The sequence below is a fragment of the Cornus florida genome, unplaced genomic scaffold (assembly GCF_030987335.1).
Source record: "Cornus florida cultivar Cherokee Brave unplaced genomic scaffold, ASM3098733v1 CherokeeBrave_3.0.0_Hap2_Chr10, whole genome shotgun sequence".
Classification (NCBI taxonomy): Eukaryota; Viridiplantae; Streptophyta; class Magnoliopsida; order Cornales; family Cornaceae; genus Cornus; species Cornus florida.
In genome coordinates, this window is record NW_026775580.1 from 101,653,205 (window position 1) to 101,797,383 (window position 144,179).

General features: G+C 35.6%; 8 protein-coding genes across 11 annotated transcripts; 4 read left to right on the forward strand and 4 right to left on the reverse strand.

Moving 5' to 3' along the window:
• Positions 1–17,946: 17,946 nt before the first annotated feature.
• LOC132278264 (uncharacterized) lies at positions 17,947–24,964 on the forward strand. The gene is made up of 12 exons (XM_059780065.1): positions 17,947–18,034; positions 20,083–20,164; positions 21,588–21,639; positions 21,782–21,802; positions 21,906–21,959; positions 22,143–22,193; positions 23,148–23,204; positions 23,540–23,611; positions 23,856–23,894; positions 24,237–24,359; positions 24,510–24,611; positions 24,779–24,964. The coding sequence occupies exons 1-12, from the start codon at positions 17,947–17,949 to the stop codon at positions 24,962–24,964; spliced, it is 927 nt and encodes a 308-aa protein (XP_059636048.1).
• Positions 24,965–27,027: 2,063 nt separating this feature from the next.
• LOC132276452 (uncharacterized) lies at positions 27,028–38,229 on the forward strand. Of its 2 annotated transcripts, none has more exons than XM_059777878.1 (12): positions 27,028–27,249; positions 30,308–30,392; positions 30,779–30,830; positions 30,935–30,955; positions 31,057–31,110; positions 32,418–32,468; positions 33,552–33,608; positions 35,297–35,368; positions 35,698–35,736; positions 36,090–36,212; positions 36,349–36,441; positions 37,694–38,229. In XM_059777878.1, exons 1-12 carry the CDS (start codon positions 27,141–27,143, stop codon positions 37,829–37,831), a joined length of 894 nt encoding a protein of 297 aa, XP_059633861.1. In that variant the 5' UTR covers positions 27,028–27,140; the 3' UTR covers positions 37,832–38,229. The 2 variants fall into 2 exon arrangements, with proteins under 2 accessions (XP_059633861.1, XP_059633862.1); XM_059777879.1 differs by lacking the exon at positions 27,028–27,249 and adding an exon at positions 28,918–29,386 and having other exon boundaries at positions 37,694–38,227.
• Positions 38,230–39,030: 801 nt separating this feature from the next.
• On the forward strand, positions 39,031–49,720 carry LOC132276455 (uncharacterized). 3 transcript variants are annotated; one of them, XM_059777881.1, is made up of 12 exons: positions 39,031–39,338; positions 40,458–40,542; positions 41,274–41,325; positions 41,428–41,448; positions 41,538–41,591; positions 44,009–44,059; positions 47,311–47,373; positions 47,740–47,805; positions 48,117–48,155; positions 48,590–48,712; positions 48,802–48,894; positions 49,257–49,720. In XM_059777881.1, the coding sequence occupies exons 1-12, from the start codon at positions 39,203–39,205 to the stop codon at positions 49,524–49,526; spliced, it is 1,053 nt and encodes a 350-aa protein (XP_059633864.1). In that variant the 5' UTR covers positions 39,031–39,202; the 3' UTR covers positions 49,527–49,720. The 3 variants fall into 3 exon arrangements, with proteins under 3 accessions (XP_059633864.1, XP_059633865.1, XP_059633866.1); XM_059777883.1 differs by having other exon boundaries at positions 39,034–39,314; XM_059777882.1 differs by lacking the exon at positions 41,428–41,448.
• Positions 49,721–51,266: 1,546 nt separating this feature from the next.
• On the reverse strand, positions 51,267–70,880 carry LOC132276454 (protein ARABIDILLO 1-like). The gene is made up of 12 exons (XM_059777880.1): positions 68,599–70,880; positions 68,182–68,340; positions 68,025–68,105; positions 67,720–67,851; positions 66,782–66,909; positions 65,252–65,339; positions 63,973–64,067; positions 60,612–60,675; positions 57,428–57,603; positions 53,575–53,796; positions 52,175–52,259; positions 51,267–52,025 (listed from the first exon to the last, which is right to left on the reverse strand). The coding sequence occupies exons 1-12, from the start codon at positions 69,946–69,948 to the stop codon at positions 51,849–51,851; spliced, it is 2,757 nt and encodes a 918-aa protein (XP_059633863.1). The 5' UTR covers positions 69,949–70,880; the 3' UTR covers positions 51,267–51,848.
• Positions 70,881–71,412: 532 nt separating this feature from the next.
• LOC132276456 (peptidyl-prolyl cis-trans isomerase FKBP20-2, chloroplastic) lies at positions 71,413–79,509 on the reverse strand. The gene is made up of 7 exons (XM_059777885.1): positions 79,359–79,509; positions 76,532–76,628; positions 76,218–76,429; positions 75,973–76,082; positions 73,255–73,363; positions 73,084–73,160; positions 71,413–71,979 (listed from the first exon to the last, which is right to left on the reverse strand). Exons 1-7 carry the CDS (start codon positions 79,402–79,404, stop codon positions 71,860–71,862), a joined length of 771 nt encoding a protein of 256 aa, XP_059633868.1. The 5' UTR covers positions 79,405–79,509; the 3' UTR covers positions 71,413–71,859.
• A 907-nt stretch (positions 79,510–80,416) lies between these two features.
• On the reverse strand, positions 80,417–89,128 carry LOC132276457 (phosphatidylglycerophosphate phosphatase PTPMT2-like). Its single transcript, XM_059777886.1, has 6 exons — positions 88,175–89,128; positions 85,019–85,141; positions 84,466–84,559; positions 83,071–83,153; positions 82,726–82,815; positions 80,417–81,128 (listed from the first exon to the last, which is right to left on the reverse strand). The coding sequence occupies exons 1-6, from the start codon at positions 88,421–88,423 to the stop codon at positions 80,781–80,783; spliced, it is 987 nt and encodes a 328-aa protein (XP_059633869.1). The 5' UTR covers positions 88,424–89,128; the 3' UTR covers positions 80,417–80,780.
• LOC132278265 (uncharacterized) lies at positions 89,001–91,392 on the reverse strand. Its single transcript, XM_059780066.1, has 4 exons — positions 90,886–91,392; positions 90,603–90,798; positions 90,409–90,473; positions 89,001–89,012 (listed from the first exon to the last, which is right to left on the reverse strand). Exons 1-4 carry the CDS (start codon positions 91,390–91,392, stop codon positions 89,001–89,003), a joined length of 780 nt encoding a protein of 259 aa, XP_059636049.1.
• Positions 91,393–139,553: 48,161 nt separating this feature from the next.
• Positions 139,554–140,516, forward strand: LOC132278266 (uncharacterized). The gene has a single exon (XM_059780067.1). The coding sequence runs from the start codon at positions 139,554–139,556 to the stop codon at positions 140,514–140,516; it is 963 nt and encodes a 320-aa protein (XP_059636050.1).
• Positions 140,517–144,179: the final 3,663 nt, after the last annotated feature.

Sequence of the window (144,179 nt, forward strand, 5' to 3'; positions counted from 1 at the left end):
TATTTATTCTATACAAATGACAAATCCTTAATGTGTGACCAAATATTTCATTCTTAAAAAAGAATATAATAAGTGATAGGGAAAAATAACCTACCTTGACCGGCCGCCAAACCTCTTCGACGTATTTCGTTATCAGAGATAAAAAATTCTATCAGAAAAAAATGATGACATTTTTTATCCAGGATAATGAGTGACGACGTGATTGGAGGATAAACTTGGCATAATTTGAGAAAGTTAAAGGAGTAAATCATATCCCCGACAAATCTGGCAACAGACGATCTCCTCTAATCTCGCACAAGCAGATCTCCCGCGAGACCAATTTGATTACGATCGACAACCATAAATAGGGCACCAAGAAGGTACGGAAAAAAATCCCTAAAGATAATATACATAATTATTATGTGATATGATGACAGGTACTAACTTGATCATCGGAGGGTCCTTGGCTGACACCCCACTGGTGCCATTCGAAGTGACGTCCCTTTGTTTTGCAGGTAAACGCCGTCGTTCCGAGTCGTGAGAATTTACGCATCAATAATAAGTATAGAAATTTAGGTGTATATATATTCGTCTTATTGATATATATATATTTGGGTAAATTAATATTTAATTATTTGGTTAGGTGAATATGGAAAAAAATAAATTACCAACATAATATGTAAATTACTTTTATGTTTCAGAAAATATTATTATTTCTATAAAAAATAATATTATTATATATATACACATGACACAACTTCTCACACATGGACACAACATCTCACAAATGGACATATAGAGAATCTTTGATACACACCAGGATATAAGTAGAATTTTGCACATATTTTTCTTTTATTTAGTGTTAAAAAAAATAAAATGGTGAATTACATTAAACTCCCATTTTCTATTTGTGTTTTTCACTAAACCTCCATTTTCTAATTTTTTTGGTTAAAAAACCCTCCTTAACTATTAGAGGGGGGTGATTTAACTAACGGAAGTTAGTTGAAATGGAATTGTTTGGACATTTAGTTTCTCATATATTTTTGAGACACAATTGTTCTTGTACCTATTTTAATATACCTCCACATATATATCTACTCTAGTATCACTCTTAGCCCCATATCCTCCACCATTGCAACAACATGTACTTTTCTACTTTTTCAACGTATTTTATTTATCGATCATTATAATATTATATATAATTTGTATCATATAATGGTATATATAATATGTATCATTAAATATTATTTAAATATATTTTCATTTCCATCTAGCCTTTAAACCAATATAAATCTAGGTTTTTTTTTCTTGAAATTTATTTGCTATATATATATATATATATATATATATTTGAGAATTATATTGTGCATTCATTTATTTGGTTTTTATTGATTTTTATTTTATATAGATTTATTAAAGGGATACTGAGAAATAATGCCTAATTTTTTTTTTTCCTTTTTTATATTATCTATGCCTACATGTTTTCTTCTTCTTCTTCTTCTTCTTTATTTATATATATATATATATATATATATATATATATATATAATGATGTGTAAATATATCTAACCAGAATTATTGATTTTTCTTAACTTTCAAACAATTAGAGCCACTAATGTTTACGTGTATATACAGATGTATCTAAAATCTAAATATATCCATATGTCTTTATATATATGTTGGGGTATATTAAAATAGGTATAAGGATATTTTTGTCTCAAAAATATATGAGAAATTAAATGTCCAAACAATTTCCTTTTAACTAACTTCCTTTAGTTAAATCACCCCCTTTAATAATTGAGGAGGGTTTTTTGGTACAAAAAAAATAGAAAATGAAATTTAATAAAAAACACAAATAGAAAAGAGGATTTTAATGCAGTTCACCGAAATAAAATAAGGGAAGGTAGGTGGGTTTTGCAATGAACAATAAACAATGAGGAAATAAAGTCGTTAATAATGAGCAATAAATGCTGAATGGCCTTACAAATAAGAAGAAAAGTTGTGTTACGGAAACAGAGAATACTGTACTGAAAACGAAACATTGAAATAAAAATGGAGCTTCAATAGGGACAGAAATAGTATTTTGCAATAAAAGATGAGAAAACAAAACATGGATTAAGATTGAAACAAATTAACAAAAAAAAGAAAAAGAATGGAGCTAGCTTCAATAGGGACAGGAATAGTATTTTTGCCTAAAAAAATGATGAAAACAAAAGATACATCGATCTTTAAGGATTAAAATATAACTTGATGTCTGTTGCTTTATTTGCGTGGTATTTATCCTTGAAAAATTAGACAAACACAAAGAGTTGGAGATAAGAATAGAAGAGAAATTATGTTATTTGGCCACCAATTATAAAATAATGAGCAGACGAAGACAAGGAAAAGTTTTAAACCAACTTACACCACATTTCAAGCATGTTTGTTGGAGGAAAAATAAAATAAAATAAAATGATTGAGAGAGAATTCCTTGAATAATTTTATGGCTATTATTTCTAAAATAAAAGAATTTGGACGGAATTACAAAAAACTATATATGCCGTACCTCAATACCCTTATTTTATTCCTTCTTTTTATCTCATAATGGATATCATCTTCCTCCATTCCTTTTCATTTTGGCATAATTATGCAATACATGGAGTTTTGGATTCTTATTTACCATTTCATAGAGTTAAAGTCACGATATTTCGAAAAATATGAGTTGACCAAAATATTGATGTAGACATAAAAAAAAAATAAAAAAAAATGTTTATTTATCCAAATTATCATTTTTGAATCTTTTGGGTACCTCTTTTATGCATGTAAATACTACTCTTATGTATAAAGGTACCACCATGCACACGCAACTACAAATTTTTATGTAAACTGTGTTATCAAATGGCCTCCACAAGAAGAAAAAAAGAAGGTACATGTGTGCACAAAAAGTTATACACGCGTGTATAAGAGTGGTACCTCTCGGCACAAGAGTGATATTTACATACACAAAAGTGATACCAGAAAATAGTAATGGTAATTTGAATAATTATTTTCCATATCCATATTACTAGTATTTTGGTCACTCTATTTTTTTCAAAACATCATCACTTTGACTCCAAAATATAATAAATAAAAATCCAAAACTTTATATCTACATAATTATTCCTTATTTTAAGTTATCCATAAACACTACGTAAGACACCCACTCCAGGTTCCATGTGAATTCATGTGTATCAAAATGTAAATAGTCATGTCTATCATGACAATGCAAAGGAATTAACACACAAACATGAAATTTAAAAAAAAAAAAAGAAAGAAGAAAAGAATGTAGTGGAGGATGATAAGTAAATAGTCGTGTTTGACTAGCAATTACTGAGTAATATTTTTTTTTGAGATATTCTAATATTTTGATTTTTCATGATAAAACCATTTTATATGAAGAACATAAGGATGAGTAAGTGCACTGCGCTTTTTGTACTAAAAATGTGTTTATTGAAGAAATGACTTATGCCGATGAAAAAATAATCTCAATCTAGAACACACAAATAAAGAATTAAAATAAGTTTGGTGACACATAAGTTACACAACAACGACCCAAAAAGAGTTATAATTTGATCTTTGATTTTTTAGTTAACTTAGAACACACAAATAAAGAATCAAGTTAATTAGTGAAAAATGGGCTCCAAATGGGCTCAATTTAGATTTGCTTACAAGGCTGGCTTGATTACAACCTTTATTGGTTTTGCCATAGAAGCCCATTGACAAATGGGCTGGAAGAACCTTGTGCTCCTCCAAGTAGGTGCAGCTGGGGCGGGTTAACCCGAGTCCAACTTAGTTTTTTTTTTTTGAACAAGTCTTTTTGTTATTCGGATTCAAAATTTAGGCTTCAGTAGAAGTGTCGAGCATTGAATATTTTTTTCATTGGTAAGAAACACATACACCTTGAGAAGTGGAAGGTTATACCATTGGATTAGATGCCCTTCAGTAACCTGACCTATATTATTTTTAGTAACAACATTCTTATTGAAATATAAATAATGTGAGGTCAACAACACGAGTCTGACTTGAGCTTTGTTTGAGTTTAATCAAACCAACTTGAGCGTAACCTCGTCAACCTGTGCCAAACTCAAGTTTAACGAAACAGGCTTGGGTTGCACTCAAGTGAGCCTTCTCAAGTCGGGCTCCGACTAGAAGGTTTTATACTTCGGGTTGAGTTGGGATCACTTGCCCAGCCTACACCCCTAGAGCTCAACACACTATTAGGATTCCTCATATGTGGGCCTAACTATGGTCCAATTCATCATATATGAATATTAAGTCGGGCTGGTCCATTTTTGTTGTTGGATTACGTTTACGCTAGGTCTGGAAAGAACCTTAATCGAATTAAAAAACAGGCCCAAAATTACTAAATAAATATCTGAAACCAATCAGAAGATGACATCTGATTTAATACCCTAATGAAGTGGACATCTAAAATTATAATTGATAGCCCCCACAATAATAATACTCAAGGACTTTAAGAAATTCAATTAAAAATAATCACAAGCTAGGTTGCCAGTAATGGCTTCTCACGATTACATTTGCCGAGAACTGAAATGATTAACACATACGTATGATAGAATTATCTCGACTGATATATGCAACACATTGACACAACGTTTGTCAATTCAACCCGTTCAGGTAGGCGAAGATTCATTACTCAATTCAAAAAACAAGCGATTTGAAGCACCTATCAATTCAAGTGTTAGGTGTTCTACCTCATGATAATTTTTGATATGTATGTACTAGTTTAGAGTAACGGTCATAAAATGTTTCTCTCAAGTTTTGAGTTCTCTTATCTTTTAATTAAGATATATTAAATAATTAATTTAATTTTTCACATATTTAAAAAGATTATTTCATACAATAATTAAATGAGAAGAGTTCTTACGTGAGAGAGACTTCTTAAAAGCATTAATCATTGTTTTATATGGACAACATGAAAATGAATCTATATATATATATATATATATATATATATATATATTTCTAGTTAAGAATGAATATTTTAATTTATAATAAAAAAAAACCAAGAATGAATATTTTTGGCGTTCAATTGTGATAGTCATAGAAAAATTGCATGTCATTCATTATATTTCTACGTATTTAAGATGCGCGCAGTCGAGCTCCTTATCGAAAAACATGGCATTTAGGCCATTTAGGGACGGACCTAGGGGACATTACTAATTTGCTTCTTGAAATTATTAAAAAAAATCAGTGTCACCTCCTCACATAAGTTTATGGGTCGTCCACGTCGTCTTCTTCTCTCATAATTGTTGATTGTAAGACGAAAAATACTTTAATTTTTTTTAAATATTTGATCAACTAATTATATGAACTAATAAGATACGCTAAAGTAAATTTATTTTTATTTATATAATAAAATATAATTAACTAATGATATCGGTGACATGGTTATACGAGTGCTCTATATTCTTCCTCTAATCATCAATCTCGTTTCTTTTTTGAATAATAATAATATTATTATCTATTCTATTTTGTTTTGTGATCGTTTCATGAACGGTTTTTTTTTTTTTAATTTATTAATAGACCACCTAACTGCATCTATCCATTATTCTTTTCGATTAAAAAAAAAAATTCATTATTCTCTCTCTAGTTTCTCTCTCCACATCCCCTCTATATATAGATGCATTGCTTCTTCATTCTCTTCATTCCTCCCTGCATGCTCTCAAATTGTTTCAAGACAGACAACTCAATATATTTTAATATTTGTGTAATATTGATTATACAATATTACCGAACAATTAAATACTATAAGATTTACTGTTGCCGAATAATTGTCAATTGTAAAAAGAAAAATACTTTAATATTGATAAAACCCATTAAAATTAACAAAACGGAATCTGAAAGATAAATAATATCATTGAAATTATAACCAAGTAAAAAAGCTGTACATTCAAAAAAAATTACAATATTTTTTTTCATTCTCATTTTCAAGATTTTGAATCAATATAATTTGAGACCTTAGGCCAAAAATATAAAAGTGGCCTTTCAATATCTAATATATATATAGTCAATTCAATTAATCTTTTTTGTCACATAATTGATTTTAAAGTTATGCAACTTATACTTAATGAAAAATGAGGAAAAATATGTCAGAAATAAGAAGAAAAAAAAAAAGAAGATAAAAGATAAATTAAGAATATAAAAATTTTAAAAATTCTAAAAAAAAAAAAAAAAACCCTTGAATGAGGAGCGGAGGGAGAGAGAAAAAAAAAAAAAAGGTAAGATAAAGATAGAAATCTTTTGGCCTCTATTAAATCTCTATTGGTTAGGGTGTAATAATTAACACAAATAAAAATTTTAAGCAGGTCATAATATAAGGAAATAAAAAAAAAAATTGGAGTCTTTTTATTGGACAAAGTTTAATAATAAGAAGGAAATAACATTTTTAAGAAGTTTATAATATAAACAAATAAATTTTTTTGAAAGTTATAATATAAGGGAATACAAATTTTAAAGCCTTTATATTAGTTGGAGTGATAATAGGAATTTTTAGGAAGAATATGATATGAGAAATAACAAAAAAATTAAGGCCTTTCTATTGGCTAGAACCTGAGACAACCGCCTAAGTTGCCCAAGGATTCAGCCCTCCTGCTAATCTCCATTTGGTGTTTGAAGATGCAAGAAATTCGTTTTTTCTTTCTCTCTCTAGAACTCTTACACTTCAACAGAAAAAATCCCCCTCCTCTATCCATTACCTCTCCTATTTATAGATACTTACAAACATTAATGGACTGCTAGATCTGGGCCCGTTCCTCTGTGAGTTTTTGGTCATCTTTGATGGGCTATTCGCGTTCGGCCCATATGGCAGTGTCTCTCTATGGGCTTGACCCATCTGCACGGACCGAATGTCGTGTTCGCGGGTCATATTCGGCCCATGTCACTTCGGGGCTCCTCAACTGCCCCCATAATTACTCCTTGTTTAATAAGGGGGTAATTATTAAAGGCGTCTCATCATGATGTTGACAGCTCGAGAAACCCTTATGGGGGAACGGACGATCAGATCCGGAATCAATGTTCCGGGGTTCGATAAATTTCTCGCCTCCCTGACGCTTCGGCCCTCGGGTCCACTTCGCCTTTATAAGGCTTTAGAATGCCACTTCATGCCTTTTTACCGTCTCCATCATCAGTCAAATCTCTCGCTCATCTTTTTAGAACAGTGCTAAATTTCATCCGGTGAAATTCTTCAAGAGTCATTCTTCTAGCGATCTTGCAGTGCTCTTTGTTGCTTTCTACCCCAGAGGTTAGTTTTGTTCCTTTTTACTTTCGGCAGACTTCTTTTTACCCTTTTAGATCCTTCAATCGCTTCCACCATGGTTGTAGATCTAGATGTTCTTCGTATGAGACTTAGACTTCCTGACAACATCCAAGTTAGGGTTTGCCCTAAGGATGTTAATATTATGACCGGTGCCGGCCTTCTTCCCGGCGAGGTTTTATTTACAAACCTTCAACTGAATGTCGTTAGGTTCCCTCTGCATCCCTTCTTTAATTATATTTTCAATAGACTGGGGATACCCCCCTGCAGGTAAACCCCAATTTCTTTAGAATCATATCCGTTATGCTACTGTTGATTCGTGACAGAAGTCTGGACCTTGACCTCATAGATCTTCTTCTTTGCTATAAGGTCAGTAAGATCCGAACTAACGAGCCATTCTACCACCTCTACCCGATCGATAAGATGTCCATATGTACGGATACAATCAAATCTGAAAAGGGTTGGAGGGATAACATTGTGGGTGTTAGTGGGGCCTGGTCTTCACCGGTTGCAGAGGATTACCCAATCCCGAGCGCCTTTGGCGTCTGTTCTGTCTCCTCATATAAGAAATTCAAATCTCATAAAAACGATTGTCCCTGCGAAACATGTGTTCCTCGCTTTTGTACTTTCTTATGTCGCTCCTTAGGCATACCTTGTGATGACTTGAGCTCCAGTGTTTGCAGGGATAGGAGTAATTACTTGAAGAATTACGTTCTGAACGATATTCTTTCTTGCTCAGACCTCCTCACTTCAGACAACCTTCTAGCGCTCTCATCCCTCGGCTATACCATGAGCAGGCTTCAGATTCCTTCCTTTGGTAAGAGGAAAAATACTCCCCCAGCCACTTCTGCTGCTGGAGCAACCTCCTCTCCTGCATCAGCCTCTTCTTCAGCCACCATCTCTGACACCATCCCGAGTACTATTGATCCTGTTGTCAGCACCCCTGCTACCAACCCGAGCATGTCTCCACAAATCACTACTACAATTGTTGCCGCTGGGGGTGTTCGGGACAAAGAACGAGGCAAAAGGCCTCATCCTGATGGTGGAGTCAACCTTGAGGAGGAACCTCTTATAAGAAGGACCCGAGTCTCTGGGCCGAGTGCTCTCTTGCATCGCCCAGTCAGAGCTCCTGCCCCCTCCGGGCCTGTTGCAGCTGGTGCCTCTGCTTTTGCTTCAGCTTCTCATTCTATTCTTGTTTTACCACCATAGGCTCCTCGGTACACCCGAACGGATGGGACGTTCGTGAAGCCGAACGAGACCATGTTAAAGGATGGCCAGACCGCCATGGCGTATTATAGGAGCATGTGGACTCCGAAAGACCTTGAGGCGGCGAAGGGTCTGTCCCAAAAGGATGTGTTCAGCCGCTTTCCCTAATCTGCCATGGAGGTGACTTTTATTTTCTAACTCATGAATCCTCTCATACTATTTGGTCTTGCCTTCGTCCGACCAGGCTATCGGTTTAACCAGTATTCATGTATATCTATGTAGACTTTGTTCGGTATGATGGCTATGCAGAAGCAGGTGGAAATGGGGAACGCCAGGGCCCGTAAGTTCTCTGATAGCCTGGATGTGGCTAATAAGGAAAACGACCTTCTTGCCAGCAAGAATACCGAGATATTGGCTCGGCTTGAAGAAACCGAAAAAGAAAGAGATGTTTTGAAGAAGGAAAACGACTCTCTTCAGGATGAGAAGGATGCCCTCCAGCTTGAGAAGAGTGTCTGGTAGACTGAACGTGATTCAATCAGAGATAAAAAGGCCGAGCTCCAGCGCCTTCTGGCTGATAAACAGTCTGCTTGGATAGCTTTTGAGAAAAGAGCTCTGGACGAGCGCAACGCTCTGATTGATACCATCAGTAGAGTGAATGTTAGAATGTTGGCTCTTCATACTCGGTTCTCAAGAGTCGGAGCTCTTAGATATGCTCAGGGATTCCGAGATGGTTTCTCCGACCGAGTTCCGGCTGAGGGACAGACCAGCTAAACTCCGGATGAGATTGATAAGGATTTAGGGATTGATCCTCTGGGGGTCTATGTTAACCCAGAACCCACCGAAGTCGAGCACATATTTGATGAATGTCAGGAGATTGCTTCCTCTAGGATCACTACAGCTCCCCCTACCGTTCAGCCTCTAACCGCTTTTCATTCGTCAACTGTGGTATCTCCCATAGTCACTGCTGATGTTGGCCCCCAGCAGAATGACTCTGTTATTCATCTTGATTCCCCACCTCGTGAGGGTGAGATGGCTGACGGGACCGAGGAGGCGGATCAGCACAACCAGGAGGCTGTCGATACTGAGGCAGCTAGCTAGGACTCCTCCAGACTTTTCGATTCCGTACTCTTTTGTAACAATGTGACTTGAATACTTCACTTTTTGTAACTCCAATGCTTATTATGAATGAGATGACAAAACTCTTTTTTCTCTTTTTTCTTTGTGCTACGCTCTGTTCAAACCCATTTTCAATATATATATTTTTTTTCATATTAACTTTGTCGTGTGCGTGTTTTTGGCAAGTGCCTGGCGTTCGGCTTATGGTGCCAACTGCCACTTATCTTGCTTAAGTGCCTGGCGCTCGGCTAGAATGCCACTTGCCACTTGATTTTTTATTTTTTAGCAAGTGCCTGGCGTTCGGCTTATGGTGCCAACTGCCACTTATCTTGCTTAAGTGCCTGGCGCTCGGCTAGAATGCCACTTGCCACTTGGCTTTTCATTTTTTAGCAAGTGCCTAGCGTTCGGCTTATGGTGTCAGCTGCCACTTATCTTGCTTAAGTGCCTGGCGCTCGCCTAGAATGCCACTTGCCACTTGGCTTTTCATTTTTTAGCAAGTGCCTGGCGTTTGGCTTATGGTGCCAGCTGCCACTTATCTTACTTAAGTGCTTGGCGCTCGGCTAGAATGCCACTTGCCACTTGGCTTTTCATTTTTTAGCAAGTGCCTGGCGTTCGGCTTATGGTGCCAGCTGCCACTTATCTTGCTTAAGTGCCTGGCGCTCGGCTAGAATGCCACTTGCCACTTGGCTTTTCATTTTTTTTAAAACCCTTTGAAAAGGAAAGCTATTTTTATAAATTTCAGGAATTTGCACATTCATACGTACTTGATTGAAAACAAACAACACCCAATAAAGCTGAAACTTAGCTTTTATTGGTAGTACCTCTTCAGAGACGTAGCATTCTAGGGCTTGCTGACCAACCTTCCCGCTATGGTCTCTAACGTATATGCTCCCTTCCCTATGACTTCTGCAATTCTGTATGGGCCTTCCCAGGGTGGCATCATTTTTTTGACTATCCCCACCTTTCTTTTCAGAACCAAATCGCCAGGGGCAAAATCTCTATGTTTCACTCTTTTGTTGTGACTATTCGCCAATACTTGCTGGTATGATGCTAACCTTATTGCTGCAGCGTCCCTCTTTTCGTCTATCATATCGAGGTTCAATCTTAACATTCTGTCGTTCTGATTTTGACTCCATGCTAAGCTTCTGATAGTTAGGACCAAGTGCTCAACCGGTATAACCGCCTCGGTACCATACGTCATTGCAAACGGGCTCTCCCCAGTCGGCCGCCTTGGGGTGGTTCTGTAAGCCCATAGGACGTTCGGGAGCTCATCCAACCACTTCCCTTTATGGTCCTCTAGCTTCTTCTTAATGCAGGCGAAAATTGTTCTGTTTGTAATTTCTGCTTGTCCACTGGCCTGGGGATGACTTACTGCAGCCAACTTCTGATTAATTCCATACTCCTCCAGCAGCTCTCTTACTTGCTTGCTGTCGAGGTTCGTGCCATTATCCATGACTATTGACCTTGGAACGCCGAAGCGGCAGATAATATTGCTCCAAATAAATCGTCTCACATGAGTCTGAGTCACGCTTGGATATGGTTCTGCTTTCACCCACTCAGTGAAGTAATCCGTGGCCAGTAGCACATACTTGTTCTAAGCTCTTGTCGTTGGCAGAGGACCGACCACATCCATCCCCCATTGCGCGAAAGGCCATGGCGAGGCCATTACGTGCAATTCCTCAGGTGGTTGGTGGATCAATGGTCCATATCGTTGGCATTTATCGCACCTTCGAGAGAACTCCTCCGCATCTCTTGACATGTTCGGCCAGAAATACCCTTGTGTCATTGCTTTATGCGCTAACGATCTTCCCCCAGAATGATTGCCACATACGCCTTCATGAATAGCTCGCAACACCTGCTGCGACTCTGTGGGGGTGACACACTTCAAGTATAGGCCAGAGTAGGACCTTCTGTACAGCTGGTTATGCACGATGGCGTATTTTGCAGCATTCTTTTTGATTTTCCTAGCTTCATCCCTTTGCATAGGCAAAACGCCATCTCGAATATAAGTGATGATGGGGTCAATCCAACTCGGTTCATACAGTATAACATTGACTTGCCAAGGGTCAGAGTCCAAAGGTTCTTCAAAAATAGATGGCTGGGTCAATATTCCTATTGGAATCACCCTCGCCAATGTCTCGCCAGAACTCGAAGCACTACATGCTAACCGGTCCGTATCTGCGTTCTGTTCCCTCAGTAACTGTATGAATTCAATCTTTGCAAAGTCCTTGGCTTTATGCAGAACGGCAGAACGATATGCCTCCATCGTGTCATCCTTGGTCGCGTACTCACCATTTACCTGCCGAACAATCAACTGTGAGTCATTATAAATAGTCAAACTTCTGACCTGTAGCTCTCTGGCCAACTTTAACCCATTCAGCAACGCCTCGTATTCCGCTTCATTATTGGTGGCTCGGAACTCAAGTCTGAGTGCTTGACTTAAAGAAGTACCCTCTGGGGTTTGCAGTTTAACCCCAACTCCTGCCCCCATCTGGTTAGAGGAGCCATCCACATAAAGTTTCCAAGAGCCGCATCTAAGGTCTTCTTCCGTATCCTCAGAGTCACATTCTAGCAGGAAATCGGCTACCGCTTGTCCTTTGACAGCTGTTCTCGGCTCATACGTTATGTCAAATGAACTTAACTCTATGGCCCACTTTGTCATTCTGCCCGAGAGTTCTGGCTTGTGCATAAGCACTCTGATTGGAAAAGTTGTTAGAACAGCTATATGGTGGGATTCGAAATAATGCCTCAACTTTCTTTTTACGTTTACAAGTGAAAGTATCACCCGCTCGGCCTTCGAGTATCTTTGTTCTGCCTTGGTCATTGTTTTACTGACATAAAATACCGGGTGTTGCACCCCTTCCTTGCAACGAATCAGAACGGCACTTGTTGCAACACCAGATACTCCAAGATATAGAAATAACTTTTTTTCTGGATCCGGGGCTGACATGACTGGTGGATTCTGCATATATTCCTTCAAATGGGTCAATGCTTGTCGTTGCTCATCTCCCCAGACCTGTCTTCCATGACTCCAAATCGTATCAAAGAACGGCTTGCAGCGATCTGACAACTTAGAAATGAATCGACTTAATACAGCTATTCGTCCTGTGAGGGCTTGCACCTCTCTGATCGTCTTTGGCTCGGCATTCTTAATCAAAGCCTCTGCTTGAGCGGGGCTAACTTCGATGCCTCTGCGGTTGACCACGTGTCCCAAAAACTGACCGGAACTCACACCGAACGAGCACTTGGTTGGATTGAGCCTCATCCCATATCGCCTCAGCACATCAAATACATCTTGCAGATGTTTCAGATGATCATCCTTCTTCCTACTCTTTACCACCATATCATCAATATAGGCTTCCACAATCTTTCCTATTTGATCCTTGAAAATTTTGCTAACAAGTCTTTGATAAGTTGCTCCCGCGTTCTTTAGTCCGAAAGGCATAACTTTGTAGCAGTATATCCCTCGCTCGGTTACAAAAGAAGTTTTTTCTTCATCTGCCGGGTCCATAGGGATCTGATTATAACCTGAATAAGCGTCCAGAAAGGTTAAACGCTCATACCCGGTGGTGGCATCCACCATTTGATCAATCTTTGGCAGCGGGAAGCTATCATTCGGACAGGCTTTGTTCAAATTGGTGAAATCAATGCATACTCGCCATTTCCCATTCTTCTTCTGCACGACAACGACGTTGGACAACCAATCAGGGTAGTGCACTTCTCTGATGAATCCCGCATCAAGCAGCCTATCAACTTCATCGGCTATGATTTGGTTACGTTCTGGAGCAAATCTTCGTTGCTTCTGTTTTACTGGTTTGAAATTGGGATTGACATTCAAGGAATGACAGGATACGGAGGGATAAATTCCAGGCATGTCTAGGTGACTCCATGCAAATACATCGGCATTGTGAGACAAGAAGTCAATTAGCTCTTGCTGCTCTTCCCTGGTCAGTCTTACTCCTACTCTAGTAGTTCGCTCTGGCCTGGACTGATCGATCTGCACATCCAGAAGGGGCTCTTCGGTCAAGTCAACTGACTCCTCCACCCTATTCTGCTTGGGCGGAGGTTCCTGTAATTGCTATCTGGGGCTCGCTGAACGGACAGGCGCCTTCCCTTTCCCAGCATATTTTAGTGTGACGGAATAACACTCTTTGGCTGCAATCTGATCCCCACGAATGTCTATCACCTTATTTCCATCGGGTCCGAGGCACCTCATGACCTGATGTAGAGTTGAGGGTACACCTTGGACTCTGTGAATCCATCCTCTTCCCATCAGGAGATTGTACGAGGGGTGAATCTCCACAACCACAAAAGTTTCCATAAGAGCTCGTTCTGCAGCTTGAACTTCTACTTCCACCATTCCGACGGGCTCCACCCTCTTGCCATCAAATCCTAACAGGGGATTTCCAGTGGGCTTGAGCCTCTCTGGTTTAATCTCGAGCCGATCAAATGTGTCCCTCGGCATGACATTCGTACTGCTTCCGGGATCGATCAGAACTCTGCGCACCAGGCAGTCCGCCACTGTCAAGCTGACTACCAACGGGTCTTCATGGGGGACTTGAACACGCTGCAGGTCTGTTTTGTCGAACTTTATCTGTATCGATATGATCTGTTGGTGCAGAGTATTCACACTGCTGACCCTTTTCTTTATCTGCGCCTGCCGTAGGCGCGCTCGGAGTAGCTCATCTGAATCTTCGCTGGGCTCGGGTCGACCGTGGATAGCATTGATTATACGAACTGGTTGTGAATTGTGGGAGCTTTGTTTATGACTCCTTTTTACTTGCTCCATCGGTCGATTCTGCTCTATCGCTGAGCCTTGAACATAACTCGCGAACTCCCCTCTAGCTATCAACATCTCTACTTGCCTTCTCAAATTCCTGCATTCGTTAGTCTGATGACCGAAATCGGAATGGAAAGCACAATGTTTAGTCTGATCCCTCTGTTCGAGGGGTTGCCTAATTGGCAGTGGTGGATGAAACTTATCTTTGTTCTCCTGATATAGCCTCGCCAGAGTGACCTTCAGCGGAGTGATCAGCTCTTCCTCCCTGGACCTCTTTTCTGCCTTCCAGGAGGTCTGACGTTGCGGCTGAGCCTGCTTCTGCCTGATCTTTGCCTTGGACTTTTCCTCGGTCAACACGACCGACGCTGTCCGAGCATTGGCTGCTTCCTCTTCTTCTAGGCGCACAAAGCCATCGGCTTTTTCATTGAGTTCATCCATAGTCGTCGGCGTGTTCACTACCAGACTGGTATGGAACGGAGTGCCACGTGTCATAGCTAACTTGAAGGCTTGAACCGCTGTAGAATGGTGGCATTTGATCACCATACTCTTAGTGAGATTAAACCTGGTGAGAAAAGCCTAGAGACGTTCATCTTTGTGCTGTCTCATTGTGAATAGGCTCGAGATGTCCTTTGGCGGACGCTTGTTCCCATAGTACTGGCTTATGAACCGATCGCACAGGTTTCGGAAGCTACCAATGGAGCTCCTAGGCAAGTTCTTGAACCAGCTGAGCGCCGGTCCAGCTAGGCTTGTAGGGAAACATTTGCACATTAAAGAGTCGTTTTCCGTATTCAGGGCCATCTTCAACTGGATATGGTACACATGATCGATCGGATCGGTTGTTCCGTCAAACAGAATAAAGACTGGCATAGCAAACTTCCTTGGATGCGGGGCATTCAGGATCTCGTCAGTGAATGGTGAATCAACCGTCCGAGCCGCGGATCGGAGTGCTTCATTCTCTCTCTGGAGCCCAGCTGTAGCTCTGTGAGCTACGGTTCTGCTCTCCGAACCGCGATGAGTGATTGTAGCCATGAAGGGCCGGTAGGACGGATCGAACGACCATTCCTCTATGAGCTTTCTTTGCCAAGGTGACACAACTCGGTGGCGATCAACCTCTATCACTTCCTCTCGGTTGAACCTTTCCCGATGCGGATCGAAGGTCATGGCTTCGTTCTGTCTGATCTGCTCATGTCGCAGATCAACGTGAGTCGATCCTTTGTGATCCTCAACTCGACGAACATTTGGCGGCAAATCGTCCATCCTCCTTTCATCACGGTGGAGAGCTGACTGATTGTTCTCGTCCTGCTCGCCTTGATGTGCGATATTAGATTGAACACCTCCTTCACCGGCCGGAAGTGGATGCGAAACCGCGGGTATTTGCTGATGTTGCATTCCAGCTTTCAATTCTGCATTCTCTTTTTTGAGAGCTTCGATCAAGTTCATCAACTCCTCAAGCTTCGTTTGCTGGACAGCCTCCATCGGATTGGAGCTTTCACCTATCATTATTCCTGAACGGAGTAAAGGCATTAATCTCAAGTTCGTGAGTAGATCTGAGCTTCGTAAGTGCGAATTTTTCAGATCTGGTTTCGAATTCTCCGAATTATGCTTGCGGTTGACGAGATCTGAATTGTCCGAATTCTAAATCCGTCAAATTCGAACTACTCGTTGTTGCGTAGATCTGAAGCCACTTCCGCCAAAGCAACAGGAACTAAAATTCCTCCAGAGTAGGTCACAATCGCTTAGATCTGGATCCAACTCCCAAAGATCGAGTTTCGTTTCCACGAATTGGTCTGAATCCACGCGATATTGATCAATGATCAATCAATCTTCAACGCTTCCCACAGACGGCGCCAATTGAAGATGCAAGAAATTCGTTTTTTCTTTCTCTCTCTAGAACTCTTACACTTCAACAGAAAAAATCCCCCTCCTCTATCCATTACCTCTCCTATTTATAGATACTTACAAACATTAATGGACTGCTAGATCTGGGCCCGTTCCTCTGTGAGCTTTTGGTCATCTTTGATGGGCTATTCGCGTTCGGCCCATATGGCAGTGTCTCTCTATGGGCTTGACCCATCTGCACGGACCGGATGTCGTGTTCGCGGGTCATATCTGGCCCATGTCACTTCGGGCCTCCTCAGTGTTTTAAGTGTCTTTTTTGACTTTTGTAACCATATATCAAATTATGTTTTCTTCATTTACACTGTTCCATCATTGACTTTTTTTTTTGGAATTTAAAGCAATTTCATTGAAGTAACAAAAAATAATAAATACAATATGGGCCAATTAGGCAAACAGCCCTTTTAGGGAAACAGCCCAATGATGGGCAAACCTAGTGACCAGGCCCATGTAATGGCCCAATACGGAACAACAGCTAATAACCTGAATTAACGGACTGAAAAGCCGTTAATGGATGTTATTTGCCTTACAATCTGGTGTTGATTAGGGCATGTATTTCGGTGAATTTGTCGGCAAAATTCAGTCTGGAGGACGAGGTGGAGGTCGACAGCATGAGGGGGAGATGTTCCATTCATAAAGTATTCTTCTAGAAGTGGGACAATCTTAGAGGAAACCAAGCTTAAGGATTGCAGTGATGGTGGAACAAACTCGAGCGAGTACTATCCTCTGAGAGGATCTTTTCTTCTTGAAGATCTTTTCATTCCTTTCCTCCCAAGTATGGTAAACAAGTGCAGAGAAGCACACCTTCATTGGCGCTACACATTTTTCTTTCACCCATGCACTGACTATGTACACGCTGTCTTTCTTTCACATTTTACACCATTTTCTTACACCACCTACCTACGCATGACACACACCTACCCATATACTCCTATAAGTTATATTAAACATACACACGCGTAACTCTCATTTTAATTTCTTAACACATTTATATTGCGCACTTCCACATGTTTCCTTCATTATTACATATTTTAAATGTGTTTGTGTGTAGATATATTAAATTTTAAAGAGTAAATTACAAGTATCTTATTTGTCATAATTACATAGATGGTTTGAAAAATTATTCGATTTTTCTTAAAAATGACATTAACATTTATCATGAGATTTTATTAGTGTAAATAGATATAATTAACTAATATTTTAATTTCTTAACACATTTATGATGCGCACTTCCACATGTTTTCCTTCATTATTACATATTTTAAGTGTGTTTGTGTGTAGATATATTAAATTTTAAAGAATAAATTACACGTATCTCATTTGTCATAATTACATAGATGGTTTGAAAAATTATTCGATTTTTCTTAAAAATGAAATTAATATTTATCATGAGATTTTATTAGTGTAAATAGATATAATTAACTAATAATATTAATAACATGGTATCACCTATCTTGTTTCATCTTATTATAGTGTAATAAACGTTTTAATTTTTATTAAAAAATAGGCCACGTACCTCCAACCTAACCGTATCAATTCATTATTCTCTCTCTAGTTTCTCTCTCCAGCTTCCCTCTATATATATATAGATGTATCCCTTCTTCATTCTCTGCATTCCTCCCTACAAGTCTCGTATTGTTGCAAGTACACCCTAATATATTTATTCTCCAAAACAATGGCTGCAACTACTTCTTTCATCATCTTCATAATCATGATGAGTGTCGTAGCAACCACAAATTCTCTACCTTTTGTGGTGTTCCATGGTAGTCAACTTCTTATTCTTTCCCAGTACATTCTTTGATTAATGATCAGTTGCATGCATGTACTTTATTAGTAATTTATATTTATATTTATATTTATATTTAATTTCAATGGCCCTTACGCTTCTTTTTGTTTTTTGGATGAAGTTTAGTTAGTTAGATAACTAATTAATCACCATTCATTAAAGAGTTTGAGGAGGTATGAGACCAGCTAGTTTATTGTTTTCGTGGGAGCATTGTGCTTCACTTTTTATTTTGTTTTTTCAATTAAAATGCTTTTTCTTTTGCATTAAAAAGTTTGTGTACTTGTGCATGTCGCTAACTCGTTTGGCATGCGATTTGTTTTAGGTATTTTATTTTTGGTTAAAACAGAAAGAGTATTTTTGTTGTAGGAGTGTTTTGAAAAAAAAATTGAAAGTACGTTTGAAAACAATATTTTAGACGTTTTGTTTTTGACCCGTGTGTATGGTTTTGAGCCATAAACAATTGTCAAAATAAAAAAAAAATAACTTTTTGGTATTTTAATTTTGGGCTAGTATTCATGAAGTGTTTTAGCACTGGCCATACCAAACATGTTTTTGTTACTAAAATCGACATTGTAATAACTCAAAAATAAAAAAAGCAAAAATAAAACGCATGCTAAACGGGGCCTTAAGGGTTATAACCATTTTTGCTCACATTGTATGTGTTTATGTTTTGTTGTTTTCAGAGTATTTTTTTCCTTATATATAAGCTTTAATATTTAATTTTTTGATTCATTTTCAAAAGCAATCCTCTTACAATTTTGTTTGCAATCATTTTTGTTTCTTAATTTGTGTTGCAGGTGGTGTATGGTAGCGAGGCAAAACACTAAAATTTTTTATTGTGATTTGAATAGTAACGTGTTTATTACTAAAAAGATCAATGCACAAATTAAAAACACTAAATTGATATGTCCTAACAATTTTTACACGGTAACAAAAACACGGTGGCAATCTTGCAATACTTTAAATTTTTTATTTTTATTTTTATCAATCTTGTAATATGTACTTTTTTATTATATATGTTTTTGTTTACAAAAATTTTGTAACAAATTTTACATTATATTGCCAATCACTATTAAACATACTTTACAACAAAAACATATACGTTATTTGTGTTTCAAATAAAAACATAAACACAAAATAAAATCAATTGCCAAATATACTCTTATATATCCTGTCTTCAGGGACGGACTTATATGCCCCCTGAATTTTTTTTTTTTTTTTTACTAAAGTACCTTACTATTTTTTCTTTATTTCACTATATATTCATAAAATATTACTATTGTTCCTCTAAAATTATTTTAAAAAATTATTCTTTCCCTTCGCCTAATATTCTGAGTCCGTCCCGCCTGTTCTGAGTTCTTTCATTGCCTAAATATATTTTCAACACGAAAAGTAGTGAACCTTTCACATCATTATGTTACTCATATTTAAAGAATTAATCATACTGATGCTTTGGACCGAAGAGAAAAGTTGAAGTGATATGCAATCGTTGGAAGAATTGAGATGGGACTGATTTGCTATCCCTTCAGCTCGCCGCTTCAGTCTAACTCTAACTCTAACATATTTAAATATGGGTAAAACGAGTTCTAGATATATTTAAAATGCCCCACTATATGATAATATTCTTAAATAAAATTATAAGAGTTGGTCAAATTTTGTACAGGACTAAAAAAATAAAATAAAATAAAAGTTTGACCGACCATATAAATAAATTTTATAAAATTTTAATTGTAAAGACCAGCGTAGTTAATTTCAAAAAGCAAAAATTGCATTCGAATGGGCTATTTGATTATGAAATTAGAAATGTCGGTCATTACAAGAATGGATGAAGTCATGGATCATATAAACATATACAGTATTATATATCTAATTTCAATTGTAAACTGTTCATATGCTTTGACAATGATATCAATTACTTCTATAATGCTTTAGTTTACTCAATTTTTTCATGGAAACTGTGAATCTATGGTCCGAATTATTTATATATATATATATATTTACCCTTTTTTGTGAAAATTATGGCAGGTATTGCAGATAATTGCACTGATAAAGTCTCAATTATAACTCAGAAACTCACTAATTGGTCCGGTTCTGAAGGATATTGCATGTACGTTATAATTTTACATTTCAAAATAAATGTCTCCCATCTAATTTTTTTAAAAAGATAAGTTTTAGTATTTAATTATTATTATTATTTTTAATGTAATGATAGTTGTATTTCACTTTCTTACATTTGCACTTCAATTTAAAATTAAATAACTCTTCTACCCTTAACTTGACAAATGAATACTCCATAATTGTTTATTTTCAAATTATACAACTAGCCTTCTTAATATGATTGGTCTCTCATTCTCTCTCTCATCTTTAATATTTTCGGTCCCTTTGACAGCAACAAACCCAATATATATATATATATAAATTATCTGATTTGAAAGTGTTTAAAAAAAAAAAAGGGACAAAAAAGGTTCTCTCGAATAATATCTATTTTGACAAAACTCAAAAATACAAAACAACAAAGAACCAAAAATAAATAGTTATCTCAATTTAATAAATTTTCTCTTTTGAAAAAAAAAAAAAAAAAAAAAAAAAAACAACAACTAATCTCTATTGAATAAATTATCTGTGTTGAATAAATTATCTTTTTTGACAATTTTATATTAAAAAATATAGTACACAAAACAGAAAAAGTATAGTACATAAAATAAAAAAAAATTACTGCTATTGAATAAATTATATCTTTTAACAAGGCCCCTCTACCATCTCTTCCCTCCACGGCATAAATAAAAAATAAAAATAAAAAAGAAAGTAAGAAAGAAAAAAAAGTATTAAAGTAAATAGATAAAGTAATTTTTTTTTTTTAAGTTTATACCTGTATAAAGGATAACTCTGGTATTTTAAAATAAGAAATGGTGCATTAATAAATTTAATGATCTTTTTGTCATTTTATTTAGAAGATAAAAGCAAGTGGAGTGCAAGTGTAGAAAAATGGAGTGCGTGTATCCTCTTTTTTATTTATATATTGCATTGATAGTGATTGATTATCAAATCTATCCACTGGTCGATATGGATGTAATAATTTACTTTTTATAATTTTAAAAGGTTAAATTGGTAATGTTATAAAAAATAATACTTTAACCTTTTAAATGGGACAACGAAAAATAAAAAGGTGGATAATTATTTTGAGGCGAAAAGATATAAAAGTAGAGTATGTATAAACCTAATCTCTTATGGTAGAATTTACCATGTGACTTGGTTCATAATTTTTGTTACATTATTAATGTCTCATTGTTTTATAAGCATCAAGGCTGTGGACATGTGGTCTGGTGATATATCTTCTCTTTTAAAATGGAATGTTAGAGGGTTAGAAAGAGTAATATACATACACACACACTATATGACTTTTTTACTGCTTTCAATTGATTTTCTCTTATTGCATAATTAATTTTCTCATTTATTTGTTCGTTTTGAGTGAGCCCTTAATATTTTTGGTTGATTACTGAATGTAATTTGATTTTTTGGCTCACATTTAGAGAAATTGGAGATGGATACAACAGTTCCATCTATATGCCCCTTATGAATCAGGTGATTTTTTTCTTTTAGTGCAAGGAAAGTTGTCAATTATGATATATATATATATATATATATATATATGCCTCATGATTTATGATTTACTGGAATTAATTCTTAATTAACACACTTCTTGTGTTGCATAATGTTTTTGCAGACGACAATTGCCTGTGAAAAGGTAGTAAAACTGTCAAGAAATGTGTTTGCTTTATTTTCGTTGGTTTGGCATTACAAGTTCGGATTTTCTAATTCAACTAGTACTTAATTTCTTTAATTTACAGGTCAAGAGCATGAGTGAACTCAATGACGGTTACAACATAGTTGCAATTTCTCAGGTGACAAGGAAGTGTTGTTGCAAATTTTTATTTTAATTTTACTTCATTTCATCAAGTATAATTTAATTTCCTAACGGATTATATATATACAGTTTCATTTTTTTTTCATCCCCTTCTAATGATTTTATCAAACTATAAATATTTGTGTTGGTTTTATAATTTGTACATTTAACTGTTTTGCAGGGTAACATGGTAGCTCGAGGACTTATTGAGTTTTGTGACGAAGCACCTCCTGTGAGAATTCATTATTTACAAACTCTGATTTAGTTTTATCATTGCATCCAATATGGATGATGCTTAAAGCATTTCAAGAACTAAACTACTTTTGAACAAACAAAATCATTTCAAGTATTGGTTTGGTTGGACGTTTCTTTGTTCATGTAAAATATATATATATTTATTTTTATTTTTATTTTTTAGTGTCCGGTAAAGGTTTAGGCGGAGGTTAAAATCGAATCCATCAAATGAGATATATAAAATAATTTGTCGAAAATTGAAAAATAAGTTATTTTTACTAGATTTTAATATTTTTTTTCTTCGTGAATATTTTACTACAATCAAACATCAAAAAAAAAAAAAAAAAATCGAAAAATATTTTACTATCGGAGCCAAGTGTTTGTTAGCCAGTTAATAATAGGCCATAGGAGCTCCAAATCATTTCAAGAACTAGACTACTTTTGAACAAAACAAAGTAGAACAGATAAGGAAATTATTGAGTACAAACGTACACTCGTAAGGTTATGAACTTAGAATATATATTGAGACATTGCAAATTTAGACAGCTTCAAGGAATTTTATTCAGATGGTCAATCTTTGAAGAAGTTGATTTAAAATCCAAAAACAGGAGATTTATAGGTCTTGCGTTGGCATGCTTTGCTCTCTTTGATCATGTTCTGAACGTTGGTAAATAAACCATAGAGATCAAAGAATTCTAGAAAAACAGGTGTTACTTAATTAGTGGCCTAATCGGTAGAGTGGCGTAGCTCATCTAGTATGTATACCCGTATTCAGACACTTCGGGTTAGAACACTTCATAAATGTACATCTACTACTTTCCTTGTCTTTTTCTTGTCCATTTTTACGTTCTAGTACTCGATCTCCTTATTCTGTGGCACCACTGATTTTCTGTTTTCTGTCAACATATGCAATTCAATTTTATGTAACTTTTTTTTAAAAAAATTGAAACAGGTGAAGAATTACGTATCATTTGCAGGTCCTCAAGCTGGGGTAGCTTCTCCTCCTTGTGTAAGTGCTTCTTGTCTTAATGCATGCAAATTTCTTTTTTTCAACTATTTCTCTAATTCAGTTTTTTTTTTTTTTTTTTTTTCAAACTATATGCTAAAATCTTTATTGTCAGATCTTAAATTATTTAGGAACATATTCTATATTGGTTCTGTGGTAAAATTTAAGTTTGAAATAGTCTATTAATTAGAAGAACTTTATGGACAAAATGTAAAAAATATTTTGATTGAAGCATTAATTACTATTTGGTTTGTGTGTGTGTGTGTGCGCGCGCGCAATTTCCTCTTCTACACATGCACCCCTATTAATTGTGCAGTCTTGCTTTGATATTTCTGCAGTCTGAACCGGAGGTGTGCTCGAAATTGGACACCTTAATCGAACAACTTGGGGTTTACAGCCAATTTGTACAGGTCAAGATTTCTCTTTTTAAGGTTTCTTATATTAATATTAATTTACATTGCAACGGACATTCAATCAGATTTTCGATATGGGAAATATTTTTCACCACAATTTTTTTCTTTTTTTTGGATGAGAAATAATTTTTTTCATTCCTAGCTGTTTGTCACGATTTCATTGTGTTGTTTCTTAATTTCTTGCCGTTTTCTCGTGGTTTGGCAGACTAAATAACATTTGATGGTGATATATATATTGCAGGAACACTTGGCACCTGCGGGTTATATTAAAATTCCAGATGTAAGTAATTAAAATTGTTTTTTAGGTGGAAATGTTGCTAAAAATTTGTCCCCAAAACTTGATCATGATTCATGATATGCATAGTCCATTGACTCAGTCGTGCTTAAATTAAATATGTTACATCACAGCTTGCCCTGTTATTAACTCTACATGGCCTGCTATACACACACATAATTTTCATTCCTTATTGCAACGTTTCATATATATATATATATATATATATATATATATATATATATGTGACATCAACAACGTGTACTACATTATACATACATTGATATGATCCTTCTGGCAACTATAAGCTAGAGCTGAAAACACAGGGATTTCTTTTTAATTTCCCAGGATATTCCTGATTATTTACGAGGAAGTGAGTTTCTTCCAAAGCTCAACAATGAACTCGCTATTTGTAGAAACTCTGCGTACAAGGAACGGTTTGCTAGCTTGGATAATTTGGTGCTTATCATGGTACGCACGTACTATTACGTTGAAGAGTACTTGTATTTAATTTTCAATACTTGTGTTTGGAGTTAGAAAATGTTTTCAGTTTAGCAGTGATGATGCCTCCTTTTATGTCTGTATTCTGCATATATATATATATATATATATATATATCAGTGTGATCAAGACGAAGTTTTGGTACCTAAGGAAACCTCCTGGTTTGGGTTTTATCCAGAAGGGCCGGGTTGGGCTAACAGTACTGTTTTGCCAGCAAATGAGGTAAGTATATATGCATGCTTGCATTTTATAAGGTCCGGTTTTAATTTATATGTCTAATTATATATGCCAACAAAACTCAATTCAAGTCCAACCTTAATTCTGTATTCTCTTGTTCCTTTTTTTTTATTATTTATTTTTATTTTTTATGTGAATCTTCTTCCGCGAAGACAATGCTGTACAAAGAAAATTGGATCGGTTTGAAAACCTTGGTTGAAGCCGGAAAGGTTCAATTCGTAAATGTGTCAGGACGGCATGTAGAGATTTCTGACAGTGACATAATAAAATATATTGTACCATACTTAAACGGGTCTGTAACACTCTCAATGGTAGAATCATCGTCCTCATCAATCTGAAATTTAGGATAGACCTGAATCTGCTGCATACTCTTAAGGTAATGCAAGTACTAGTACCATTTCCGTGTAAACCAGTGACTAAATAAATGGGAATTTATTTATCTTGTTTGTATTATTATTGTCTGTATTATTGTGTAAACGTTTAAGTGTATGCATCTTGTTTGTATTATTATTGCATGCATTATTGTGTAAACGTTTAAGGGTATGTATTATGTTGGTTTGGAACTATTATATATCTTCGTTGTGTGAATGATAAAGACTAGCTTCTAGTCAATTATTCATGTTATTACTGTTCATCATTAATATAATCTTTTTCTTAGGTATGGTAATTAACAAATTATCCATAACAATATGTGATTTAAATAGATATATTGATTGCACAAAAGAAGGCATCAAACTTTTTCCAAATGGTTGTTTTCAAAATCTGTGGGAGTTATTATTTGTTCAAAAATAACTTTTAAGTTTCTCTCAACAATTAATGTTTTATGATCGATCTTCTCAAATCCGGCTCGGTAACTTGTTCCACAGGCAGGCACTGTATCAACTAGTATGAAATCAAAATTGCAAAGTTCACAATATATGTATATATATATATATAATTTGATGGGATTTCAATGTATATGTGTACCCTGCACATTCAGTTGCAACGGTTGCATCTTTTGAATGATCTGGGTCTTTATTTGGGCCTTAGATTGTGTTGTACAGACCATTGGTCCAGATTCAAGCCTCCTTGGATAAGGTCTTTCACCTTTCTATTGGGCCTTGCATTGTTTTGTACAGTTCATTGGGCCAAATTTAAGGCTCCTTGGATAAGGTCTTTCACCTTTCCTATTGGGCCGAAAGGCCCATCCTTCTGTTGCCTATCTCAGGCCATCTTTGTACATATTCATTCATTTGCTTAAATTTCCCGGGAAAAGGTCAAAAGTAGGGGACCCAGAAGAAGCCGAGTAGTATGATCATTGCCTCCGGGACGGACCCAAGGAAATTTTTTATTTTTATTTTTACTGTTATATATTACTATTTTTTCCCCCCCAATTATATAGCAATGTATAATAACAAAATTTTTAAAAGTCACATTGATGCGTTCCTGTGAGCAACTCATTGTCATGTCTACTTACTCTGACTAAGGACCGAAAAGACAAATCCTTAAAATTCTGTACAAATATCAAAAATTAAACTTTGAATGAAAACAATATCTCTTAATTTGATCATGTAAAGCGGGGTCCCAAAGCCATTTAACTTGTGCACGTTGAGAAAAATAAAATTAGAGGCTTTTTTTTGGTGTTTCGTCCTACATTAAATAGAGATAAGCACATAAAGATGAGTTTTGTGTTCGTACGTAAAAACAATGAGCAAAATTAAAGCTGTTAAAAAAGAGAATAAATGGTTCAATGGCATTACAAATAAATACAGAAGAATAGCCAGAGAAAGGTTAGAATAGTATAATAGAAACAAAAAATGGAATAAATTAAAAATAAAAATGGAGCTTCCAATAAAAGATGATGAAAAAAACTTGAATAGTGTTTTGGCTGTTATTTCTTAAATAAAAGGATTTGATTAGATGTATACAGTCATGTTTGACGAGCTATTAAGATTTTATTTAGATATATTTTAATTTGATTTTTCATATTAAAATTATTTTAATAGATAACAACATTTTAATATGACCTATAAATTTTCAGTCTTTCAAAATATAATTATAATTATAAATTATTCTCAAAATATTAATGACACGTGATTAAATGTAATAATAAATAGTAATGAGACCTATTGAAGTAACTTTACTTCTATTTATGTAATAATATATAGTAATTGATTGATTGCATCAACCACATGACATCAATAATTCTACACTAAATTCTTAATTTCAGTACCAAGAATGATGTTTTTTTTTTTTTTAATAATAATATTATTTTTTATTTTATTTTATGTTTTGACCCTTTTTTTCTTCTTTTGTACGGAGTATTTTTTACATAGACGTCGTAGCCCGCACTTAACCGTATCAATCCATTATTCTGTCTCTACTCTCTAGTTTCCCTATACACATATATATATATATATGTCAAACTGTGTGTGTGTGAATGTGTGTGTCTAGCCTTTTCATTCTCTTCATTCCGTCTCTGCAACTACCACATTGTGGTAAGACATCTTAATATATATTTTATTGACCAAAACAATGGCTGCAAAAACAGTAACACTACTACAAACTATATCTTTCATCGTCTTCATAATCATGATGAGTGCCATAGCAACCACAAATTCTCTACCTTTCGTGGTGTTCCATGGTAATCAATCTTCTTATTCTTTGTTAGTTCTTTGATTGTTTATCAGTTTTTCCTTTATTAATTAGTTAATTATTTGTATATATTTATTTATTTATATTTTCAATGCCCATTATTAATTCATTCAAAAGATTGAGGAGGTATGAGACTAGCTAGTCTATTGTTCGTGTTAGCATCATTTTATTTTATTTTTTTGTGCTAAAATGCTTTTTCTTTTTTATTAAATAATTTGCATACAGGTTTTTGATCGCATGGTATATGTTTTATGTTTTGTTGTTTTTAATTTTTAATTTTTTTTTTTTTCTCATGTGGTTTTAATTCTTTGATTCATTTTTAAAAGCAACGTCCTTGTGCTTCTTGTGTTTACTTGTCTTAAGTTGAAGTAATAACAGTCGTTTAGCTCACCTCTCCAGTTTAAGAAAATCAAAATAAAACGATTTAGGTAGTGTTTAATAAAATTAAAAATTTAAAGAGTTGAATTTTAAGTAATAAAGTTATTAAGTGTTAATTAAAAAGAAATATTTTTACCTTAAGCTGCGTTTACCCTTTTTATTTATATTCAAATTGCCTCATTAAACAAATTTAATTAAAAATGTTTAATCTATTTAGAATTAAGTAATAAATTAAATTTAAAAAAAAAATTAGAATAATGATTGTTAGCTATTTTCTCAAATGAATTTTTCTAGTTTAAGGATTTTTTTTATTCCTTTGATGTAAATGATAAATTCAAATGTAAAATCTATCCACTATATTAAAAAATAAAAATCTTAGACCAGACAAGCAAATGAGCCTAACAATCATTTTTGAGTTATTCATGTTAAAATGCCCCTGCCATGAAAGGCCAAGTCAAAATACCCTTTAAAAAAGAAAAGAAAAGAAAAAGAATGATACCATTCTTTGAGTAAAACAAATGGGATTCAAACATGGACCCCACTTGTTCATCAAAGAAATTCAACCTAAAAATTATTATATCAATCATCGGTTTCAAATAATCAGTTGATATGTAACTAAATAAGTTAGTTTTATGTCAATTTTATTTATATATTAATATATATTTAATCAGAATTTGTCAAAAAATAATTAAAGATAATGAAAAATTGATTGGACTATGTGACATGCTTGTTATAAATTATATTTAAAAAAAAAAAATATTTACCTGTATAAACCTGCATAATTTTAATACTCCCTTCGTCTCAGATTAAATGTCTCTTAGGAGATTAGAACTTTTTAAGGAGACATGTAATTATTGCGTTATTTTCTCAAAAATTACAAAATTAAATATATATATATTCAAGTTTGAAATTTTTTAAAATTTTAAGAGTCTTTATGAAAAGATATAAAATATGTTGTTAAAATTTAATAAATGAACAAGTATTTTGGAATAATCTAAAAAGAAAAAATATACAACTATTATGGGAAGTATCAAAAAGCAATAGAGTTTATGGATACTACTGTGGTCATAGCCTTTTCCTTTTCAAAAGAAAAAAAGAATCCACATTCTAAGGATTTATTATATCTAAATATTAATTTCTATAATAAAAATAGAAAATGGGCCATTTGATATGTGGTTCAAAATTGAAAAAAAAAAAAAAAAAAAAAATCAAATCTTCCCTCAACTTTGATAAATAGTTAAATACGGTACACATGAGCCTCTTAACAGATGAACAAAAAGACGATTTTGCCCTCCGAATTAAAAAACACATATTACACTCTCTCCACCACCACCGCCGTCGCCCCCACCAGCAGAAAATCTCTCTATGCCCTAGCCTTCACCACAACCATCTCCAACCGCCTCCATAAATTCCTCTCTCTAATTCTCTCTGTTTCATGTCAGATTCCGATTACAAAAACTCCCGACTCCGGCGCCGACGCAACATTAAACCGATCAAAGCCTCAACCTAACAAACCCTAATCGACAAACCCTAACCGACACGACTTGCGCGGTTGAAGAAATCGTAAATTTTTTCTTTCGTGTATAGGTGAACCCTACCGGCTCATGCACCGCCGTCTGCGTCTGATGTCACTGGACTGGTTTGCGCCGATAGTGGTAGAACCGCCGTCGCCATCACTGTATTCGGTGATTGAAAGTTCAGGACAAATTAATAAATTCAAACAACAATATGCAAATGCTGGGATTAAGGTTTGTATGTGATAGTGTTGATTTTTGTTTTTGAAATCAGAGTATCAGGGAAAAAGAAGAAGCAATGAACGAATAATTGGGCGGAGTGAAATTGATTTTTTGCGATTAAGAGTTTCGGGTGTCAGTCGGTTGGGAAAATTAAGGTAATTTTAGTCATTTGGCATAGTTTCAGACCACGTGAGTTGCATGTGATCTTCTACCGTTTCATTTCAAACGGCGCAGTGACCGAAGGGGGTCTTATGCAAAAGTACTATAGTTCAGAGTGTAAACTACCATATTTTTTCACTGTTCATTTTCTTTAACATTGATATCATAATATTGGGGTTGTAACTTCGGCGGGCCCAATCCAAAATAAACCGAGCCCAATTTGAAATTTTGTGGGCTTAGGCAATATTTTTCTAATTTCGATTTGAGCCTGGGCTAACAAGCCCGCCTAACCCGCCCGCGTTGCAGTCCCTATATCATATGAAGTACTACCTCCGTCCCTTTTTAATCGTATACGAGGTGCACAATTAAAAAGCAACATGGTACTACTTTTATAATATGCTTCGGTTCTTTAATTCATATTCTTCTTCTTTTTTTCACATAAAAAACAGATATTCACTAATTTTGCTGTCTTTCCCATTTTGTCATTTCCCAATATTACTATAGTTGGTTGATGATGGTTGTTATATCTGAGGAATGCCTAACACATAACTTGAGCTTATTTTCACTTGGTCACACATGACTTGAGCTTATTTTCACTGGGTCTCTTTCGAATATGGCTTCCTTACCATGCATATTTTACAAGTAATACGTAGTATAATATTTCACGAGAGGCATTGAATAAAAGAGTTTTGATATTTTGCAATTTAGCAGCTATCAGCCTACCTTGTAGACATATATTTACCTTCCTTTTTTCTTTTTTGGATATTATGGCAGGTATTTCAGATGAGTGCAGCAGTGTTAAAGTCTCAAATTTCACTCAGAAACTCATAAACTGGTCCAGTTCTCAAGGATATTGCATGTATGTTCTTACCACTTAGTAAATGTATTAGGTCAATGCTATACAAGTCTAATTTGAGTAAGCCAGATTGGCTTGTGGGACCCACAAGTCCTTGTGAGCGACCCACTCGGTTGAAGAATAATTTTTGTCATATTTGTTGATGTCCCGTTATTATATAAGCTTTTTTGAGTAATGATATTTGGAACGAGATACACTCAATTGGGTTCCACATTCAGTGTAGGAAGCTTTGGTCTCCTCATTTCCCAACAGGAACCTACAGAAATGGAGTTTAGTTTCATTAATTTTTCCCATAATTTTCCTCATTTATTTGTTCTTTTTGAGTGAACACGTAATAGTGTGGGTTAATAACTGGATGTAATCATTTGATTTTTTTTGGCTACATGTAGAGAAATTGGAAATGGAGTATTGGATTCCTGGTTTATGCCCGTTATGAATCAGGTGACTTTTTCTTGTTAGTGCCAAGGAGATTTGTCAATTATGATGTCTCATTATTCATATTTGACTTGTATTCTTAACAAACTTCTTGTGTCGCATTTTTGCAGACAGCAATTGCTTGCGAAAAGGTGGTAAAACTGTCAAGAGATGTGTTTGCTTTTCACTGGCCTGGCATTTGAAGTTTGGTTTTTTTTTTTTTTACTTACTAGTTACTTTTTTCGATTTGCAGGTCAAGAACATTAGTGAACTCAGTGATGGTTACAACATAGTCGCAATTTCTCAGGTGACAAAGAAGGGTTTTCAATTTTTGATATTTCACTTTATTTCATCAAGTGCAATTTAACTGCTAGCTATTATTTTTTGAAAGCCCACCTTGAGGACCTTATTTGCCCTACTAGCTCATTTTTTAGTTTTGGTTGTTATGGGAATATTAGCATTTATGGAAGAAGCTACATTATTTATATTTTTTGGTAGCTCAAGGTTTTCTAATGGAAATGTGCCAGAGATGACCATTTTTTTTCAAGCAGTTTTACTTATTGCCTTCAACCGATTCCAATTTTGTCAAAATCCACAAATATTTGTAATACATATTAGGGATTATATACTAGGTTGAATACTCCGTTGTGATTGAGTGTTATTTAAAATGGCTAGTGTTGCATCTAAAAAAATTTTTTTTCTACTATGAAAAGAAATACAATGATATAAATATTGCAAACTAGAGTAAAAATGAGAGAGATATAGTAAAGGAAGAGAAAGGGTAACAACGTAGTATCAGCAAAAGTAAATGGTAATTTATTTATCTGGGCTTTAAAATATAACAATACCAGAAAATATTAAAGGAATGTCCCTGGCCAAGTCGCCACCAACTCAGGACGTATGATGCGAGACTAGAAGATTCAATACAGGGTTAAATGTAAATATTTTATTCTTTTGAAGATTGGAATCATGTGAGGCAGTTTGGTCTATTTGTAGATATGTTCAAGGTATTCTTTTAAAAATTCTTTTGTTGAAGAGAACTTAGTACCTTAATGAAATTCTCATTGGGATTTAATACTTGACTTTGAGAGCAATTGAAATGTAATTGAATAGTAGCTTTTCTATAGAGATCTTATTTGTCCTAAATGCAAGTTTTGTCTGTAGTATTTATTAAAACAAACGTTCCTTTTATACAGGGACTTTGTTGGCTAAAAAATTTCTAGACTCGGATTCTTCCTATTATTCTCTTTCCCTAAAATAAAAAAAATAGGATTCTTCCAATTATGGTTTGATGCCTCAAACTTCCTTAACAGTAACTAATAGCGAAAGCTTACAGCATCTTACTATGATTTGCTATCACAATGAGGTGCTATATCCCTTAGCTGCACAATCAGAGAACAGTCATTTTAGTACTCAGACAAGTTGCTTGGTGAAGGATGGAGGATTGTGCAAAATTTTGGGGGCTTTTGTTTTCTCATTTGCACTCCCGAGTGATCGTTTCATTCTAGTTCAATTATTTTCCCTTCTAATGATTTTATCAAATTGTTTCTCACTTCAATATTTGTGTTGTTTTTATGATTGGTGCATATTGGTGAACATTTAACTGTTTTGCAGGGTAACTTGGTAGGTCGAGGGGTGGTTGAGTTTTGTGACGGAGCACCTCCTGTAAGAACTCTGATATAGTATTTTTATTTGATAATCCTTCACATAATCATCAATTCTGAACTTGCTACTTCACTAATCACTTTTAAATTGAATGTTTTTCCTTGAACAATGCCACCCCCTGTTTGACCGTAGATCCTAACTTTTAATGCATCCAGATATGGATAATGCTTATAGCACATTATTCCATCTTATTAGTATCAACAAATGATGGACTTTTACATGGTGGTGATTAAGTCTCTGTTACTCTGTTAATGGCTCTAGGAGCTTCCTATCATATCAAGAAGTAGACTTTTGAAAAAGAGTATAAAACAACAAGATGAAGAAATTCTTCAGGACAAATTATTTTTAGGTTATGAACTTACAATATTGAGACATTGCAAATTTGGACAGCTTAAGGAAATCTATCCTCTCTCAGATAATCAATCTTTAAAAAGAGTTGATTTAAAATCCAAACATGAGGAGATTTAGATGAGAGAGGGAATCAGGTGAAGAAAAATGTGAGATTAAGTAGATTGTGGAGGTGCAATACAAAATTCGTTAATTGGATTTTGAATCAACGGAGGAATGATCTTTATTGAATTGCTCCCTCTTGTAGAAAATAAAAATTTTGGTAGCTCATAAACTCTTGAATAATACAAATATTGCTCACTTGTAGTGGATAAAAATAACAAGAACAATCATAAGGTTCTTGCCAATTTTGAAAAATCTTTGTTTATGAGGTATGCCTCCAGTTAATATGCAGGTAACGAGGTCAAAGCACCTTTTGCTTTCACTTAGTAAAATGTGCCCCAAAGAATAGAAGTGTGGAGGCTTTCCGTGCTCTCTTTCATGTTGTGATCGTTGGTAATAAACCGTAGAGATCAAACAACTTTAGAAAATCTATATACAGAGGATCAACGTGGTTGCTCTATCCAAAACCGTGTGCTCTTCCAGGGTATAAGAGTTCATATACATCTATTGGTTTCCTAGTCTTCATTGTTGTTCATTTTTCTCTTCTAGTACTCTCATTATGTGGCACCATGCTGATTCTCTATCAACATACGCAATTCAATTTTATTTAAGTTTTATTTTTATTTGAAACAGGTGAAGAATTTCATATCATTAGGAGGTCCTCATGCTGGGGTAGCTGCTCCTCCTTGTGTAAGTGCTTCCTTTTCAGGGGAAGAATTATGATTTAAATTGAACGTAACAAAGTCTTAATACATGTATGAGAATTCAAGTGTTGCGAAATGAAAAAGAAGCAGAAGCCTTGTTCATCTTGTTGCATACTTGAGAGGGGAAAATGAGTTTCAGCATCTCAACTTACTACTGAGAAAACCAAATCCTTGACTTATATGGAATAGAACCATAATGTAAATCATTGATCATGTAAAGACGGACAAAAGAAGTTGGTAAAGTAAAGGGCTGAAGCATAATATTCATTATCATACCACTGAAGTAATTATCTTTCAACCAACCACTGTAGCCTAGTGGTATTTCCTCACCTTCCAAATATAATCTTAAGGATTCAAGTCCCCATAGGGGTAAAGGGGTGTGTGAGTTTCAACTAGTTAACAAATAGTAACTATCTTTCACATTTTATCATATATTAAGAGGATGGGCTTTTGTGCCACGGTAAGGTTGCTCCATTGTGACCTGAAGGTCACGGGTTTGGATCAAGGGAACAACCTCTCTAAATGCGAAGATAAGGTTGTGTACATTTGACCTTCCCTAGACCCCGTAATGGTGGCAGCCTCGTGCACTGGGCTATCCCTTTTTTATTTTATCATATATTAATTGTAGCTTATACTAATCTCTTTAAACCATATGCATTCATCACCCCTTTTTCTCTTTCGAATCCATTAACCTGAAGTCTGTCTTGGCCTTAATTTTATTGGTAATTCAAGTGCCTTTCGTTTTAAATTTCTGTATAATGCCATGTTCTTTTTGTTATCATGATCCGTAGCTTTCCCTTCACAATCAATTAATGTTTTATATTAAGTAATAAGATTAAACTAGTATTTGCCATGGTGTTTGGAAATGCTGGTATCCAATAATCACCATTTTAGCTGGTGGATTGAGGTTTCTTGTATAAATCATGGATATGTTGCTTTGAAGAATATCAAAGTTAATTTAATTTGCATCCCAAGGATTCAATGCCTCTTCATGAGGTTTATCTACTTTGCGTAAATTTTGATGTGTCTTTAATGTTGCTTCACCAAAAAACATCCTGATATTCAGTTCCACTGTAACACTCAAAAGGAGTACAAAGCAATTGCATTCCTTTGCCACAAGATCTAGCTTGCCACAAGTAATTGAATGGCATACAATTATTTTGAAGAAATTGACGATCGAAATGCTCTCAGTCACTCCAGAACTTCAACTAAATTTCTAGAAAAGCAAGATCTAGTGGCAAATTTTATTTTGAAAAAATTGCTGACGAAAATGCGATCACTTTGGAACTTCAACTAAATTTCTAGAAAAGCAACATCTTGTGGCAAAAGAACACAAGTGCTAAATAGTTACAAGCACTTGAAATATTGAGTCCCTGCCCTCTATAATAACTTCTTCAACTGCATGATTTCCTTTCAAATATTTCTCCAATATCAATTTTTTGTTTAAAATATATACTAAAATCTATTTCTTGGTTGGATCTTAAATTTTTTTAGGAATATATTCTATATTGGTGCTTTGGTAAATTTAAGTTTGAAATACTCAATTTATTAGAAGACCTTTACTGACAAAATGCAAAAAGGATTTTGATTGAAGAATTAACTACTATTTAGTGTGTATGTGCAATTTCCTCTTCTACTCACTCCTATTAATTGCAGTCTTGCTTTGATGTGTAGTCTGAAGAATCGGAGTGCAAGATGTTGGAGGATATACTTGTGAAATTTGGGGTTTACAGCAAATTTGCACAGGTCAAGATTTCTCTTTTAAGGTTTCTTATAATCTATAATTTTACATTGTAATATTCCATCAGATTTTCGAGTCGGGAAGTAATTTTTTCACCACAATTTTGGATGAGCGATAATTGCATGAGGTAAAAAAAAAAGCGTTTCCAGTAGTGGAGTTTCTCTGGTAGTATCACTCCCCTCTTTCAAATATTTTGGCATTTGAATTCTTAATTTCATACTGAAGGACAGGTTCATTCCTCTTTGTCAATGTTTCATTGTCTTGTTTCTTTCTTGCTCTTTTCTCTTGTTTCAGACTAAATAAAGTTTTGTTACCTCATTTGATGTGACTGCAGGAACACTTGGCACCTGCGGGTTTTATTAAAATTCCAACTGTAAGTAAACTACTTTAGTTAGTTATGATATCATTAGAGATGCTGATCTATTAGGTGATGTGTTGCTAAAAAATTTGTTCTCAGAACTTCACGATATGTAGTTGATTGACTCAATTGTGCTGGATTAAATGTTAGTTTATGCTCTACTTTTTCATCTTTTCATTTGATGACTTCTTTGTTGCCGTACTCGTGTTAATAAAAGGTACATCACACTTGCCCCGGTAAAAACTACATGCTTGCTATTTATTTGTGAATGTATATAATTTCATTCCTTGTTGCAACCTTTCATATATGACATTAACAACTACATTGATCCTACTATAAGAGCTGAGCACAAGGATTTATTTTCCCAGGAAATTGAAGAGTATTTACAAGGAAGCAAATTTCTTCCAAAGCTCAACAATGAAATCAGTAATAGTAGACACTCTATTTACAAGGAACGGTTCACTAGCTTGGAGAATTTGGTGCTTATCATGGTAAGTTGAAGAGTTCTATTTTGTTTGCTCAGCATCTCTGCACTCACTAGGAATGATATAATTTTCAATAGTTCCCTCTGAAGTTGGAAAATGCTTTCAGTTTGGTGATGCTTTCTTTGTCTGTATTCTGCATCAGTTTGATCAAGACTCAGTTTTGATACCTAAGGAAACCTCCTGGTTTGGGTATTATCGGGAAGGGTCTTTGGACACTGTTTTGCCTGCAAATGAGGTAATGTTTGCATTTTATTGTATAATGCTGTCTCTGTGGTTAGTGTCATTCTTCATTAGGCTTCTTAAGATCTTTTGATAGAAATTGCTTAATATCAACAAATTTCTCCAAATTCTTGGGAAATTAAGGAGCTCATGCTTTGACAAAAATTGTTAAGGTGTCTCACTATTTGCATTCTAAAATTTTTATCATTGATGTCCACATAAGGTGGGAATAAATGTTCCAAAGAGTCTATCTTGTTTTTTTGTATCGTGGGTACCATCAGTATGTCATGGATGGAGCAAATCGGAAAAAATGTGCTCTTGCTGCAAAGAGTTGTAAAAATGGCCGTGATAAACATAAATTTTGTCAAATCCCGTGATAAATTAATGCTCATTCTCAAAGATGTGATACAGAATGATTGTCCTGGAAGAATCGACCACAAGTAAGGCATTCATCTGGGTTCTAGAGCATTTGTAATTTTTGATTGGCGAACTTTGGAATACACTGGGCCATTAGAAAGCTAAGGAAATCCAAAAGTTGGTTGTGTGGGCCATAATAATGGCAAATAATATTTAGTTGTGAACAATTTGATCATGATCGTCCAACAAACACCTGTCCTACAAGTGTATTCCTTATTGGTTCTAGGACTAGCACTAGGGTTGCGAATGAAACGGGCTATTTATGAACAACTCGGGCTCGGCTTGCTTGTTAAGCAAATGAGCCAAGCTCGAGATCGATAGCTTGGCTCGTTTAGTAAACAAGCTAATCCTGAACAATATTGAGCTCGACTCGTGTAGGCTTGTGAACATAAACTCGTGTAGTCTCGTATATGTTCGTGAACTTAAGCTCATATAGGCTCATGAAAGCATTCATAAGCATAGGCATGTATAAGCTTGTCTAAGTTCATGAATAAGTCAAAATGATCTTGAACACGAGCTCAAATCGAGTCCTAACGACTGATATTAAAAAGAGCCGAGCACGAGCTCAGCTTGTTGAGCTTGTCACGATTCTGTGCCGAGTCCACAAACGAATGAGCTGAGCCCAAACAAACTCAAGTTCGGCTTGGTTCATTTGCAGCTTAACTAGCACACTCATGAAAGGAAAATGCTTCCTTTGAGGTTTAAACTTGAGTGATTTCTCACTTTTCTAAGTGTCGGTGAAAAGGTCACGGTTTAATTTAGACATCTTATATGCCTTTAATTAGTCATGCAAGTCCATTTAAGTCCAACATTAACATATTTCTTGTTTTTTTTACCAATAATCCATGCAGACAACACTATACACTGAAGATTGGATCGGTTTAAAAACGTTGGTTGAAGCCGGAAGCGTGAAATTCATAAATGTTTCAGGAGGGCATGTGGATATTTCTGACAATGACATGAAAAAATATATAGTACCGTACATCTGACGCTTCTTAGACCTTGCAATGATGGGAACCTTGTGCACTGGGTTTTGCCGTTTATTTTTTACATGAATATGTCTAAACCTCTCACAATGGTGGAATCATCTTTCTGTAGTCTTGAGGTAATGCAAGTCCAGTTCCTGTAATTTCTCAATACACCTCGCACTTGCGAGGAACGATGTATTACATTTGTAAATCTTCTCCAGTCTGGCTAGATAAACTAGTCCCACAGGCAGGCCCTATATCTACAAGTATGAAATCAAAACTGAAAAAGTCTCACAATATGTATACATTTGATGGGGTTTTTTAGAGCTTGCTTTGTTACAAACAAGTCAAGCGGCTATAAATATGATTTGCTTCAACTTGAGGACATTTTCCTAGTCCTAAATATCCACTACACATTCAGCCAAGTTGTCTTCATGGGAAAAAATTAATCAAATTGATCATATTGCTAGAAGTAAGCAAGTGCTGAAGAATACATTAAATTTTCAATGTATGTGTGTGGCATTTAGATTTTTCAAATGCTGTTATATATATCTATACATCTATATATATATATATATTCCCCGGTAATTAAGATAATTTTGTAGATACGAGGAAACAAAAATCAACACAAAGCACATTAATTTGATGATTTTTAAGTAGCCCATTGCCTCTACCTAACACATAAGCACAGAGGTAGGTTGCTACTTGTATTAATTTGAAATGCAACACCTAACGGTCCAAAGGACAATCCAATGTTAAAATAACTTCAACCCTACCTAGCTTATTAATTGATGGAGTCTAACTCAAGCTGGATTTTGCTGACCCTATTCAATTTATCATTTAGGTATTTTAATTTTTTTTTATAAATTTTTTTCTTAGGCCCTTTCAGGTTAAGTGAAAGGAACGTTTTTCAGCTGTTTTGGAGCATTTAATTTCAATTTCAGGGTACCTGCTAAGGTAAAATGGTGTTAGGTAAATGGTAAATTTAAGTACAGAGTAATTTTTGACTGTAAACCCTAACCTAAACCCAAGAAATATGTGTGTGTGTGAGAGAGTGAGAGTTGCATTGTTGGTGCCTGGGAAGTGGAAATTATCAACTGACTGTAAGACAAACGTTCAGCATCCCTATGAATGTTAGTTGGCGCTTTTGACCGTACCAATCTACTACAATTCCGTCCTTTTCTCTCTCTAGTTTCTCTCTCTATATTTATATCTATATCTATATGTCGTTACCTCTACCTCTCAATGTTTGTCGCGAACATCCCAGAGTATTGTCGACCCACGATTCCTGCAAATCCAAAAGTTCCCGGAATCGAAACCCTAGATTGATTCTTGCAACGTTTCACACCGTTGGTAAGCTAGGACAGCTTAATTTATTGTCCTGCAAAACCAATGGCTTCGAAGCCTCTATTATCAGTACTTATACCAATTATCTTCATCATCTTCACCTTCACGACTACATTCATATCAACCACACATTCTCTACCTTTTGTGGTGTTCCATGGTAATTACTTTACTCTCATTCTCTGTAAGTTCTTTGATTATGCAATTGTTAATGGGTTATTTTATTTTTTGGTCAATGCCTATTATGTATGAACTTTGATTATGAGTTATAGCAGAAATGTTGAAATTAGTGTATTATTCTAGTGACCACAAAACTTTGTTTTTATGTATTTCAAGTATTGTCCTTTCATATAATGCTCAAAGCCTGAATTTTAAGATCATAACATTAACGCAATTCAAAAAAATTCAAATATGAGTTATAGAATTTACATTTTAAACTGGCCATTATACTATGTAGAATTTACATTTTAAACTGGCCATTAGACTATGTAGTCAAATGTGATTATTAGGATAGTGGGTGACCTCATGGAATCGGATATCTATAGATGTCTCCAATATATATTATTCAATTTTCGGTATCAATGTCAAGTTGCCAGTATATTGGTGTGCTTTGATTTTATTTATTTATTTATTTGACTTTTGACATTAATATTGATGTCTTTTACATTATGTCAGTATATAATACTGTCAACATTGATATTTTCTCCCTTTAGTGGTTGTGTTATGCAAGGATTGTATGGCAAATCAGTTGAGTTTATCTTACCACCCCTGTTTTAGGTGGAACCTGGCATCTTCTGATATATTAATATAAATTTACATATATTATTATTCCTATTACAGATAAATATATAGAGTGGACTAGTTTGGCTACTTTTATCATGATATACCCCCATCCATAGGCGTACAGTTTGTATCATCACATCCATCTAGTTAATAAATAGGTACCTATTTATTACTACCTCCGTAATTGCCATTTCTTCCTTTCTTTTGTTTCAGTTGCGAGCAATACTTGGCCTTTAAAACAATGAGTTATTTAGAACATAGACGAGAATAGTTTATACTGTGGTAATTTTGTCTGTTTAGGAGAGAATGTGTACTTTTGATGTCGATTTTAAATATGAGTTGGTTCCACGATCATTTTTTCTCTTTTGAAACAATTTATGACCATACCTCTCAATATAATTGCTCCAAGAGAACAAACATTGGTGACAGTTGAGGAAATGGTCTCTTGTTATTACTGCATTCTGTAGTTATCACTATTGTTGAGATATATTTACATGTTTCTTTATGCATATTATGGCAGGTATTGCAGATAAATGCACTACTAAGGGAGTCACGAGTTTCACTGAGAATCTGGGTAACTGGTCAGGTTCTCAAGGACATTGCGTGTATGCACTGAAACTTGAGACTTTGTTGAGTGAATTGATTTGCTCCTATTGTTCTTTATTATTTTATTTAAAAATAAGTATATAACACAATATCATGCACATAAACACAACCATATGTGGGCTGTCTAACTAATTTTACCATAGCCCGTAAGCTGTTAGTGGTTATTGGACAATTCCTTCCTTAGACTTCTCCATGAAGGAGGCCGGCCAATGCTGTGTCTACAAGACTAGTAGCAGACAACTCCTTCATACATATCTCTTTTTTTTCTGAAGAAATGGTCGCTCTGATGTTAGTCATTGCTATAAGTTATAGCTACCATAGAACACTCAACATAATGGAGTTTAGTTTCATCTGCCCCTAAAATTATCCTTTTCGTTTTTTTTTTTTGTTGGGTAAAAACTAAAAAGCCCTTAGTTTTAATGGTAATATAAAAGTAAAGTGATTTCAACAGAAGCCTTCTTAAAAAGACTTACCATGTATTTAGTTGGGTGCCCATAGAATTGAGATGTTCAATCTTGTCCAACATAATCCCCAGACCATTCCATATGATGATATCATGGAATCTAAGGTCATACATCATTAGCTAACTGCTAAATACAGAAGCTTTTCATATGGGGCAAGCACTTTTATCATGTCTGTACAAATATAGATCTGAGAATGGAATTTTTCTGCTCATTAATTGCTGCCTTCATCCTCAATGTAATATTTTGATTTCCTTTCTTCCATGTAGAGAAATTGGAGATGGATCATCGGATTCCTGGTTTATGCCCCTTCTGGAACAGGTGACTCTTGCATGTTAATGCAAGGAGTGTTTGTCAATTATGATATATCATAATTCATATTTACTAATAATTAAACTTACTTCTTTTGTTGCATTTTTGTAGACAGAAATTGCTTGTGAGAAGGTGGTAAAACTATCAAGAAATATGTTTGCTTCACAGGCCTGGCATTTGAAGTTTGATTTTTCTCAATTAGTATTTTCTTCAACTTACAGGTGAAGAACATTAGTGAACTCAGTGATGGTTACAACATAGTCGGGCTTTCGCAGGTGACAAAGAAGGGATCATAATTATTATATTTTCACATCTAGTATTTATTTCATTGCACACCATTTAGTTGCTAGCTGTTCTACGAAAGCGTACCTTGAGACCTTATGGTGTTATAGTTTGAACTTTGGAATTAAAATTTAAAAATGTGTGAACAATAATATGAATTTTTTATAATTTTTAATTTTTTTGTATGAAATTTCTTTTACTTTTCTGATTTCTCCAAAATATTATACAATATTAAAGTTATGTCGATAATTTATGTTAAGTATGTAGAAATTACAGGTTTTAATGCATACATACATACATACATACATACATACATATATATATATATATATATATATACAGTGGCATTCAACTGCTCCTTGTGAGTAGGGAGTAGTATACTCACTTCTAATCCTGGCCTTAGAATCTAATCCTACGATAATTAATTAATCAATTTTTCCTTTTTATATTTTAGGAATCTTGCTTCTTTTTTTATTACCATTATATATTATTAAAAGGAAATGACAAAACTAGACATGTTTTTAATTGAAAAAAACTAAAACCAAATTGGCTAGGCTTTTCTTCTACACGCATACAAAAATTCCTTCCTATCTGTTCAGCTGTAGAATGGAATTCGCAAAGCATACCAATTAAAAAAAAAAAAAAAAAATTATTTCCAATCCCTTCAACCACAGAAGGTTAAAACATAAGGCAACCATGTCTGAAAAAAATAAAATTAAACCAGTAGCGTTTGCTACTGCCAAGCCAATAAAAAATTTCCCAAGTCTTCTTCTTCGCAACCAAGATGAATAAAATTAATTAAAGAGAAATAAGTAAGTTCTGTCTTTTTAATTTCCTCCCATACTTCATCCATTCTAATGATAAATTATGTAAGCACCTAGTCATCCGATTTCCTCCCACTAGGTGCTTACATAATTTATCATTAGAATGGATGAAGTATGGGAGGAAATTAAAAAAACAGGACTTACTTATTTCTCTTTAATTAATTTTATTCATCTTGGTTGCGAAGAAGAAGTCTGCCACTGTGGACAGTTGGCAATTTTTTTATTGGCTTGGCGGTAGCAAAGGGAATGAATCTATTTTTTCAAATACTACTGGTTTTATTTTATTTTTTTCAGACGTGGTTGCCTTCTATGTTTCAACCTTCTATGGTTGAAGGGATTGGTAATAATATATATTTTTTAATTTGTATGCTTTGTGAATTCCCTTCCATGGCTGAACGGATAGGAAGGAATTTTTGTATGCGTATAGAAGAAAAGCCTAGCCAATTTGGTTTTAGTTTATTTCCATTAAGAACATGTCTAGTTTTGTCATTTCCTGTTAATAATATATAATGGTAGTAAAAAAAAGAAGCAATTTTTTAAAAATATAAAAAGAAAAAATTGATTAATTAATATTACCGTAGGATTAGATTAAAAGTGAGTATACTACTCCCTGCTCACCAGGGAGCAGTTGAACACCACTGTGTGTGTGTGTGTGTGTGTGTGTGTGTGTGTATATATATATTAACATGGAAAGAAACTCAGGCACCCGCTAATTGTCCCTAATGGAATTTGAACCCTTGACCTCCTACTGAGGAATTGCTAGCCATCACCCTTTACAACAAGAACCGTAGAAGTTCAAGTCCGCAACTTCTGATAGGAGTGAGATATGATAAATTGGTAGTTGTCAGGTGTTGGATTGAAATATATGGTAAAGAATAAATTATGGGATTCTTCATTCCACGTTGGGAACTTAAAATCCTTCAAATATGAGTTGAAGAAGGAATGATGACATTTGATGTAAAGCCACTTCATTGAATATCCTATCTATGGACTAGTGAATAAGCTAAAGGTGATGTAAGTTTTGTATGATGAAATTCCAGTTCTCTCAGCTAACTTATGTACAAATTTGAGCTGTACCAACCTTCATTGGACTCTTAATTGTGGTTTTAATGTTGTGCATTTCTGAACTTATCCCATCCTGATAATCTGTCAACTGCCATAGCCAGCATTTGTGTAACTTTTTGACACAATAGGTTTGAAGCCTAACTTTCCTACAGGAACTATAGCGAAAGTTTACAGCATGTCGTTATGATGTGATGATAATGAGGTGTTTGATCCCTCTTCAAACAATCTTTAGTATATCATCATTGCCAATGCAATAGTGATGGCTATACAAGTTCTTAGTGGGGGATGGAGTGCAATAGTGATGATTATATAAGTTCTTAGTGGGTTATGGAGGATTCAAGCAAAATTTTGGTTTTGACTTCATAATGGATTTTAGATTCATTTTTTCCCATCTATTTTTTTTTTTTTTAATTTTTAATATATATATTTTTTATCTTTTCCATATAGTTTCTTACTGTTAATATTCTTGTAATTGTTATGATGATTTGCGATTTTCCGTGAACATTTTACTTGTTTCGCAGGGTAACATGGTTGGCCGAGGCGTAGTTGAGTTTTGTGATGGAGGACCTCCTGTAAGAACTAACTTTATAGAAACCATGATATATACTACTTTTATTTGTTAATCCTTCACATAATCATTATTACTGACCTAATTTTCTATACATCTTAAATATTTAACAATGCTACTTTCAGATCAAATGTCAATCTCTCTTGTTATGACAAATGCAATGAACCCAAGATAGAATCAAGAATCACGAAAGAAAAGTAAACACACCACACAAAGAACACAAAGATTTATATGTGGTTCGGCAACTGCCTATGTCCACGGTTGGGATATGACGAAAGTCTTCACTATGTGTAAAATTTTCAGCCCCTCACTCTGTTTCTGTACGAATTTCAGAGTCTTTCTATTACACCACTCCAAACCCTAAGAACCCTTATATATTGGGCTATAAGAGACTAATTAGGGTCCACGACCCATGAGCAAAAACGGGGCAAAACCCACGACCCATGAGCAAAAACCACTTCAACCCTAAGCGGGTCACAACGCGACCCGGCACCAAATTCGGGCCACACATCACATCTCTCTATCCTTCTCTCCTCCTCTCTCTCTTTTCTTATACTCCCTCTGTCCCAAAATGAGTGTCATCCTTTCCTTTTTTGTCTGTCCCAAAGTAAGTGTCTATTTTCCTTTTTCAAACAATATATTTCACATCTTTCCATATATGTCATTTGAGTTTAAAATTTCAAACTTGAATTTTCAAAACTTAAAAGGGCAAGTTAGTAACTTTCCAGGGAGAAAATGCATGTCCCACATGTCCCCTTAAAAATTACTAGTCCCTATAAGCAACACTTAAATTGGGACGGAGGGAGTACGTGCTAAAGTGTCATTGCTAGTGTGGCTTTGACACTTGTATTGCATAGAAGGACACACCCATTTATAGTGGTAAAAGGAAAAGAGGTCAAAGTTGTTTCACTAGGAGCATCACATGTTCTGATGAAATATGATTTCATTGGCAATTGCACTCTTGGAGGCTGCCCATTTACAGAGGCCTTCTTCTTTTGGTACAACTTAAGGAGAATAAAGTCACCATAAGCAGGGCCCATTTCCGTCAACAATGACTAAGAGGATACTTCCCTTAAATTTCAAGAACTTTCCATTGCCTGCATTGAATCATTTCCCACCATTCTTTATCCTCATTCTATCTTTACCTGGCTCGAATTATTTCCCGACCACTCTTTACTCTCATACTCGCTATTGGGGAACTGCTTATACAAAAATCTATCTGGTTCAAGAGGCATCTTTAGTTTGTGGATGCCCATTCAATATTAGATCAATAAATACATGGATATGAAATCCATGAAAAAGATTCTTGCCCATTAGTTGGATAAGGACTAGATTTTGCTGCAGAATTGCAATCCTATTTCAATCCTACTTTTGGTTCTCCTACTTACATTACTGCTGACATTTTTTGCCCCCAAAATACAGTCTCCATAGCTCTTGAAACGAGAGAGTTGGCACATCCTAATTTCATGGTCAGTTATAAAAGATGGCTTAACCATGTTTGTATATCAAGTTTTCTTTCTGCTGATTCTCAGATTCACAATGCCACCCCCTTAGTGGGATTAATGTATCCCGCTTATGCAGATTTCAGTCTTCCTGCATTAAAAATCCAGTTGTATCCCACCATTGTGAAGAAATGACATAATGCTGGACGCACGTCATCCCATCTTTCTACCTGAAAAACTAACACAGGGTAAAGTCGCTGTTAATGACCAGAAATCACATAATGCTGGATGCACATCATCCCATCTTGCTACCTGAAAAACAAACACAGGGTATAGTTGCTGTTAATGACCATTGGAGCTTCAAATCAATTTTACAGTCGTTGAAAAATATAATAGAACAACAAATAAGGAGATCCTTTAGACAAACTCTCAATAGTTATAAACTTGCAATTTTAAAATATTTCAAATTTGGATAGTCCCAAACATGAGGGGATATAGATGAGAGAGGGAATTGGCTGGAGACAAGTAGTTAGGTTAAGGGGATTATGGAGGTAAAATTCAGAAGCTTCTTGTTGGATTTTGAATGAAAGAAGAGGGTATATCTTATTGAATTGGGATCCTGATATGTTTTTGTCGAGTTGAGTTGTCTTGTCCAAAAAAAGGTAGGGTGAATTGTCAAAAAGAAAAAAAGATAGGGTGATCACTGATACATCAAGGATGTAGACTGGTCAAAATAATCACATGTATGTATAATGTTATTGCAGAAGTGTAGTTCAGGAGACCTAGTTTCTGGTATCTCTAAACAAAAGAAAAAAGGAAGGTGCTTTGGTCAGTGAAAGGTAACCGATGCAGTTTTACTATTGGTTTTGGGAGTGCACTCATTCACTATGCAGTTTTATCAATAGCAAGGACAGTTTATAAAGATAGACTGCTTTCAGCTTATTTAGTGTCGTATTCTTTTGTAAGGCCTTCAATAACCCGTGGTTGGTGGGAATAAGTGGATTGCATAATCGGCTGAATTGTCTAAGAGGCAAATTGATGCCAGGAATTTCCAAGAACTCACTTGATATCAGCCAGATACGAGAAACAAAGTATGATAATCAAAAGCAACAATAGGATTACAAAACAAAAAAAAGCATTTAAAAGAAAAAAGAAAAAAGACAAAAAGAAAAAGCATCTGGGTTTATGTGAAAATATCATGTAGGAGGGAAAATTACTGAACAAACTCTGACCAATCTCCACTACAGCGAGAGTGTGCAAACATAAGATTAGCTCATTAACTCTTGAATAGTACAAACATTCTCTCACTTTTATTGGATAACAATAACAATATAAAATAACTAATCTTAAAACCCTTGTTCTAGGACTTGACCAATCTCCACTACATTCTCTCACTTTTATTGTTCTAGGATAACAATAACAATATAAAATAATTGGGTTAAACAACATTCTGCTTCTGCTTAATTATGATCCAAAGAATTTGGAAGGCTTATATACTTAGAACTACGTTGAAGCATATCGTGTTCTCTTCCACTATAGCTCTCTTTCATGTTGAAGTTGTTGGTTAACAAACCACAGAGATAAAGAAGTTTAGAGAAACTATACTCGGTATGGTTGAGGGATTTACATGGTCACTTTGTCCATAATTATGTGCTATTCCAGGATACGAGAGTGCATATTCATCTATATATTTCCTTGTCCTTAGTATTGTTCATTCTTTCCTTTTAAGCACCCTCCTCATTTCTTTGTCATCATGTTGATTTATCTGTCAGCAAATAATGTTATGCATTGTTTTCTTTCTTATTTGAAACAGGTGAAGAATTTCATATCATTAGCAGGTCCGCATGCTGGGATAGCTTCTATTCCATTTTGTGGAGTAAGTGCTCTTCTTTAATGAGAAAAGTAATGATTTAAATTGGGTAAAATGCCAAATCCAAATGGGTATATGAGCTTATTGATGGTTCTTCATAGCATATCCCTCATAACTATTATGTTTATGATCGTGTGCTATTATTTAGTTTTTGGTCAGATCATAAAACCTTTCTTGGGAATATACCCAATACTGGTATAATGGTAAATTTAAGTTTAAAGACTATTCATCACAAGGCTTTATCAACAAAATTGGAACTGGGTGTGGAAAGAAGATTTTGGGTGAAGGTTGGAATTTTTAGTGTATTATGTGCAATTTCATCTTCTGCATGCTATTTTTGTGGTATTGGTTTGATGAGTCCTATGTCAACAGTCTGGCTTGTGGTGCGTTCTCGTGGATTACTTAATCGAGTTAGAGGTTTACAGCAACTATGTCCAGGTGAGATATTTTTTTTAAGCTTTCTTATAGCCTATAACTTCGCATTATAATTTCCCATTGCCCTTTGAGATGGGAAGTGATTTTTCCACCACAATCTTTTATTTTATTTTTCCGATGAGAGAAAATTGCATGAGAAAACCCTGTAGACTTCCCCTCACTCCCCTCTTAAAAATATTGTGATTTTTTAATTCTTTATTACTCAAGGATTGATTACTTCTCTTTGTTATGATTTCCTTATGTTGTTTCTTTCTTTCTATTCTCATGGTTGAGATGAAGTACAATTTACATGCCTCACTTTAATGTGATTGCAGGAACACTTGGCACCTGCTGGTTACATTAAAATCCCAACTGTGAGTAAAGTATTTACTTGAGGTTAGGAGATATTTAGACTAGCTGATGTAATGTGAGACATACTGCTAATCACTTGTTCTCAAAGCTTCATGATAGTCAAGTGTTCTTGATTTTATATATATGTGTGTGTGTGCGCTTTTACTTATTGTTCCTAACAGGACTTGAACCCTCGACCTTCTATTTTAGAAGGTTAAGGAGATACCACTAGGCTACAGCCCTTAAACAAGTGTGCTTGATTAAATATGCCAGTTTTTTTTTTCTACTTTTCTTGCATTATGTTCTTTATATTTGTATTCTTGCAATTACCTGATGCAGCATACTTTTCACTAGTACTAACTCCATTTTGGGTTAAACTTGCTATATGTTTCTCAATGCATGGATAACATCAACCACTGCATCCTCTAAAATTGTAACACAATAATTTTTCTCACAGGACATTGATGCCTATCTACAAGGATGTAAGTTTCTTCCAAAGCTTAACAATGAAATCGCTGATCAGACAAACTCCACTTACAAGGAACGATTTGCTAGCTTGGAGAATTTGGTGCTAATCATGGTGAGTTTTTGTTTCTTAAACATCCCTTGGTCCTCTAAAAATGATGTAATTTTCAGTATTGTTATGTTTTTTTCTGTATTCTGCATCAGTTTGAGCAAGACACAGTTCTGGTGCCAAAGGAGACCTCCTGGTTTGGGTATTATCCAGATGGGTCATGGAGCACTATTTTGACTGCACAAGAGGTAATGTTTGTATTTTATATTATTTCATTCTTTTATCAAAAAAAGGTTCTCCAATTCTCAAGGATCATGAGAATCTCATCTATGACAAAAGTATCGACGTTCAGTGCGAATGTTGATGCTCATATTGTGGTGTTGCTGCTGCAAAGAGTTTGAGATATTAAAAAATGACTTATAGGTTCATGAAACCCTTTCACACTCATGGACTGCATCTTTTAGGTCTAAAATGACTTGGTTATTTTTTTTTATAGGTTTGGAGAAAAATTCATGGTTTAGATATCTAATATGACATCAAAAAGTCTTATGAGTCAATTGAAGTCCAATTCCAACTCATGCTCTTGTTTTTATGTCAATTATCCCTGTAGACAACACTTTACACTGAAGATTGGATCGGTTTGAAAACCTTGGATGAAGCCGGGAAGGTGAAGTTCATAAATGTAACGGGAGGGCATCTTGACATTTCTCAAAGTGACATGAAAAAGTATATTGTACCATACTTAGAGGACGAAGAAGCATCCAAACAGCTCACAACAACAAAATCATCATCCTTCATATGGTCCTCGTCATTTTGGAACTTACTCAAGGAACTGGTTGGATTCACAGAGGATACACCTCTGCTGCATACTCCAAAGTAAATATAAGTACCACACCATTTCCACGATAACCAGTGAGCTATGAATGGGGACACGAAAATATGTAAAACAATTGAAAGGGGTATTAATTTAGGGAGCGTCATTCGCACTGCACTTTTATATGTATGCACTGCAATCTAATATGAAATAGAGTTTTATCCTTAACTTTAAGAATAAATGATTATTACTTTTTAAAATGACACAACACTCCTATCAAATTTTCTCTCTCCTTATCTTTGATCTTTAATATTTTAGGTTTCTTTTGGCAAGATTAAAAAAAAAAAAAAAAAAAAAAAAATGAATAATAATTTGTTTACAAGACTGAAAAAATAAATTATGTTGACTAAATTATCTTCGAACCGGACCAAAAAAAATAAATAAATAATGTAACAATTAAAAAAAATAATCTCTTTTTATAGAAAAAAAAAAAAAAAAAAAAAAAAAAAATTATTCATTAAAGAAATTATCTCTTTTGTCAAGATCAAAAAAAAAAAAGTACGAAAAAAGAGGATTAAAAAATATATATATTTCTATTGAATAAATTATCTCTTTGATAAGACCTATATATATATATATACACACGAATATATATTTCTTTTGACGGGACCCATAAAAAATCACAAAGACTGAAAAAAAAAAAAAAAAAAAAAAAGTTAAATTTGTTGAATAAATTATTTGTTTTGATTGCACAAAAAAAAAAAAAAATAAGTAAATAAATAAATAGTCACTATTGAATGAATTATCTCTTTTGACTGTTAAAAATAAAATTATAATGGAATAAATTATCTTCTTTGAGAGGACCTCTGGAAAAAAAAAAAAAAAAAGGAACTAAAGAAGGTTAAAAAAAAAAAAAATTAAGTTGTATAAAGGGTAGTTATGGCATTATAAAATAAGGTATAGTGCATTAATGAATTTAAGGATCTTTTTGTCATTTCCTTTAAAAGAAAAAAAAAAATAAATAGAGTGCAATCGAAGAAAAGTGTAGTACGAATATCGCCCCCACTTAATTTATTATTGTACCATCTTTTATTGGAATTTATTCTATGATTTCACAATAACATTTGCACTCTACGAGGAACATTGTAGACCTTTGGATTGTCTGCATTGGGGGAAACTGAGAGATAAGAAACTGCTCCTGCTCGAAAAGATTTGGTAATTATCGACACTGATTTTCTTTACTAATTTATTTATTTGGTGGTGTGATTATTGAAACATTATATTTAACAATATGAGGCCTATATATTTTAATTACACAAAAGAAGGAATCAATTAGAAGTTGCATGTTTAGAAGAAATCTACCATAGGCAGGGTCAGATTTCTCACATTTACCCTTATATGCATAGAAGAGTGAAACCTTGGTGAGCATGGAGATGCAGACTAAGCTGAAGCAGCAACAGCTAAATTGTAAAAGAACTCTGTTAACTGAACACAAGCCATGCTTGAACTCATGCTCAAAAAACAGAGCCAATTGGCACTCTGGGTTTGAAAATCACTGTCAACCAGCTTGCTTGGTAAAAATTGTGTTTAAGCCATATTGTTTCTTGTGAAAACTAGAGTCTACCACTAATATTCAGAAAATCTACGTATAGTAAATTCTCTAAATCCAATCACCAGTAAAACGTAAGCTTTGCAGCCAACCACCTGACTTAACCCTGCTTACCAGATCAAAAGAGAGAGTGCATAATTTAATGGAATGTGACATTTCCCAGGTAAAAGTTACTGAATTCAGATAAAGCCTCAATGGAGTCTCAAAAAAGTTTCTAGTATATAATTATACAAAAGATATTGTCAAGACAAATATAAAAACACAAAAAAAAAAAAGGCAAGGTGATGCCTTTGAACCAATCTCTCTGACTCACCTTTAAGTACCTTTACCAGTTTATGATTGAACAGAAACAAATAATATAAAAGAAAAAAAAAAATCATACACAACTATAGGTAGACTACCTTAATAAGATGGGCTGAACTGCCTGCGAGTATGATCTGGTTTTTCAGGAAAAGGACGCAGAGCAAAGATAGACAGGACAGAAACGAATAATATAAAAAATAAAATCAATAAATAAATAAATCACACACAACTATAGGTGGACTACTTTAATAAGATGGTCTGAACTGCCTGCGAGTATGGTTTGGTTCTTCCGGAAAAGGACGGAGATCAAAGATAGACTCCTACGACATTTCAAACTCCTAAACTACAGAACCTAATCGGGCATGCCATTGGCCTCCATTGATGAATCTAGGTTGGGATTGTTGTGAGATTGGCCTCCAATGATGAGTTTGGGTAGAGATTTTTTTTTTTTTTTTTTTTCACTGCCTAGCTAGTCTTCAGATTGAAGGTTTTATCACATGGTGTTCGAGGTTCCAGAGGACAATTTTAGCAAAGATTTTGGCTTCCAGTGGGGCAGTCGCTGCTGCAGCTGCAGCACGCAGAACCCGTGTAGCTCCAGTATTCTGCAGAAGGGTCGCATGGTGCAGCGCATGTCTGCCACCTGGAATGGTGAACTGCAATTGAAAGATTAGATTCATGAGGCCATTTCCCCGATTAGTAAAGTTTGGCCATTATCATCAAATTTTAGGAGCAATATAGCTATGAAAAATACTATTCCCAGCATGTGTGTGTGTGTGTTTTTTTTTGGGGGAGGGGGGGATACCTGGAGGAGTGCAAATGCAGCACACGTCTTGAGAATAGAAGATGGATTCCGTAGCATCGAAATGAACCTTCCAATCTCTGCTCCACTGAAGCAAATAAAAATATGTGAACAATATAAAATTCGAAGATGCAAGAATTTTATAGGGAGCACAAAAGCTTACATATAACCTGGGACAGACCTACAATAATTTTTTTTGTTTGTTTGTTTTAGGCAATAAACGAGATGCCAAAAAAAAAAGAGGGGAGAGAGAAATCTGATATGTGACAGACACCTTTAGTGAGTAGAATTTTAAAGAAAAGTATCTTTATAAGTTATTACTAAAGATAATTGTGGTAGAACCTTTTGGTTTCGTTGTTCAATCTTCATAACTGGAATAAAAAAACAAAATAAATAAGAGACCGCGATTCTGATGATACATAATTTAACCTTTCAGTTTAGCTGTTCTAGTTTGCAAAACTAAATTCTTAAGTCTATTCTAACAAAATACAAGCATCTAAGAATGTTATTAGAAAGTAAATGGTCCAGAATATTTGAAACTAAACCTTAAACCAGGCAAATAACCTTAATAATTAGGCACATAATTGAGTGTATATAGTAAAATAAATATAAAGCATGACGAGATTGAAAAAAAATATTAATTGTAATGAGATTTATTGCATCTATTTTGTTTATTATTATTAGCCAGCATTTAGTACCCAAATTAATATTCTTGACTGATCCACATATTACATTTTGAAATATTTCAAAATTTTCAGCATACTATACCGCAGGGCATCTGTGCAGGTCTCACTAGAATTTCTAATGGTGGTATTATTTTTGTTCTTTCCTGAACCATGAACTACTTGTTGAATCAATATTGTCTGCAAGAGCAAGATTCAAAGACCTTTAATCATACTGATTTAAAGTATAAACTGCACTTTCTAATTGTTTGTGCATATGGAAACTATATCAATACAACATATCTTGCTTGTGTTATGGTAGGACAGAACAGTAATATCAAACTAATTGTAATTTGTATGTGAAATCGCTGAACCATGGACAAAAACGTTTTGTCGAATTTCAAGTCCGGTGGGGTCACATCAGATTACAGATCAAGAAGAAAACTGATTCAGAGATAGGACAGCTAATAATGTCTTAACCATCAAAGTATCAGGATAGAGACCAAAGTGTTTCTAGCCCAATGGTCCCCAACCTCAAAAAGGAGGGGAGCGGTTCGAGCCCGGGTGTGGGCAAAAGTGTGTGTGCTTGCTTTACCATTCAACAATAACAACCACCACCACCAATAAAAAAATAATAATAATAAAGGAACTTTTTTCTGCAACTCTGCCATAAAGTGAGGGTAAAATTGAGTATACTGTACAAGCAATTGACTGCAACACAGAGAGAGAGGGGACTCAAACCTGCATCTCAGATGACCCGCCTCTTGGATACGAGCTAATTCTATTACTTGCATTAATGTTGCAGAGGCTGATGATGCAGCGGCAGCAGAAAATGCTTGTGGATCAGAAAATTTAAGGACAAACGCTTCAATGTGCTTCAAGGCCATCCTCCTAGCACCATCTAAGCATACACTTTTAGATGTGCTTTCTGATGAAGTCCCCAACAGCGCAAATTCATCCATCCTGTGCAAAAATAAGCTAAAAACTCAGGAACTTCTTTTTAATAATTTTATGTTTACTAAGTAGGAAGCCAATATAGGTGATTTATAACATTTATTAATTCATACATCCTAAAGATGCATTTGGACTCGGAAGAGATTAACTGCAGTAGCAGCAAATCTCATACAGGTGCAGTACAATTTTTTACTAAAGTGATATCTATATGTATTAGCATTGGGCTGGGTTGGGCAGGCCAGCCAGCCAGCCAAAATGGAGCCCAGGCTTGACTGCGCCGGGGCCCACCGGTTCATTGACCGCCCAATGCTCTAGGCCTAAAAATTTTGCAAGGCAAAGGTCCAACCTTCAAGATGGGCTTGGTGGTGGGCCACAAACAGGCCTAAAATTGGGCCTCCAATCTAGCAATATTTTGGGCTTAAATTGGGCTAATTACAGACCTAATTTGGTCGACTTTGCATTACAGTCTAATTCAAAGAAAACTTGGTTAATTTTTAGGCTGCAGTCGAGCTTATTTCAAAACAAATATATATAGATTTATAACTATTTATTGTTCCAATTAGTTATATAATTACTTGTATTAGTTTTTCTTATTTTTATAACCAATAACTTATATAATTATTACTAATTAGTTACAATATTTATATTTCATAATAACTTATTACTTACATAGTTATTAGATACTTATAGGTATATGCATTTGACTTAAAATAATTAACCATTAGTTATTTATATAGTTACATCATTATTACTTATAACTTATAATTATTTGTGCCTGATAAGTGTCAGAAAAGTTTTTTTATACCTATGCATAAAAAAGAAGAGGGCATACAAAATTGTAATATTTATCGTGGTATTAAATTAATGAGTCATACTATAAAACTTTGAAAGAGAGTGATTGAACAACGACACAAGAAACTAAAGTGTCAAAAAATCAATTTGGATTCATGCCAGGGAGGTCAATGATGGAGGCTATTTACTTGTTAAGGAGACTAACGGAAAGATATAGAGGAAAGAAATTTCATCATAGGACTTTTATTAACTTAGAGAAAGCCTGTGACAAGGTACCTAAAGATCTAATATGGAGCATTTCCAAGGTTGTTTAGGATTGCTGTGGATTGCCATGCTTTGGTTGCTGACTGCTATCGCCTTGATAACGGTAGGTTATCTTGGGATGTTCGGTTCCGGCGAGCTTTCCAGGATTGGGAGCTGGATGATGTCACTGCTTTTTTGGATCTTTTGTATTGTCAGGAGGTGGAGGGCACGGGGGCGGACCTTTTGACTTGGGTGCCTTCTTCGCGGGGAACTCTTCAGGTCCGGTCTTTCTTCTTCTGTCTTTCCAGTTTTCAGGCTCCCTCTTATCCATGGAAAACAATTTGGCATTCGAAGGCTCCTCTTAGGGTCGTTTTTTTTGCTTGGACTGCTGCTTGGGGCAAGATCCTGACTCGAGGAAGAGGAGACAGGTCATTGTTAATCGGTGTTATCTGTGTATGACCGATGGAGAGTCTGTGGACCACCTTCTCTTGCACTGCCCAGTGGCCTATGACTGTTGGAGTCTTATGTTGGGTCTTTTTGGCGTTCAGTGGGTTATGCCTCGGACCTCACGAGATCTAATCGATATTTGGAGGGGACAGATGGTGGGGGCTCGAGTTCGTGACTTTTGGAGGGCGACTCTCCTAAGCATTTGGTGGTGTCTATGGAAAGAGCGCAATAGAAGATCCTTTGCTGGGGAGGAATTACCCATTGGGGCTCTTAAGTATTCTATTATTTGTTCTCTTTTTAGTTGGGGCATGGGGAGAGATTGTTCTTCCGTTGAGGAGTTTTTGGATTTTTTGGGGTCTTTGGATCCCTAGGCTTTTTTGGTTTTTGATCGTGGTTCTTGTACAGTTCTTGGGATGCGTTCCCCTTTTGAACGCCTTCTAATACATTTTTACTTATCAAAAAAAAAAAAAAAAAAATTTATGGAGCGTTTTAGAAAGAAAACAATTACAAACGGATATTTTGACACAATAATGGATATGTATGATGTGATGATAGCAAGAACAATTGTGGGGGTAACAGGTTTTCATTCACGTAAGCTATATCAAGGATCAGCATTAAGCTCCCTTTTTTTTTTTTTTTTTTTTGGGGCCTTAGCAATGGATGAACTGACTAGGAACATCCAGGATGAGGTTTCATGGTGTATGTTATTTGCTAGTGTAATTGTATTAATTGATGAAACTAGAGGAGTAGTAAGTGCTAAATTGGAGGTTTGAAGGGAAGCTCTAGAATTAAAAGGGTTGGAAATAAAAATGAATACACGAAATGTAATTTTAGCAAATCTAAAAATACAAATTGAGATGTATCGAAGATTGGGGATCAAAAAGTACAAAAAAAGTGAACATTCCCATTATTTATGCTCAATTATTCATAATGAAGGAGAAATTAAAAATAGTGTTAGTCATAAAATCAAGACAGGATGGATTAAATGGAAGAGCGCGCCTAGTATATTGTGTGATAGGCGTATCATACAAAGATTGAAAGGGAGTTATATAAAACGTACAGGAAATAATAGAAGTGTGAAGATAAGTAGAAATGGTAAAAGGAAGTTTCTATGGAGAAGTTTCTCTTTTCTCTTGGTTCCATTCCAACTCTTGTTGTACACCTAAAATGCCCATGGATTATAGGTGATTCCATCAGTGTTTCCCACAAATATGAAGTAAATGTGATGATAATCAGATTTCTAGCGGAGCAATGGTATCTCCATCCTGCGAAGGTATGTGTACTCTCATTTTTTTTTTTTTGCCATTTCAGAAGTGGAATTTTTTGCTAGAACACCCATGGATGTATCTTTCAGTAGACGAACCAAATGTTAGGATTGTGTAACATTATGGCTGATGCCATGTATTTTTCTCCAATTGTCTTAGCTAAGTTCTTTCCTGAGATCCTTGGGCTCGACATACCAGCACCAAGAAGCCGGTTAGTTTGGACTCCTTCGGAAACCATGCTTTATCTTTCACAAAGTAGGATATTACTTTTCCCACAATTATTGCGACCAGAAAGCAACATCCTTCATTCCAAGCAGCAAAAAACTACCAAAAAGGCATGCCAGTAAACTCAGTTTTTTAGAAGAAATGAAATTCTTCATTACAAAGCCAAGAGAGTATGCTCAAAGATCTTAAGAGAATGATTGTCAGTAGTCTAGCAGAAGAAAGGATGAAACATGTTTTGATGCAAAGAATCAATTCACTTATGATGCATATTAAATGGCTAAATCTAGCTAAAGATGGTAGATCCAACATAACAGAATTCTAATTTAGAAGTTGATGTTCACGAAGACTGAAAGGGGAAGAATGTCACTTATGATAGTAACAAGAAAATCCTTGTAAGATAATAAAAGGGCCAAGTGCCAACCTCCCAAGTAAATGAGAATAACACAGATCTTATTGATAAGTAAAAAATAATAAAATAATAAAATACAAGTATAAAGAAAAAGCAAAAACAATTTATTCACAGCAAGAAAAGAACAGCACAAGCTACTTATCAACAAAAAAAAAAAAAGAACAGCATAAGCATTTCAGGTGAATTCAGAAAGAGGAAAGAGACTATTATGAACTTAAATTACTTTGTTAAGATATATAGAACGATATGATTTATGTACCTTCCATCAAACATGTATGCCAATGCCAATGCAGCCATGAAGCGTGCCATTTTAGACGCTGACGATGAACAAAGATGAACAAGGGCTGGAACTCCCCCTTCTTCCACTAGACGGAGAGCATTACCAGCGTTAAAAGCAAGATTCCAAAGAGCTCCGGCAGCAGTCTCATGGACATCCTGAAATAAAGTATACAAAGGTCAATACGTGTTCCATTGTGTGAAGAAAGAAATAATTTCTTATTGGGTGACATGAGCACAATGTGTGAAGTATCAACCAAGATGCAACAAAAACAAAGATTAGACATGCAAATCTGAAGTACATGAACAATATGTTCGACAAAGAAAGAACTTTGCATCAGGCCATAAGCATAAAACTATGAACTTGTTCCAGCAACTATTTACTGGAAATACATCCAAATCTCGAATATAAAGTAAAGTGATAGTAAAATATCAGATCTGTATAGATTCTTTCCATCTATCAATCATGATGTGTATCCATATAAAAGCATTCTTGGATTTGCTGGCTGAGGGGGAAGGTGGGGTGAAGACAAAATAATTTTAAAAAACCGAATATTAATATGTAGCGCTTCAGTGATCAAACTCAACAGGCCAAATGTCTCTTTCATATACAAAATGTTCTTTATGTAATGTCATATCATGGTTTACTAAATTTTTAAATGCGTTGTGTATAAATGCTTGAGCACATTTCACCTCAGCACCTGCATGGTGCTGTGACTGCTGTCCGAACATCATTTAGCCTTGTATGCCGACATGGAGCTCTCTAAGACTGTTTACAAAATAAATCAAACATGAAACTTCCACAGTTTGATTTTGAATGATGCTTGGCGAATCCCAATTCAGCTTTAGAACAGGTTCCCAAACGTGGCAGCCCTCTTTAAATCTTCCCACTTATCTTTCTCCCTATGACTAGCCAATATTGTGTTTCCTCTTGAATGTCCTAAAACCAATTGGGGTCTGAATCTTTTATCTATATATTTTTATACATATTAAAATTAAAATAAAATTCAAGATGCACCCTCCTCAATGCCTGCAAGGCACTCCTGTTCATCACACTGGCTCATCATTAGAGTTATCAGAAATGAAAGAGTGAACCATCCGTCCTACTCTTACCAACATTCCATCAAAACTAAGCCACCCAGGAATCAGCAGTGGACGTTTACTTATCATATTTGAATATGCATATCAACCACTAAGCATCCCCTCATTGCTAAACTTGGTACCAGTAAATAGCGTAAACAAACGTAGCAGGTCTTCACCTGAAAAATTATAGATCGATCTTCACATTTGAATTAAGCTAACAAAATGACTATATGACTTAAGAGAACAAGACTGCAAATTTTTTATTTAAAAAAAAAAAAAAAAAAAAAAAAAAAAAAAAAAAAAAAAAAAAAAACTGCCATTTAAGAGATGCACACAAGTTCCTTTCATAAATCATCCATGTGTCAGGAGCGTTGGGAGTTCCACTACTAGCAAGAGGCCAAATCCAATAACAACATTAGCCAAAATTGGATACTAGAAGCAGATGGTAATACTATTGAAACAAATCCTTTATATTAAAGGAACTCTTGCAACAATCAACAAAAAATATATTTATTTAATTTTGGCAACCATTATGAATTATTAAAATAGAGCTGGAAAATTAACCCTAAATATCAATGAGTTTCATATATATAAACTGAACACCTTATCAAAATATATATATATATAAACTGAACACAGTTATTAAAAATTCTTCCCGTGCATAGTACTAAATCATCAGATTATGGTGAACTGGTGGTGTATATGTACGAGAGACAAGGAGACGGTTGGTCATCTTCCTTTTCATTGCTTGGTGCCTAGAGATATGTGGCCCATGTTCCTCATTATTTTTGGAGTTCACTGGGTCTCACCGGGTTTCACATGGAGCATGCTCAAGGCTTGGATAGGTTGTCCAGTGGTTCCTCAAGCTTGAGATACTCAGAGGGTGACCCCCTTGTGCGTGTGGTGTGGAGTGGAGGGAGAAGAATAGGAGATCATTCCATGGGGAGGAAGCTCCTATTCCGGTCTTGAAATATTTCATTTGGAGTTCATTATTCTTTTGGGTCAAAGGGTGGGGTTGTAAATCTTTGGGGGAGTTAATTGATTTTGTTGGTAATATGAGAGTATAGGGTATATGGTCAGTTGGTGGGTATAGTGCCTTTTGCGTATCTTTGGGTGCTCCCCTTTTGAGCCCTTCTATTGAAACCTTCTGAAAAGCCTAGTCCTTAACTCCTTATCCCCCCTCTGAAGTTGATGCTCCCTATCCATCTTGTCTATTTATGCAAGCCTTATGCTGACAGTGGGAAGAAGATCTATCGTAGGACGACCAGATAAAAGAAGAACCCAAAGTCATTCCTTATACTTCATGAATTGTTTTTTTTTTTTTTTCAGAAGTAAAGTTTTGTTAAAGGCACTTAAGAGGGGAGTGCTCCCAAAAGAATACACAAAAAGCCATAGGCGGCTTGTGATAGTTTCAAGCTATCAACAAAATCAACAAGATCCCCCACAGATTTACAATTTCGCCCATTAACCCAAAAGAATAAAGAACTCAGTATAGTGTATTTGAGAGATCCAATAGGAGTCGTCTCCTCCTCGTCAAAGGATCTCCTATTTCTCCCAACAAAAGGGAGTGGACCTCCAAGCATCTCTAGCTCGGCTATCCACTGTACAGCCCCTCCAAGCCTCGATTGTGCCCACCGTGGAACCGGGGGACACCAAAACATCCGAACGCAGCTAAAAACATCGCCCAAACATCCCTCGCTACTGAGTAATGAAGAAGAAGGTGATTCACCGACTCCTCACCACTGAGCAATGAAGAAGGAGGTGATACACAATCTGCATTGTATAGGACGTGGCAAAAAGAGAACCTATTTTTTATACTGTATTGTCAAATCTAAGAAGAAATAGTGTGGCTACCTAATAAACGCAAACTAGAAGTGCAAAGCTAAAAATATTGTGATTGGAAAATATTAACCAGGGTGATTAGACAATATACAGATGCCTTGTCTGGAACAGTAAGGCTTCCATATACTATGACTTATATTGCACTTTCAATTAATACAAGAAACGAGTTCATATACCACTTACACTGACAGAAAAATAAAAATTAATACAAATCAATATAAGAAGTAAATACCAGTACTTACTTCAGCATCAGAGCGCGCAAGTGCTATAAGAGGCGCAACTCCTCCACCTTCTCCAATAGCAATGCTAAAATTGAAACAACAAAAATACATTGCATAAACAATTTAAGCAAAACATGAAAAAATACATAAATAAATAAAAAATACTAATAATAATAAATAAATCTCTCTTACCCTTAATTAATATGCCTATTGTGCATTTAAGATTAGACACCGTGACCAAATATAACAATACTATAAGAAAGGAATCACTGTCAGCCTTTCTCCTTTTATCGGAAAGAAAGGAATCACTTAATTAGGTTAACAAGCTCATATTGTATGTATGATGACTTTCAGAATTACACCAATTCTTGTCCTTACATATAACGAATATTTCTATTTTGCGTTCCAAAAGGGACATTGATCGACCATGACAATCACCAACATTATGAAAAACAGCTGTGAGATGACACTTCTAATGGACATGTTTAACCTATTTTGCAAAGTCGGCATCTTATCTAATAAGACTTAAAATTTAAACTCAATTACAGAACTAAAATTTTAATATGATGACCAAATGGTTGCTATATATGATCCTATTTCTAACTTAAGGATGGGTTGCAGATGAACCAAACGGTCCAAGAACACCTCCGACTCAGCTCAATAACGAGCTCGCTGAAGCTAGTTTAATAGTTCACAAACTCAACTCAAGCTTTGTTGAAGTTTCATTTATTGACCAAGCGAAGTCCAAACAGGTATGAACCCAGCTCAACAGGGCTTGTGAACAACCGTAGGATCGAAAATATGTAATGGTAAAAGATTGTTCAACTCATTATTGCTACTAACATTCAAACTTGTCAGTACAATCTCTTTCTTGCTTCTATTAAAAAAAAAAAAAAAAAACGGAACTCTATTCAAATGTCTAATTGCTGGCAGCATAAGATTTAATTATTAAAATCAATGGAACACATTATCCCAATCGAGCCAAGCCTGAATCGTGAACATTCCGAGCCATCACAAGCTAAGCTCAAACAAAGATATTCAAGCTCTATCTGACCTCGAACAGCCTCTTTTTTCATTGCACCAAGCTTGAACATCTCAAAAATAAGCTCAATTAGGTTCAGTTACATGATTGCACCCCTACTTAAGGTTATTGAAACTTATCATCTTCTTTGAGATTATCAAATTAATTCAATATAAATAAGTGAAAACATATATTAAAAAAATAAATAAATAATTAAATAAAAATTTGAAATGCACAAGCTTTCATTAATGTTGTGTTCGGTAGGAAGGAAAGAAGAGGGGTGGATGGAAAATAGGAAGGAAAGAACAAACTTCCTTTGTTCAGTAGAGAGGAGATAATGACAGAAAGAATAATAGGAGGGATGAGTCATTTTTCCTTCTTTACAAATTTTCATCCCTCCAAATACGGGCGGAAGAGAGGAGGGAAGACAAGTGGTGCGCTTATGGAAGTTTTGAATTACAATACTATCCTAAATTACACAAATTTTAAATTACAATACTATCCTCTATAAATACCACACTATGGATAATGATGGGTGTTATGATAAAAACAATTTATAACTCTTAACTTTCCTTTTTTTCTGAACACAATAAATTGTGAGTTTATTCTCTTCTCTTCCATCAAACCGAACAAAAAGAGGGAAGTACATTGTCTCTTCTCTAGGGATGTCTCATCCATCCCTTCTTCTCTCCCATCCATCCAAATTTTTTCTTTCCTACTGAACGAAGCATTAAAAAAAAAAATAAAAAAATTCCTTACGCTTCACAATATTCACTTCCTCAATGAGAATGAAATTGATCACAACAAATATCAATATGACAAGAGTTTTGCACCAGAATTTAAGCGCAAGTTAACCGGATTGGATTTTATTAGTTTAGTTATATATCCTACTATTTTGCAAATGTCCTAGCACATGCCCCACATCTAGTAACTAGAATAGTGGAGAGGTGATTAATAGAAAATACCAATAATTTACAGTCAAAAAAAAAAAAAAATTATTAAATTGATTTGGTTCTTAATATAAGATTACCATAGATTTACAGTTACGAAAACACTTGCATTTATGCTTATACAACAAAATGGAGTGGTTCACGTTACATCAACTGATTTTTAGAAACTGATATTCACAAGAAATGGTCAATCCAATGGTGACTAAACAGTACTGTTAGACAACTAATTGCCCCGAAAACTGAAGCTATTAAGGAATGAGCCCAGCAATTGTCCTCACACACTCCTTCACATGAAACTCTGTATCATGCATGGAAAGGTAAGCAAACAGTGAGCAAACTTGCACAAGAGACTACACTAGTAAACATATACAAATAAGAAGACCTGAATCCAAGACCTCCAAGATTCAAGACTTTATCACTCTAATACCATTTTAGATAATCAGATTCCCTAAAAACTTAAACTATTAGGGAATAAACTCATTAATAGATATCAAACCCTTATAACACATTATGTATCTGCATTTGACCTCATTACTGCCAAAGCTTTGTATATACCATATGATGTTGCATGGACAAGGAGATGGGATATAAGAACGACATTAATGAATCCATTAAGAAAAGGCAATTCTTGAGGGGAAAAAGACATGAACCCAGTATATAAAGCTATAAGTGTATGTAGGCATGTGCATGTGCATGTGCATGTGCATATATGTATATATACGTATTGCACAAGGACATATACGTATATGTATATATACGTATTGCACAAGGACATATACGTATATGTATATATACGTATTGCACAAGGACATAAATGATTAACACCACCAGTCAAGAAAACCCAACCCAAATATAAGCCAAAATAGGATGAGATATGTATACTGCCAAAATCGTCATTGTCATTGCTATGATTAGGATTGCCATTCTAATAATTGTTTTTACTATTTTACTACTTGTATTCCCACTACTACTACTTTCTTTTTCTCACAGCGGAGCTGTCTGGAAAAACCAGAATTCCTATCAGCTAAGGAAGAGCTGCCCAGGTTTAGTGTAGAACTTTTTACCAAATACACGGGATGATACTAAAGTTCAGATGGGGAAGGAAATGAGGTGCAAAGGCAGCTTCTTGTAATCAATGAAAACATCATCTTCCACAAAACCAGATATCATTATGAGCCTTGGCCCAAGATCATCATTATTTTTTAAATTTTCTAAAGAACCTAGAGCTACTCAATTGTATTTGTTGCATTAAGAAATATCACCACACAATCTTGCTGTTTTGGTGAAGTGTGAATAGACCGAGGGAACTGGAATGGATAATTTCAAATTTACTATGACTAATAATAATCATTTAATGCATGACATGGAATAATAAAGTGTATCATTGCCATTATTAAACTTTTGCACTTACCTATTAGCTTCTGACACTGACAATCCCCATAGAGCACCAGCAGCCCTCTCCTGAAGACCTGGAGAGGCATTTGAACAGGAATTTGCAAGAGCAACCTATAAAATTAACATTAAAGTTTCAACATACAGTAATAACTTGGTAGTTGTGATCATTTAAACTTCATACAAAGAATATTCTATATAGAAAATCAAAGTACTACTGCTGCAACTTATACGTGCACACACTCAGCAAGAAATGTCATAATTGGAAAGAAAAAAAAAACTTTGGACCATGTGATAGAGAGGTTTGAGAGATGATTGGCATCGTGGAAAAGATAGAACCTGAAAGGTGACAAAGTAACTCTTATCAAGAGTACTCTTTCTAGCGTAACTATGTGCTTCATGTCTATATTCAACATTCAGGCACTGGTAGCTGAGAAGTTGAAATGACTTCAGAGGGGATTCTCATGAGGATAGGAGTTCAAAATACCATCTTGTGGCTTGACAGAGCATGCTATATTTTGGAGCAGGGAGTCTTGGGGCTACACTTTTAAGAGTATTCAATCAAGCCCTGTTGGTGAGTGGCTGTAGAGCTGCCCTGTGGAATCTAAATAATTACATGTGGAGGAAGATGACTGAGGGAATTTTTGAGAATCAAATAGTGAGTGGACATCTAAAGAGGTTACTTGCTCATATGGTGGTGCAGTAACCTCAATTTTTCAAGCCTGTTTGGGATTGGGAGCTATATATTTGGTGGTTGCATTCTTTAAAGTTCTCTATAGTCCCTTTATGAAGATAGAGGATGCTTGATGTAGGATCAAGGGAGAGTTCTTGGGTAGTTTGCTGCATGTGGAAGAGATAGGCTTGAGTTCCATGTAGAGATGCACCTTTAAAGTGCCTCCCATGTTTTCTTTTCCGTGTAAACTATTGCATGGGATGCAATCTTGATTATGGATAATCTAGTGTAAAAGGTTAAAATGATTCCACACTGGTGCTACATATGCAAAAAGGCTGAAGAGAATTCTTCTAATCACCTTCACCTCCATCGTGAAATCTCATTCTGTATATGTAGTAATAGAACAGAAGATGGTACTATCATCAAAGATTAGTCAACTTTTTGTTGTCAGTAAAATTGTTTTTACTGTAGGGAGGGTAATGAGGGTGGTTATCTTGTTCGCTTCGAGGAAAATAAATTTATGCTACCGCATACCAAATATACTTCTTGAACCAATAAACTTGGTAATTAGTGACTATCTCAGAATATAGTAAATAGAAGTTTGAACTCTAGAAGAACAACATACCAGGGCTTCAACACCACCAACTGCTGCAATTGCTTCTCGATTTCTGTCATCAAATGATAGATTCCACAATGCACCCGCAGCTTCTTGCCTATTTGAGAAAAAAGCAGAAAGGTAAGATCCATTTAAAAATAATAAGGGAATAATTATCTGGCTTGCAATAGATAGTCTATAGAGTTCCCGCATATGCAACTTGCCATCACATTAACCGAAAATATAGCTGATATTGAGTCATTTTAATAGACATAATTGAAAATTAAAGTACAAAGATAAGATCTTTAAAAATAGGATCAATTTTTTTACCCTAAATTTGGATGAGAGCGTCAGAAGGTAACCTTGAGAGTAAAAAGAACAAGATGTTGCCCACAAATTGTACCAGCGCAGATAAAGTGGATATGTTTCCTTAAAGATGCCAAACGGTGGAGAATATGAATAAATCAAGGGCTTTATTGGCTACTACTAATATTCTTTACTAGAAAAGAGACATAATTCCACATTGCTTATAACAGTAACAACTACAATGATGAATGTGCTTCTCCTATAGCTTACAGAACAGAGAGGTAAGTTCCACCTGGAATTTTCAGTAAAAGACAGCTTATAGACATACTAATACAGAATGTGGCAGAACGTAGATAAGATTTCCAATCAGGGAAGGATTTATTGTATGCCCAGTGGGGGCAATTGCCCCCACTGATTTTTTTTTATAATTATTATCATACCCTAATATTTTTAGGATTTTGATATATATACCTATAAAGCACACTATTGCCCCCACTGAAACTTTAAAAAAAATAACAATTGCCTCCCCACTTGGGCCACTTATATTTCTGGGTCCGTCCCTGTTTCCAATGGAATGATTTTCAGCCACTATAACTTAAACTTGACATCTGTGGCATTAATTATGCAAGTGTTGGTCCCGTCGATACAGGGGTGCTGGAAAGGAGTGAGCTGGGTATAACAAGGCAACAAAACAAAACATAAGAATCCGTTAGGAAACTACTAAGAAATTATATAAGGAAAAAAGTTGACCAGGAAAATTCTTCCTAAGATAGGACATTCTTTCAAAAGAGAATGTAAGAACAATTAAGAACTTCATTCAAACTACATATATAGCCAGAGCAATATTTTTCTTGTCCTGATATCTTTGTTTTTTGGTTAATTCATATTCTTGTGGTGGTCGTGTTCTGCTAAGGACTTGCCTATCTATTATCAAAAGATCAAATCCAAAAAAACGACAAAAATAGCATGAACAAAGATGCTACCGAAAAATGGTTAGGCCATGTACAAACAAAAGGCTTGAATTCAAGCTCTATAAAAACTAATATGGCTCATCACCCATCTCTTTTCATTATAGAGCAAAACAATTACCATTGTAGCACTCTCCATTATTTTTGAAAGGGCACCAGCCATATCAGCCATTACAGGCTTTATGAGAAGCATGTCTCCAAAATAGAATTCACAAATGAATGCATCCAAGTGAACCAATGAGCAGCTGAAATATGTCATCAAAATCCCAGATTAATATTAAACTACCTGACACCATCATGGGAAGAACGGGTAAGTTGAACAAGTGCTTCAAGAGCACCCTCCTCTTGTCCAACAGCAGCATTGTTACTATTGCTATCTCCATGGGCAGCCAAATTAGCTAAGGCACGAGCAGCCTGGACAAAAAGGTATATTGATAAAAACATCAATGGACACAAAATATATGCTACAAATGCGACAATTTCATATGCAATTCAACTTCAAAACAAAGAAATTAACTTGAGTGTAACATAAACCAATTGAAAGATGCAAAAAGATTAACATTACAAAATCTAGGAAACATTGAACTTCAAATTTATGCATATTTGAGGGATAAATATGAAAAGAAGTATATTGAAGGTAAAAGATTATCCAAATGCCAAAACAAGGAGTTTTGAATGGCGTCAGAGAAAACAAGTGTAGCAGAAATCATAGTATAATATTGTTAAAGTAATACATTGTGACATCTGAGCAGAATTTAATTGTATTGCATACTATAAATGCAACCTATTGTAACGAGGAAACAACTTGCATGTAAAAATCAAACCCCGTGAATTTTATGAAGCAGGGTTTCTTTTTATCAGGTTCTGTATTATCATAATAATATGCATTGCCACCTTTTAGTACAAAGGAACTCACACTATCACACAATATGAATCTCCATGATGGAGGTGTCATTGCAAAGTAATAATAATAATAACAAACAATCAGATGAGTTCGAACCATCAGACTGAAGAATATATATTAACCTAAAAAAAAAATCAAGAAATTTCCCTCCTATCTGATTTCAAACGGTCCACATGATCTGACCTCCAAGCTCCTACACACTAGCTATACATGTATACTGGGCTTTCAGTTGATATCCAATCTTTTTTATTCTTAGACCATGCCTACTATACAAAAAAAAATAGAGCTTACAGATAGCATATAAAAAGATTCGGTGCTACCTGCTCTAGCACTCCCTCAAACTTGCAATTACGAGCGAGCATCACCAAAGCATGTACACCACCTACCATAGCAATTTCGATGCTACACTTGTCATCAGCAGCCAAATTTGCCAGTGCACCAGCTGCCCGTTCCTGAAAACAAGTAAACAGAAAATCAACCCACAACTTACCTACCAAACAACTGTGACTCGGATTGTACGTCAAAATTTTAAGAAGATAAAGAAATTATGCATGAAATAGAAGGCATTGTAGGGAAATTGCATGTGTGCACACAAATGAGTATGCATGATATGAGAAGTGCGTACCAGGACTCCATCACCACCAACAGACCATTTAAAAATAAGACCAACTAAAGCTTTTACACCACCAGCTTCAGCAATGGCACCCTGAAAAAGAAATTCTGGTTTATCACAATCTGAAAATCAGAGCATATGAATATAAAAGAACTGCAGAATAAACAACCTTGTGCTCTTCTCCCACAGATAGATTCCATAGTCCTCCTGCAGCCTCTTCAGCAACCAACCTGTTCATAGACTTTGCCAAATTTGCAAGAATATTGATCCCACCTTCTTCTGCAACAGCTTTTGCAACACTGGGGTTCACAGAGAGATTTGCTATAGCCTGCACATCCCAAAAAATTACAAGCTAATAACATTTATGCCAACACATGTGTAAATGCTTAAACATGATGTTAAACTGGTAATATAAGGAAAGAAATAGTTAGATGATAATAATGTTTGCTTGAGGTGCAGTCTTGTCGAAGTGTAACTAAACAACTCATATAGATTAGAGTTGGATCAACTTTATTTAAAATAAATAACCAGATTGCATGATAACAAGTTTAGGATTATTATCATTATACTTCCTTTTTATTCTTACCTTTGCTGCTTCTGACTGAAGGCCCTCCTGCCAAGATCTTGCTATGCTTAAGAGAAGGTGTATACCACCATTCTTCATAACTGCTTCAGCCCTTCCACCATCAATGCTGGCATTTTCATCATCAATGACAACAAAAGTTGCAAGTCCAGTGGCTGCCCTTTCTTGAACATCCTCTTGCGAACTCTGCATTAGACTGAGCAACAGTGCTGCGCCTTGGCTAACCCAGAAATTGTCCAAACCTTGTGGATTGCACTCGGCAATCCGTAGAAGTGAATGGGAGAGTATCCATTCAAGCCAAGTCATTGTCTCATCCAAGTTCTTATCTTTGTTCTTCAAATTCCTCCAATCCAATAATACATTCCTCTCTCTCATTGTAATATCGGCAAATAAAGAAGCTATTCCTTTAAAAATGTCACTAAAAAGAGCAAATAACAATTTACCTTTATAATTATTGGCGGCAAAGCTAGCATCTTCCTCGAGAGCTGGGCAATTCATGGCACATAAGACCTTCAAGCTTTTTGAGGATGAAAGCAGTCGCAAAACAGCAGTTGGAACAATATCAGTTCTTGAAACATCTAACCCTGTCAAGTTCGGCAGCTTACACCAATTCTGTGAAACCAAACCCCACTTTATATTTGTTGTCCCCGCAACAGAAAGGAAATGAACTGATACAACATTTCCCAATGCCATCTCATCAACATTAAGACAGTCTATGAATCCAATATCAGTCAAATTCCGACAATGCTTGGCCAAAGCATTAATGGCATCTCCATCAACTTCCTGAATTCCTGAAAGCCGAAGTTTCCGAAGTTTGGGACAGCAAATAGCGATCATTTTGATTGCATCGCTGCTAATCCTTTCACAGAAATCTGGCCCAAGCTGGAGACTCTCAAGTGCCTCATGTCGAGCCGCAATGACAGAGAGAGTAGCATCAGAAAGTCTTCTGCAGTAGTCAACACTAATTTCCCGCAAACCCCTAGCTTGAAGATTTATTATCACATCAGCAGATTCTGCACCACGAAGTCGAAGCTTCTGAAGATTCATACATCGAGAAGCAAGCAAAGTAGCAGTGGTAGCATCACACTTGTGGGCACGAAGATCCAATGAGTGCCAAAGGCACATAGAAGCACCCAGAGTCCTCCACGTCCGACATGTTGATGACAAGCTAGCTCGGTCACGATAATTCAGACATGAAAACAGCTGAATAACAGTATCATCAGGCAATCCAATCCAATCCACTACCCTTTTCTGATCCAAACTCAATCCCTCATCCACAATTTCAGGGTAACTCGGAAAAACCACAGCCTCCTTACCCCTCCTTGCCACCTTTCTGCGCACCCTCCTACTCATATCACAGTCAATCACACACGCCCAGACACAGAACCCAGATTTTTAAAAGCAGTAATCAGAATAGGAACCAGCACTCTTAACACCTCAAAGACCCAAATCCAGAAACACCAGTAAAGGAACAGATAAAAATCATGAACCACTTCAAAACCCCATAAATTTTAACTAGCAAAGGAAGACACGCAAAACCCAATAACCAATACCCTTTAACCAAAAAGATCAAAAAGAATTCAGACCACTAATGGGACACCGAGAACCATAAAACAAACACCTTCAAACCTCAAGACTAAAATCTGTAAACCAGTGATAGAACAGAGCCAGACCACAACCCATTACCATTCAATCTCAATAACCCAATTCCCAAACCAGTCAAGGAATACATCAGACCCGGAAACGGATGCCCTAACCTCAAAAACCCTAATTTTGCAACTTAATACTGAAGTTGTTGAACATATACCAATCTGTATAAATACCACTTGGATTGAAAGATTCAATATATACAAAAATCAAAGCCAACGATGTGCAAAGCACCAATCATAAATGCATTACAGTGAACAAAGTAACTGATTTTCTCAAACCTGCGTGCTTAGGCCTTGTGGGTTTTTAGGTAAAACTATAATAACTCTTCCGAATTGCAAAAAATCCATTACCTCTTCCGGAACTGCATTGAATAAGCTTGAATGGAGCTTTAACGATATAGATAGAAAGAGATAAAGCTGAGAAAGGGTCGGATAGAAGAATTCAGTCACGTATCATATAGGTGATAATGCAAAGACAAAGTCCAAGGCTCTTGTCTACCCCTCTAGTCTCTCTCTATCTCTCTCTATCTCTCTAGTGTTCTTTTGTTGGATGTGTTCCTTCTAATGTCAAGGAATTCCAAAAATATTATGAGAGAGACAGACTGCTTACTCTCTCTATAAAACTTCCAATATATTCTGACTTCTGAGTTTTCAAATTATTGTAATAATTGAAGATCCTTTACCAATAAAATAGTATTAATTGAATATATAAAACAGTGACAAATTGACAATCATCTTCTTTTTTTATATATATATTTTTTGTGTGCGCGCGCGCATATTTTGGTGTTTATGGAACCTTTCTTCACTAGACTACTCAATTACTTCTACTTCATTCATAAATAAGAATATTATCTTTTTAGATATAGTTTTATTATTTTTTTGCTATTTAAGGGGAAAAAAATACATTTACTTTATGATACAATTAATATGTATTTGTTGCTTCCAGGTTACTACTACCTTTGATTTATAATGTGACTTAAAAGTGTTGACAAGTATAGTGTGTTATGTGCTTGTTTGTCATTTATAAATGTATCACTCAAAAGTTTATATCATCTCTCTTTTAATGTACAGTAGTATCACTCATTGTATTTTTATTTATTTATTTTTTTTCTTCTTTTAATGTAGTATCACTCATTGTATGACTTTGTTGATTAGAACTACCTTTAACTTGAATGAAATACATTGATAAGTTGTCATCCCAGATGTAAAAGGTTTCAAAATAAGATTATACATATGCTCAATCAATTGCAGAATTGGATTGATAACAAACATACAAGTCATAACACATCCACCATTTGCTCATGTCGGAAGCCTTGTCCTTTTATTGACTCCAACCTTCTTCTTCTATTTGCAACACAAAGTAGCCCAAGTAACAAAGTAGTATTAAAGTACCAAGCAACCTCATCTTAACTGTAAGGGAGATTACAAGAGTTGTTCTTGTTCTCTTTCTCGAGCTCTGTCACAGGAGTTCATTTCCACCAGTTACATTCTCAAAACCCATTTCTTTGCACAAGATTCAAACTTGCTAAATTGTGTACAGAAAAAATAGTTTCTAGCCGCAGTACATTTTAACACTAGCAGATATTGATGGCTTCATTGAAGAAAGTCTCGTAACTCAATTGCATATAACATCAGAGTAAAAACCTATTGTCCTCCTTTGACAGTTCTGAATGTCGAGCAGCTCCACGTCAAACACTTCAAACTGTTTTGCGCTGAAGAAGGTAGAAGGTCCCACCTGCAGACCACAAGAAACTTCTTTAATAATACTGTGTTTGTGTGTGTGCATGTCAGTGTGTGTGTCGGGAAGAGAGACAGAGAACTTAATAATCTTGTGTATATGTGTGTGCGTGTCGGGTGTGTGTGTGGAGAGAGAGATTTGGTGATCCTCCAATTTAAAATGTTTGTGTTTTAGCAATAACATCGTGATGCATTTCATCTCGAACGAGGAAAGTGGATTGATTTTGATCTACAGTTAGTGATGCTACTAAATGTGTTAGGCTTGGTAACAACTCTAATGTGGTCTATACTACAGCCAAGTTTGATCAATAATACTGTCAAATTCTTTGATTTGGACGACAAATGAGTAACTAGAAGCATTTGGCACTACTTTCCACATTGATGTTATTAGTCCTTGAACTGGATTCTAGACACTAGCATTCTATCCAAACTCAGGTATTCATGGTCAAAAAGACTGACTTCGGTTGAAATACTACAGAGACAAGCATAATCAAAATATGATTGGGTTAAATGTTCACAATAAGTCAATTAGACTCAAGTGAGCTTTTCAGTTTTGGATTGACTTGCTTATAACCAAGATAAAACCACAATGCCAAGATTTTACAAATTTGCAATACAGTACTTCAACACTTTTTCTTTTTCCTTTTGGGTCTTTGTAAGAAGGTTAAAAGTATTCAAATGTCAAAAATCAAAACAGGTCATGATCAAAATGAAAAGCCAGATTTTTTGAGAGGAAATGATATCTCCACATATATATTTGCTTAATTCAGTGGAATATCTATCACCAAGGAAGAAATGTCAAACGAAATCATAGTCTATTAAAATCATGTCTTCAAGGGAATAGTGGAGCAGAGGTTATGACAGTGTTATCGAGTTCATTCTGGGTCCTTGTCTAAAAGACGAAAACCATATAAAGGGAATATTTGTGCCCAAAAGAATGAAATTACATGTCAGTACCATACAACACATACCAACTGCAACTAATTAGCCATAACTAATTAGGAATACAGGGCAAGTACAAAAATGTGGAATAGTAATAAAGTGTAGGCAAAGCTACAGATAAGAAGAAAAACATAACCACATAAAAGTACATTAAACTCACCGGCGGACCAAGTTCTGGAGGAATAATTATTCTTCTTTTTCCCCCAGGTTTCATGTCTTGAATTCCTTGTTCAAATCCTGCATGAGTTCCCTCCATTTTTAGCTACATTTCTCTACATTAATGAAGGAACCACAAAAGGAAAATAATTCATCCCTAACATAATTAAGCCACCTGGAACCAATGCATTATTGCCCAATCTAATTTTTGCAGGAGTGCCTTGTAAGTAGGTGCTATCAATACGACGACCTGACTCATTATAACCAACATAGTGAAAGGTAACCTGCACAGATTGATCAATGAAACTATGATTGTAGAGAATTTTTTATATATCAATACTCTTCATCTGTTCAGAAGCATAGAAAACTGTTCCAAAAATAAATTTAAATAAATCATTTTTTAAGGGAAAATAATAATAATAAAAAACCTAAACCTTCTCACATTTGCAAATAACCCCTGAACTTTTGTAAACCTGCAAATTACCTCCTAACATCTATTCCGTTAGAAAATGGATGAAAGAGAAGTCATGTGCACCTCACATGCCATAACAGTGTTATATTTTGAATAATGTGTTCTTTTCTTTAGACTAACACTCAAACAAAATATATGGAGGGATCCATTTTTGCAACTCGAATTGGGGGATTATTCTAAAGTACATCTTATGGTACTAACTTAATTTTGAACAATTTTTTTATTTTAAACGAATTCTTTAACTCAAAATAGGGCAATTATGTAATATTTTTTACTATGTTAATAGTTAAATGACAGATTGGGGGTTACTTGCAAATCTTTTGTAAGTTGGGCGAGTTTTTGAAGTTCCAGAAGTTATTTGCAAATGTGGAATAATTCAAGTCAAGTGGGGTTTTTGGCATTTTGCCATTTTTCTAATAACATAAGTAATTTTGTGATACAACTAAAAATTCATTTTATATGAGAAGATTAAGCAACTCAACTCAATGTCATTTACATGCATAAAGAAAACCAATGGAAGTGATACAGCGAAACCAGGACTTCAGATCTATAAAAAAATTTCACACAGAATTCACGTCTGGTTTTCCCCACCCTCTCATTCTTGGTTATACTTGAGAATCAGATATGTAAAAAATCAAATAATTGAGACAGAATCCACAAACCTAAAGTAAACTGTTGTCTTAAAGAAAAACCTGATACTAGAAAGTTTACATTCACTCACATTATGAACCTTCTAAGATTATAGCATTGCAGTCAGTTCCAGGAGTTAAGCGTGGATGTAAATATAAGCGTCTTTTATATAATAAAAAGAGAAACACTTCGCTAATTGTGCTTAGATATTCAAGCTTGACACATTAGCTTGGTCAGGTAAACTGGCAGTAGTAATTGTAGTGATGAAGATAATATGAAGTTCTTTTTACATGTTTAAAGTGCTAGAGATTCCATATGCTGTGTTCAGAAAAATAATTAAAGAATAATTACTTCAATTATTTACTACTAACTTCTCTTCGGAGATTACATAAAATTCTCACTCCAATCATGGTCATCATAAAATGTAGAACAAGCAAACAACAGCTCATCCAAGAAAAGTTCAAATTTCATTATGGACATTACGGAAAAGACAACCAAACTGAATTGCACTATTACTGGTCCAGGAGCCATTAAAGCAACCAAATCACTCTACAACAAATCCCAAGTACGTTTTTAAAAAACTTTTTTGGATCCTTGCCAATAAATATTGAGTAGAATTCATATATTGCTTCTAAAGTATTTTCTGATGTATCCATTTGTTAGAAAACAAGGTGATTTGGGTGGCACAATAGCTAAATGGTCTTCTACAGATGGATATCACCATGACAATAAAAACGATCATGTGAACAATTTGTGTCCATTAACACCATTAAAAAATGGCCAATTTATGGATAGTTTTACCAATAAATCAGTAGTAGAACTGCAAAAGAAACCTTCTAAAAGAAAAATACAGCAGGGAAATTCTTTTCAAGGGATGTTGGCAATTAAACAAAGGCTCATGAAGTAGTTATTTTTCACATTGTTTTTTGGCCCAAGTGAAAGTTACGTGGTGTTTTCTTTCAGGAATCCATGAATACAATATTTATTTGTTGTGAAAATCAAAAGTACAACTTCACTGTCATGCACAGCAACAGTGACTGATTTCATGATTGGCATCCCAAAACGAGATCTTTTTAAAGGTCTTTTTAAAGGTTTCAACACGATAGTGTCAAACAATTTGCAATAGAAAGATTTTCAACAACTCAAATCCAATATGCATTCCAGTATGCATCTCCCAATGCTTAAATGTCACAAGACATCAATAGCATGTTAATATCAGGAAAGGACATCCCAGCCTTTACAGAAAAAATTAAAAGGAGAAAACAAAATAAACACCTGTTGACCAGCCTTTAGGCAATCAACTTTACCAGCTTTGTATCCCAGTATGTAAGCCTCAAAAAACAGAAGTGCATGGGAAAGTACTTCTTGCATTGTGTTTTGGCCTCAATGGAAGTTGGTGTGGTATTTTCCATCATGAACTCATGAATACAACTTATTGCTAGTAGCATTTATTTTCTTCTCTTTTTAAGTGGAAATCAAGAATACAACATCACTGTCATGGTTGCAATCCCAAAAGAGAGAGAGGAAACAACAACAAAAAATTTAAGCTATCAACATGCTAGCTAACTCAACAAAGAATATCAACATGCTAATTTACTTATATATATATCAACATGCTAACATGTCTAACATTTTGCAAAAGAAAGAAATTCAACATTTCAAATCCAATATTCGTCCCCAAATGTTTAGATGTCACTGAAACATCAAGAAGCATGCTAAATTTTAGAAAGAGGGGGGGGGGGGGGGGGAGAGGGAATCAAAGCCTTCATAGAAAAAAATAATAATAAAAACCTGTTGACCATCCTTTGGGCAATCACCTTTACCAACTTCAATATCCCAGTATATAAGCCCAGAGTCACGCTTTACGTAGTTTTCTGATGTCACTACTTTGACCTCAAAACCTGAATTGAACTCCCAAATGTTATTGCTTATTCCAGTTATGAAGAAAGTTCATAACAGATAATTGCAACAAATATGAGAGGGATGGAGAACTAAGAGGTAACCATTACAGCAGTTGCAACAAGGCTAGAACAAACCTTCTCTAACAAAGTTTGGGAAGTCATCAGGCACATTATTTTCTCTCTGTCTCCGCCTGTTTTGTTCTAGTAAGCGTTTTTCATCATATGGGTTCTTGCTTTTTGTCTTTGCAGGAGAAGGCAAAGTAGGAATCAAGCTTGATGAGACCAAAACAAATAGAAGTCTCCGCCTCAAATTCTCCTTATAATGCAGTTTATATCCATTCTGTTCTCTACCAATACATAAAGCATTTGTAATAAGCAATTAAAACTAAAAGGTAAATGAAGGAAATAGAAAACTGATTAAATCCTGCCAACAAACATATAAGTCCTACCTATCATCTTTCAAGTTGCAACTTGAGCAGCAAGACGGGAAAAGCTTCTTCTGAGCAACAAATACTCCAAGTGTGGGAGAAACCCAAAGGGTTTTGTCTGCATGAATGTAAATGGATATGTAAAATTGCAAGAACAGATGAAGAACATCATGACCATAGTTACTAGTCATTACTTACCAGTTTAAGAGTAGGAACGGGAGATGGAACAAGAGGCACAAGTAGGAACTATTGACTTAAAAAACATGGTAAATATTATAAGTTAACTGAAAATATTATAAGGGGTAACTTACCTTAAAGATTGACTCGGAATTTATATGGATCTTTGTCGAACACAATGGAATAGGGAATATAAAATTTAGATATTATAACCGGAACATTTTTTTTTCTTCTCATATGGTAATATGGAAGCAGCCAAATTCCAAATGTGCCTCTTTAAGTATTAGAAGTGGGAGAAACAGTAAGCAGGATCCTCAATGTACATGAGTTCTGGCAACTATGCTTACAATTACAATTCCAACATAATTAGTTTAACAACCATTTAATTATTCTTTTCTCGTACCTTCTCAGCTACCAAAGGAACCACGCTGAATGTGCAATTTATCATAAATCCAGGTAAAATATCTCTATATGTTATCTTGGAAATTGGAATAGAGTTAACACCAGTTCATAGAGCTTGATCCATTATTGTGAGCTTGAGTATGACTTTTACCAATTGGGAATGGTATAACAATAGTTGACAACAGACTCAAAACCTTAATGATTCACGATTCAAATTGTAAACGATTGGACCCCTCTCAGATACAGGATACCAATGCTCTGTGAATCCCACTTTGTAAGGAATTGATATGAATTCAGAGTAAAACACATGATTCACAATTTGGAAAAGAACCATGCAATTCAGTAGATTGACACCAACTCCCCCCTCCAAAAAAAAAAAATCCAAAAAAGGAAAAGGAAAGAAAAAATTACCCTATGCTTTTCCACCAATAGAAGCTCCTAAAAGCCCTTTTTAAGGGGTTTCAATGTACAATATATTATTCTTCTCCCCTCTTCCCTCTTTGTCATGCCACTGAAGTCCCTAAAATCTTTTTCAAATACGATGAATTTGAGATTTTTTCACTCAACCAAACTTACAATCAAAACCCTTTATCTATACATATTCCTACTAACCCTTTATATTTGACATCAACTTTTTCAGAATCTAGAGGGGATTTTTTGGTGCTTTAATCTTTAAGGGCAGTATTTTATGTATTCTTTGAATTTTTTATTTTAATTGTATTTTTCCTTTTAAGAACTGTTGATAAGCGAAAAAAGAAAGTGACGTAAAGATCCCAAATGGATCGTCGTAATTGTATCAATGACGATAAGGTGTAATGGTAGAACGCATTTAAAGAGGTCGTATTGTGATAATGTATTTTTGGGTCATTGCATCTGGCTAAAACATGAGTTAGTCCAAATTCAAAAAAAATAAAAGTTTCCTCCTGTTATCAAGTTTTAAAAGCCATCAGAAAGTTTTTTCCAATTAAAAACTACTCCGTAATAAAATGAATCACTAAAACGGAATTAATGTTGATTGCGTGGATTGTTTTGTAGCAAAGAAATTGCTAGTGCAAAGGAAACTATGGATGCATGCTACAAAAGAGGAGCAAAAATTAGAAAGGTTAAATTTTAATTTTTAAGAGAAGTAAATGAAAAATATACGTAAAGAAGAGGGAATCAGCTATTTGAAACATCTGAAAATTCTTCTGTGGCCATCTTTGGCTCTTAATCTGATGAAATTGGCTGATTCACATGGCAAGAATGTAAAACTCTGTTCTTATTTTGATATTAGTTATTTTCAGTTGACAAGATTTATGCAACTTTTAAATCGAAGACTGTATTTAATATGGTGAGCACTTCACCCACGAAGGAGTCACATCACTAAAAAGATCATAACCAAGGGTTGTAGCCTAGTGGTATCTCCTTAACCTCTCAAAGTGGAAGGTGAGGATTCAAATACTCGTAGGGTCAAATGGGTGTGTGAGTTTATTGAAGAAAAAAAAAAAAAAAAAAAGGGTCATATGCTACTACATCAAAATCCTACATTATATAAATTACCTTTTCCTGTTTTCTTTTATTTTTCTAACATTTATACCCCACAATTTGCTATCTATCTTCAGAAATGTCAATGTGTTCATAAGATTGAAGATATGATGCAACTTGTGATTCATAAATGTAGGGTATTGATTCACAATGCAGATCCCGATTTGACAACTATTGTTATAATAAATATTTAGTGTGACCTAAACCTTCAAAGAATTATCATTTTAAAAATGACACAAATTTTCGTTTCTCTGGTTGTGGCATAACACCATTCAACACGCTAGGACTAATAATCTCATGGCTTTTATATATAAACATAATCACTGTGAACCGATATCCCCAAATGTGAGAAGCCTTCTTTCTCTCATTTGTGAGCATCCGTCATGCCAGAAGGATAAAATTTAGAAATTCGAAGATTGCAGCAGTAATGAACTACAGGACATCCAATATGCATACATTCAGAAATATAAACCTAAACACGCACGCACACTATCGGCGTTAGAAATCCACGTAATGCTAGCGAACAGAAGGCAAGGCCGCGAATCTCAGCTCTACTTGTTTCAAAGGAAATTCAAAATTTAAAATAAAAAAAAGGGTTTATCGGATGAGAAAATCTTATAGTATTTGTGTAACAAATAAGATAAAATTGGGATTTTCCTGGAGAACATTTTCCCGAGTAACAGAACAATAGAAAAACAGAAAAATTGAGTGTGTGTAGAAATAGAGAGAGAAAGAGAAGACTTACATGGAAAAGATGATCTGGGTAGAAGAGGTGTTGAGAGCGTCAGCATGGCTTCGTCTAAATCTTCTCAAGCTTTCGACCAGAGGAAAGAGAGAAAAACACTATTCTATCTTCAGTTCAGTTTTGTCATTTGTGGTATAAAAAGACAAAAATGTCACTAACCTTCCTCTTCTATAAAGAGAGTGTCAGTTTCTGCATAATTCTTGGTTAGAATTGCCTTAACGGTTTGGAAGGAAAATAAATGGGAAAAAGAAAGACAGGGGAAGGAATTTTAATCCTCCGTTTATTGATTCTACTTTCTTCCTCAAAATGGGAAGGAAATGAAGAGAGAGATAATTATTGTTTTATCTTTTGAATTACGAGTAATATAGTTCACTGACTAAGTTAGTATGCACATAATTTCTTGAGGAGAATGTGCAAATATTAACGAGAAATATATATATATGTGCCCATAATTTCTTGAGGAGAATGTGTAAATATTAACGAGAAATATATATATATATAACATTGACTAAAACTATTAAATAAAGCCTAACCCAAGGGTTTTACCATGTTGGCAATCAGTTAAGTTGGTGCACATTATACTTTCATTAAAGTGCTTCATTCCATTTTTCAACTGATTTCAGTTTCTTCTATTCTTATGACTAAAAACCCAAGTCCTCAAATGTTTAAAGAAATTGAAATCTGAACGTTTAGTAACTTTAGTTACATACCACCCATCTGTCCTGTCCAAGTAATTTCTGGAGGGATGTTGGAATCAAATTCTGAAATTTGAGGAAAATTTGCCAACATATCTCCCCAGAAATTGGGATTCTTTCAGATGATATGCCTCAGTTTGCAAGCAACAAAATATGGGTCGGTCAAAGAGGGATACAAACTGCCCCAAACCCAAAATGAAGGCATTCAGTCAATCCCAAGCATATGGCACCACATAACGACTCTTCACACCAATCTTACCTGACACCTTTCTTTTAACTCTTCCAAAATTGGAGGAAATAAATGAGAAGCAGCAGCATATATATATATATATATATATATATATATATATATATATATATCCATTTAAAAATACAAGCTTGCTTTTCCTTCTCATAAGAAATTAAACTGGTTTTCACAGTAAGACTTTTTTCAAGTAAACATAATACATCTTTTCTGTACAGATTGGCATTCCTTCTCTCTTTGTCCAGCATTGTTTGATCCTGGAAAGACAACAGTTCAACTGGTGTGCAGAGTACTTGTCTCATGAACCGCGGAACAACATGGTCTCCATTGTCCCCAAATTACTGCTAGTTAAAAAACAAACCCAAAAAAGAAGAAGAAAAAATAGCGGATTTTAAAAAGAACCCTTCATTATTTATCACGCGCCTGTATCCCTGTACTTAAGATTTGTATATAGCTTAATATCCAATGACTAGCACCAACACTTCAATAAACCCGAATGTCAACATCGCTCCCCAACTGATCAGTGCCAACAGACATGGAGTTTTTGAGCTTCTCCCCATGGCAACGTAACCAAAGGCATGAAAGCCTGGCAATAGCAGCCTGACTGGCAAAGCTCAGTTCCGCTAACATGACATTACCCATTACACCATATTCATGGCTCTCATCGTATCCATCAAGGTCTGATTCAGTGACCATCACCAGAGAGTCATCATCAAAAGCCGCCAGCTCATGCGTTGCAGGGAAACCTATGGTTTTTTCCACTAAATTGTCCACCACACAGATATTGCTTCTAGTTTTTTTCACCCTGTGAAAATAGTAGTCTTGAACAGCCTGCATGATCATCAAATTTGGGGGCGTTAGCTCACAAGGAGTATATATTTCAGTACTAGAACCAACAATTTACTAAAGCACAAAGAGGAATGAGCCCGATTACAATTAGGAAACATGAATAAAGAAGCAGAGAGACTTCGCTCTCGACCCGTAATCAAACAAGATGACATGTCCTTCATTAGTTGATACTTCCAAATGACCATAAAACATTTGTTGTCTCCAGACTGACAAAAGCGAACCATACCAAGGAGTTTCATCTACGGAATCACTTATAAGACTTCTTTGGACCCAATGATTATGCTTCTAAAGGAAGATATAACTAACGAACCTGGTTAGCACCATACTACCCCATTATGTTATACCATTATCAAAAGTTGATGGCAACAGTTTATAATATTTGACCACCCAAACAATCAGCAACTTCTATATCATCTTAAAACCCCAAATTAGTTCAAAATCGGTTCCTTCATTGACAAGAGTAATGAGAGCGAGTGCACGCGCATGTCTAATATAGAGAAGACTAAACAAGAAATGGTATTTAAAATGTATTTATTTTTTTTTTAATCATAAAAGTTAAAATAGACAAAAAAAAAATCTTTCAAGGAAACAATAAAATAAACAAGAAAAAATTAGTATGATGACAACTTGTTAACAACCATCTAATATACTCAGAAGAAAAGACTAGGTTGTGGAATTTTTGCGACTAAAAAATTATACTTCCTGTAGTGTGTGATAGTGACTCGAAGAGATAAAAAAGAAATTAGGAGTGATGCCTATTAGTGATAAAATAAGAGAATAGGCTTAGGTGGTATGAACATATAAAACAAAGACCTAAAGATGCACCCATAAGAAGAGGAAAACTCATTTACATAGAAAGTAATAAAAGGAGGGATCAACCAAAACTATATGGGATGAAGTTATTAGAATGATCTTAATAGGAGAGATGGCTTGTAATAGAAAATAATAGAAAAGGAGAATTCATGTGACTGACCTCATTCATATCAGATCAAGGCAAAATGATGATGATAGAACAGGTCTACTTGTGAAACAATATAGAAGTCGAACACTTGAGAAAGATCTATTTTCTTGTTGGACTAGTGTCAGACACTTCTTAAATCCTTCGGGACACGTACCCAACACAACTTGACCCATAATGAGGAAATTTGAGAAAATTTTGATGCAATGGTTACTATCAAGATATAGAATTGAATGGCAAAAACTAACTTTGTAGAATACACGTTTTAGTTAGAAAGACTAAACTTTTTATGGACAGGTTTGTAGGTACTGGCCTTGTTAATATGTATGCTAAATGTGAAGGTATGATTGCATAGAAATGCCATTTGATGTTCTCTTAACAGAGAATAATGGTTGAATTTGCACCCCATGCTTATAAACAGATCCATTATAAAAACAAGCCTATAAGCACTTCAGGTTCAAGGTTTCAACAGAAAATAATAATAATAAATTTATGACATAGTGTGTAGGCAACAACTACATACTGTATATCCCGGAAAATAAGATTATTGTATATTTCATCTTCCAAAGAGTGTCAAAATAAAACAAAAAAACAAGCATATGGTGAAAAGATCAAGAATACCTGCCACTGGGCAGAGGCCAATAGCACCCTTGGTCTGATGGACCTCACATACTCAAACGCAGCCTCAGGCGTCATCTCCTTGTGCGCCACCTATCATACAAGGGAGAGTGTTACCACATGCAATATCTTCTATAAAGTAACTTGATCACTAGATTACCACCAGGTCTCTAGCCCGGATGGTATGATCTCTCCTCCCCAAAGGGGAGGTTGAGAGTTCGAGCCCCACTAGGGGCATGTTGTGGATATGGGTGCAATGGTTGTTTGCAGGTTATAATAATAACAATAATAATTGGAAAAAAAAAAATTTTGATCACTAGATTGAAGGTTCTATGCCGTAATGAATACCAGGTAGCAGAGAACAATGGTTGTGCTACGGCCCCGGCCAGCTTTGCAGTGAACATATGTTGTTTTACTAGAACACGCCTTCTCTTCACAACCCAAAAAGATAAATGAAAAAAGAGTAAAAGTTAGCAATAATCAAACTTCTGAGAAAAAAAAAAAAAAAAAGTAGGGAAAGAACTGTCCATTAAAAAAGAGAGAACATAACTCCCATTACTTAAAAATTATATTCCAAAAGCATTTTCATCTAAAATGAATATTTTTTTTAGTAAGAGTGAAAAAAAATGTGGACCATTGAGGGAAACCAGGATGGGATCTGCTTGCCCAAAATACTTCTTTGAACTCTATTCTCACGCTAAAAAGTCCATGCAAAATGTCCCAATACAGAGGTGCGTTCCAACCGTTCAAAAGAAGGAAGGTGGAAATTATAGTAATATTCTTTTCTACTCATATACGTAAGTTCTCAACCTAATATCTACCCCAGCCACATCCTGCCACTTAATACAGGTTGAGGGCCTTAAGGCAAAAGTTAGGAAGCTTTTTAATATGAGCAATAATATGATGAGGGCCCTCTCACGTGACTTCGCGCCCAAAATCCGGATGGGGTATGAAGTCACAGGAGAGCACCTTATCACATCATTTTCCTTTTAATATGCATATTAACCAGTTATAAGCTTAAAAGAAGAAGGAAAAATAATAAGTGAAAAGAAGTCTAACAGGCACAAGAAAAGAGAAGTAATTGAATTAGTACTTAAAACATTCAACTCTTGTTAGATTATAAGGTATTTTAATGTAATCTAAACATTAAATAATGCATACTTCAAATCAATACATTTGGGCCCACATCAACTACTTGAAGAGAGTTTATAAACCAACAATGTTTCCTAATAAGAAAAATATAATGAGGTGAGCTTAGGCAATTGCCCTAACAACATAGTGGAATAGCTGGCCTTCTCGCTGCTGCACCACCTAAAAAAGGGCAACTTCAGTAGTACACTCGCCCTTTCTGTCATGATGATGACAGAGCACATTCATACCATGACTTGTTGCAATCCAACACGCAACAGATTGTAATTGCAACAGATACTAACGGTCAGATTACATGACCTGCAACACTTAATGGTTCTTGTGCAACCTAAATGGTATAATTACATAACCAAATAAAAGAATGTTTCCAAATTCATAATACAAGTGAATTTCGTACTTATCATAAATAATAATACAAGTGAATTTCGCAGCAATAGACCAGTAAAGAAAGTACATGCTCGGTGGAACAATTAGAACCACCTATCAGGAAAAAAGGAACGTCTAGAGGCAACTCGAGTAACTAAATTAATTTTGTGCAAGAATACTTCAAGAACATGTCCTAAAGGAGATTAGACATCTATGAAGAATACGTACCATGGATGAAGTCCACAGCCTGGCAAATATCACCATATGACGGAGCGAAAAGATAATCTCTCGTTGGAATAACCAAATTATCAATGTCATGAGCCTACGACAAACAGAAAGTAAAGACATCAACTTACTAACACTTTGACAGAAACAAAATGACAAAAAAGAATAACAAGTAGAAACGGTTAACGTGCATTCAGAATGAAGTTTTTAAGTGACTCTTGATTGGTAATTCAGACCCAAAAAAGAAAAAGAAGAACAAAAGACAAGCATTTTCTAGGTCTTCCCCAGCAGAGCTGTTGGTCCACTATATGCTTTCAGAGGTTCAGTTTAGAATTTTTGACATGTTTAGCTGAGCAGGGCAGGGTTGGTTAGCCAGCTTCAAGTTTATCAACAATTCCAGAAGGACTCAACTACACATAGTACCACAATAGTATAGGTGATATCGTTAATAATTTATCTCATTAATTTACTTTTAAAAAATTATGCCACAATTAATAAAGATTTTAAAAGAAGATACTGATGTGAAAATGTGAACATTAATAGTGAACATACATACATGATAGAGTGATGCTGGGACCAAAGTCTCATATGATTCATTTAGAGTAACCACTCCACAGACACCAAGTTCCTTCAGGTGGGGAACATCAGTTGGAAATGGAACAGCACCTAATAATATGAACTGGTGATAGAAAAAGTTAGTACAGCATTAAAAAAATATTGTCAATTTGTCAACAAAAAAATAAAAAAAAGAATTCCATGCATGCACACAACACACGATTTCAAGGATGTCATATACTACATGCAAGAACCACAATTCCAAACTATGAGCGCAATCTCATAATGCAGCCACTAAGAACATGCAAAAACAAGTATTGCTAAGAAAAGATTGACACTAGTAAGAATTTGTGCATACCAGATTCACTAGCCTACAATTGCACTCAATCCATTAATCATACATGGGAGATAGGATTGCACTCTACACTAGGTAGTTGATACAAGATTTAGACTACTACAAGGTTGCACATAACAGACAAATTTGAAAACCAATAAACTAACCGTAATTAATTGAAAGTCGTGAAGCCTTATATATTTCCGTGTTCTACATGAGCCAGACATGCAGCAACCAAAAAGAAGTGAAAGAAATAATATAAACTATCAGATGGGCAATTTACTCATTACAAAGATAAGAGCATTTGAAAGATAGTTCCTCAGCATCTTTAGAAAATTTAATTAATAACATTCTTGAAGTAAATACTAAAGGCATAAGCTCTAAGCCCTCAAGCAATCCTCTGCTCTTATCCTCTTTATGCTGTATGTATGTGCATTTGGATATTCTTTGAAAATACTGAGGCCATAACTGCTGACTGTAACAAAGAAACAATTCTCTCTCACATTGAGCGGAAGACAGCTCAAGTAATGTAATTTAAAAGTGGAAAGGAAAATGAATGCATGCAACAGATGACAAAACGATAGTTGGTTCACAATGTGGCAATGTAAGCAAAACATTCAGATCCATTAGCCATTAACATGGAGATTAAAATGCAAAGCTCAGCAATACAAACAGACAGGTAAGCTGCAATACTATTAACTTCAGTAAACGTGATTATCTTAATTATTCTCAATATGAGAAATTTATGCATTTACCTCTAAGCACTCAAGTTACTCCACTCAACTCAACATTGCAAGGAACAGTAGTCATGTTTTAAAAGTAATAATAAATAAATAATGAAATAATAATAATAACAATAACAAATATTTACTTATGAGTGGCATAATGTAGTCGTTCTTGAATGCAACATTATTTCTTAAGTGCTAGAATAGTAAATTTGTGATGTTTCACAAAAAGATAATGTTACTCCACTCTACTCATCATATCTAGGAAAGGTAGTCGTGTTTAAAATAATAATAATAATAACAATTGTTTACTTATGACTGGCATAATGTAGGTGTTGTTGAATGCTACATTATTTCTTAAGTGCTAGAATAGTAAATTAAATAATAATAATAACAATTTTTTACTTATGAGTGGCTTAATGCAGGTGTTGTTGAATGCTACATTATTTCTTAAGTGCTAGAATAGTAAATTTGTGGTGTTGCACGGAAAGATACTGTAAAGGAGGTGATAGCAACACATCATGTTCTTCAAGACCACAGTCTAACTGCTATTGAAGTTTGTCTGGACTGCAACCCTACTCACAATCACTGAGGCAAAGGGCCTCATTAGAGATCACGGTGTAAGCAAATTTATAACTGATAGAACTAATCTATCGCTTTCCATACCAACACAGTCGACAAAGTACTTAAAACAGTCGACGACAACAACAACAACAAAATGTTACTGTTCACACCCAAAAGTCCAAAACTTCAGAAGTCACACCACCAATAAGGAATAACTCCACCATGAGTTACTTTCATTTCCTTTTTCTCCAACATTACAACTGTCACATTATCTATGATTACCTATGCTTCATTTCTCTAATTCCCTCATTTTTGTTGGAATATAAATCTTGCTTTCTGAATTCATTGTAAAAGTAGAATGAAGTTGGCCAAATTCAGATTTGACAGCTAAAAATAGATTGGAGATAAATTTGTACAAAAATAATAATAATAAAAATAAATTTTAAACAAAAAAATCAGCTATCTTTCAAAAGGAACGCTTTTTTCCCAGAAGTTCTGCAGTGACCAAAAATTTGGCTGTTGTAATCTCTGTAAATGGTCTGTAAAGTGAGAAATTTTCTGACATTTTCAAAAGGGGGAAAATATATTTTAAAAAATACATAAATAGTAGCGTGTTTGCATTCATGTACTAGTATGTCCATATCAAACCAAAAACACTATTTCTTGAGCTTAAAAACACAAAAAAGAAGTCAAACTATTATAAGGAGAATTATTATGATTTATTAAAGGTGACCAAAAATGATTTGTTTCAAAAGTAATCATTGGAAAGGAATCTGGTCCGATTCTGCCAATTCAAGAAGGATTCAATTACTATGATCCTAATACCCTCTCAAGAAACGAAAGATGAAGTCTAGTATAATGATCATGCATGGATTTAGCTATTACTGAGGGATTGCAGAACGTGAAACACAGGAGTGGTTTTATGATAGAAGCATTACATTATCCATATATCATTAAAATTGGAAAAACATGGAAAGTCCAACTATGTGTATAGGAAACATGGAATGTATGAAAAGGTCACATTGTTACCAAAATCAGCAATGTTGATAACTTTCGTTAGTGCAACCCACCTCCCCCACCCCAATACGAGTGCTATCTTATTCCGACTTCCCAGATGCATTTTAGCAATGAACACAGAATATGATCTATTTTGAATCACTACAAATTAACAATTTTTTTGTACATAAGATCGCCTAAGAAACGGATTTAGGAAGCAAAATGAAATAAGACTTCTTCAAATTTATTTATTTCTTTTTTTCCTTCTTTTTGGTCACGAGAGGTGTTCTCAAATCTTTCTAGAGCACATCTGATACCATAAAATACATGGAGGGATCCCCACTCTCCATGTATCAGGCAAACCCAGAGCCTGAGTGGAACTCGTACCTCTTGGTAGTTTGTCACAGTCTCTTGTCAATGACCTTTTATTATTAAGTGCAATGAAAGTAAAACTACATTAGCAAAGTACGAACACATAATGTATAATATATGGAGAATAGCAAAAACAATGAAATAGAAGTTCAATGTGTAGATATACCTCATCAACCCTATCCCACCAGCGGAACTCGGATTGAATCTTGTTCCTCATAACATTATACATCAGTGTTGGATAGAAAAGAGCACGAGCCCCTGCTCCAACCAAAACCCTTTTCACATCCAAAACAATGGCACCATGAGAAAGATCAACAGACAATTGCTCCTCCCCCTCCTCCAGAGAAAGATCAACAGACAATTGCTCCTCCCCTCTTTCACACTCCCCCTCCTCCTCCAGGACCTCAATGTACATGCCTCCAATACAATCTCAACAATATCAAACTAAATTATTAAAGCTACCAACTACCCTTATTCAACAACCTTCAAAAAAACCTCAAATTTGGAATAAGATTGAAAATTGCAGAGAATACTATAACCCCGCCATCAAATTCAAATAGGATCGGGACTGAAAATGAAAACTAAACGCCATAACTGTGGGGTTAAATCAACAAAAACACAATTCCTACCCTCTCATAAACCTATGAATCAAGCCTAAAGCCATTGAAACCGACGAACGTATAAACCCACAAATCGACTCAAAATCAAGAATGGACTAAAACAACAAACCCTAAGATCTCAACGCCAAATATTCACAAAAATAACCAATACCTTCCAACCCTAGCGATTCAAATACCATGGAATCAAACTATAAACCAACCAAAACTCCAAGAACCCACCAACCACCTCAAATCAAGATTAGACTTCAATGATACACTAACGCCAATTCATCGGGTACAATCGAAGAATGTAATTAGTGTTCTTCAATTGCATCCAATACAGAAATAAGATAGACGTAAATTCAACGAAACCCTACGTTTCGATGACGATCCTTACACAAATAGCTGCAAAACAGTCGAATTAAAACAATTGAAAAGCTTTTGCGCAATCCTAGCGGAGTGACGAAGACTCTCTCTCTAGGTTTCGTTTTCTCCCAACAAACTCCAAGAAAACGAAAGTAACGCTCTTTAACGCTCTTTAAAGAAGTTGTCGTCTTGCGGTAATTACGAATGCATACCTTTTCACAACTAAATATATCTATGTTATCCTCTCTCTTTTTTGGAAAAAAAAAAATGCTATCCTTTTTTATTACTAATTTTTTAATTTATTATGTTATCCTTATTTTGAGGATATTATAAATTTCTAAATCTGAACAGGATTTTATAAAACTAATAACATTGTTATAAAATCTCACATATTTACCCATTTTAAGGGGAATAAATAAGCATATGTTATGGAGGTTATTTTTCCATTTTTACGAATTTATAAATTTTTTTTTTTTACAAGACAAGAATAGTTAAAAATTAGGGCTGTGTTTGGATGAGCTTCCTGTTGTGAAAAGTCCTTTCACTATAACGGGCTTTCAAGAATCACTTATAGGAAGGAATTTAGAAATAAAAAAGGCGTTTGGTAAACCTTACTTCTGAAAATTTCTTTTATGTACAAAAGTGATTTTACTCACACGATATGTGTTTGGTTGCAAAGTCACCGAAGTCCTTCTACTATTAAATAACTACAAATTTACAATAATATCCTTACATTCTATTTGACACAAATATTGAATCATATCAACAACAGATTAGTAATTCAAAAAAATAATAATAATAATAATTGTAATTAACATAAAATTATAATGAACAATTAGATAGAACACTTCTACCACTAAAAATGGATAATCGATATGTTAAATATTATTTAAAGAAGACAATAAATTTCCATTTATATAAAAAGTAAACATGATCAATAATTTAAATACTAATTTCAAGTAAACAATAATTATTCAAAATAAATAAATTAAAATTTTAGAATCAATCCTAAGACATAAATAGACTAAGGAACAATTTATCTAGTTGATTGCAATATTGAATTAGCAATCCTAAGACATATAATGCTCATCTCTTGTTGTTGGTCCACCGTTCCACTAGATTCCGATAAAGTAGCACGCGTGTACATATCATCGTTGTCACTGGCATAACCTTCATCATCATCATATCATCGAAATTCGGCATCCGCTATTGCTTCTTGTCGTATATAATTGTGTAATGCCATTGATACAATCACAATTAACCTTTGTGTTGGGAATGGAAAATGAGCCATATGTTTTAAAATTGCCCACCGAGCCTTCCAAACTCTAAAACAACGTTCAATTATATTTCTAATAGATGAGTGAGCATAATTAAACAGTTCTCTAACTCCTCTTGGTTGGCGATTTCTTTGAAATTCTTGTAAATGATAACGTACTCCTTTATATGGTGCTAAATATCCTAGCATGTTAGCATACCCAGCATCAACAACATAATATTTACCTACAAAAAGAAAAAGAAAAATATATAAAAAAAAAAGTTACATAAAAAATAAAAAAATAAAAGAAAAAATAAAAAAAAAATTATTGTACGAGCCATTTGGAGGCTTGGGAAAGTTAAAATTTGGCCTACCAAGAGCTTCGTTAAGTATACGAGAATCATGAGCCGATCCCTCCCATCCAACCCAAACAAATGTGAATTTCATATCAAATGAGCAAGCAGCCATCACATTTTGTGTGCAATCTCCTTCACGTCCACGATATGCAAGTTGTTGATCGACTGGAATCACTGCATCAATATGCGTTCCATCGATTGCACCAGTGCAACCCTACAAAAAAGATTGTTATGAAGTTAACAATGAAATAATGATAAAATATAATAATATAATCAATTATGAAAGAAGTACATAAATTACCTTAAAATGAGACCAATATTTAGGATTGTTGCGCATATGAATAGGGATATCATCAAACGAAGGAGGCACAATAATTGATATTGAGAATGTTACTAGGGCTTTCAGAACTGTATTAAAATGCCTACTAATAGTCTCACCAGAGTGTTGAAATTGTTCTTGTAGCATCCTATTTCTTTCATTATGGCCAATTGTCATAAGAAATATGGCCATTTGCTCCTCCACAGAAATTTCACGACTATCTTTTAATAGATCCTTTCGTTTGAGCTCTTGACAAAGCCGTAAAAATACATGCTTTTCCATGCGAAATAACTCATGACAACGCTTATGATGTCCAGCTAATACTTCCATTTCAAATTGATGCCCTGTATAATTCGAATTTCTACATGGTTCTTTCACAATATAGTTGGTGTGGTAATTAGTTGAAACACAAACTGCAACACCCAGCAATGCATCTACCACCATTTCATCAAATTCGTCATCAGATTGAAAATTGTTGTCTGAATCCATGCTTAACTGTCACAATGAACGTCCTTCATCAAAATCTATACAATAAACAAATTATAAATAACAAATAATATATAAGAACATGCATCACACATTTAGAAAGTCTAAAATAAAGCATTTCCATTAATAAATAAGAAAAACAACCTCAAATAACCACTCCAGTATCTTAAAACTATCAATTTCTAAATAAAAAAAATATTAATGACAAAAATTGCATAATGGTAATTTTGAAACTTAATAATAATTTTTTTAAAAAAAATAAAAAACTATGGATGGGATGTCTTAGAAGCCATGTGTCGATTTTGAAGCCAACTAAGGCGTAACTCATGCTCTCCGAGTGCCACAAATAACTCTCGTAGTTCTTTTTGTAAGAACAAAGTGTCACAACCAAACATGTAAAGATCTCCTCCTTTTGGTATTTCTGTCATTTGGTTCAACAAATCTATGCACTCCTTGATTGTGCTACTTCCGCCAGCACGGTTAGAATTTGTTGCCCTTGATTCAACTGCATTGCATATTCTCTCAAGCATGTTATTCATATTAGTTGCCGGAGTCACTTTTCGACGTTTCTCAGGTGGCGGAATGAAATCCTCTGATTTTTTACGTGTACCATCATTCTCCCTAACACCACCAGTTTCTTGATCATTATCATATTCCCTATGTTCTTCTTCATTATGAAATATAGTATCTACGCCCATCTCTTCTTGAGTATCATGTGTATCTTGCTCAATTCGACAAGGTCCAGCATTATCTTCTGGTAAAGTTCCTTGTGAAGGTCCATAAGCCGAATTACTTGTTGCTATCCCATCTTTAAATAGAGCTGTTAATTGGTAAGAGTGTTCAATTCCTTTCTCAAGAAACTTAGCTGCATCTGGATTGACTTGTTAACAAAATAATTTTTATCATAACATATAATTACAAAATAGTGCATGCATATTCATATAATAAAAATTAAAAAAGGTATATACCTGCAAGTAATTAGCCCACCAATCGTCACTAGTCACAACTGTATCTTTTTCATAATCCCATCCAAGCCCAGTCTCTTCCCTTTTCAGCTTATACCATATCTTCCATTCACTCTTTGTACTATCACAATGATTTTTCATTTGTTTTTTGTCATATTTTTTTCCAGTTCTCCTTTGAAAGTTTTGCAATACATAATTCCATCCTTCCTTACTAAGGACAGTCCCTTTTTTATTTCCCTTTAACATTTGATCATAACATAATTGTACAAAAATACTATGCAACTCATTATTCCAAATTGCTTTTCCCTTTTTTTCACTCTTTCGACTTTGCATTGATAACCCACCTGTTTCATTATTTGCCATCTATAACATAATATAACAAATTAGCTTAGACAATCAAAATGCATGGTACAACATGCATGTTTGTGAGCAAGTTAGGCACAGTAATAAGCTACAAACATGTAATGCATGATACATCCATAAATACATAGATGAATACATAAAAATGAAAAGAATTAAAGGTGCCCCCATTTCCTATGTCCTTATTATAAGAGCTCATTTCATACCATAAAATTAATAATCTATAAAGAATTAAAATAACCTCAACTTCAGAGTACAGAGAAAACAACAAAAAATTGACATAGTACAGAGAAAACCATTTAGGAAAAAAAAGACATAGTACAGAGAAAACAACAAAAAATGAACAGAATGAATCCCATCCTTTAGCTAGAAGAAAGTAGATCACAACGTGATAGCATTCCCAAATTGTCCATGACATCACAAAGAGATTGAACCAAAACCAGGTCTCACGACCCTCGCAAGACACTTACCCATAGAGGAAGTGAACTCACAAGGCATCAAAAACCACAAAGAAAGAAAACAGTGCATCAGCATCTATCAAAAAAATAAATAAAGTTTTTCACACTGTCAAGTTTTTTTTTTCTTTTTCGGACACACTATCAAGTTTGACAAATTAGTCAAATTGCAACAAATTACAAAAACAGAGACACATATCAATTATTATTATTATTATTATTTTGATAAATAGAGACATGTACCAAATTCTACAACTTTGAAATTAGAAAAACTAGTGCTATAGATCAATATATAAACACCTTGACAAAAATCCAATGATGATAACTAGCAAGAAAGAGGAGATAATATGTGATAATACACCTTCACAACATCAAATTGACCGAAAAGTTCATGTCTCGAATATAAAAGGAAAATAACATATTCAACAACAATGAGAATGATTTTGCAGAAGAAATGAATTGTTCTATGATGCACTTAAAAAATCATGTCTAACCTGAGTTCGAGTTTTGCAACTTATGAATCGTGCAGAGAATTTGCAAAAATTGAAAGAGCTACTAAAGATTGAAAGGGAGAAAGATAATATATATAGCAGTAGTATTTAGAGAATAACAAATTTTGTTGATAGGAATGTTAGTCCTAAATTTTCTCTCGGAAATTTTTTTGCCCGCTTTTTCCAAACGAAATTTTTTTGTATGAATTTTTTTTGCCCGCGGATTTTTTTTGCCTCCATACGAAATTTTTTGTAGGAATTTTTTTTGCTCGCGTATTCCATAGGAATTTTTTTTCCGCGTATTCATAGGAATTTTAAAACTTTCCATAGGAGACGAAACATACCAAAACTCTTCATTGGTCAAAGAAATTCTAGAGATTGATAGAGGTGAACTTACAAAAACGATGATTCAATAATGGATTCTAGGGCAGTGGCAAATTAGGAGAATTTGATGACAAATACTATGATTAGGAGTGTAGCAAGACTCAAATTCGTCTTCAAAATCCCAAATAATATTCTCCAGTAGAAATCCAAACACTTGTGGGCTGAGTAACTATGCGGAACTCCAGCGAGAAAGTACGCTTCATGCGAATTTTCTTTTTCCTGTTAGTTCTTCATCTCCCCTAGCAGACATCGATTCCTCTCGTAATAAAATTGAGAACGAAGGTTAATTTGGAAAAAAAAAATTATAATTTATAAGGTCAAAATTGTAACAACAATATTTATCACTTAAAACCATCCTTGCTTCCCGAGAAGTGAATTTGAGAAGCCTCATTTTGTTGCTTCGGTAGAATGGACTTTTGAAGAGTTAGGCTTTATAAGGAAGCCCGTTTAAAAATAATTACCAAACACTCAATTTTTTTGTGAATTCCTTCCTGGACTTAAAAGCCCATTTTGAAGCCTCCAAAAGCCACGCCAAACACAGCCTAGATTAGTAAATGGCATTCCAAAATATACAGGAGGCACTAACTCACTAGGCTATCAAACTAATAACCTAGATTGGTATAAAATCTCTCATATTTGCCCATTTTAAGGGGAATAATTAAGCATTTGTTATGGAGAGTTATCTTTCCATTTTTATTCATTATATTTAAAGGACAAGACTTGCCTACTCACCATTCCTACTTACCATTGATGGTGATTGAATTTGTTTCAAAAAAAAAATTATTGTTTTTATTTATTACCTTCCAAATTTTGTAATTATGAACTATTGGTGCATTGAATCAAGGAATGACCTACTTATCAGTGAGTAGACAAGTCTTATTCATGTTTTAAAATAAATAAAATGAAATTGGCTCATGAGAATGTGGGTGGTTTTTGTTCTTGCAGCTTAATTTTATTTATTTATTTTATATAAAGAGAGAGACGGGGTAGAATTGTAAAGTAAATTAAGAAGTTTTTTAATAGCGATTTATGACATTAATTTTTTCTTTCTTGTGAAGAAAACTCAAAAGTTTTAAGAATCTCTTTTAAAGTCTCTCTTTTATTTTATCTGAATTAAGAAGTTTTTAAAGGGTGATTTATGTCATTAAATTTTTCTTTCTTACCAAGATAACTAAAAAGTTTTAAGAATCTTTTTCAAGTCTCCCTTTCTTTTCATCTTAATCACATATATTTATTTATTATTATATAAAAAAAATTGTTAAAAAACGCAAATAGACTTGTAATATTACTCCCAACATCTTAATCACATATATTTATTATTATTTTTAAAAAAAAATTGTTAAAAAAACACAAATAGACTTGTAGTATTACTCCCAACAAGCCTTAATTTTCAATTTCCTACCTAGTATTTGAGGAGGAGAGACCATTCATACAAATGGGCTCATTATTTATCTTTTTTAAAGTTATAGCTTGTTTGGTGTTGTTATGGGGGCTTCAAAAGAAAGGCGTTAGTTGCTTATAATAATGGGTAAAGTACATCAACACCCCCTGAGGTTTGGTATAAGGACAGGTAGATGAAAGTTATTCTATTTTTGAACAATCACACCCCCTCAAGTTTGATTAAACGAACAAAGACACCCCCATAATGATAAATTGACTTTATTACCCTTGATATAAAATTGACAAATACAATTGACTTAAATACCCCTGAATAAAAAAAGTTTAAATGGGTTATTGGGTAAAACCCATGAACCCAAATTTTCTCTAATTCTCTTTCCTATCTCATTCCCTAATCCAAATAATATATATATATTGTCTGTATAGACACGCGCGCACATGTATCATCACCACCACAAATCATGCCCCACTGCTGCAACGTCATCATCCCTCAACATCATCATCATTAATTAATCATGGTGACTAGCAAGGAAGACAGAACTGCAACAAAGCCCCGCAGCTAGCAAACAAGCAATTGCCATTGAAGATGGCGAGCCGCTCGTCGGCCGGTGGTTGGAAGTTGTGGAAATGGTGTCATAGCCGAAGCTTTCGGGCCTGGGTTAGGGGTTGGGTTATGGTGACTGTTGTGTGGTTGCGTGTGTATATATTCAACGGAGATGAGACCTACCTTCGACTGTGGTGAGGAGGGATGTGCATGGTGTTTGGCGCGGCGATGGTGGTGCCGTTGAAGGCAAAGGCGGGGCGGAGAGAGTGAATGTGGGGGTTAAGGTTTTGGAGGGGGGTTCGTCCTGTAATTGCATTCGAACTTTGATGAAGTTGAGCGGGTGGGACCCGCCATGATCGGGGCAATTCCTCTTTCAACGAAACCTTTCAAACCCATTATTGAGTTTTGTAATTTGATTAAAAAATTGAAGATGTGAGATGGGTTTTAGGGTTTTGTTGTTTTATGGATTAAGAGAAGGGGGGGTTGTTTGGAGATGTCGATGTGTTAAGACCAGTGAGAATTAGGGTTCACGTTATTGAAGCCAGTAGTAGAAGAAGAAGAGTGAGGGACTATAACTCTGTGAGATATATGCTAATGGTGGATAAAGTGTTTAGGTTTTGAATAAAAGGTGTGTATAGAGAGATAGATGTGAAAAAGGTAATTTGGTCATTTAAGTATTTTAATATTTTATATTTATAAGTAATAAAATAGTGAAGGGTAAAATAGACTTTTCACATGTTTTAAGGCCTTATTTGGATGACAAATTTCACAAAGGGGTGTGGTTGTCCAAAAATAAATAAACTTTCATCTGTATGTCCTTACCCCAAACCTCAGGGGGTGTCTCTGTACTTTACCCTATAATATAATATAGGATAAAGTGTTGAAATATGTCTTATTTGCACATAAATCCCTGAACTACAGTAAACTCCTTTAAATTATTGAATTGTTGCAAATTACCCAATCAGATCAAGAGGTATAGAAAGACAATTTTACCCTTAAATCAAAACTACACCGTTTCAAGAATTAATTACTTTAGCAATATAATTGACTAATCACTGACAACACACAACCTTATCATAGTTGTACAAGCCAAACAACTCCATATCAATATATCATCACCATGGTAAACCCATTCAGAAAGCCATAACACAGCCAAACAACTCCATCACCACCATCACCATCACCTCTGCCACTGTGAACCCATTCGAAACCAACTCATTCATTATCCTCCCTCAACACACCCCAATGAACTATCATAAGATTAGACTGCCTCGCTGATCACCATCAATCTTTGTTGCAAAAAGACACTAGTGCCAAAGCACTTCCTCTTCACAACAGATCAAAAAAAAAATAAAAAAATAAATAAAAATTCGCCACTCTTCAACATGAATAAATTTTAGTATCCTCCATGTCTGAACACAGTCCACTTGGTGATGATTTCATCGCTATTGGTGTTGTAGGCGTACTAATCCAGATTGATAGGTGTTGGTGTTGTAAAAGAAATCTCTGGTTAATAACAGAGACCAATATATATATATATATATATATATAGAGAGAGAGAGAGAGAGAGAGAGAAAGAAAGAGAGAGAGTAGCATAATAAACAACATTTTTCTTTCTCTAAAAGAAGTTTACACGGAGCCTCTCACCATCATCGCCGTCGTCCCTCTAAGGCAATTGATGGCGGCAAAGCTGAGCCACCGCGTGTTCTTGATAGGTACGCGATGGGACTTTACGTTAAATATTGGGTCGTTCAATGTTAAAGAGAATACGACAACTGTATTTGCTCTCTTCGACTTCCAAGTTTGGTTAATCACCGCCACCACTGAACTTCCATCACCGAAATGGAACCATAATATTGGAAACTTAAGTAATTAATCACAAACCACACAAAACCATCCATACATTATAAACCCAATTGAAATCCCACAACCCCAAACCACACCAAACTATCAATACATTATAAACCCAATTGAACCCCACGACCGCTAACACCATCATCGCCACCACCCCCACCACTGAATTAAAGTACTGTGGACGTGGTTTAGCCATGTCACCAAGGGCCAAGTCAAACAATCAACAATTTGACAAAGTCCACCTCAGCAAGGCATGTGATAGTCGATCATTGGACCTCAATATTAGTTTATATTCGGCCGATGGGCTTTGAACCTGAGTCACAGATCATCGTAACCTTGATCCGAGTTGTTGTCGATCGATGGGCCTTGAACCTTGATCTGACCTTTTGACAATCTGTCGGTCGATGGGCCTTGAACCTCGATCTGTTAATCACAAATTATCGATCAAGGGGCCTTGAACCTTGATCCGAGTCACAAATTGTCGATCGACGGACCTTGAACCTCGATCTGACCCTTGACAAGCTGTCGATCGACGGGCCTTGAACCCCGATCCGACCTTCATAATCTGTCGATTGACGGGCCTTGAATCTTGATCTGACTTTCACAATCTGTTGATCGACGGGCCTCGAACCTCGATCCGACTTTCACAATTTGTCGATCGACGGCCTTTAACCTCGATCTGACACTGCCATGATCGGTGGGCATTGAACCTCGATCCAAGCAACGAAGAGTTATGGTAGGGCTCTTCAAGCGACATTGGGATGCAGAAGGGATTTTGGAATGGAGGATGGAAAATTAGTAATGTCTTGTCCACTAAGGCAAGACTCAGTCTAAAGATAAGAGCAAAAGACAGCTGGAATAGTACAATTGCCTTTACAGCCTGCCATTTTTTGGATTATTCACCAGGAAAGGTACACTTGGCAGTGGATCCAAAAATGTAGGGATTAGGGCAACATGACCCAAAAAGAGAATGACCCTGACCCATTCCCAAGATGGAGGCCCAGCAATGTACCACCTGGATGACCTAAGGCTATAAAAAGAAGGTAATGACGAAAAAATGAGGTAGGAACTGACGGCAGCTTCTTCCCTACCATTGCTCCAATTCTCTGACTGGACTGGTTTTCTCTCCCTTCTTCCACCTTTCTGCATTCCTCATATTGCTTAGTGATATATTCCCAGACCTCTTTTCTTTGACTATTCAACCGACGAGAACCAAGTATCTACATCTTCACTGGGGATTATCCGGGCAAAAAGATGAATCCAGATGAGGTTTCTCCTCCGGCACAGGCAGAGGTGTTCGCAGTTGGAGCCACTGGCGTCAAAGTTATCACTACCAAATATGCTAGCCACCGAGCCACAAGTGCCAAAGCCACCAGCGCCAGAAACACTAGCACTAGGGCTACTAGCACAAGGTCTCACTCTTCAAAATCCAGACACAGATCTAGCACCGATACTGTCTTAGAGGCTATGCAGAACATGAATCACCAACTGATGACCCGAATGGAGAAATTTGAGGAAGCTCTCCGTGTTCTTGATAGGAGGGTCTCGGCAACGCCGGCTATAGTTCCAACGGAGCTCCCTTCAGCTACTCAGATGGTGTTCGGTACCAGTACCCCAACTGGTGTGACTTTGCCTCCATTACATGAGCAGCAACTCACGAAGTCCCCAAAATGTCAAGATCGTAGTGCAGATCTATCACAGCCCATCCTAGAGCTTTACAACCCTGAATTCCAGGTAACCCCTATGGCTCCTCAAGTATTCCTGTCTTAGGGCAAAGAACCCATGTTTTGCTCCCCACCCACTTATGCCCAGGCGAACCCTAAGGCACACCATCCTCTCCCCTCCTATTCCTACTCCGCCCCAAAAGAAGTCTTCACACGTTCCGAAGTGCGCGATCTTTTCAAGAAAGGCACTCCAACTTCTCGTGCCTTATGTAATACCCCTAATTTTAAAAGGATAATTCTGGAATTTAACTATTGTATTTAATTGCATTTTATTTTATTTTATTAGGTGTCGTTTTTTTTAAATTATTTGTTTGTTTGTTTTATTTAAATTACTTGTGGGTTATTTTATTTAATTGTGTTTTATTTTAATTAATTATTCTCTTTTATTTGTTATTATTTTTAATTGGATTATTTTAAATTGCGTTTTAAATTGATTAATTGGATTTTGTTTTTCTTTAGTGACTTAATTGTATTAATTGTTTTAAATAAAACTGTTTTATGTTAATTGGTTATTTAATTATGTTTTTTTTAAGTTTAGTTATTTACGTGCTTAGGTGAATTAACTGTTTAAGAATTTAGGGTTTTGATTTTAGTCGACATAGGTTATAACTTAGGTTTTCTTGGGCCGACTAAGAGTTGCATTAGGGCTCTAATTATATAAGGATTAGGGTTGGAGTATTAAGCCTATAAATATAATTTTATGTGGGTTTAAGGGTTTTAGAAAATACAAAACTCTGTTCACCATACAGAGAGAGCAACAGAGAGCAAGAAAGAGAGATATGAGAGGAAGGCTAGGTTGGACCAAGAAGGAGGAAGGAGAGGCTGCTTATAGGTGAAACCAATAGCAACGGAGGTGGAACTACAGTCTAAGATATTAACGGAACATTCAGAGACAGAGGATTTCAGTTTCAAAATCTGGAATTGCAGGCAAGTCTCTGTTCTTCACTTTCCCATTAATTCGTGTTCTGTGCATGCCTAGTTGGACTCCAGGGATTTAAATAAAGATTAAAACGGACTTAAATAAAAGTAATAACAAGTCTTTTATGCATATATGATTTTTATTTAGTCTCGTTGATAATCTGGTTTGCCTAATCCTTGATGTTTCTGTTATTTGTTTCTTTTCGGTGTTTATGTTAAGCTTTGATTAAATGGGGATCATGATTATGTATTGAGGACTAGATATCAATCTGGGGTTAAGATTGAACTCTGAAATAAGTATTAAAAACAGTATTCAATTTTCACATAAGAAATCTGTTTTGAATCGCTTAAGTTTATAACTGAGTTTTTGTAATCGTCGCTTTAAAAGGTTGTGTTCAATACATGTTATGGTTGTATGTTAGTGGTTTAAGGTGTGTCTAGGATTGAGTTGGAACCTAGAACAAGGACTAAAAATCACAGAGGGTCTAGGGAAACACCGGAGTTGAAGCAGATGAAGCTAGAACGAAGAGAGGGCTACTAAGAAGAAGGAGAGAGGGCTCCAAACCTCTTAGAGCCGGCTCCCAAAGGGGAGAGCCAGCTCTAGGTATCATGGAGCCAGCTCTAAGATCCTAGAGCCGGCTCTAGGTGTAAATATGGAGCAGGCTCGCATTTTTCTAGAGCCTGCTCTTCTTGAAAAGCACTGTAACGTGCATTTTGTTAAAACTGTTTGTTTTTCAGGATTGTTGCAATTAATTTAAATTGGTTTAAATGATGTGTGGGACTATTCAAGGCTAGATTTATGGTGCAAAAATATAAATTCATAGCTGGATTAAAAGTTAGAGCAAGAGGAACCTAAGAGAACATGGGTAGTTTGCTCTCTGTTTTTATTAGTTTTGTATACTGGAATGGAATAAGGTTTTTATATATAATTTAATTATATATAATCATATATTTATTCAGTATGTTAAGGATGGTAAATTAATTTTATTTTAACCATGCTTAGTTAGATTTAATTGATACTTAAATTTCTTTTAACTGTATCAATTCGGGGACTATATTGGAGGATTTGCTAGGTTGATATACCGGAGCTTGGCAAGGTTGTTGTGTATGATTTAAATATATGTCTAAATCATAATTCTATAGTACTTGAAGTCTAGTGAATTAACTGAGTTTTCACTATGCTTAACTTGGGTTTATTTGATACTTAAATTGTACTAAATTGCATCAATTCATGGATTATGCTGGAAAATATAAATGTGTGCAAATTATGTAGCAATTTACATTATTGGAGTTGGATTTTAGGCTCAGTATTGAATGCCTAATATTTATGTATATAGATTAACTTATCTTGTGCATACTATGGAATGTGGTTGATGACTATTTAATATTGTTTTGTCAACTATGTTAACTGGAGGATTGTATGTACCGGTATGGGATGGTAACATACTAGGTATGGATTAGTTCAAGCACTAAATCCTACCTAATTTGGAATGAGTTGGATTAACCATAAAAAGGTTAAGTCCTACTTATATGGATATATATGAACCGGTATGGGACGGTGTCATATTAGGGCTGGCTTAGTTCAAAACACCAAGACCTACCTATATTGGGAATGGATTAGTTCAAAACACTAAGTCCTACCTAATTTGGATTAAGGTATAGATTAACCATAAAGGTTAAGTCCATCACCTACTTGTGTCATGTCAATTAAATAAATTGAATGACCTATTATGGTTTCAGGATGGATTTGTTATACATATATTAAACCATTATGCCGATGGATGATATTTTGTATTAGGAGTACGGACTTTATATATTTATTATATGTACCATGGTATGAGCTTGAGTCTCAGGACCATGGTTAGGGCGCGTATATCACCTAGGATGGATAACTGGACATAGGCGTTGTTCCCTGGTAGGTCTAGGTACTCATGCTCACCTTAGGGTGCGTATTTGCATGTTGCTTTCTATTCAGGCTGAGACAAACCTACTGGACTAGCGAGCGTCCTATAGTGTGTACTATATACGTATATGGACTACTCTAGATATTGTTAAGTCTTCCTAGGATGTATCTGTGTATCGGATTACTATTTGGATTGTAGTAGATCAGGACTTGCATGTGGGCCTGACCCACTCCTTTATTTTTCAGGTGATCGTCAGTTCCAGGGTTAAAGTTTGGACGTGCAGAGCAGATTCAGCTATTCATTCCTCCAATTATGTAGGAATCTTCTCTATGTTAGCTTTGGAATTTATTTTTATTATTTCAGTATCTTTTGGAGAATTTTAATAAGGGGTCCAATGGATGGATTCCCGAGTTGTAAACCTATGGAGTTTGGGATTTAATAGTTTTCAATAATTATTTAATATTAAAGGTTTTTATGTTTAGTTTTCTTTCAGCTTAAACTTTATTTATCAAATTCATTTTTGTCATCTGTGTTCGTATTACATATTAATTGTCTGATATTGTGATACCCCTCGATTCTAGAGCCACGGGTGATCAAGTCCAAGCAGTATCCGAGGGATATCAAACAATTAATATGTAAACAAGCAGAAATAAAATTTGAATTAAGAATAAAATATCAAAACGCTGAAAGAATTCTAAAATAAAAAAAGCCTCAATTTAAAATAATAAATTAATAACATTTAAATCCTTCAAATCTGTATAACTCGGGAATCCATCTAGTGGACCCCTAATAATTCCAACCGGTAAAACATTTACAAAATTAAAATCCAAAACCAAAATAAGAAAGAAAATCCTATATAATCTGAAGAGTGAGTGACTGTATCTGCATCACCACGATTAAACCCTAATCCCAAATCCAGTAATCCTAACCCTAAGTTCAGCCCAACTACAAGTCGGCTACCTAATTACTTAATCATAACACCCTAAACATAATTATCACCCAACATGGTAATAAACAAGTGACCACAACAGTTACGTTCATTATACATTTATCTGGAACAAAATTAACTAACTAATTAATTGATTACCCTTAAACATAATTAAGGAAAATAAATAAATAATTATGACTAAAAACCACACAGAACACACATACAATTTCAAGTCAAATGAATAATAAAATAAAACACACTTAAACAATATTAATTATTAATTTAAACACACAATTAATCAATCAATTAATTTAAACAAATACAATAAACACAACTAGTCAAATAAGTACATAAGTCACTTAGATAATCAAAATTAAATTCCCATTTTATCCTTTTGAAAATTAGGGGTATTACATTCTTCCCCCCTAACAAAATGAATTCCGTCCTCGGCTAACAAAATGAATTCCGTCCTCGGAATTCACAAAAATCTGAATTAGTGTCTTTGCAAAATTCATTTCTGTTTTCGTGTAGCACAGCCCCTTTAGATGAGCGCCACCCAAATTCCAACACATCCAACCATATAGAAGATTCCTATGTTTAAGAAATAGCATAAATGTGCAACTCCTAGATTGTATCTAGCAACGATCCAATTTTACCCAATATTTAATGAAGGGTAACCATCCCTCGTCCTTCCAACTCCATAGGACTAACACATAAAAGTCCTGTGCATCCAGCGCTTAACAAGTTGGTAACACTAAACAATAGGCTACTGCCGAAACCAATAACCAAAACTCGTGAAGAGTCAGTGCGATACATAAAACTGACTTTCCTCCAATACACATTGCTTCCGATACGGAAAACCGCTCAAACAACCCTTCCTTGATAGAAAACTCTCATGTACGAGTTCAACTAGCTACAAAATCTGATTGTCGCCTCCAAACCGTGAGCACTCATTACCAAAAGAGAGCATGGTTCTCCAATGTATCCTTACATAAAGTCAAGGTCTTATTAGATAACCTCGCTTCCATATCGGACCAACCATTAAGAGATTGACACAACCAGACTATCTAAAATCCCAAACATTGTCGCACGAACCTCCTTGTGCCAACAATAGCACAGATAATATCTGAAACGGTAAGTAACACTTTCAATTACCCATGCCAACCTAGGATACATATCCTAAGCATATTTGCCATGATTAAATAGAATATCGCGATCCAATTTCCCGTCTAGAGATGCGAAGCATAGTTGTTGCTCCAACACCTTCAGAAAACTCCTTTGACATAGCACCGGTTATCTTCCATATTGAATAACCACATACTATAACTTCGTTATCAGCGCAACGTAGAACTGATAAGAAACGCCAAAGTAAATTCCACTAAAGTGTAGTCCACAAGCGAATTTGCTCTATCCACTACTCTTAAACCATATGGAATTAAAATTCCCACAAATGTCAGTAATTTCTACCAACCAACCCCTCCTGATTAGTCCGACTCCCATTTCGATATAAGAAAGGACTAAAACCTCTAGTGAGATCCAAGTATCAATTTTCCACCTTACTAACAGATGATACTCTTGGGGACAGTTATGTACATGTCCCTATCCGTACCGCACCAAAACTAACATTGTATGGCGGGATACAACTCATAACTATTTGACTACACTGTAAAATTTTACTAATTTACATCTCAGTCACTTCGACCTTCCTTGAATTATTAAGACAACTACCAATCCTCCTTCAGTACCCTAAACTCATCTAAGTAAGGTACTACCTCCTGTGGGATCAGCTCAAATATTCTAAGTTGACCACTTCTATTTCCCTGGTAAGAGCAAGTGGTATTATTTCCACATGCTAAACGACAACGGATTGCGCAATAACCACCGAAAGTTCAATTACCATATCGGTTAAGAAGATCATCACCCTCCCTGTTACTTTCACCAGACGAAGCTTAATGCAAATGTGAATCACCACATCTATCCATCTAAGCCGTCTTGTGATCCGTGCTATTTGTAGGAACTGATATCTTACCAGTTCCAAAATAGACAAAGTGAAACTGATTCAATTTTATCAGTCAACGATAGCCCAACCAGAATCCTGACCCTTGTGTAGGATCAGTAATCTCTCATCTAGATCTGTGGAAACTACTCTGTCAGTCCCGCTCTAGTATGAGAAGTGGCCACAAGGATCAAATAATCTTTGATGGTCCATCTAGATTATCTACCAGATATTAGACTTTGAGACAGATAGTAGATGTTCGGTCTTATCTTCAAGTCTTTGACACCTAACTTTTCAAACACAAGTAAGTGTCGATTAGACATCCCGTTTAACTGCAACCGCATATGGAAATCTTTTCATCCTCCAAATAGTTAACAATTTTCGAGCAACAACTACTTGTTGCGAACGGTAACCAGAAAAAAAAATTCCATATTATTTGTGTAAATGAGTGACTCTGCCTTCTCTTTGATATACATCTCCAGCACCTCCTCCTAATGACACTCCCTGATGAAAATAAAATTCTTGTTTAAGAATTGACTGATGACTAGTAAATCCGTCTACTATCCTTAGTCGGTGTCATTCCAACAAGTACTTAAACCAGTACCAAAATCCTCCTACTGACTTAGGAACACCTGTTTAAAATTGTCCTAGAAGATATTCAGCCAAGCCAGTTCCTCCGATAAACCAGCATGACGTTACAGCTTATCAAATGAATCTATATCATTTAACTCAAATTGCTGGTTTTCTTATCCCATCCTGAACATATACTATAACCACGTATGTCGAGGTTCATTAGATTGGCTAAAGTTAGATATACTTACCAAATCCTATGATCATATGCCTAAAATCCTAGCGTAATTAACGTTATTCCTCCAAAACGGTAGTTAATTGATCACTCACTTGTGTCACCAACTAAACCGTATTCCCAATCCTGAATGCTTGACGAAAAAGAAACACATAAAGCATACACAATAAAACACAATAAACCCCTACGTAAAACATCACTCCTCCTAGCAAAGAAAATCTCTTTTAAAAATTAACTTTACCCGATTGGTTCACAATCTCCTTTCTACAGTTTCGGAGGTAATCATCCAACCTCGAAACATAGCTCAAAACCAACTCTATTTGCCTCAACAAATACCAAAGGCTTAATCTTCATCCTCCTTATACACAGGATACAAACCGTCTAATGTAGCTGTATAAAGCAACTTAGATCGTCAAAACCTAATCCCCATACTCCCCAGAACGTGCTATATAATCTTTGCTTCGTTCTGAGAAGAACTTCATCCAATTCCTAAACCCCTGAAGAGTTCCCTTTATCTACCTCATTTAAAGGTAATACACAAGGTTAACTATCCACCTCAACTCTATGAGTATCGTTCACTATACTATTAGCGAACAAGATCACTTTCACGTGATCCTTGATTTTCAAACATTTAATACCCTCTTTCTTGGGTATGTCGAAATCTCTTCCACTAGAATCCTATTTGGACTCCTATTCCTCGGTTGTCTCCTTTATGAGAACAACTAAAATCGTGTTAGTCCCTTTATACGGGGACCTAAAACACACTCCTATATCCCTCATTGGCTTATACTTCTAAAAGTAGTGCCAACCGGAACTAAACCTTAAATCCCAAAATCTGCTTCTGATAGAGAACTCGATAACGTACTCCTCTACTCCTTCGGTCTGATTTGTTGTCGCTGCAGACCCCATCCTCCTTCTAGTGTCAACCATTCCATAATTATGGAATATAATTGACATCAGGAGCTCCTCCCAATGAACCGTAAAAATACAACGAATCCTAATATGGCTCTAAGTTTTTAAGAGACGCAACGCGGAAGACTTCTAACAAAAGACACTCCTAAGGACACTAGAACCTGGAAGAGTAAGTGACTGTATCTGCATCACCATGATCAAACCCTAATCCCAAATCCAGTAATCCTAACCCTAAGTCCAGCCCAACTACAAGTCGGCTACCTAATTACTTAATCATAACACCCTAAACCTAATTATCACCCAACATGGTAATAAACAAGTGACCACAACAGTTACGTTCATTATACATTTATCTGGAACAAAATTAACTAACTAATTAATTGATTACCCTTAAACATAATTAAGGAAAATAAATAAATAATTATGACTAAAAACCACACAGAACTACCTCACAATATCTATCTAGTCCATACGTATAAATATATCCACACTAAGGGACATTCACTAGTCTATAATAGGGGTCTCAACCTGAATAGAAGGCAACATGCGAATACGCACCCAAAGGTGGGCATGAGTACCTAGACCTAACAGGGTACACCTCAACCTATTATAACCAGCTACGCATCCACCGCATATACGCACCCTAACCAACGAGTCTGAGACTCAAGCTCAACTCGTGATACCATAAACATATATATAAAGTCCGTCCAAATCCAGGATATGCAGTTCAACTGTTTATTAAACTGACATACAATAAACCAACTAGTTAGTCACTCAACTTATTCAGTTGATATGATTTAACTACCATCCGTTAATTCAGGAAGTCATCCAACTTGGTTACAGCTGATCTGACTATAATACCCCTAATTTTAAAAGGATAGTCTCGATATTTATTTATTTGTTTTAATTATATTTTTAATTATTTAATTAATTATTTGACTAATTGTTTATGTGTTTAATTGAATTAGGTATTACTTGATTATTTGATTATGTGTCTATGTATTATTTGTATTTATCTATGTGTTAATTGTTTAATTAGATTACGTACTTAAATGGTATTTTTATTAATTGTAAATTAAATGTTTTCGTTTCTTTTATTATTTTATTTTATTTTTCTTTTATGGTTATGGTTAGTGGTAATTGGCCAACCAATTGGGTCCCATGGACTACTTGGATAGGAGGTTGGATGTGCACGGATTATTACCCGTGAATAGTTGTGTATGTATATGTATAGATATATATTATATACATATATAAAAAGGAAAGTAATTTATTAATTACTTTTATGGTAACTTAGGTAGTAATATTTAATCTGATATATATGTTTTATATTTAAATAATAAAAATATGCATAGATTTGATACGTGTTATGTTTTAAGTTACTTTATAATAATATGGTAACTTAAGTATTATTGGATAATCCATTAACAAATAATGGGATGTGTATAATTTATTTATTTAATAAAGATATACATAAATTATATACGTAACATATTTTACTTACCTTTTTAATATATATAAAAGGGAAAGTAATTTATTAATTACTTTTATGGTAACCTGGATAGTAATATTTTATCTGATGTATATATTTTATATTTAAATAATAAAAATATACATAGATTTGATACGTATTATGTTTAAAGTTACTTTATAATATTATGGTAACTTAAGTATTATTGGATAATTCATTAATAAATAATAGAATATTTATAATTTATTTATTTAATAAAGATATACATAAATTATATACGTAACATATTCTACTTACCTTTTTAATATTTTATTTTTTATTTTTTTTAAGTTGACTTGGATTGGGAAAAGGGTCAGGGTTATTTTATTTAGCCTATAAATATATAGTCATAGGTTGTAAAAAGCGGTTAGAAATATTCACGTAATATATTCTAGAAAGAGAGAGAGTTAGAGAGGGAATGAGGAAAAGGAAGGAAGGAGGAGAAAAACCCTGTAAAGAGAAGATCAAGGAAGAAGAAGTTTAACTTTCGATCCGAAAGTTTAAGGCAAGTTCTTCTTCTATCTCTTTCCCTTTGATTCGTGTTTCTATGCAGGCCTAGGAAATTCCAGGATTTATTAAACACATAAAATTAAATAATTATGCATGTTTAATTGGATTAGAATATAAGTTTTATGAAATTGGTTCATATCTGTTCTTGTGTTATGAATTGATAAATGCATGATTTTGATTTGATTTCCGGTATGAATTTTTATATGTTTACATTATGTATTTTTTCATATCTGTGGAATGATGGAACGTAGAAATATGCCTAGGATTCCTGAACATTAAATAGGAACTAGGTTTGGGTTTAAATAAATTTAAATAGACTCAATCATAATGATGTTTGCTATTTGAATGTTTTAAACAAACGAATGGATTTAATCTTTTAATATGTTTTAGTAATTGAGATTAAATGTGTAGGATGAATTTGATATGGAGAATGCTTATTTGACGGTATAATAAAATATCATCATATGTATAAGATTCAGTTTGTGTAGGACATATGATATAGGAAGCTTAAATAAATAATAAGTCATTCCTATTTTGTGATAACTTGATATCATATTATCATAGTTATTTCTGGATTATTTGATGTATTTCCTTAATCGTTACATCAATTGTTATATTATGTGGTTTAATGCACCGGTATGGGACGGTGGCATTCTAGGGACGGATTAACTTATCAGTTAAGTCCTACCTATTTTATATAAGGGAATGGATTAACTAAAATGTTAAGTCCTACTTATATTCAAGTCAGGTCAGCTGAACAAGTTGAATGACTTATGAAGGATTAATTTATTATATAAGGGAATGGATTAACTAAAATGTTAAGTCCTACTTATATTCAAGTCAGGTCAGCTGAATAAGTTAAATGACTTATGGAGGATTAATTTATACTGGATAGGATGGTTACTAGATTATATATATATAAGTATGGTGCCATGATATAAGCTTGAGTCTCAGGATCAATGGTTAGGGCGCGTATATCGCCAGGGATGTGTAGCTAGATATAGTGTAGTTGTGTACCCTAGTAGGTCTAGGTACTCATGCCCACTATATGTTCATTTTGCATGTTGCCTACTATTCAGGTTGAGATAACCCTATAGTCTAGTGAGGTTCCTTTAGTGTGTGTGTATATATATATATATATACGGACTACTAGTTACTGTTGGATTGACTAGGATGTATACGTGTATCGGATCTCTGTTTGGACTGTAGTAGAGTAGAACTTGTTTGTGGGCCTGACCCACCATTATTTTTCAGGTGTTCGTCACGAGTAGAGGTTGTTCGTGCTGAGCGGGGATCAGTCTACTTCATTCTTCCGATGCTACATAAGAGTTCCTTTATGATTCAGTTTCCTGTTTTAGATTACTGTCATTTGTTTAGTTTGGATTTTCTAGGGGTCCACACAGTATGAATTCCCGAGTTGTATTTTAGAGGATCAATTGTATCAGAAGAGTTTATTAATTAATGAAAATATATTATGAGGTTTATTATTAGATTATCATTTTAGTTTCTTGTCAGCATTTTATTTATTCTTCTTTATTCTTTTGTACTCTGTGTTCGTTTATTATCAATTTGTTTTGATATTCTCGGGTATTCGGGCGTGGGCCTGGCCAACCCGCATTCGGAAATTCGGGGGTATCACAGTTGGTATCAGAGCAAGCCAGGTTCAAGTGTCCTTAGGAGTGTCTTTCTTTATGTGACTTCCGCGTTGCGTCTCTTAAAACTTAGAGCTCATATTAGGATTCGTTGTACTCTATTTACGGTTCGTTAGGAGGAGCTGATGTCAATTAGATTCTGTAGTTACAGAATGGTTGGCATTAGGAGGAGGATTGGGTTCAAGGCGAAAGCAATAAAAACCCAAAGAAGTAAATGAGTAAGTTATCGATTTCTTTGCCAGAAGCCAGAATTTGAGATCGAAGGTTTAGTTCTGGGTTGGTGTTACTTTAAAAGTATAAGCCAGTGAAGGATTTAGGTGTATGTGATAGGTCACCGCATATCGGGGCCAACACGACTTCAGTTGATCTCAAAAAGGAGACAAACGAGGAGTAGGAGTCCGAAGAGGATCCATAGAGGAGAGTTCAGAGTATCCAAACAGAGAGGGTACTAAATCTTGAAAATGGATGATCGCACAAGGGTGATTTTATTTACTGGTAATATAGCGGATGATATTAGTAGAATTGGTGTTGATCAATCTACAAATAATTAAACTTTTTTATCATCTCTAAAAGAGATATATAAGAAGTACTCTTCAGGAGCTTGGGAATTTGCTGGAGTTCTTATCAGAACGAAACATATGATTTTGTATCATGTTCAGAAGAGTATGTGGATTATGTTGTGACGTTCTAATTCACTTTATAAAGCCAAGTTAGATAGTTTACATTCCGTGTATAGGGAGGATGAGGGTTAAGCCCTTAGTATTTGCTTAGACTAACAAATGTTGCTTTTAAGCTATGTTTAAATGATATGTTTCAAGGTTGGATGAGTACCTATGAAACTATAAAAGGAAATTTTGTGAAACAATTTTTGCAAGTTGATTTCAGATGAGACTTTCTTTTCTAGAAAGAACGGAGTTTTAAGTAGGAATATATTTTGTGTTTTTGTGTTTGTCATACGTGTTTTAATTTTCGTTGATTTTTCTGGTTAATTGTATGTGGTTTAGTTGGGGACACAAGTGTGTGATCAGCCAACTATTGTTTTAATAACATGGAGTAATAGCGTTATTTACGCTAGATTTGTGAGCGTACGGTCGTAGGATTTGGTAGATACACATAAATCTAGTCAATCTATTGGACCTGGACATGTGTCATTATGGTGTGTTTTGGGATGAGATAATTAAACCATCACTACGAGTCAAACAATCTAGAACGATTAGTTTGATATACTTTACGCTAGGTATGGATTCGTATCATATTACAACGCCATGATATTGGTGATTGTTAATGTTTCGGTATGCATGAGGTAGTGGTAAATAAAGATCACTATAACGCCATGATGATATATCAGAGATGCTGGATTTGCTGAACATCTTCTTGAAAATTTCAGAAATTGTTACCAAGTCGGAAGGAGGATTTAGTATTGGATTAAGTACTTATTGGAATGGCACCAAGTGAGGATAAAAGACTGAATAAATATTCATCAGTCTATTCTTAATCAAGAATTTTATTCGTGAGGGCGTGTCATTAGGAGGAGTTGCCGGTGTTGCATATAAAGGAGGAAACTAAGTCTCTTCATTTCCATAAATAATATGTAAATATTTTTTTTAGTCACAATTTGCAACAATTAGCTGTTGCAAGGAAATTGATGACTTATGTAGAGGATGGAAAGATTTCATATTCTTTTGAAATTAGACAAAAAAGTCGGATTGTCATTAACTTGTCTTAAAGAAGCAGGGTGTGTCAAAGACAAGATGGTGAGACCAAATACTTATATAAAGATGAGGTGCATGGTATGTATGGAAAGGTCGTAGTTTGTTGACTTTTGTTGAGTTAAGTCATAGTTGACTATAGATAAATGGAATTACCGATTGATTTTCAATATCGGTAAGTTTATCACGGATCAGTGGTGGATAGATTTAGTTATAGAATTCGCTTTTGAAGATGCTTCAATTTAAACGTTGGGTACAGACGAAAGCTGGTGGTACCAGACTAACGGTACTTTCTATAGACAAATTGGATGGAGGATACACGGACTGAGTTTCACAACTTTTAGTTCTTCATCCTGGTGGAAACATGATGCTTCACGATAGGCATAGTAGAGATGGACCATCAAAGATCACTAGATCCTTTGCAGCCATTTCCTATACTAAAGTGGAAATAAGAGAGCATTTTACAGATTTAGTTGCGGGATTTCTGATTTTACACAAGGGTCAGGATTCTGGATGGGATATTGGTTGACTGATACATTAGGTCAACTTGATTCTTGTCTATTTCGAACTGGTAGGACTTTAGTTCATACGAATAGAATGGATCACGAGACGGTTTAGATGGATTACAGTGGTGATTCACACTTTATATCAAGTTCCGTTTGGTGGAAGCAATGATGTAAATGGATGCTCTCAACAAATGATAGAATAGTTAAATCTTTCGGTTAGTTGTTGAGTTATTAGATACATTTATAGCAAGTGTAATAATAACACTTGTTATTACTACGGTAGTTGAGAATGTCAACTTTGAATATTGGAGCTGACCTTAGAGACGGTATTACCTTACTCAGATGTAGTTTAAGGTACTCGAGGAGGATTTAGTAGTTTCTGTAAATAGTGATATGACAATCGAGCGACTGAGCTGGAAAGTTTATAATTTTTCTCAGTGTGCTCAGACGGTTAGAAGGTACATCATGACATCAAATGTCGATTTTGGTGAACAGATACGGATAAGGATACATATATAATTGCCCTAAGTGTAAAACCTGCTACAAAGGTGGAAAGTTGATCATCGGATATCGTAGGAATCTTTAGCCACTTCCTATAACAAATATGGAAGTTGAATTAAATAGGAGTGACGGTCGATGGGAAGGATCGACATTGATTTGGAATTTCAATTTTCCATATGGAATCTGAGTGGTGGATTGAGAAAGATCGCTTGAGGACATAAATTTGAGTGATACTTATTTTAGAACTTCATAGTAGTTCTATAGTTCAGTGATAGTGGTGTTATAGCATGTAGATGTCCATTATAATGGATGCAAAGTGCTATTTCGAATGAGCTTTATGAAGATTTTGGAGCAGTAGCTCTACTTAATATCTATAGACGGAGGAATTAATCAAGAGATTAAATTAGACCATACAGGATATGTTTGAGGCGTATATCCTAGATTTTTATGGACAGTTGGAAGTGTTTACTTGTCGAAATTTTGTCTGTGATATTGTTGGCACAAGGAGGTTAGTGTGACAACTTTGGAGGTTTTGTATCTTTCACAATGCATACCTCTCATTTGTTAGTTGGAAATAGAAGTAAGGGTTGTACAATCAGACCTCGACTTCATTTAAAAATATGCCGGAAAGAGATACTTCCCTTTGTACTGAACTGCGCGTGGTTGGGAAGCAACAGTAGGATGTTGTAAATAGTTGAACTCGTATACTAGAGTTTTCTATCAGGGAGTAGTTTGCTTGTTCTGTTTTCTATGTAGGAAGAAGGCGATTTTTGGAGAAAGGTATATTTTACTTATTACATTGATTTTTAGAAGATTGTGTTTCGCAATTGAGGCAGTCGCATCTGAATTAGCGTTACCAAATTATTAGCTCTGGGTGCATAGGAGTTTGTGCGTATATTCTATGGCACTTGGAGGTATGTAGATCATTCCCTTGTCGACATGGGAGGATTACGTTGTTGTTTGATACAACCTATGCATTGTATGATTATTGTGTTTCTTAAAATATAGGAACCTTGTATACCATTTGGTATATTGGAGTTAAGTGGAGCCCTCATAGTGAGGTTGCATCTACTTAGGACTAGGAGGATGTTTTTTTGCTCATAGTTTCCAAGCATAATGGAAGAAAGTAAGGGCGAATTCCGAGGACATAATTCCTTTTGTTAGGGGGGAAGAATGTAATACCCCTAATTTTAAAAGGATAGTTTCGGTATTTATTTATTTGTTTTAATTATATTTTTAATTATTTAATTGATTATTTGATTAATTGTTTATGTGTTTAATTGAATTAGGTATTACTTGATTATTTGATTATGTGTCTATGTATTATTTGTATTTGTCTATGTGTTAATTGTTTAATTAGATTACGTACTTAAATGATAGTTTGATTAATTGTAAATTAAATATTTTCGTTTCTTTTATTATTTTATTTTATTTTTCTTTTATGGTTATGGTTAGTGGTAATTGGCCAACCAATTGGGTCCCATGGACTACTTGGATAGGAGGTTGGATGTGCATGGATTATTACCCGTGAATAGTTGTGTGTGTATATATATATATATATATATATATATATATATATATATATATTATATACATATATAAAAAGGAAAGTAATTTATTAATTACTTTTATGGTAACTTAGGTAGTAATATTTAATCTGATATATATGTTTTATATTTAAATAATAAAAATATACATAGATTTGATACGTGTTATGTTTTAAGTTACTTTATAATAATATGGTAACTTAAGTATTATTGGATAATCCATTAACAAATAATGGGATGTATATAATTTATTTATTTAATAAAGATATACATAAATTATATACGTAACATATTTTACATATCTTTTTAATATATATAAAAGGGAAAGTAATTTATTAATTACTTTTATGGTAACCTGGATAGTAATATTTTATCTGACGTATATGTTTTATATTTAAATAATAAAAATATACATAGATTTGATACGTATTATGTTTAAAGTTACTTTATAATATTATGGTAACTTAAGCATTATTGGATAATCCATTAATAAATAATGGAATGTTTATAATTTATTTATTTAATAAAGATATACATAAATTATATACGTAACATATTTTACTTACCTTTTTAATATTTTATTTTTTATTTTTTTTAAGTTGACTTGGATTGGGAAAAGGGTCAGGGTTATTTTATTTAGCCTATAAATATATAGTTATAGGTTGTAAAAGGGGGTTAGAAATATTCATGTGATATATTCTAGAGAGAGAGAGAGTTAGAGAGGGAATAAGGAAAAGGAAGGAGGGAGGAGAAAAACCCTGTAGAGAGAAGATCAAGGAAGAAGAAGTTTAACTTTCGATCCGAAAGTTTAAGGCAAGTTCTTCTTCTATCTCTTTCCCTTTGATTCGTGTTTCTATGCATGCCTAGGAAATTCCAGGATTTATTAAACACATAAAATTAAATAATTATGCATGTTTAATTGGATTAGAACATAAGTTTTATGAAATTGGTTCATATCTGTTCTTGTGTTATGAATTGATAAATGCATGATTTTGATTTGATTTCCGGTATGAATTTTTATATGTTTACATTATGTATTTTTTCATATCTGTGGAATGATGGAACGTAGAAACATGCCTAGGATTCCTGAACATTAAATAGAAACTAGGTTTGGGTTTAAATAAATTTAAATAGACTCAATCATAATAATGCTTGCTATTTGAATGTTTTAAACAAACGAATGGATTTAATCTTTTAATATGTTTAAGTAATTGAGATTAAATGTGTAGGATGAATTTGATATGGAGAATGCTTATTTGACAGTATAATAAAATATCATCATATGTATAAGATTCAGTTTGTGTAGGACATATGATATAGGAAGTTTAAATAAATAATAAGTCATTCCTATTTTGTGATAACTTGATATCATATTATCATAGTTATTTCGTGATTATTTGATGTATTTCCTTAATCGTTACATCAATTGTTATATTATGTGGTGTAATGCACCGGTATGGGACGGTGGCATTTTAGGGACGGATTAACTTATCAGTTAAGTCCTACCTATTTTATATAAGGGAATGGATTAACTAAAATGTTAAGTCCTACTTATATTCAAGTCAGATCAGCTGAACAAGTTGAATGACTTATGGAGGATTAATTTATTATATAAGGGAATGGATTAACTAAAATGTTAAGTCCTACTTATATTCAAGTCAGGTCAGCTGAACAAGTTGAATAACTTATGGAGAATTAATTTATACTGGATAGGATGGTTCCTAGATTATATATATATAAGTATGGTGCCATGATATGAGCTTGAGTCTCAGGATCAATGGTTAGGGCGCGTATATTGTAATATCCCTAATTTTAAAAAGGATATTCCTGGTATTTAATGGTATTTAATTTATTATTTAAGTGTATTTTATTTGATTATGTGTCATTATTTTTTTTTATTAGGTGCTTAATTGTTTTCTTTTGTGGTGATTTAATTTATTTAAATGATATTTATTTTTAGTTATTTGATTGGAATTACTTGTTAGTGTTTTAATTATTTAATTGGCATTAATGGTTTAAGTGTAATTGGTTTAATTATTCTATGTGTGTCTTATTTTATGTGTGTCTTATTTGGTTTAATTGGGTTTACTAATTATTATTTTGTTCAATTAGATTATTTGTTAAGTATTTAATGGTGAATAGGGTAATTAGGTAAATACATCTAACTAGGGTTTTAATTACAGTATAAATCAGGGTTTTATATTATAGCCGTCGTAGGTTTTTACGTTAATTCGATGGGCCGGTTAGGATTGTGAGTTGGACTTAAATGAACCTAGGGTTTAGGAAAACTCTATAAGTATAAGGTAGACGTTTGTGTAGAGTTTTTTGAAACAAAGCACACGTTTTGTGGAAGTGGAGAAGGAAAAACGCAATATTTCACATTCTGCCAACGTTTGATCAAAGCTCCGATCCTGCTTCGTCCGTGGTCCGATCGAGCTGAAATCTGGAGAATAGGTTTATGACTCAGTGACGTACAATCTGAACGGTGGAGATTAGAGTTTGACCTCAGGAACAGTGATTCGTACTCGTGAACAGTAACTGGGTCGCACAGGTTTTTTTTCCATTCTGCCCAGATTTCATCAAACATCCGATCCCGCTTCGTCCGTGGTCCGATCGAGCTGAAATTTGGAGGATAGGTTCATGACTCAGTGTTGCACAATCTGAACGGTGGATATCAGATTTTGAGTTCGGGAATAGTGTTTCGTACCCGTGAACAGTAACCGGGTTTTGGAACTCACCGGGATTTTTTTAAGAAGACGACGTTGAAACTTTGAACAAAAGTTTCTGAGGCAAGATTCTATCCTTACTCTTTCCCTTAGGCTTCATACTCTTTGCACTCTTAAATGATTCCGGGATTAATGAAGATTTAACCAAACTAAAATGATATCTGTTTTTCTATGAAACTGGTAGTTACAGTAGTGTTGTATGCTTGTTCAACCTAGACTAAGCATGTTTATGGATGCATTGTGGTTATGTGGTTCACATTTTTCCTTACCACTGCTAGTATAAATTATTGGAAGGATGGGTCTAGATGATAGCTATCTTAACTTCTGTTATAACAACTGTTGGAACTTAAATACTAGGAGGATTTGAGTTTAACACTAGATCGGTTTTGTGGAACACTATAATTTGAGCATGTCTACATACATACTGTGAATATTGTTTTGATGCTTACATTATCACAGTTAGTATCAACTGTGGAGGTTAGGATTTTGTGATACATACCCTACATATCTGTATGTCATTTGTAAGGTGTTAAATGGAAGTTTTAATTAATTCTGTCTTTATATCAGACTAAAGGGAACAACTTAAATTGGGCATGTATATGTTGTTGTTGTGACCCTTTTTATCAATGCTTATTTTATCACTGCTAACATTGAATGTTGGATGTTGGAATTTAGTTGATATATACTTGATTTATTGGTATTATTGACTACTGGAGGATTAAAAAGTAGGCACCGGTATGGGACGGTAGCATACTAAGGATGGGTTTGGTTTTTAAGACAATACCATTACCCACCTACTTGGAATAAGGATAGGATTAACTAAAAGTTAAGTCCCGTGGATTTGTATTGTCATGGCAACTACTTGTTGAGCGGCAATACCAGGGATTTTGGATGGATTTTATATATGTACTGTTATGGTGCCTTGGTATGAGCTTGAGCCTCGGACCAATGGCTAGGGAGCGTATATGTATCGGGATGTGTAGCTGGCTACGATGGTTGGAGGTGTACCCTGTTTAGGTATAGGTACATATGCCCACTTCGTGTGCGTTTTAGCATGTTACCTCTATTCAGGTTGAGACCGGCCTGTAGTCCAGTGAGAGTCCTTTAGTGTGACTATATATATATTTACGGACTATTAGCTATTGTTGAATTGTTTAGGATGTACATGCGTATCGGGCCTCTGTTTGGATTGTAGTAGTATAGAACTTGCGCGTGGGCCTGACCCACTTCTATTTTTTAGGTACACGACAGTTCCAGGCTTAGACGTGTTCGTGCTGAGCAGAGGTTTCTATTCACTCTTCCGACGATGTAGGGCTCTCTCTATAGTTTTATTTCTGGACGTTTATTACAGTTGTTCTATCTTTCGTTTGGATGTTTAATAGGGGTCCACTAGAGTTGGATTCCCAAGTTGTAAACTGATGGAGTTTTGGAGTTTGGGTTTGATGGATTTTAATAATTATAATATTTTGCGGATTCTATTTTTAGTTCCTTCCAGCTTTAATTTCATTTCTTAATTTATTTTGAATTCCTTGTTCATTATAAAATATTAATTGTTTAATATTCCCTCGGGTTTGGGCCTGGGCCTGATCAACCCGTGTCTCGGATCCGAGGGGTATCACATATATCGCCAGGGACGTGTAGCTAGATATAGTGTAGTTGTGTATCCTGGTAGGTCTAGGTACTCATGCCCACTATATGTGCGTTTTGTATGTTGCCTACTATTCAGGTTGAGACAACCCTATAGTCTAGTGAGGTTCCTTTAGTGTGCATATATAAATATATACGGACTACTAGTTACTGTTGGATTGACTAGGATGTATACGTGTATCGGATCTCTGTTTGGACTGTAGTAGAGTAGAACTTGTTTGTGGGCCTGACCCACCATTATTTTTCAGGTGTTCGTCACGAGTAGAGGTTGTTCGTGCTGAGCGGGGATCAGTCTACTTCATTCTTCCGATGCTACATAGGAGTTCCTTTATGATTCAGTTTCCTGTTTTAGATTACTGTCATTTGTTTAGTTTGGATTTTCTAGGGGTCCACACAGTATGGATTCCCGAGTTGTATTTTAGAGGATCAGTTTTATCAGAAGAGTTTATTAATTAATGGAAATATATTATGAGGTTTATTATTAGATTATCATTTTAGTTTCTTGTCAGCATTTTATTTATTCTTCTTTATTCTTTTATACTCTGTGTTCGTTTATTATCAATTTGTTTTGATATCCTCGGGTATTCGGGCGTGGGCCTGGCCAACCCGCATTCGGAAATTCGGGGGTATCACACTGACTTAGTCACAATTAGGATTCGGTATCTTCCAATCCATTCCATTAATCCATTAGGTTAGGTTTATGCGTTTTGAGCTAAACCGTCCCTAGTATGTCACCGTCCCATACCGGTACATACAATCCTCCATATCTATGTAAATTACAACATATATAACAGTTCAATAATTTACAGACCCAAAATCCACCATCCAAATAATTGTAGAAAAATATTTAAAGCTTCAGCAATTTAAATCCAAGCATTTAACCATATAGTTGCAGGAGACGATTTAATAAATGAACAACTAACATTCAGAGCATGCATAGACCAAATTTAATATGTCAGGGACTCCATCATGCATGTGAATAGGTTAAATAATCCTATTATTATCCAATAAATTGCTAAAACAATTTCAGAAGATTGTTTAATATTTCAGCAATTTAAATCCAAGCATTAACCATATAGTTGCAGGAAACGATTTAATAATTCAGCACTAGCCTCCTAAGCATGCATAGATCAAAATTAATAATTAAATGATCTTATCATGCACTTGAATGCATTCTAAAACAAGTTTTATAAACACATTATATTCCATCAAATTGCTGAAATTTAATTCAACAATTAATTTATCTTCCATTTGTTAACAACACAGGGAGTGTCTTAATTTTTACACTGTTTGTCCCGACAATTTAGAATTAAACCCTAATCAATTTAAGGTCCTAATAACACCCAAATTCAGCCTTCTAAACTCTCTGTGGAACCCCAGACCCAACAGGTTTAAATCCCATGCTCCAATAGTAAGCACAGTACGTAGAAAATTAAAAAAAACTTAAAATAAATCAGAAAATAGAGCCGGCTCCAAGGGGTTAGGGAGCTGGCTCTAAGGTAAAAAGAGCCTGCTCTGGATTTTTAGAGCAAGCTCCTTTGGTTGGGTCTTGTTTGGGTGCGTTCTGGAATTTGTCTGGGCACTTTTGGGCCATGTTTGGGATTTTAAATGGTTTCAGGGACTGGAATGAAAATTCTAAAAGTAATTTCAAGGGATGTTAAACCATCTAAGTGTATGATTTGGTTCATAGGGCAAATGGAATAAACAGTGTAAAAAAAAATAAGCGACGTTGTATGCTGCTAACGGATCGGAAGGACTAAGTTGCTAAGTCTTGTTTTAAAAATTTAACGGATGGTAGCATGGACTTTAAACATGATATTGGGCTATATTAGAGCCACACTTGATAAATTAATGTTTTTATATTCATGGATTTAACCGTAGGAAAGTTCAACGGTGCAGGCTGTTAATGGAAGGAATGGGTTTAATTGGCCAGTTTAATTTTAGCAGTTTAACGGAGTATATATATCTTTATAAATTTTATTATGGTAGCATGCTAGGATCATTTATATATCATGGTTGATCTATGCATACCTTGGATATTAATTAATGAAATACAAATTCTTTTTCTGCGATATATGGATTTAAGCTTGGATAGTAGTTGCTGTGATATTAAGCACTATTATATAATTACTTGGGTTATAATTTGGACTTAAATTTCTGAACTAATATTTGGGTTTTGTTAATTTAATTGGATGTTGGCCTGGAATTAATCGAATAAATAACTATATATATATTTTCTGTCAATTACATAAATGGATGCTGGATTCTAACTTGGTGAACTGTTAAACCTTGTATTAATTAGTTACGTGGATGGATTCTGGATTGCTAGTTGATGAACTGTTTAAATTATGTATATCAACTATTTGGATTACGTGGATATGATTTGATGAACTGCTTAAAATGTTGCATCATTCAAGGATCATTTGCAGTATATGTACCGGTATGGGACGGTGATATATTAGGGATGGATTAAATCAAAAAGCTAAGTCTTACCCCTTTATACATAAGGAATCGATTAACTAAAACAGTTAAATCCTACATGGATGCATGTCCTGTCAACTAAAACAGTTGAACGACATAATGGATATTTGTTTTATCTTTCTGCACTAAGAAAGAATTTATATATATATTTATGGTACCATGATACGAGCTTGAGTCTCCTGATCACGGTTAAGGTGCGTATATCGCAAATGTTGAGTAGTTGGATATAACTAATGTTCCCTAGTAGGTCTAGGTACTTGGCCGCTGAAAAGCGTGTTTTATAGGTTGCCTTCTACCCAGGCTGAACTATGTTATAGGCTAGTGAGCATCCTATAGTGTGTATTTATATATTTATGGACTATTGTAGATATTGCCGAGTTATCTAGGATGTATCTGCGTATTGGGTTTATGTACGGATTGTAGTAAGATGGAACTTGCATGTGGGTCTGACCCACCTTTATTTTTCAGGTGTTCGTGAGTACCAGGCTTAGGGTTTGATCATGGTGATGCAGATACAGTCACTTGCTCTTCCGATTACATAGGATTTTCTTTCTTATTTTGGTTTTGGATTTTAATTCTGTAAATGTTTTACTGGTTGGAATTATTAGGGGTCCACTAGATGGATTCCCGAGTTGTACAGATTTGAAGGATTTAAATGTTATTAATTTATTATTTTAAATTGAGGTTTTTTATATTTTAGAATTCTTTCAGCGTTTTGATATTTTATTCTTAATTCAAATTTTATTCCTGCTTGTTTACATATTAATTGTTTGATATCCCTCGGATCTATGCTCGGACTTGATCACCCGTGGCTCTAGAATTGAGGGGTATCACAGATATCCCTTGGGTTTGGGCCTGGGCCTGATCAACTCGTGTCTCGGATCCGAGGGGTGTTACACCTTAGACTTTGGCAGTGAGCCTCCTTACCCTCTTGCTATTGCACAGATTCCATATCCGCAGGGATACTTGGTCCCCAAATTCCCCCAGTTTAATGGCAAGACCGGTGATCCTAGGGAACATGTCATGCGCTTTGTTGAGGCTTTGGGTCATTTCGGTGATAATCATGTGGTTCATCTACGCGAGTTCTCTTAATCTCTAACTGATCGAGCTTACCATTGGTATTTCAATCTCGAACCAAACTCCATCAGTACCTGGGAGCAACTGAAAGATCGCTTCCTCGCCAAGTTTTTCCAGGCTGAAGAACGGGCCACCGCCTTGTCTTTCACAAAGGAGGCTCAAGAGAACAATGAGGACATCCTCGCCTTTATCAATCGGTTCAGAGACCGTACAGGTGAATGCTTTGAAAGTAGTAATGAAATGGACTTGGTTGATATTTGCATCCGGGGCATGCTGCAGATTTACAAGCTCCACCTTGTCAACCTAAAGATAGCTAGTTTTGGCGAGCACAAGATTGCAGCCCGGAATCTCAAAGATCTCAAACCAATTGCCGCTAAGTACGAGCCTCCAAAATATAATGCCCCTAAGTTTGAAGCTCCAAAGCCTTCCAATCGCAGGCCTACACCTGCAGCGACCATTGAGGAATGCCCTTGAAAGCGGTTTGACAAATCCCAATTCAAGCCACAAGGCGAGGAGCCACCACCTTTCCCCATTCGTATTGAGGAAGTTAAGAATACACTCGCCCAATGGGTCAAGGATGGCAACGTTATTAAACCTACCCCATGTAGCGAGCCCACCCCGGCAGATCGAGCTAACGCTGATTTCTGTGTTTACCATTAAAGTGTTACTCATCCCATTATTAATTGCTGGGGCTTGCGCCTCCTCTTTCAACAGCGAATGGCAACTGGTGATCTTAAAGTCACCCCTCCTAATGATGTTCGTCGGTTCCCGTACCCTGATCATCGTGTAGCTGTTATCACCTAATATGATGAACTTGCAGAAACAAATTCAGGCCATAAGGCAAAGCCTAATGAGCACTGAAAAGTGCGTAATTAAACCCTTTAAGCTTAGGCATTCTAGTACCTTTATTTATCTTACTTTGCCGTTTTAGATTAATTTCGTATTATTTCCATTTTCAAGCACTTATCCTGAAAATAAGCTAACTCAGCCAAATAAGAGCTTAATTGAAGCAATTCTGAGATTAAACCAAGAAAGGAGCAAAGTGGAGGAAGAAAGAAGCAAAATGAAGCAAAACAGCAAGTTTGATCGATCCAAGTCCAAGGTTCGATCGATCGAACATTAATCGATCTCAACACTTTAAGATGGATCCAAGCCTTGACCCAAAAGCACTTAAGTCTAAAAGTTTAATCGATCCAACATCATTCTTCGATCGATCGAATACCTTTGTCCTTATCCAAATGATTGATCTTATCCATAGTTGTCCACCCACTAACCACCTTTGTCCTTTTCCCAAAAATATCTCGGATTTGTCTTTTCCCAAAAAGCTCAGCCAGTTGGATCGATCCAGCCTCAGTTTGATCGATCTCAGCCAGTTCGATCGATCCAAGTCCAAAGTTCGATCGATTGAACTTCCTCCAAGTGCAAAAAGTTAAAATTCCAGCTCATTGAAAGTTGTCCTTTATCCAATCATTGGAGAATATTGTGTGCACGACCCTAGCTCATTTGGGGAGTGATTTTAACCTACCTATATAAGGATAAGGATTGCTTTTTAGATAGAAGACATATAGGAGATAGAGACCAATACTTGAATTGGGAGATATACCATCTCTAAGGAAGCTTGGAGGAGGAGGCTAGAGACACCATTGGAGATCTTCATCAACAAGGAGCAAATCTCTTCCATGGAGTTAGCCCTTGAGGGTTGGAGCATCATCACCATGAGTGGCTAGACATCCTCTTGGGGCTAGAGTTAACCCCAAGCATGCTTTCTATATCTTCATCTTGTGTATTATTGAGGGATTAGTGTTGTAATTAATGTTTTGACACTTTGATATATATAGATCTTGTTTAATCAATGATTTGTGTGGTTTAATGCTTCAAATTGATCATTTCATTCTATTCATATGTCTATGTATGCTAGAATTGATGTTCATGTTCTTGTCTCTAGATTTTGTGTTGTTGATACATGTCTATGTGTATTGATGCCATGGATTTAGAGATTGTCAAAACATAGTGCTTAAAGGAATGCTATTATGATTCTCTTGATGGTTCATACTTATTCTTTGATGAATTATGCCTCTTCCCTAGTTTTCTTTCATGCTAGTAGTTTAGATGTAGTGTAGATATAGTGTAGTGTTAAATAGGAGGACAATTCATACTTGTTGTTTGATGTTCCAAGCTTTTGAATACAAGTAGCATATGTCTCTAATCTTGTGTTGTATTTGGATTGTGAGCCTAATGAAAGGATTAATGACTTGTTTTGATTTATTGTGCCTTTCACATGTTGTTTAGACAATATATGCTTCATTGTTTAGATATATTGTGCCTTTCACATGATGTTTAGACAATACATGCTTAACTAGTCATCCTTGCTTGTTGAATCAACCAAACACACACACACCAATATTGCAACACCCTAATTGCCCTCATTAATCACTTGTCGATAATATAGAAATGCATTGCTTGGTGGTGATCTCTAAACCCCAAGACTCTTCTTTCTCTTACTTACTCTCCATTGCATTCAATTACTTAGTTTAATTTAGTTGCTCTCTAATTTAATCAACCAACCAACCAAATGTTTGATCACTCGACCTACTAGCCCTAATTACGATTCCGCGTCATTGCTCAATCCCCACAATCCCTTGGGACGATCCCTACTCACTCTTGCTACTTTAGTAGTAGTGTTGGTAGTGATTTTTATAATTTTAAACTTGACCCAAAAGGCTTTTCTTGAACCGCACATTCATTACATCAATTTTGGCGTATATCAAGCGGCCTCGTCAAAATTTTGGCGCCATTGCCGGGGATTGATTGATTAGATTAGGCAACGTCGGATTTGTAAAATTGATTAGGATTAGTACTCTTTTGATCGTGTCTTTACTTTGTTTTTATTTTTCTTTTAGTTATTTATCGTGTTTGTTCATATTTGACAAGGTGCATAGAGCAAGAGGCAAGCAAAGGAGCATCCAAGCAAATGAGCTAAGCAAAGAAAGGAAAAATGCTAAAAACTTTAAAAAAAAAAATTTGCTAAGCTAAGCTTTAAATTTGGAGTTTAAGTGCTTAAGGACCTTTGTGAGACTTTCTTTACTCAATCCCTTAGTTAAATCGTCGGCTCGCGTGGAGGCTTGTAATTTAATTCTTAGATAAATCGTGAACCCGCGTGGAGGCTATTTTATTGTTCTTTGCATCATCTTTGTTAAAGCATAGGAATATGGGTTAAGTATTTGTGGAGGGAGTTTCATTGCATTGTTGTGAAGGTGAAGTGTGTGCCATTCTTTGTGTTTGTTGTTGTGCATTGTGCATGCATGGACGTCGTTCATTGAGACTAACTCTTGTCCCTCTTGATTTGCATCTTGAATCTATCATTAGAAATCCTAGGGGAAGAAGAAGTTCAAATAGAACCAATCTATCAATGGATGACCATAATGATGACCATATTGAGGACCTTGGTCACATAAACCAACAAGGTATCCTTCATCCCAATGTGCACAATGAAAACATGCAAGTATCATTAGGCATGCCAAGGCCATTCATCCAACCACCACAACAACAAAAGGATATAACGTTTGGGGTTTTGGATGCTACGTAGTGCAGCTCTCTCACTTGTTGGTCTGAAATGGAAACAAGGTTATATAATAAGACCTTGACTTTATTTAAAGGATACATCGAAGAGAAATGCTCTCTTTTATAAAGGACTGCGCGCGGTTTGGAGACGGTAGTCGAATTTTATAAATAGTTGAACTCGTGCAGTAGAGTTTTATCAGGAACTGGTTGGTTGGAATGTCTTCCAATGTGCTGTTTGGAGGAAGGTCAGTTTTAAATATTAAATTGACTTTTCACGGTTTTTGTTTCTCAGATTAGGCAGTAGCCTATAGTTTAGCGTTACCGATTTGTTAGGCGCTGTATGCCTAAGAATTTTGTGCGTATATTCTATGGTACTTGGAGGACTATGGATTGGTATCCTGGTATAGATATTGGGTAAGGATAATTTGTTATGCAAAACAACCTATGTGTAGTTTGTGGTGTTTCTTAACTAATGGAACCATGAATTTTTTTTAAAGGAATGAGAATTCAGTGGAGCCCATAAACAGGGGTAAAAGTCCACAACGGAATGGAAAGGAATTTAAAATACAAGAATTCTAAATTTCGTGAATTCCGAGGACGGAATTCATTTTGTTAGGGGGGAAGAATGTAATACCCCTAATTCTCAAAAGGATATAACTGAAATTTATTTATTTATTTTATATGCATTTTAATTGATTAATTGATTATTTGATTTGTGTGCATTTGAAATTGTTATTTCTTTTATTATTTGCGTAATTGATTAATTGTGAATTATTTATTTGTTTTACTTTAATTATTTAATTGTAATGGGTTATGTGTTTTAATTTAAATTAGTGTATTTGTGATTTAATTATTTGATTATTAGTGACTTAATTGACGTGTATTTTTGGTAGCTTAGAGTATTTATGTGTGTTGTATTTATAATTATGTTTAGGGTTTAATTTATGTATAATGGGGTAGCCGACGTATTAATGGACTGGGATTAGGATTAGGGTTTAGAAGGAACCTATATATATATAAGACTGTAGGGTCTGTTAGGTTACAAACCCTATTCGCGACATAGTATCTTGAGAGGGAAAAAAGAGGAAAACTAGATAAGAGAGAAACAGAGAGGTTTGAGGGGAAAATACAGAGAGCTTTTAGCTATAGACTGAAGGTGTGCCACAGAGGAAGGAAGAGGTTGATGGTGGAATAGAACTGGAGCAGTAGGAAGGTTGCCGGTAGTCGTCCGTTCGTCGGAAACTCCATAGACGGCGGTGAAGATTTCAAACCGAAATCTAAAGGCAAGTTTTATTCTATCTCATTCCTGTAAACTTGTGTTCTGTGCATTCTTTATAGTCTCCAGGAATATAAATTAATTATTAAAACGGATGTTTATGCGTGATAGAGTCTCTGTACAATTTTAAACCCTGTTCGCTTTTGAAATTATGAACTGTTGTGTTTTTGGTTTAAAATTTTGTCAATATTTTCACAAGAGAATTTGAGGAGTTTCTAGGATTGAATGAAATTGAATTAAACCCTAGCAATGTAAAAAAAATTCTAGAACGGAGAGTTGAACTTCGCCGGACGCGAAGAAGACAAACGGAGAAAACATAAACTATTGCATTCATAGTTTAAGCCTGTGTCAAGTAATTCATAATGGAATTGGAGAAGTTTCTAGGAGTATTTGGGCTTAAATTAAACCTTTAAAATCCTTAAGAAACTTAGAACAGACAGTTGGAATTTCCGCCGGAAGCGAAGACAAAGAAAAGAGGAAGCAGAGAGTGAAAAACGGAGGCTGGGGAAGTGGAGGCGGCTCCACACTTCAATGGAGGAGGCTCCATTGAAGTGGAGCCGGCTCCACAAAGAGTTGAGGCGGCTTAACTTAAAATTGGATCCGGCTCAACTTAAAATTGGAGGCGGCTCCAATTTTCTAAATGCCCAGTACGTGGGTTTTTGTGGTTTTTCTGATTTCAGGGGCTTAAATGAAATTAATGGAAAGTGGCGTGGGGTTTTAGATGTTTAAAATTAACCTATTAAAACCATAAAATAGTTAGTATATGCTAGTGTGTTAATATAAATGGACATCATGAATTTTTTTAAAAAAATTAATGTGCATGTTGTCCAGGAAGAAGAAAGTCTTAAATTTCTAGTTTGGTTAGCCAATTGAATGGACTGAATTGAAAGATATTATAGGGATGTTGTACCAAAGATATTTGTGATATATTTAAGTTCCATGAGGGTTGGTTGGGTTGTGGTTGTGGACGTCATGTAATTTAAATACATTGTTGCATGTTGTCAGGAGTGGGGGAATTTTATTTGCCGGTTTGTTTTAACCAGTTTATTTTGGGTAAGTATAAAATACCATTGGGGTTGTATATAATGTATTGTGAGACTTCTTAGTTGACATATTATGTCAAGCACAGGTTTTAACATAGAGGATTAAAAAGGACGTCATGTAATGAAACGATAATTTTCATGCCGTCAGGGATTAAGGAAGATTTTCATTACTAGGCTTTGTTTTAATAATTTAAATGAACTAGTATGAAAGTATGGTTAGGGATGGCTAGTATAATGTGCTCAGCTCATATTTTTTATAGTCATTATACCATGGTGTGGGTGTTAATTGATGAACTATTGAAATTTCTGTTTTGTCAATTGGATGGATATGGATGGTTTAAATTGTCTATCAATGCTTTAACAATTTAAATGGAAGTTTTATGATTATAATCATATACTGGATGCATAATTTGGTCATACATATAATAGACTGTATTTATGTTTATTTTGGAGTATGGTTGATGAATATTTATTATGAATTTGTCAACTATATTGGATGGAGGATGGTATGCACCGGTATGGGACGGTGGCATACTAGGTATGGATTAGTTCAAACACTATAACCTACCTATTTTGGATTGAGGTGTGAATTTACCATAAAGGTTCAGTCCCACTCATATTTGTGTCATATCAATTATGAATTGAATGACCTACTTTGGTTTCTGGATGGATTGTTATACTAATATCAGACCACTATAAAAGATGGATGATATTTTGTATTAGGAGTATATGGACTTTATATACATATCATTATGGTGCCATGGTATGAGCTTGAGTCTCAGGACCATGGTTAGGGTGCGTATATCGCCTAGGATGGATAACTGGACACAGGTGTTGTTCCCTGGTAGGTCTAGATACACATGACTACAGTATGTGCGATTTGCATGGTATCTCTACTCAGGTTGAGACAGACCTATTGGACTAGCAAACATTCTATAATGTGTATCTATATCTATATGGACTATTTTAGCTATTACCGAGCTATCTAGGATGTATCTGCGTATCGGGTTTATGTATGGATTGTAGTAGTATGGAACTTGCATGTGGGCCTGACCCACCCTTATTTTTCAGGTGATCGTGAGTACCAGGCTTAGGGCTTGATCGTGGTGATGCAGATACAGACACTCACTCTTCTGACTATATAGGAGTTTCTTTCTTATTTTTAGTTTTGGGTTTTAATTCTATATTTCATTTACAGTTGAGGATTATTAGGGGTCCACTTGGTGGATTCCCGAGTTATAAGGATTGGAAGGTTTAAATTATATTAAAATTTTATTATTTAAAGTTTGAGGATTTTTTGTTTTAGATTTCTTTCAGCGTATTATTAATTTATTCTTAATTCAGTTTTTATTCCTGCTTGTTTACGTATTAATTGTTTGGTTTCCCTCGGATCTATGCTCGGACTTGATCACCCGTGGCTCTAGAATCGAGGGGTATCACAATATTGTAGAAAAATGTCATGATCTTCAATGCCAAGGAAATGAGCTTTTGTGTAAAACCAAAACTTCCAAAGGATCATCTTCAACCTTGCATTCTCAAAGTGTTGTTTCAAATTCTTGCTTTGAAAGGGCATGGAAGCCTAAAGGTTTTAATTGCATAGACAAAGGATCAAAAGCTTCTTTTGAGCTTGATCCAACAAGTTCTTCAAAGGACCATTTGTTGGCTGGAGTTCAAAACATCTATCACCCCAACAAGGAGGGGATGCATCACAAAATCTTTGATCCAGGCTAAAAAAGCCTAACGTCTTGCTAGAGACGTTAAAGACTAGCAAAGGCATTCGTAGGGTGTCAAAACCCTATTCCTCCCCCATTTCTATCTTTCATTTTATTTCTTGCGAAGTCTAGATACTTATTTTAGGTTCACATGCATTGAAAGGAACTTTGGTGAGGATTACATAAGCTTTTATGTTATAATTGAGCATTTAGCAAAGTTCGATCGATCGAACAGTGGATTGCACTTAACACTTAGAAAAATTTTCGACTTGCATCCACCTGCATCTAAATCAGCTCTCGGTCCCATTGTTCGAACTCATTCTTGGATCGATCAGATATCTTCGATCGATCCAACTTCCAGGTTCGATCGATCTTAGGACTCAACACTTAGAAAAAATTTTGAGCCTGCATGAACCTGCATATTTCAGCTCTTTGTCCTATTGTTCGAATTCAATTCAAGATCGATCTGAAAATTTTCGATCGATCCAACATTAAGGTTGGATTGATCTCAAGTTCCAACACTTAGCCAATTTTTGAACCAAGAACCTGTGTATTCTTGCCTCTGTCTGATCGATCGAAGTCTTGTTTCGATCGATCACATTTCTTTCATTTCACAATTTTGACTTTAATTTGACTTTTCAACTTTTCAAAAATCCAAAAATATTTTCATTTTTATTTTATTCTATTTTCACTCTCATTTTATTTTGTTTTAATTTTCAACAAGTTTTCAAAAATTCAAAAATATTTTAATTTATTTAGTTTTTAATTAATTAAATTAAAAATATATATATTTTTCAAATCAAATCAAAAATATTTTGTTTTACTTTATTTTCCAATTTTTAATTTTTAATTTTATTTTTGCAAATTTCAAAAAAAAAAAGTAAAAATCCAAAAATACTTTGAAAGGAGTTTATCAAAGTTCGATCGATCACAACTCATCTTCGATCGATCGAACTAGTCGGGAAATGTTTTTAAAAAAATGATCCAAGGGTCTTAAGATCGATCATTTGGATCGATCTCACTCACCAAACCCTAGCCTCTCGTCTCTCTCACTGTGAATCATCTCTCCAAGCTCTGGCAACTCCTCCGGCGAGATCCAAGCATCTCGAATCTCAGTTCATCTCCATCCTCTTCATCTTAGATAATCTCAATTCATTCTCCATTCTCTCGCTCTCTTGAGGTAAGATCCGAGACATCCTTCTCTAGATTTGAACTCTCATGCATCAATACTTGTTTCAAATGTCGTAATCATGTTGCTCTCATGTTGAATCTTCTATTCTCAAAGCTTTAGCATCCATGTGTGTATATATAATATATATATATATATATATATATGCATGTATATGTGTGCAAAGATTTTGAAGATTTTGTTAGATTTGGGTGTTTGGGCCACGATTGGAGTGCATTTAGGCTTGATTTGTGTTGTTAGAGGGCCCACGAACTCATTCGTGTGGGCCCCATGCTTCAAAAGTCACAGATCTGTGACTGTTAGGTTTCATCGTCGCACTGTTCGATCGATCAAACAAATTTATGATCGATCGAATATTTGTGATCGATCCAACTAATTTTTTATCAATCCAAATTTTGTGATTGATCCAATTAATCTTCGATCGATCCAACTTTTGTGATCGATCTCATTTCTTTTTCTGATCGATCGAATTTCACAGATCTCATATACACACTTCATTCATCTTATCTTATGTTCATGCTACCTTATATATGCCCAATGCCTGCGATATTCCACATTGGATGCATTTCATACTTACATTGTTTAGCATGTTTCATATTCTGCCACTTGCATAGAATCATGCGATATTTTGTTTTGTTTATCTTATTTGACATACATGTTTCTATATTATGCTTTATATTCTATTTATACTGGCACTAACTCTTGAATATCTATTTGCAGACTATGGCTCGTGTCAAGACTGTAGTGCGTAGACACCATTACGGCACTAGACGCAGACTTGACGACGGGGCCGATCCATCTCATGGCCGCGATCTTAGTCCCGAGCACACACAGAGGAGAGTGTGACAGCGGATTGGGGAGACTGCGCAGCCCTCTCATACAGAGGAGTCATTATACCCTACTCCACCCCAGTCGCCGGCTCGTCCAGCATTCACTCCATCACCATCTCCACCGCATAGAGGCGCTGAGCAGCCAACTCAGCCGGCTCCACCTGTTCAGCCAGCTCATCTACAGCGTGATAGGCTCGCGCCTCGATATGCACACATGACTATCAAGCACGAGTCAACATTCAACACCGCATACTTCTCCAGATCGGTGCTGACTCGATCTGCCCATCAGGACATCATTCAGTGGGGCCTCTCAGCTATTCTTGCCCTCGTCACAGAGCTGATCTACCCGCGACTGGTACGGTTGTTCTACCAGAACCTCTGATCGTCGCCGCGCACTACAACTGATCTCATTACCTCTATCGATAGGCATGAGATCACCATTACAGTGGATACTCTGGCCCGTTCGACTCGCTGTCCACATCGATGCCCGCCAGAGCTTCAGGAGACATATCCCAGGCTCCACAGGCCTTCTTACGCCGATATGGTGATTTTTCTCACAAGTCACCATGCCAATGGCGAGACCTTCGCCACCCGGACATTCTTGCCGGATGACCTGTGGTTTACAGATTTGGTGCTCTACCGAAACATATACATGGAAGGACACAAGATTCAGAGACGGGGCGACTATCTAGCAGCCCTGTACGCCTTCTATACCGGCCACTGGGTGTCTATTCCTGCGTTTATCTGGAGCGTGATGAGGAAGCTCTACGATGAGTACGTCAGCAAGGAAGCACCCGGAAGGGGCCAAGTCTCTTCCATTCAGCCACCTCATCACCTAGATTCTTATTGACCAGCGTTATCCCATCCACTCGCAGGAGGACCCCGAAAGAGATTCCTGTCACTTCAGCAAGAAGGACTGGGACAAGAGTTACAGAGCTATTATCACTCGCCTGCAAGTCCATGCTGTACTGGCGGCTACAGAGCTGGAGTTAGAGGAGGAGGCGGTAGCACAGGTAGCCCCGCCACCAGCAGAGCCAGCAGCAGCAGCTTCAGCAGCGGACGATGCACCAGTCGATCCAGTTGCCGAATATGATGACATTGATATAGACATTGACTTGGAGCACTCAGTGGATGACGCATCTCAGCATTCTCCAGCCGGGTCACCTATCCACGAGCAGGAGCAAACCCAGGAGCTGTCTTCTGACTCATCCATACCAAACTTGACCCCCGGCTTCGGGTTGTGTTTGCAGATGCTCGAGGACGCTGTTGTTGCCATCAGAGCTGACCTCACGGCCCACAGAGCGGAGTTCGCTACCTACCGCACGGATGTCGCGACCATGTTCAAAGATCTATCCCGAGACATCCGTGGCACCAGACCTGCCCGTCCTACCTCGTATTCCTGAGCTCCCAATCTTTTCTATATTTTGATCCCTCTCTCCTTTTGATACTTTATTATTGTCACTATATTATTTTACAGCCGGTCTGTGGGCTTTGATATTTTTGTACCTGTACTTTATCCGTTTTATATATATATATATCTATTTTTGCTATGGATGTCATATGATTGTATTCTCATAACTGTATGTTTGACTCCATCAGGTGCATCACAGTGACTTCAGTGAAAGAGTGCTACCCAATTTTCAGGACCACCCTTATACCTCTCTCATTTCGTTATTTGTTTATCCTATTTACACTTGCATGTCCACTGTGCATTGATTATCCCATTTGGTTATCTGATAAGTTTATCCAAGTGCCAATTTTCAGGACCACAGTTCATCCCAAGTTTGGGGGGGCAATGCCACCCACTTCGGATACTTCAGTCCCGATCATTCTTGCTTAGTTGCACTGGTATACTCTTTCCTTTATTCTCTTGCACATTGAGGACATTGTGCCATTTAAGTTTGGGGGGAATGGTACTCTACAGTGATAGTTTTAAATTCAAATTTTTAGCATGACTCGTGTATTTGAAGGATATTTCTATGATTGGTCCATACCTAACTATGATTTTGATCTTTTGAGGACTATATTGCTTAAATTTTAAAAATTGTTTGACTTGAGAGTCTAATACTCCTTGTATGCCTTATGAATGCCATTTAGGAGTAAATTTTTCGAAGGATCGACATCTTGCTTACACTTGTGGTCCACATCATCCTGATTTTGTGATTGTTTTGAGATTCATTCTAGGATTCTACACTGGCCCAAGCGCACACTAGCATTCATTTGTGGGGTATATGCTTTGTTGATTATTGAATTGGTTATATCCCAATTGGGCTAGTAATGCATTGAAAGCTTTCGTTCTTGATAAATGTGGATAACAACCTCTTTTCACTAAGTAGCCGGGATTCTAGCCTCATCAAGCACTAAACTTCTCGCGCCGAAAGGTAGAGGGCCCAAACTCTAGGTTAATAATTGAACTTACTTACAAAAAAAAAAATAAATAAATAAAAAAAATAAATAAAAAATAAAAAATGAGGACTTCTCCCAAAAGGTAAGAAGTGAGAAATGATTAGATGGTTGTTGTCTTGAATTGTAACCTAGTTGATTTGAGCTTGTAAGTCCGTAGGGGTGTCTTAACACCTAGTGCCCTAAAGCCGTCTGGTTTAGGAGTCATTGACTTAACGCCCGATCTCATGAATCACTAGAAAGCTTAAGAGATCAACACATTGCACTATGCTTCCATCTTTGATCCTCAATAAAAAAAATATAAAAAAAAAATCGAGTGAAAAGAATAAGCGCACCTAGATGAATAAAGTTTTAATAAAAGGTCCACTTTTTGTCTTGATGATTGGTACTAGATTTGTGTGCTATTTTGAGGGTAATGATGTGATTAATTCTTTAATTGGCTAAGATATCAACACATTGATGCCGGTCCACTCAAAAGGATTCTAGAGTTATTTTGATTTGCATGATCATTTTCTTGATGTGTGGAGGACCATACTTGCTTGCTTGATGTTAAAATTTTGGGAGATTGCTTAGAAATGTTTGAAACATTGCATACTTGAGGTAGTTTTCTCCCAATGCTTGTTTGCAATATTGGTGCCTCTTTTGAAAGAATGAGCCTAATATTTGTGGGTACCATTTCTAGAAACCCTCACGAGACTTTACTTGTCCAATAGGGGTAACCTAGGGGTTTAAAAGGCTTGTTGCATATGCTAAATGCAATCGTGTTCTCTACGAAAGTGGCGTTATCCATTTATTGTTTTCTAGTTTATAGTTGTATAGTTGTTCATTTCATTCCTTTACTTTCTAGTTCATTGCTAGGTACTAGCAATATTTAAGTTTGGGGGTGTGATGAGCACTGAAAAGTGCGTATTTAAACCCTTTAAGCTTAGGCATTCTAGTACCTTTATCTATCTTACTTTGCCGTTTTAGATTGATTTCGTATTATTTCCATTTTCAGGCACTTATCCCGAAAATAAGCTAACTCAGCCAAATAAGAGCTTAATTGAAGCAATTCTGAGATAAAACCAAGAAAGGAGCAAAGTGGAGGAAGAAAGAAGCAAAATGAAGCAAAGCAGCAAGTTTGATCGATCCAAGTCCAAGGTTCGATCAATCGAACATTGATCGATCTAAGCACTTCAAGATAGATCCAAGCCTTGACCCAAAAGCACTTAAGTCCAAAAGTTCGATCGATCCAACATCATTCTTCGCTCGATCGAACACCTTTGTCCTTATCCAAATGATTGATCTCATCCATAGCTATCCACCCACTAACCACCTTTGTTCTTTTCCCAAAAATATCTCCCAAAATATCTCGGATTTGTCTTTTCCCAAAAAGCTCAGCCAGTTGGATCGATCCAGCCTCAGTTTGATCGACTCAGCCAGTTCGATCTATCCAAGTCCAAGGTTTGATCGATCGAACTTCCTCCAAGTGCAAAAAGTTAAAATTCCAGCTCATTGAAAGTTGTCCTTTATCCAATCATTGGAGACTATTGTGTGCACGACCCTAGCTCATTTGGGGAGTGATTTTAACCTACCTATATAAGGATAAGGATTACTTTTTAGATAGAAGACATATAGGAGATAGAGACCAATACTTGAATTGAGAGATATACTATCTCTAAGGAAGCTTGGAGGAGGAGGCTAGAGACACCATTGGAGATCTTCATCAACAAGGAGCAAACCTCTTCCATGGAGTTAGCCCTTGAGGGTTGGAGCATCATCACCATGAGTGGCTAGACATCCTCTTGGGGCTAGAGTTAGCCCCAAGCATGCTTTCTATATCTTAATCTTGTGTATTATTGAGGGATTAATGTTGTAATTAATGTTTTGACACTTTGATATATATAGATCTTGTTTAATCAATGATTTGTGTGGTTTAATGCTTTCAATTGATCATTTCATTCTATTCATATGTCTATGTATGCTAGAATTGATGTTCATGTTCTTGTCTCTAGATTTTGTGTTCTTGATGCATGTCTATGTGTTTGATGCCATGGATTTAGAGATTATCAAAATATAGTGATTAAAGGAATGCTATTGTGATTCTCTTAATGGTTCATACTTATTCCTTGATGGATTGTGCCTCTTCCCTAATTTTCTTTCATGCTAGTAGTTTAGATGTAGTGTAGATATAGTGTAGTGTTAAATGGGAGGACAATTCATACTTGTTGTTTGATGTTCCAAGCTTTTGAATACAAGTAGCATATGTCTCTAATCTTGTGTTGTATTTGGATTGCGAGCCTAATGAAAGGATTAATGACTTGTTTTGATGTATTGTGCCTTTCACATGTTGTTTAGACAATACATGCTTAACTAGTCATCCTTGTTTGTTGAATCAACCAAACACACACACACCAATATTGCAACACCCTAATTGCCCTCATTAATCACTTGTCAATAATATAGAAATGCATTGCTTGATGGTGATCTCTAAACCCCAAGACTCTTCTCTCTCTTACTTACTCTCCATTGCATTCAATTACTTAGTTTAATTTCGTTGCTCTCTAATCTAATCAACCGACCAACCAAATGTTTGATCACTCGACCTACTAGCCCAAATTGCGATTCCATGACATTTCTCAATCCCCACAATCCCTTGGGACGATCCCTACTCACTTTTGCTAGTTTAGTAGTAGTGTTGGTAGTGGTTTTTATAAATTTAAACTTGACCCAAAAGGCTTTTCTTGAACCGCACATTCACTACATCAATTTTGGTGTATATCAAGCGGCCTCGTCAGAGCCTTCTTCCGAAGCAGATATGTGTCATTTGGTCGCCTCTGTTAAACCCAACTTTCCTGCACTAAAGAAAACTTTATCCTTTTCCGATGCTGACAAACAGAGCCCAGGTGCCCAAAATCGACCATTGTATGTGCTGGCTTCTATCAAGTTAGTAGAATTCAAGCGCGCTTTTCTTGACAATGATTCTTCCATCAATGTCATGCCCCTCTTCACCTTTCGTAAGGCTGGCATCTCCGAGGATCGTCTAGTCAAAGAGCCAATCGAAGTCGCAGGATTTGGCAATGATCTTCGTCGCACGATGGGCTATGTTAATGTTGATATAGCTGTTAACAAATTCCAAGCCTCCACGAAGTTCTATGATATTGACAGCGACACTTCTTATCACATCCTTCTGGGACGTGCATGGATGCACCGCTTTGGCATTGTCTCTTCTACTTATCGTTAATGTTTCAAAGGCATCTGGAATAACAAGGTTGTCACTGTCCCCTGTTCCGATCGCCCTTTTGCCACCTTTGAGGCTCATTACACGGATGCGTTATTCTTCAATGACCTTGATGACTGCGCGTAAGACTGTGATGCAACCATTATCAGTACTCCTCTACCCACCTGGGCTGACGCCCAAAAGGGCATTTTTCACCCTCCCTCTCCCGTTCAGACAGGCGATACCCCACGTGAATGCAAACGTGTTCGCCTCCCCAACGGTCGCGTCATCTTTATGATAGTGCCCGGGGTCAGCAGAGGTTCACTATACTGACCCCCCAGCATATCAGCCTTGATTTCTCAATAAAGCACCACTGCCAGATCTCGTTAAAGTTAATCTTGCCCATCCTAATGAGCTGCCTCGCATCACGTTCCTCTCGGGTACACTCAGCTCTCAAGATAAATCTCACCTTGTGTCTCTCTTGCAGGAATTTCGCGATGTATTTGCATGGACATACAGCGAAATAGCAGGGCTTTACCATTCGCTGGTCTCCCATCATCTCAATGTTTTGCCCAACATTTGCCCAGTTAAACAAGGCTCGCGAGCATTCCGGCCAGAACTTGAGTTGCAAATTAAAGATGAGGTCCAAAAGTTGTTAGCAGCTGGCTTCATCAAGCCTATCATCCACCCCACGTGGTTAGCCAACATCATTCCTGTGCAGAAGAAGAATGGCCAACTCAGGGTGTGCGTTGATTTCAGGGATCTCAACAAGTCTTGCCCAAAAGATGACTTCCCTTTGCCTATTATTGATACTCTGGTCGATGGCACTGCAGGCCATGAAATGTTCTCTTTCATGGATGGTTTTAGTGGTTACAATTAGATCCAGATGGCTGAGGATGATGCAGAAAAGACAGCCTTTCGAACGCCACTTGGTAATTTCCACTTCACTGTCATGCCTTTCGGTTTGAAAAATGCAGGTGCCACATATCAACGAGCCATGACTGCTATTTTCGATAATCTACTCCACCACAATCTCGAAGATTATGTGGACGATTTGGTGGTCAAGTCTAAACAGAAAGCCAATCACCTCCATGACTTACCCCAAGTGTTCGAGCGTTGCCGCCAATATAATCTCAAAATGAATCCCCTCAAATGTGCCTTTGGTGTCAACCATGGCAAGTTCTTGGGTTTTATGGTCACTCGCCAGGGTATTGAGGTCGATCCAGCAAAAGCCAAAGCAATTCTTAACATGCCATCTCCAACGACTTCTAAGCAGCTGAAGAGCTTTCTGGGCAAAGTTTCTTATCTTCATTGATTCCTGCCAGCCCTCGCGGAGGCCACACACGTTTTTAGTACCCTTGTTAAGGGAAAAGCGAAGTTCTTATGGACAGATATTCATTAGGCCGCCTTCGAGCGGATCAAGCACGTGCTATTGTCCCCGCAGATCATGCATGCTCCACAAAGAGACCAACCCCTCTTCCTGTATGTTATTTCTACACCTCGATCCATTGGGGCACTGCTCGCACAGGAGATTGATAATCAAGAACGCCCGATTTATTACATTAGTCGTTTGATCCATGACGCTGAAAAACGGTATTCCCTTATTGAAAAGCATTGTCTCGCCTTGGTCTTTGCTGCGCACAAATTCCGGCACTACTTCCTCGCCCATCGCATCATTCTCATCACTAAATGTGATCCCTACAGGAATCTTCTTTCTAAACCTATGCTTACAGGCAAGGCCACACGATGGCTTCTATCCTTAGCAGAATTTGACATCACCTACCAACAACTGAAGGCCATTAAAAGTCAGGCTCTCGCGGATTTACTCGCTCAATTCCCCAACGCAGCTCATGAGTCGGTGGATGAACAGTTATCTCTTGATGACCTGCAGGTCGCCTCTCTCGAGCAAGCTCAAGAATGGCATTTGTCTTTTGACGGTTCTTCCACCACAAAAGGCGAAGGCGCGGGCATTGTGCTCTTCTGCCTGACCCTCACCTCCACCGCTGTTGTCAAACTTGACTTCAAGTGCATTAACAACGAAGCTGAATATGAAGCACTCATCCTGGGGCTATTAACAGCACTCGATAAGCAAGTCTCTCGGTTGTGCATCGATGGCGATTCAAAGTTGATTGTCAAACAGACTTCAGGTGAGTTTGCAATTCGAGAGCCCTTTTTGGCCTCGTATCGCATAATAATTCAAAAGCTTCTCTCTCGATTCACCACCGTTCATTTGGCTCATATCTCTCGATCTGTCAATCGATATTCCGATGCTCTTGCTACGCTTGCCTCCAAACTTGACATCTCTGGCCCCGCACAACAAATTACTGTTCATAAACAAACACAGCCTGCCATCGCCAGTTTGCTCCCTCTTGAAGATATCACTGATTGGCGTCGCCCAATTATCGATTAAATGCAGACCTTTACTGGTTCATTACCCCTTACTCAACTCAAATGCTTTCATTTGATCCAAGGAGTCCTTTATTATCGATCCCCCTCTGGCATCCTCAGTCGCTGTCTCGGGGACGCCGAGGCTCGTGAAGTCCTTCACCGTGTTCATCAGCAACATTGCGCCACTACTGATATCACTTTTTATCGGTGACTTCAGTGCCAAGGTTACTACTGGCCTCAAATGTCCAGTCAGGCTGCCGCGTTGCAGCGCGCATGTGTTGCTTGCCAGAAATGCCCTGATGCAACTAAGGTCCTCGAGCTCGAGTTAGCTGATTGGTAGGGCTGCAAATGAGCCGAGCCGAGCCGAGCTTTAGGCTGTTCGGGGTCGGCTCGTTTGTTTATCGGATCAGCTCGGGCTCGGGCTCGGCTCGTGACGAGCACAAAACTTTGAGCTCGGGCTCGGGCTCGTCTTGATTTTAAAAGCTCGGGCTCGGCTCGTTTAACAAAAAAAAAAAAAAAATTCAAAATTAATTAGTATTCTACAGGCCACAATACCTTTTTCCATTACTTTATCAATTATCACATAAGCAAAAAGAAAAAGGGCAGAAAAAAAAGGTGCAGTAGTGCAAGCTTTTATGTTTCAAGAACAAATTAAGAGTTAATTTTGAAAAAAGAAAAAAGGACAAAATTGAGCATGAGTGCATTACGCATTTTCTATGAAAATACAACACATCAAAAAGTTATAAATTCCCATGATAATAATATCTATAGAACCACTGAAACATTGTATATATTAAGTAGAAAAAGAAATCACAGAGGAAAATAAGTAAGAGATAAATTAGTTTAGCAACCTATGGCCATTGAGCATTAGTCTCCATAAATTTAGAAGAAGCAGAAGAAAGGCTAAACAAAATTGTCTGCAACTGCTTAAAGAATGTTTTGAGGTTGTCCAGATCCATGGAATTAAAGTGAAAATAAAGTTTTGCCAAAAAATTAATTGATGCAGTACCTAATTGATGGCGAGGACAGAGGATGGCCCACGATGATGACGAGGATGGAGGGACAGCGGCACAGACGAAGGAAGGAAACGGATGACGTCCATGGCAAAGACAGAGGACCGCGGCCGACGATGACGATGACATACGATGCGTTCAGATCTGAGAGAGAGAGTTATGGCGATTGAGTTGATTAGAGAGAGACAGAGAGGTAGTTGTGTAGATGGAAGGGTTGTCGTCGCCGGTGGAGTTGATTCGTAACTCGTGAGTGAATAATAGAGAGAGAGAGACTGACGATGTTGTGGAGAAGAGGCAGATCTGAATGGTGGGGTGTAGTTTTAGGGTTTTTTGATATCTTACAAAATCAGTGGATGAGATGGGTTCTAATTTAATGGGTGAGATGAAATCTTATTTGGGCTATGAATCTATGGTGGATTTTCTTTGGGCTAGTGAGTTATAATGCTTGGGCCATATTAATGAAAAATATGATCTGGGCCAAACTTAAAAATAATATGGACTAAACATTTTAAATGTACAATAAAAACAAATGGGCCTGATATATATAACGAGCCTGATACGAGCTTTGTTCACGAGCCTATGTGAGACGAGCCCATGTTCACGAGCCTATGCGAGCCCAGCCCAACGTTGCTCAGGCTCGGCTCGTTTAGGAAACGAGCCAAGAAATTGGGCTCGAGCTCGGCTCGTTTGCTTAATGAACGAGTCTGAGCCGAGCCCTTAACGAGCCGAGCCTGAGCTGTTCATGAACAGCTCGGTTCATTTACAGCCCTACTGATTGGTAGACCCTCTTCATTCGTTAACTCCAACATGGTCATTGCCCAGACAATCCAACCTTGGCCGCCAAGCTCAAGCACCAAGCGTCACGCTTCCAAGTTTGCGATGGTCGTTTGTTCCGCCTCTCTCACGAAGGGCACCTCCTGCGATGCCTTGTTAGTGCTGAGATCCGTGAAACACTTCATCAAGCTCACTCCCTCGAGCATGTGATACCCTTCGGATCCGAGACACGGGTTGATCAGGCCCAGGCCCAAACCCGAGGGAATATCAAACAATTAAAGTATTTTAAAACGAACACAGATGACAAAAAAGAACAATAAAGATAGAATAAAACTGAAAGAAATAATAATAATAAAATCCTCAATGTGTAACTGAAAATTGAAACTCCAATCTTCCAAAACTTTAAAGTTACAACTTGGGAATCCACTGATGGACCCCTAACTAAAAATTCAACAGAGACTGAAACTAAAAATAGATAATACTAGAAACATCGGGGGAAGTCCTACGTAATCCAATGAAAGTGAGACTGTCCTCGACAAGCACGATCAAGCTCTAAGGCTGGAACCGTCCTGTACCTGAAAAGAATAATAAAAGAGTGGGTCAGACCCACGAGTAAGTTCTAATCTAACTGCAATCCATATAGTGACCCGATACGTAGATAACCCGTAGACACCTCACAATATCTATCTAGTCCATACGTATAAATATATCCACACTAAGGGACATTCACTAGTCTATAATAGGGGTCTCAACCTGAATAGAAGGCAACATGCGAATACGCACCCAAAGGTGGGCATGAGTACCTAGACCTAACAGGGTACACCTCAACCTATTATAACCATCTACGCATCCACCGCATATACGCACCCTAACCAACGAGTCTGAGACTCAAGCTCAACTCGTGGTACCATAAACATATATATAAAGTCCATCCAAATCCAGGGTATGCAGTTCAACTATCTACTAAACTGACATACAATAAACTAACTAGTTAGTCATTCAACTTATTCAGTTGATATGACTTAACTACCATCCGTTAATCCAGGAAGTCATCCAACTTGGTTACAGCTGATCTGACTTAGTCACAATTAGGATTCGGTATCTTCTAATCCATTCCATTAATCCATTAGGTTAGGTTTATGCGTTTTGCGCTAAACCGTCCATAGTATGTCACCGTCCCATACCGGTACATACAATCCTCCATATCCATATAAATTACAACATATATAACAGTTCAATAATTTACAGACCCAAAAACCACCAACCAAATAATTGCAGAAAAATATTTAAAGCTTCAGCAATTTAAATCCAAGCATTTAACCATATAGTTGCAGGAGACGATTCAACAAATCAACAACTAACATCCAGAGCATGCATAGACCAAATTTAATATGTCAGGGACTCCATCATGCATGTGAATAGGTTAAATAACACTATTATTATCCAATAAATTGCTAAAACAATTTCAGAAGATTGTTTAATATTTCGGCAATTTAAATCCAAGCATTAACCATATAGTTGCAGGAAACGATTTAATAATTCAGCAACTAGCCTCATAAACATGCATAGATCAAAATTAATAATTAAATGACCTTATCATGCACTTGAATGCATTCTAAAATAAGTTTTATAAACACATTATATTCCATCAAATTGCTGAAATTTAATTCAACAATTAATTCATCTTCCATTTGTTAACAACATAAGGAGTGTCTTAATTTTTTACACTGTTTGTCCCCACAATTTAGAATTTAACCCTAATCAATTTAAGGTCCTAATAACCCCCAAACTCAGCCTTCTAAACTCTCTGTGGAACCCCAGACCCAACAGGTTTAAATCCCATGCTCCAATAGTAAGCACAGTACGTAGAAAATTAAAAAAAAATTAAAATAAATCAG

Bases quoted from the DNA above. Each gene is read 5' to 3' on its own strand.
- LOC132276454 (XM_059777880.1), bottom strand. From the start codon at position 69,948: ATGAGTAGGAGGGTGCGCAGAAAGGTGGCAAGGAGGGGTAAGGAGGCT. The intron at 60,676-63,972 runs GTAAGTGCAAAA...TTTCAATTTTAG, and splicing joins TCAGTGTCAGAAGCTAATAG to CATTGCTATTGGAGAAGGTG. The intron at 52,026-52,174 runs GTATCCCCCCCT...TTTCAATTGCAG, and splicing joins CTGCATTTGCACTCCTCCAG to TTCACCATTCCAGGTGGCAG.
- LOC132278265 (XM_059780066.1), bottom strand. From the start codon at position 91,392: ATGGATTCAGACAACAATTTTCAATCTGATGACGAATTTGATGAAATG. The intron at 90,799-90,885 runs GTAATTTATGTA...TCTTTTTTGTAG, and splicing joins AATATTGGTCTCATTTTAAG to GGTTGCACTGGTGCAATCGA. The intron at 90,474-90,602 runs GTAGGCCAAATT...TTCTTTTTGTAG, and splicing joins TATACTTAACGAAGCTCTTG to GTAAATATTATGTTGTTGAT.
- LOC132278266 (XM_059780067.1), top strand. From the start codon at position 139,554: ATGCATGCTCCACAAAGAGACCAACCCCTCTTCCTGTATGTTATTTCT.
- LOC132276457 (XM_059777886.1), bottom strand. From the start codon at position 88,423: ATGTACATTGAGGTCCTGGAGGAGGAGGGGGAGTGTGAAAGAGGGGAG. The intron at 83,154-84,465 runs GTACGTATTCTT...TGGGTTGTGAAG, and splicing joins GGCTGTGGACTTCATCCATG to AGAAGGCGTGTTCTAGTAAA. The intron at 81,129-82,725 runs GTATTCTTGATC...ATGATCATGCAG, and splicing joins TGGCCTCTGCCCAGTGGCAG to GCTGTTCAAGACTACTATTT.
- LOC132276452 (XM_059777878.1), top strand. From the start codon at position 27,141: ATGGCTGCAAAAACAGTAACACTACTACAAACTATATCTTTCATCGTC. The intron at 31,111-32,417 runs GTGACAAAGAAG...ACTGTTTTGCAG, and splicing joins ACATAGTCGCAATTTCTCAG to GGTAACTTGGTAGGTCGAGG. The intron at 35,737-36,089 runs GTAAGTAAACTA...TTATTTTCCCAG, and splicing joins GTTTTATTAAAATTCCAACT to GAAATTGAAGAGTATTTACA.
- LOC132276456 (XM_059777885.1), bottom strand. From the start codon at position 79,404: ATGCTGACGCTCTCAACACCTCTTCTACCCAGATCATCTTTTCCAT. The intron at 76,629-79,358 runs GTAAGTCTTCTC...ACATTCATGCAG, and splicing joins ACCCAGATCATCTTTTCCAT to ACAAAACCCTTTGGGTTTCT. The intron at 76,083-76,217 runs GTTTGTTCTAGC...AGTTCAATTCAG, and splicing joins CCCAAACTTTGTTAGAGAAG to GTTTTGAGGTCAAAGTAGTG.
- LOC132278264 (XM_059780065.1), top strand. From the start codon at position 17,947: ATGGCTGCAACTACTTCTTTCATCATCTTCATAATCATGATGAGTGTC. The intron at 21,640-21,781 runs GTGATTTTTTTC...ATGTTTTTGCAG, and splicing joins ATATGCCCCTTATGAATCAG to ACGACAATTGCCTGTGAAAA. The intron at 21,803-21,905 runs GTAGTAAAACTG...TTTAATTTACAG, and splicing joins CGACAATTGCCTGTGAAAAG to GTCAAGAGCATGAGTGAACT.
- LOC132276455 (XM_059777881.1), top strand. From the start codon at position 39,203: ATGGCTTCGAAGCCTCTATTATCAGTACTTATACCAATTATCTTCATC. The intron at 41,449-41,537 runs GTGGTAAAACTA...TTCAACTTACAG, and splicing joins CAGAAATTGCTTGTGAGAAG to GTGAAGAACATTAGTGAACT. The intron at 48,713-48,801 runs GTGAGTTTTTGT...ATTCTGCATCAG, and splicing joins AGAATTTGGTGCTAATCATG to TTTGAGCAAGACACAGTTCT.